Source organism: Asterias rubens, chromosome 14 (assembly GCF_902459465.1).
Source record: "Asterias rubens chromosome 14, eAstRub1.3, whole genome shotgun sequence".
NCBI lineage: Eukaryota > Metazoa > Echinodermata > Asteroidea > Forcipulatida > Asteriidae > Asterias > Asterias rubens.
In genome coordinates, this window is record NC_047075.1 from 825,665 (window position 1) to 969,843 (window position 144,179).

At 39.7% G+C, this 144,179-nt stretch overlaps 6 protein-coding genes and 1 non-coding gene across 10 annotated transcripts; 1 reads left to right on the plus strand and 6 right to left on the minus strand.

Moving 5' to 3' along the window:
- Positions 1-3,484: 3,484 nt before the first annotated feature.
- Positions 3,485-15,962, minus strand: LOC117299482 (MOB kinase activator 3B-like). Of its 2 annotated transcripts, XR_004520080.1 has the most exons (8): positions 15,907-15,962; positions 10,427-10,577; positions 9,471-9,564; positions 8,800-8,933; positions 7,077-7,192; positions 6,376-6,462; positions 4,657-5,373; positions 3,485-4,533 (listed from the first exon to the last, which is right to left on the minus strand). XR_004520080.1 is itself a non-coding variant. In XM_033783023.1 (7 exons), exons 1-7 carry the CDS (start codon positions 15,940-15,942, stop codon positions 5,344-5,346), a joined length of 648 nt encoding a protein of 215 aa, XP_033638914.1. In that variant the 5' UTR covers positions 15,943-15,962; the 3' UTR covers positions 3,485-5,343. The 2 variants fall into 2 exon arrangements, 1 of the variants encoding a protein (XP_033638914.1); XM_033783023.1 differs by having other exon boundaries at positions 3,485-5,373.
- A 1,791-nt stretch (positions 15,963-17,753) lies between these two features.
- LOC117299060 (b(0,+)-type amino acid transporter 1-like) lies at positions 17,754-29,781 on the minus strand. Its single transcript, XM_033782461.1, has 12 exons — positions 29,635-29,781; positions 28,286-28,538; positions 27,481-27,726; positions 26,481-26,606; positions 26,117-26,222; positions 25,227-25,271; positions 24,540-24,663; positions 23,441-23,544; positions 22,522-22,618; positions 20,608-20,757; positions 19,215-19,383; positions 17,754-18,657 (listed from the first exon to the last, which is right to left on the minus strand). Exons 1-12 carry the CDS (start codon positions 29,674-29,676, stop codon positions 18,590-18,592), a joined length of 1,530 nt encoding a protein of 509 aa, XP_033638352.1. The 5' UTR covers positions 29,677-29,781; the 3' UTR covers positions 17,754-18,589.
- Positions 29,782-31,125: 1,344 nt separating this feature from the next.
- LOC117299703 (peptide chain release factor 1-like, mitochondrial) lies at positions 31,126-35,826 on the minus strand. Of its 2 annotated transcripts, XM_033783256.1 has the most exons (7): positions 35,730-35,826; positions 34,130-34,535; positions 33,809-34,099; positions 33,325-33,419; positions 32,891-33,074; positions 32,124-32,287; positions 31,221-31,694 (listed from the first exon to the last, which is right to left on the minus strand). In XM_033783256.1, the coding sequence occupies exons 2-7, from the start codon at positions 34,509-34,511 to the stop codon at positions 31,221-31,223; spliced, it is 1,590 nt and encodes a 529-aa protein (XP_033639147.1). In that variant the 5' UTR covers positions 34,512-34,535; positions 35,730-35,826. The 2 variants fall into 2 exon arrangements, with proteins under 2 accessions (XP_033639146.1, XP_033639147.1); XM_033783255.1 differs by having other exon boundaries at positions 31,126-31,694; positions 33,809-34,535.
- A 1,151-nt stretch (positions 35,827-36,977) lies between these two features.
- Positions 36,978-63,511, minus strand: LOC117299356 (condensin-2 complex subunit D3-like). Its single transcript, XM_033782885.1, has 33 exons — positions 63,448-63,511; positions 62,312-62,476; positions 61,119-61,280; positions 60,773-60,850; positions 59,944-60,161; positions 59,270-59,403; positions 58,765-58,864; positions 57,665-57,783; positions 57,226-57,424; positions 56,631-56,818; positions 55,765-55,915; positions 55,178-55,340; positions 54,953-55,038; positions 54,473-54,636; positions 53,217-53,286; positions 52,961-53,079; positions 52,422-52,524; positions 51,511-51,777; positions 50,806-51,067; positions 49,904-50,150; positions 47,060-47,168; positions 46,219-46,303; positions 45,179-45,283; positions 44,204-44,358; positions 43,800-43,889; positions 43,104-43,271; positions 42,868-42,952; positions 42,054-42,220; positions 41,411-41,577; positions 40,860-41,037; positions 39,811-39,976; positions 38,943-39,024; positions 36,978-37,899 (listed from the first exon to the last, which is right to left on the minus strand). Exons 1-33 carry the CDS (start codon positions 63,509-63,511, stop codon positions 37,662-37,664), a joined length of 4,854 nt encoding a protein of 1,617 aa, XP_033638776.1. The 3' UTR covers positions 36,978-37,661.
- Positions 45,796-45,872, minus strand: LOC117299719. Its single transcript, XR_004520099.1, has one exon. It is a non-coding gene; the product is annotated as a small nucleolar RNA SNORD35 (small nucleolar RNA).
- Positions 63,512-64,206: 695 nt separating the features above from the next.
- LOC117299252 (protein lava lamp-like) lies at positions 64,207-91,773 on the plus strand. Of its 2 annotated transcripts, none has more exons than XM_033782731.1 (15): positions 64,207-64,229; positions 69,974-70,076; positions 70,355-70,403; positions 71,392-71,479; positions 71,880-75,584; positions 76,138-76,354; positions 77,343-77,626; positions 78,509-78,658; positions 79,812-79,895; positions 80,871-81,049; positions 81,950-82,098; positions 82,405-82,499; positions 82,914-83,016; positions 89,271-89,413; positions 90,103-91,773. In XM_033782731.1, exons 3-15 carry the CDS (start codon positions 70,369-70,371, stop codon positions 91,462-91,464), a joined length of 6,594 nt encoding a protein of 2,197 aa, XP_033638622.1. In that variant the 5' UTR covers positions 64,207-64,229; positions 69,974-70,076; positions 70,355-70,368; the 3' UTR covers positions 91,465-91,773. The 2 variants fall into 2 exon arrangements, with proteins under 2 accessions (XP_033638622.1, XP_033638623.1); XM_033782732.1 differs by having other exon boundaries at positions 80,874-81,049.
- An 8,229-nt stretch (positions 91,774-100,002) lies between these two features.
- LOC117299532 (hepatocyte nuclear factor 6-like) lies at positions 100,003-121,347 on the minus strand. Its single transcript, XM_033783079.1, has 3 exons — positions 121,314-121,347; positions 119,796-119,816; positions 100,003-103,927 (listed from the first exon to the last, which is right to left on the minus strand). The coding sequence occupies exons 1-3, from the start codon at positions 121,345-121,347 to the stop codon at positions 103,590-103,592; spliced, it is 393 nt and encodes a 130-aa protein (XP_033638970.1). The 3' UTR covers positions 100,003-103,589.
- Between the last annotated feature and the right edge of the window lie 22,832 nt (positions 121,348-144,179).

Genomic DNA, 144,179 nt, shown 5'->3' on the forward strand with positions numbered 1-144,179 from the left:
TTTGAACAATTTTATTTTTGGGCCAAGATGTCTGCACCTCAATATGTTGATACCAGGGGTCGATTTCACAAAGTACTTGGGACTAATCCTAAAATAGGACTTTCCTAGGAGATATTAAAAACTTAAGGCTAGTCCTAAGTTAGGACGAGTAACTCTTCCTTACTCAAGATAAGACTCGCCTTAACTCTTTGTGAAATCCACCCCAGGGCTGCCACCCTGCAAGCAGCCATGAAGATTTTGTTACTCCTTCTTTTACTAGACTCTGATGAACTTCAACCTTAATTTTGCGAAAGCAAGAAAATACACATTTCTACTCTGTCACGATCAATACCAAGGTGATTATATGAAATAAACTCAACTTAAAGTAAACTTAAATATATACTATAAAGGTAGTTGTAGAACTATTAAGAAAATACTGGTTAAAATACTTTGTACAAGGAGCATTATGACCCTCCCTGCTGATTCTGTAACGTAAATATTGAGCCTTAGAACAGTCATCTTTTATGGAAACCAACTATTTTTTGATAAACCTGGGTTTCAAGTTTCTTGAAGAGTTTGAATGAGCCGAGTTCAACATGTAAGTATACATCGTTTCAGACATAATACTTCAGGCAATTGCCTCCTTGCCCCTGCTGGTGCCCTTAATGCCCCTTGAAATGTTCTAAGAGTTGAAGCAATTGCTTCCTAGCCCCTGGTTGGTTCCCCTGAAAAAGTTCCAGTTTCAGGCTTGATACTTGACAGAGGCCACAGGTAATTGCCTCCATGCCCCTGGTCATTGCCTTGGTGCCCCTTGAAATATACGTTTCAGGTCTGATACTTCACAGAGGCAATTGCCTCCATGCCCCTTGGTCATTGCCTTGGTGTCCTTAAAATGATCCAGTTGCAGACCTGGTACTTCACAGGGGCAACAGAGGAAATTGCCTCCATGTCCCTGGTCATTGCCTTGGTGCCCTTGAAATATACGTTTCAGGCCTGATACTTCACAGAGGCAATTGCCTCCATGCCCTTGGTCATTGCCTTGATGCACCAGTTTCAGGTCTGATACTTCACAGGGGCAATTGCCTCCATGCCCTTGGTCATTGCCTTGATGCACCAGTTTCAGGCCTGATACTTCACACTGACAATTGCCTTCATGCCCTTGGTCATTGCCTTGGTGCACCAGTTTCAGGTCTGATACTTCACAGAGGCAATTGCCTCCATGCCATTGGTCATTGCCTTGATGCACCAGTTTCAGGTCTGATACTTCACAGAGGCAATTGCCTCCATGCCATTGGTCATTGCCTTGATGCACCAGTTTCAGGTCTGATACTTCACAGAGGCAATTGCCTCCATGTCCCTTGGTCATTGCCTTGGTGTCCTTAAAATGTTCCAGTTGCAGACCTGATACTTCACAGGGGCAACAGAGGTAATTGCCTCCAGCACCTGGTTACTGCTTAGTGCCCCTTGAAAGTTTCCATTTCAGGCCATCAAGACCAACTCTCACAAAGATACTTAGCAGCAAATTGTGCTAAGCATTTATGTACCTGCTAAGTAAGCAAGCTAGCTTATACCTTTTATCTCCAGATATGTCTTAAGAGTAAATAAAAACAACCCTAGTTTGATATATTAAAAGTTGATAATATATTGGGGAAAAAACTGTCTTTCTAACAATCATTAAATGATCAAAACAATCATTAACCATTTTGAAATTATTTCACTTTACACGTAAGTCCTTTTTGTCTCCAATACTTTTGTGTCACAAATGGGTTCAAACGATAACAAAATTCACGGAAATAGTAACACGAGGACACCTTAAAGCAAGATTGAAATTTAAAGATGTACTAAAATTGAAATTGGTTACGATTTAAGATTACATGTAGATCGCACTACGTAGAGCTACAAAAAAGGTATAAAAATATTATTACAAAAAACCCTGACTGGTGATTTTAATTGATTCATATTGGTTATTGATTATCATTTTTGGTGTACCTTTAATTTTATATCTTCAAATGCAAAAATTTAATCTTTAATTAAGAGCCTGGCGAGGTTTGCGGAAACACCATGAACATAACTCTCTCTATGAGCTGTGGTTTTTTCTGAAAAGAACCAGTGGTTTGACAATTCAACGTTTCGATCAGTATGCTCTGATTGTCTTCAGGAGAATTTATAAAAATGCCTATTTAATGACCTTTGTCTGTCACAAGTTAAAAGTAAGTAATTTTCTTAAAATCTTTTCAGATGAAACACTTCGAGGAAGGGGGGGGAACACTTGAACATTTCTTAATATTGAACCCAATGTTGCAACAAACTTAGCTGCAACAATAACTATTTGTATTCATTTGTTGGACTTTTTTACGCCATAATTCAATAAAAACCTAATAATAACAATTTCAGCTTTTAACGATTAATAAAAAAATCATAAAATGCACACTGTTATATGATTAGAATTAAAAAATTAATTTAAGAAGTCTACTTACGATGAAATTAATAATTAAAATGTAATTTCTGCTGTCCAATCATTATAACCATTTTCATGTAAATCCATCACTAGTTACCAATCTCATAGAGCTGCTTACTAAAAGGAAATGTTATTGCTCAACAATGTTTCTGCTTAGCAAAACTAATCAGTATACCCTTTACTCTTGATTAGCTGACTTGAAGACACTGGACACCTTTGGTAATTGTTAAAGACCACTGTGTGTGTCTCAACATGTATAAAATAACAAACCTGTGAACATTTGAGCTCAATTTGTCATTGAAGTTGCGAGAGAATACTGGAAGAAAAAACACAGCAGCCCCACAAGTTGTGGGCTTTCAGATGTTCAAAGACCTCAGCTGAGGTCTCAAATTCAATTAAAATATTTTAGTGTTAAATTACAATGTACTTCTTCCTCAATTACTTCAGAGGGAGCCATTTCTCATGATGTTTTTTTAACTATCAACAGCTCTCAATCGCTCCATTGTTACCAAGTATGTTTTTATGCTAACACATATTTTGAGTAATTACCAATAGTGTCCAGTGCCTTTAAGAAACTGTTCATTTCCGTTTTATAACAATCCTGTGCCATGCAATACTTGTCAAGTGAGAATAATTCTCAGAAAGAAAAAAAATCTAAGAAACAAAATTACTCTACTCTGGACTTCAACCTTCCAAGAATTGTTTTTGTTCGTCAAACAAAGTTGAACTTTCATTCTCAGATTATATACAGAAAAAACGCATTATTTAAAATAGGGGTCAAAAAGTTAAAATATTTTGCATAAATCAATGCATACCTTGATTTGTCTTAAACATTTGTGATGCGATCGAGCTACATGAGTTGTTTGTCGGAACTATCATTGTGGAGAAATAAACCACAGGACATTAATTTTTTGTTTTTACCCATATACACTGATGTGTGTAGCACTGTATACTCAGTACTTTCCCGAGTCCTGTAAACAAAATCACAGGCATTTTTACTCGGGTGGGATTCGAACCCACGACCTTTGCAATTCTAGAGCAGTGTCATACCAACTAGACCACCGAGATTGCCCGGCAGCTAGAGGCAGTTTAAATCCTAGGTTTTAGCAGCGGGTACTGCAAATGATTTAAGCCACAGGAGATTAACTTTCAAATTTGTTACTGCTAAGTTTGAATGCATGCCAAAATGTATTTTAATACATACTGGCTATTTCAATCCTGATAAGTTACATCAAAAAGGGGTTAATATTAGCATTGAAAGAAATTGTGGCAATGTATTTTCAAGAAACAACTAAATTCTAAACCACCTGTTCCAAGTTTTCTTAATTTTCTTTTTTAAATGACCTGGGCCGATAAACGACTCACATTGCTTGATCGCATCACATTTGCTCCTAAATGTACCTCTATACATGTAAGTGTGAGTAAAACAAACTCAGAAAATACTTTGTTTTGTCAGGAAAGTAGACTCCAAATTTAGATTCCTGTTTTAAAAGCAACAAGTTTAACTCAACAGATGGATTTGAACCTGGGATATGCTGACGGACAAGTGAAGTGTATGTACTTACTAGGTGCTTCTTAAGACATTTCCCCCAGTAGTGCTTGATAAAGCTGATCCTGTCGGTACTTGGTTCAAAACTAAACACAAGCGGTGAACTTTTCTTGGTGTCGTGTCTACAATGCAGAAGTTTCTCTGTAAGTGTGATGCAGTTCCATTGCTTGACTCTCTATTCTGACGGTACTGGGTTCAAATCTAAACACAAGCGATGAACTTTCTTGGTGTCGTGTCTACAATGCTTAAGTTTCTCAAATAGTGTGATGCAGTGCCATTGCTTGACTCTCTATTCTGACGGTACTGGGTTCAAATCTAAACACAAGCGATGAACTTTCTTGGTGTCGTGTCTTCAATGCAGAAGTTTCTCTAATAGCATATTGCAATCCTGAGCTTGGCATTCTATTGCGACGGTATTGGGTTCAGATCTAAACCAAAGCGATGAATTTTCTGGATGACACATGTGCAATGTAAAAGCTTCTCTGATATAATGTTGCAGTCCTAAGCTTTACACTCTACTCTGAAGGTACTGGGTTCAAATCCAAACCTAAGCGATGCACCTTTCTTGGTGTCACATCTACAATGGAGAAGTTTCTTTTTGTAGAAGTTTCTCTAATAGCATGTTGCAATCCTTGGATTGGCACTGGCGGTACTGGGTTAAAATCCAAACCTAAGCGATGCACCTTTCTTGGTGTCACATCTACAATGGAGAAGTTTCTTTTTGTAGAAGTTTCTCTAATAGCATGTTGCAATCCTTGGATTGGCACTGGCGGTACTGGGTATAAATCCAAACCATTCAAATAGAAGTATCCCAAATAATTACAGTAGCTTAACTTGAGAAAAAATCTTACTGTGACGGTACTAGGTTCAGATCCAACCCCAGATGACAAACTTGCCCTTGCAGGTTTTTTGTGGTTCCAAAAGGCCTTGCAGTAGCAAACATGGTGGAGTGTGTTCTGACTCTGACGGTCCTAGGTTCGAATCCAACCCAAGATTAAACAGCGCTCAAAGAGAAACTTGCCCTTGCAGATTTTCAAATGGACTTAGAGTGGCAACATGGTGGAGTGTATTATCTGCCACAAGGTTTGAATCCAACCACAGATGATAAACTTCCCCTCGCAGGTTGTCATGGGGAATGCCAAAAGGCCTTGGAGAAGCATGGTGGAGTATATCAAAATAAAAGATGGCACATCAGGACTGGAACCCATACTGATGTCGAGGGAACGGTACAAATGTATTTATGCATGAGGTTGAGGTTGTGAACATAACATCTGATGGTCCGGGGTTCTGGTCCATATCAAGACTTTCTTGGAAAGATTTTGGCAACATGAGGGGGTTGGAGGGAGGGGAGTTTCTATCAATGACAGATCTTCATAGTCATCTCTCTCTGGAAATGAAAAAGGAGAAAAGACAAGAGTAAATATCGTAAAAATGTTTTATGATTTGGGGTTGAACACAGAAAAATTCACAAGAGTGAGATTCAAACCAAAGACCTTTGGGATTAACGTGTCAGCGCTCTACCAACTAAGCTATCTAGCACTATTTTGGCTGTCACCAGGGGCACGTTGCCAGCTACTCCTGGACTAAAATGGGGTTAATACCCCCCTTCACAATCTGTAAGGATGTAGGCATGGGTGTCATCCAGATAGAGCCAGGCTAGTAGATCAGAATGCACTACCTTCCCAAGCATTACACTGACAGATAGAGCCAGGCTAGTAGATCAGAATGCACTACCTTCCCAAGCATTACACTGACAGATAGAGCCAGGCTAGTAGATCAGAATGCACTACCTTCCCAAGCATTACACTGACAGATAGAGCCAGGCTAGTAGATCAGACTGCACTACCTTCCCAAGCATTACACTGACAGATAGAGCCAGGCTAGTAGATCAGAATGCACTACCTTCCCAAGCATTACACTGACAGATAGAGCCAGGCTAGTAGATCAGAATGCACTACCTTCCCAAGCATTACACTGACAGATAGAGCCAGGCTAGTAGATCAGAATGCACTACCTTCCCAAGCATTACACTGACAGATAGAGCCAGGCTAGTAGATCAGAATGCACTACCTTCCCAAGCATTACACTGACAAAACCCAATCTATGACCCTACCTTCAAATTGTTGTTACCTTCCAAGAAAATTTGCCAGTGGCTTATGACTGGCACCCCAAACAAAGATATTGACAAACAAAGGCCAATATAGATAGCGCAGTTGGTAGAGCCCCGGCACGTTAATCCGGAGGCCGGTGGTTTAGATCCCACTCTAGTCTACTCTAGTCAACCACAAATCGCTTAAGATTTAACCAGTTTATTACTTGATATCTTCCAGAAAACTTGTGAAAAGTCTTAAAACAATAAAGATCTCTCTTTTGGGAGGGGGGTGCTTACCAAAGGTTCTAACTCTTTTCCATCAATGAGGTTGAATTCTCGGACAAAGTAGTAGAAATGTTTGTAACAGGTGTTGATGTGGGCTTCCTGTTAACATGAAAAGAAAAGTTGGTTCAGGATTTCACCTTCAAATATCAAATTCTCGTATGTCTGTAGTGTTTCCTAACATAGACATGTTGTATATGAGAAGTTCTGTGTCCAACTTGTGGCATGTTATGGTCGAGCAGTCAAGCGCACTCAGCTCAAGCTCTGCTGATCAGCAGAGTGTTGGTTTGAGTCCGCTCTTGACACTTGTGTCCTTTAGCAAGACACTTAACTATTATTACCTCGTGTGTTGCGTATACTAAAAGAACACAGTTACACTCATCGTTAAAAGAAGGGTTTGGCGTGGTGTTTCTGGCAGTGGCTACTGAATGCACCACAGCACCCTGTGAACCCTTACAAGACGCTACAAAAATCAGTCTCATTATTCAAAGAAATCAAAAACCTGCCTTAAAATGTTTCTGTTTATGTTTCATGGCGCTCGCTCATGATACAAAATAAACAGTTTGTAAAAAAGGAACAGAAAAAGTCTGCAGCCATTGTGTTATGCATAACCTCAAGTGTCTTTTGCGATGGCTACGGAAACAGCAGCCATCATGGCAAGTTGATCTAGCTACTGTTGCTACAATCTAAAGATAGAGACGGAAATCAGTACTCACCGCTCCTATTGCGACTAAGTTCTCAAAATGGTGGATGTAGACGTGAACGAAGACTCGATGAAGTCTCTTCAGAATGTTCTTGCATGTGTTGACAAAGTTCTTTGGGAATGGTACATCTACAAGAGACAAAGAGGAAGTTAAGTTACCATCAAGATCATTTCAAATATGTCACAAGAAGTTTATGTGATTTGAGGCATTGCATGGTGAGGTATCCATGTATTGTGTAACACAAAAAGAACCCAGTACACTTATCGAAAAGAGAAGGGTTCACCCCAGTGAAGGGGTTCGCCCCTGGCTGTGGCTGCTGTATGCGCCGTAGCACCTTGCGCCGTAGCACCTTGTAAACCCTTATAAGGTGCTACATAATTGGGTCTCAGAATTCATCACTGCAATAACCTATCTTTCGGAAAGTTTGTATATACTCAGCGCCTTGAGTACCTTAGTGGTAGATACGTGCGCTATATAAAATTTTGATATTGTATTATTATTACTTGGTTTCCCGTAACACCATGTTGTGTATACCTTCTTGCTGGGTAGAATATGTTCTTTTGAGAACTTGTCTACCACCGAGTAGATTATTTGAATTTTGGGAGACTTCTCCACTACCCCGTAGTAGATTTTATGAATTCGGGAAACTCTTCTCAGTTTCGAAAGAACTGTCCTTTTTTCTTAGAAGTCTCTTGAATTCCAAAAATCTTTTCCGCTGCAGCAGAATATCAAGCAAGAAAAGTTCTCAAATGAACATAATCTACGCAGCAAGTAGCATGGTGTTACGCAAACCATCAACTAAAGGCAGTGGACACTATTGGTAAATACTCAAAATAGTTATCAGCATGTGTGAGAAACTGCTCCCTCTGAAGTGACATAGTTTTCAAGAAAGAAGTAATTTTCCACGCATTTGATTTTGAGACCTCATGTTTAGAATTTTAGGTCTCTAAATCAACCATCTAAAAGCACACAACTTTGTGTGACAAGGGTGTTTTTTTCTTTCATTATTATCTCCAACTTTGATGACCAATTGAGCTCAAATTTTCACAGGTTTGTTATTTAATGCATATGTTGAGATACACCAAGTGAGAAGACTGGTCTTTGACAATTACCAATAGTGTCCAGTGTCTTTAACAAGAAGTTGTTTGTTAAAATAAAGGAAATAACTACATTGTACAAAATTACAAAGTAGGAAAGTACAAAAGCAAGAAAATACATTACAAAGTGTCAGGCTATGATTTAGGCAAGAACCAGGCTAGCGATGACATCATTTCCAATAGTGCAAAACCAATCTATATTGTGGAGAGACCATGACATCAGACTGCAATTTAAAACTTCTCATCTGATTTCCTGGTTCAGTCAGGAAATCAAACGTCTACAGGAACTATCATCTACCGGGGAACCACTCCACTATTTGAGCAGGGTAGTCGGGGGGAACCACTCTCAACATGCTGGGTAATGTTTATATCAATCTTTGGTCAATGTGTGCTTCTGGTTATGCTGTGAAAGGTGAGGGTTTGTTTTAAGACCTCATTTAGGCCCAATGTCATCAAGCTGCTTAAACACAAAAAAGTTGCTAAGCACAACAAAAATTATGTTTACCAGAATAAGGTTACAAGCAAAAATACCCTGTCACATGTACAATTTGTGACTGGTAATCTGCTCATTTCTGCTTAGCAGACAATTGTTAAGCATTATTTTCTGCTAAAGCAGCTCAAAAAGGGGTGCCACTCACCAACATTAACGGGGAAGACGGTTTCTTTGTTTATGAGTGTCTCCACCCATTCCATAAGGTGTGAGATGTACTTATTAGCCGGGAGGGCTGTCGGCTTCTTGAACTTTTCACCGTCGCACCACATATACTCATACCTGAAGAACAATAAACAAAGCAAAAACTTTTCACAATGAAGAAAAACCTTCCTAAAGTTCAAAAACATACTTTCTCACGGGCTAGCAGCTGAACATTTTATTTAAAAATTTGTTCGCACCACCTCATATCTGATTAACAAAGAGGAAAATGACAACAAATATGGCCTTAAACTTCACTCTTGGAGGAGCACAGCAATTTCTCTCTGGTAAGGAGCACTTCTATGAGGAAAATGTCAATTTGCATTGGAACCTTGCAAAGGGCACCACATCAAAAGCACAGGGCACCATGACAGTAGACCGATCCATTAAGCTCCGCCCCATTACGTATTGACCAATCACAATGCAACGAAGGTCCGACATGCGTGCGCGTATGCTTGGCACGCGTGGCAGAGTTGTGCAGAAAGGCATTGGAGAGGCTCACGTGTTCTTGCTCACACGTGCGTCGTGGGCGGAGCCTAATGGATCGGTCTATTGCAGTTGGTGCTGTGGGTATTTTTGAGACCTGATAGTTACATGAAGGAGACATTCTAGACTCACCTTGGTCCACCAGACATGATTGGACAGGAATCATCAGTGCAGTATTCACATATCGTACCATAGATGAGATTAATACGATTGAAGAAATCAACAACTACAAAGCAGATAAAAACAACATCAATAATCATCATTAGAACTCTATTTTACTCGCTTGATTCGGCTACAAAATACCTGAGGAAACTGTGTAAACTAAGTCAACAGTTCAGTATTTGAAATATTTGAATCTGGTAAAAGACTTTCAACCAGGCCTGACCTGAAGTATTATTTTAAGCATCTGAAATGACACAAATTTGTGCAACAATGGTGTTTTTACTTTCATTATTCTCTTGCAACTTCGATGACAATTTGAGTCAAAATTTTCATTTTTTTTCTTCTTCATGCATGTGTTTGGATACACCAAGTGACAATACTGGTCTTTGACAATTACCAAAGGTGTCTAGTGCTTTTAAAGGGAAGGAAATTATAACTTAAAAACTGATTTGGTAACGAGCATTGGAGAGCTGTTGATAGTACAAAACATTGTGGGAAACGACTCCCTCTGAAGTAGCGTAGTTTTTGAGAAAGAGGTAATTCTCACTATTAAAATAATAAAAAAGACTTCTAGCTAGAAGTCTTTTATTCCTAGCTGAAAGTACACAAATTCGTGCAAGCAAGGGTGTTTTTTCTTTCATCATTTTCTCACAACTTTGATGACAGATTGAGCCCAAATTTTCACAAGCTTGTTATTTAATGCTTATGATGGGATACACCAATTGAGAACACTGGTCTTTGACGATTACCAAACGTGTACAGTGCCTTTAAGGACACAAGTGTCATGACCGGGACTCAAACCCACACTCTGCTGAACAGAAACAGCAGAGCTCGAGTCCACTACTCTTATCCGCTCGATCACAACACGCCACATAAGCAGAACAGATTATTATAGAAGGTCTACAATTGGTCAGTTTTGTTCTTACCATGAACAGCTAGCCAATCATTGAGGTCCTCTTCTGCTGGTAAAGCTACCACCGCCTTCAGATCAAGGCCGGAGTTCAACGACGCCATCGCCTTCTTATGAAGTTGATACCGTAACGTTCCCGGCTCAAACTTCTTCTTTGGCCGGAACGTCTAGAAGAAAAGAAAACAAAGAAACATAATTTGATTTTACTCTACACAAAGCACTGTTCACTCAGTACTTTCCTCGAGTTCTGTGGAAAAAAAAGACAAATCACTGGGATAGGATTCTAACCCACAACCTTTGCATCGCTGGAGCGGATGTCTCACCACTAGACCACTGAGCTACAAGTGTTGATGGATAAAGGCAGTTTGACAACAACAAAACAAAACAAATACATTTTACCAAACAGTAAGTCCCAAAACAACAGGCCTGATGTTTCAGGGTTTTTTAAGGACAAGGGCACAGGGGCATTTTCTCCTTGGTAAAGGACATCTCTTTGAGGACATTGTCAATGGAAAATTTTTACCACTCTTGGTATGGGGCTACAAGACGAAAAATTATTTAAAGTGAAAGAACTTGGGGGACTGAAGTAGAAATTTATATTCCTCTTATAACAGTCTAGATTCAAGGAAAGAGGGAAACATGCAAAGACTGGGAGTTCCAAAAAGATATGGAATAAAACTTGTGGAATGTCTCTTTATTCTACATTTCAGCTATAAAAAAAAGAATGTATGGGTACGAAGAAGCAGAAAGCCTTGTTTTCAGGCTCGACATTTGTAAAAACACGATAGTCAAACAACCATAACCGTACCAGGCAAATATTGATTCCACTAGCACTTAGAGGTGTGTCAACATTCAATGTATTTATGGATGGCCCTTAGGGGATACCATACTTTCCTGTAGCCTCATTCACATGCCCGTAATGTTAACAATAGGATCATAAAATGATCACTCTGAGATTGACCTTTGATTGACCCAAGGGATTTGATCCGCCCAATCTACTTGACTACAAATACAACCACTGTTTGTTTAGAAATCCTCAAGAGATTTCTGGCAAATTCTGATGTATTTGAAGAAGGCATTTTGTACCTTTAGACCTACTAAATGTTGAAGTTAGGTATTGTTTTAAAAACCTCTGTTTAGATGTAAAACCAGCAATGTAAAACCAGCAATTGTTGATGTGTTTTGTAAAAAGCTTTAGCCATTTACAAGCAGCTATTCCAAATTATCAATATTTACACACAATGTGGGTGGGTCAGTCGAAAGAAAATAACTAAAATCTGAAATCTGATTGATTGTAGATAACAAAAAAATACAGAAGGAAAACTATAGAGGGTGATTTTAAAATTTTAAATTGGAATAAACATTTAGTTTTTAAAACTAAATTGAATGGCCCACCTTGGGCATGAAAAACCTGTAAGTATGGCCCCTCAATTTGGATAACCGCTCTAAAACAGCTCATTTAACTGCACTTTGTGATGACAATCCATGTTCAGGGCCACTCCAATCAATAAAGGAAGTGACCGTTTTATATCTACAATGAGTCTTTGTGCAGTTATTCTCTTGTATTGACACTACTGCTTGTGTGCAAATACAGCATGGCAAACAAATACAACATAACAACCAGCGTTTCACATAGTTAAAGTAAGTCCTAAAGAGTTCAGATTAAATGTTTTGAAAAGAAAAAATGATACTTTAATCCTGATCTGTCCTATTCCCAAACCAGGGCCACGAATTGACCCAGGGCACCCACATCAATTGCCAAAATGCCGGCTGTGCTTTTGCTGGATGGTGCTGTGCTCCTTACAGAACCAAATTCAAGGCCTGAGTTAAAGGCAGTGGACACTATTGGTAATTACTTAAAATAACTATTAGCATAAAACCTTACTGTAACGAGTGATGGAGAGCTGTTGATAGTATAAAACATTGTAAGAAACTATGTAAGAAACAGCTCCCTCTGAAGTAATGTAGTTTTCAAGAAAGAAGTAATTTTCCACAAATATGATATTGAGACCTCAGAATTAGATTTTGAAGTCTCGAAATCAAGCATCTGAAAGCACACAACTTCGTATGACAAGGGTGTTTTTTCTTTCATTATTATCTCCTAACTTCGACAACCAATTGAGCTCAAATGTTCACAGGTTTGTTATTTTATGCATAATGTTGAGATACACCAAGTACGAAGACTGGTCTTTGACATTTACTAATAGTGTCCAGTGTCTTAAAACAACCTGTAAAGAACATTTTCTTATCACAGGCCTGATACTTCACAGAGGCGATTGCCTCCGTTGCCCCTTGCCATTACCTAGGTGCCCTTGAAATGCTCCAGTAGAAATTTACAATTTCCTCATAGGGTGCCCTTTTCCAAAGAGAAAATGCCTTGGTGCCCTTGCCCTTTCAAAAACGAAGCATACAGCCCTGTTATCATATTGATTCTTGTCGCTGAACAAATTCTGGTGCAGTAAGAAAGATTTTCCCACCGTGATATCAAGCCCTGCCTTTGTGAGCAAGCGCTGCGGCAGCCAGGTGCCTATACAACAGTCCCACCAAACAGGAAGTGCAGCAAATTGCCCACAACCACAGTATGTTCTCCTCTATTATTACACCTGGAGCCGATTTCACGAACTGCTAGGTTTAATCCTATCTCGAGTTAGGACGAGTAACCCATTAACCCGTCCTAACTTAGGATGGGTTCATGCATCCTAACGTCTTTGGATATGGAACTGAACCCGTCCTACATGTAAGTTAAGATTAATCCTAAGTTAGGAAGAGTTTGGTGAAATCGACGGCTGGGTCATAAAGTTCACAGACTCTGATTTGAATAACATATTGTCCCCATGATTTTATAGGCCAAACACTTCGATCAATATTAACAGTTAATTTATATCTTTATTCTTGTGTGATGTGGGGGGAGGGCATAGAGGGGATAGAGTTCAAGGAAGTCCTCATCGCGAGATAAACTTGAAGAAGCCATTCTACTTCTAAGTGGGTGTAATCTTGCACAAATAGTAGTTGCAAATAAGGTTACCAGCCAAACTATCATATCATGTCACACAATTTGTAAATGGTATCCTGTTAGTTTCTGCTTCACATATAACTATTATTATTTAAAGCAATGTTTTCCACTGTAAAGCAATTCTTTGAAAACTGGGCATAAAGTTTATGATGTCTTCATCTTATTCCTGAAGTAAATGCGTAATCTCAGGAGCCCAACAAGAGCTCAGTACCTACATGTACATGTATGTATGTATTGTAACACAGCACAGATAGATACCACTTTGTAATAAATTCAAATTAAGAAGAAACCTTGATGGCACTTTCAGAGCTCCATATTAAACACTGTGTTATCTTTAAAAGGTTAGAGGAAACAACCTAACACAGTACACAAACAACTTTGTACAGAGTTTATAGTTGTTGTTGCTCAAACATTGAGGAAACTAACTTCAGGGATCGGCTACATAAACGTGGTACATGTAGCAGTCAAATTTTCCAAGTCAGTTTCCTTTGTGGTTTATTAAAAAGTAGCAACCCCTTTAAAGACACTATTGGTAATTGTCAAAGACCAGTCTTCTCACTTTGTGTATCTCAACATAAAAATAACAAACCTGTGAAAATTTGAGCTCAATTCGTCATCAAAGTTGCGAGATAATAATGAAAGAAAAAACACCCTTGTCACTTCAGAGGGAGCCATTTCTCACAATGTTTTATACTACCAACCTCTCCCCATCACTCGTTACCAAGTAAGGTTTTACGCTAATAATTATTTTGAGTAACTACGAATAGTGTCCATTGCCTTTAATGTGATCCCTCTACTGAAGCAAATTAGTACAAACAAAACTTGTACGGTGTCTTTTTTGCAGCTATTCTTTTTTGTTCAAAAACAAAGAGAAAATTGAATGTTTCAGGTATTAGCAGTCATGTGACAGTCAAGAGGCATCTCTGTTGCCCTAGTTCAAATGTTAAGTTCTCCCTTCCTTGGTGTCTCTTTAAAGTCCCACAGACTTGGCCCACAATGTTTTCAGTGACTAGCCAACAGGACCAACTAGCTAGAAATCATTTCGCAAGTCCAACAGATTTGTACATGTCCTTATGAAAAACTATTCAATTTTAAAGCCATTGGAGCCTTTCTGTAAACAGTATTGTCCAAGTCCCACACTTCGTGTATCACAATCTAAATCTGAGGTCTCAAAATCAAATTCGTGGAAAATGACTTCTTTCTCGAAAACTATGGCACTTCAGAGGGTGCCGTTTCTCACAATGTTTTATACCATCAACCTGTCCCTATTACTCGTCACCAAGATTCAAGAAAGGTTTTATGCTAATAATTATTTTGAGTAATTACCAATTACACTGCTGCTCGCCTCGTTTCTTGTCTGCCTCGTTCTCACCATATTACACCTATACTAATGCAATTGCATTGGCTCCCAGTTAAGTTTCAAACAGTTTACAAAATTCTTCTGTTAACTTTCAAGGCTCAAACATGTCAATCTCCTGCTTATTTATCTGAACTTGTTCATCATTATTCCCCTACTCGGACTTTACGATCATCTCAACAGTCATTGCTTTCTGCTACTAGAGCTTCTTCCATTTTTTATGGCCACAGATCTTTTTCTTACGCCGCACCGTTTCTTTGGAATAGTCTTCCTGTGCATATTCGCCAAGCTAATACTTTACAATGTTTTAAGTCCTTGTTAAAAACTCATTTGTTTAAAGCTTCTTTTTTGTAATTTGCCTATTTGTATCTTGTATCTTTCTCTAATTGTTTATTTTATTGTTTCTTTAATGCGCTTAGAGGCTTTTGCATTAGGCGCTTTACAAATGTCTTATTATTATTATTATTTAATAGTGTCCACTGCCTTTAATCAAAAGTTTCTGTTGCCAAGAGCAATTAAGACTAAGACTAAGAGTGTGATCAAACAAAACAATCCCTTTAATTTTAATATGACTCATTAATATAATATCGGAAGATTTAGAATGCTGTTATTGTTCAAAACTACTAGAGTGGAACCAACATATGTTTTAAGACATGTTAGATTATGACTTTCCATAAATATTTACAAACAACCTGACAGTTTTTCCCTCATTATTGATTTACATACAAACTACAACTTGTTGACAATTGCTTTGATAAATGTACATTAAACGAATCTGCAAAGAAAGTGGTGGACTCCCCTATTTACAAAGATTAACACTGTGCAATTTTGTTCTTTTATGATATTTATTACTATATTAGCAAAAGGCAATTAAACTGATTGCTGTGTACGTAGTGTGCAATAACCAAACAGCAACAAATTGCCATTGATTCCCACAGCACTACGTTTGCATAGCACACAAACTGTGCAAGTTCGGAAGTAAACACAACAACTTTCAAGTCGATTCTAACTGAAAATAAAACGTAATTTTCAAATAAAACCTACTCACAAATACACCCAATTGTACACAACACAATAAAGATACACATGAAATCAAAATATTTGTAGAAATGTGGTAAATTCTTACCCTTTCCTTTCCACCGAAGAACCCCTTTAGATCCATTTTCACGTTTCCTCAATAAATGCACACAGAAATGACCTTATTTGACCTGGTGGGTGATAAATTTGCTGGTAGCCTGTGGATGGTGCTGAATCCAATGTGCAAGAATGTCACCAGTGATAGATAGAGTGTACGGAGGCCCAAATCGGACGTTGATAAAATCTAAGGGGGAAACTTACGTCATCGGTACCATTCAAAAGAAACAATAACTTTAAGGTATTTCGATAAGCTCCCGGATCTTCTTTAAGTGAATGGGAGTTTGCCCAACTCTAAAATATATCTAGCGCGAATGTGTAAAGGGGTCCAAACAGTTAATTTATAAATAACAGTGATAAGTTGGGAATGATATAGTGAGAGTTTGAAAAGCATCTCCGAAAAGATAATTGTCTCTTTTGTTTCTTCTTCTTTTGCGGACATTTCAACCCTTCCCCTTCGCATGTTTAAATTCTGGATCTTTGAGATTAAAGTTACTAGATGAAAGTTATCACTGTATAAAGCTAACCAGAATTATCTACCAGGTCCCTTATAAACAAACATCTTCCAGTCACTATTTGAGAGCCATGAACAAAATTAATACTTAACAACCGCTGTATAAAATTTTCTCCATATTTGTTTTAATCAATCTCCACCAAATACATAACTTTTTAAGTCTGTTTTAAAAATTTTTGGGGTGAGTGTATCTTTCAATTCAATTCCAGAATACAAGAGTAAACATGAATAAATAAATAGAGTACGGTGCCGTTTTGGTAAGCATAAGCTTGTAAAAATCAGCCAGACTTTCTTTATATTATTTACACACATTCAAAAAATATATTGTTTTTATGTCCACTTCTGGGACCAATTTCATAGAGCAATTTAAGTAGATTTATAAGCACAACAAAATGTTGCTTACTATAATCATGGAGGTCTTCTACGTCCATGCTATAATAAGGTTACCAGCCAAAATACTGTTCCCTGTATCCAAGGCCCAATTTCATAAAGCTTGTAAGCATAAAAACTTGCTAAGCACAGACAAATATTGCTTACTATAATCATGGAGGTCTTCTACGTCCATGCTATAATAAGGTTACCAGCCAAAATACTGTTTCCTGTATACAAGGCCCAATTTCATAAAGCTTGTAAGCATAAATACTTGCTAAGCACAGAAATATATTGCTTACTATAATCATGGAGGTCTTCTACGTCCATGCTATAATAAGGTTACCAGCCAAAATACTGTTTCCTGTATACAAGGCCCAATTTCATAAAGCTTGTTAGCATAAATACTTGCTAAGCACAGAAATATATTGCTTAACAAAGCTGAATACCAGCCAAACTTTGATAAAGTTTTCATTGTTGCAGCTGGTGCCCACTCGTATTTTGCTTAGCAAAGAAATTCTTCAAGCAGTATTTCCTGCTTAACATTAAATTGGTCTATTCTCATTTGCACTAAGCAGAAAATTGTTAAGCGGTATTTTCTGCTTAACCAGCTCTATGAAAATGGGCCTAGATTATCTTTATAGTAAAATTATAACAAGAGTACTGCAAATTGGCTTATTTTGTAAATATTTATACTGAAAACTGAAGTTAATTGACCAAAAGTTCCCCTAGAAAGTGGTATCCCCTTATTATATTTCAGTTACTGAGCATGTCAACATCATAGCTTCTGTGTCTGGGGTCGATTTCACTAACAGTTAGGACTAGTGCTATGAGATTAAAAGCTTAAGGCTAGTCCTAAGTTAGGACGAGTAACTTGTCCTAGTGTCTAGACTAGTCTTAACTCTTTGTGAAATCCACCTTCGTGAAAACTCTTCCTAACTTAGGACTTAGAACAAGTTAAGTTCCATATTCATAGACGTTAGGACGCATTGAACTCATCCTAAGTTAGGATGGGTTACTCGTCCTAAATCAAGATAGAATTGATCCTCGTGCTTCATGAAATCTGCTTCTGGTTTAGAGGTGCAAAAGAAGAGACTTAGTCAAAATACAGACAGCTGCTAAGCGGGCCGGAAAGATCTTTGGTAGAGAACAGAAAAGTATTGCTGAGCAGAAACAGGTTACCAGCCAAAATAACAACAGGTTTGCATTGTTGTGGCTCATGCCCCACTCATTTTTTCAGATTAATTTGTGATTCTGTTATTTTCTTAATATATTGTTACAGTTATGAGCATTGTCGACAAGTATATTTCCATTTTATGGACAATAAACATTGACAAATGAAGTTATGTTTTTGGATATGCCTTATGGTGAATACAGTTTTGAGTTTTTCTTACAGTAAACATTGTTGTTCTTTAGAATGGTTTTGTAATTTTTTTATTTTGTAAATATTTATTACAGTTTTGAGCATGTTTGGCATAGCAAATTTCCACAATAAATATTGAAAAATGTTATTCTTCAGCATAATTTGTAATTCTGTTATTTTGAAAATGTACTGTTCCGGTAATGAGCATGTTCGACATAGCAAATTTCCATTTTATGGACAATAATATAATCAAATTGAATTGAAAAGTAAACTTTGATATAACAGTATCCACATTAAAAGAGACTAGTTCTTGACTCTTGGTTTGACCAATGAGAAGAGAGTAGTTCTTGAAATTTTGGTTTGACCAATAAGAATCGAAAACCACCTCCTCTCTGGTGGACACAGCTACAGTCAGCTCCCGATATTTCATCATGTGACGGATTCAAACGACGACAGACCAGCAAAAAATAACTTTTGGAAAAACCTTGTGATCGAATCTGCAAAAGAAGAGGGTTTCAATTAATACATCAGAACATCAAAACCGCTACCCAAATGCTAACTTTCACAGGTTTGTTTGATTATATATATCTTTATTTGTATAAGATTAAAACAATAAATTGCTTTCAAAACCAATAGTACGCTTTCCCTTTAAAGGGTTTTGATACCTTTTGTAGATCAATTTTTTGGCCATGACATAAATCCTTTCTCACTGTGAATGGAGATTTTTTTAATAGTGTTTACCTGTAGAAGTTTCAGCTTCATGAGTCTTCAAGTTTTGGAGAAGAAGAAAAAAGTGAAAATCACAGAGCAATCCCTCGTACATTGCTAACGTAATTTTTGTTTCACTGAGAGAACACTTTTTTGGGTTTAATTATTTTACTCAGTACCTCAGCCAGCAATATTTCAAGGTAAGCTTTCTACATCCATTATCTTTAAACCGTGTAAGTTTAACGTAAATCTGTGGACGTTTGTGTTTTGTGTCGGACAGACAAAAAGAACCCAAACCCTTTAGAGAAATCTTTTTAATGACGCCAACAGTTTCAGCAAAACTTACCCATTGATTTAGGATGATAGCCATATCTAATGAAGACAGTGTGAAAAGCCACTCCAAGCAACATTAATAACACTGCGTATAAATACTCCGCTGTTGGCTCAGCAATGATGGGTGCCAGTATCATGTATATAGAGAACAGTGTAGCTAGGACGGGAACCAGTGTAGGAATCTATGAAGCAGAACACCATGAATGTTTAAAGCACATAATGGTATATGGGATTTAAAGGCAGTGGACACTATCGGTAATTACTCAAAATCATTATTAGCATAAAACCTTACTTGGTAACGAGTAATGGGGAGCTGTTGATAGTTTAAAACATTGTGATAAACGACTCCCTCTGAAGTGACTTGGTTTTCGAGAAAGAAGCAATTTTTCACTATTTTCATTTCGAGACCTCAGATTTAGAATTTGAGGTCTCGGAATCAAGCATCAGAAAGCACACAGCTTCGTGTGACAAGGGTGTTTTTTTCTTTCATAGTTATCTCGCAACTCCGACGACCAATCAAGCTCAAATTTTATACAGGTTTGTTATTTTATGCATATGTTGAGACACACCAAGTGAGAAGACTGGTCTTTGATAATTATCAATAGTGTCCAGTGCCTTTAAGGCATCGATGGTTGTGTATCAATATACATTTTTTTCACAGGACTCGGGAAAGTACTAAGTATACAGTGCTAACACACATCGGTGTAGGGGTAAAAACCAAAATTAATATTCTTTATCCCCGATGCAAATTTAACATCTCTTATATCGTTGCGATACCTGCTGCCAAAACATAGGATTCGAACTGGCTCTAGCTACTGCTGGGAAATCTCGGTAGTCTAGTTGGTAAGACACTGCTCTAGAATTGCAAGGGTCAAGGGTTCAAATCTCACCCGAGTACTATGCCTGTGATATTTTTCACAGGACTCGGCAAAGTACTGAGTATACAGTGCTAACACACATCGGTGTATGGGTAAAAAACCAAAATTAATAATGTACATTTGGTTTGCAGTAAACACCATGTGTGTGTGTCTACTTGCCAGATAGATTTCTGTTCTAATGAGAACTGTCTTGCCTTATATTCTACTATCGCAGAGTAGATTTTCGGAATCCAAGAGACTTCTCAGTTCTGCTTTTTACTACTACCTAGGAAGAAGGTAGAAAATCGACTGGCACTACTACATTAATAACAATTCACTTTATTACGTTAATAATAATAATATTGAAGTCTTTTATAGCCCACATTCTACCAAACAAGGTACTTAAGGCGCTGAGTATATACAAACTTTATTTTTAGTTTCTCGGTATGTTCTATTTGTAGGATTGTATCTTTTAATTTCTGTGAGTGTTTTACCAGTGTGAAGTTTAATTTAATTCTTTAAAAAAAAAAAAAAAATTGGTAGACTTACCTTTAAACTATTTGGACAGCGTGGTAGCTTATAACGCAGAATGATCACACTAAAAAAGGTTGCAGCATTAATCAACCATACAACCGTGCCAGTAAATTTAAATAATGGTTTGAACTTCCCAACCATTATTAAAGCAACCACAGTAACTCCCTGAGTAGAAACAAAGAAAATGAGAAGAATAAGAATAAACTAGACAATGAGTATTCTTGAAACTGATCTTCCATTTGTTTCAAAAAATTGGGACCAGTGAAAATCTTCAGGTAGGAAGGGAAATTATACTTTAATTTTTTTTTATTTTATGCAAGTTCACCCAAAACAAGGCTAAAAGCCACTCTAGGTTAAGGGCTACAAAGTAGAAAACGAAGAAATGCAGAAATTCAGTGGAGCTGAAGGTAGGAATTGATATTGCTCTTAAAAGATGGCAGATCATAGGATGAAGGGAAACATGCACCAGGCAAGGAGTTCCAAAGAGATGAAGTACGAGGGAAAAAGCTACTGGAGTAGCTCTTTGTTCTACATCTCGGCACAGCCACAGTATAAGGATGAGAACAAGCAGAAAGCCTGGTATCACGCTCAAACACCCTGACAGGAGGAACAAGGTTGGATAGACTGGTCCCGTTGAGTAAACAAAATCTTACAATTGTTATGCATTTTAGAAGAATACAGATGCACCGTGAAGCAAAGCCGTAGTCGCAGCCAAAGCCGCCAATTCAAAAGTGGCTTTAGAGATGTAGGCTGCATCTGTAGTTATGTAGGCCCAAAATACTAGATAAATAATTCGTCTGTACATTTTTTTGTGAGACCCATCTTGCATGGCCAGACAACCACTTCAAGGTGAGAGCTACACTTAACTAGCTTTTGACGCAAACCAATCTTCACCAGGGGCACATAGCCACACACTCCTGAGGCTGAAACAGTATGATCCTGCTGGATATTTCATGGACATGCTCGAATTAAGATCTCAACGTTCGTCTACCTCTTGCTCCCTTTTTGTTGTGCCAAGAACTCGCTATTCTACTTTTGCAGAGAGATCATTCTGATCATTCTATGTATATGGCCCAAAATGTGGAGTAAGCTTCCCACACAGATCATAAATGCCAGCACACTCACCTTATTCAAGACACTCTTTAAAACTCACTTGTTCCAAATGGCTTACTAACCATTCACCTGTGCCTCAGCGCCTTAAAACAAACTCTTGATTTTGGCGCTCTACGAATGACCTTTGATTGATTGATTGATTGATTAATTATCCTCTTCAGATCCCTTAATTATGTAGGCATGGGTATCCTCTACTAGAAGTCTGGTCTATAATATAAATCAGAATGCACTGCCTTCCCAACATAACAAAAGTCAGTATTGTTTGAAGCTTTGCATGGTGTGGAGAAATAAGAAGAAACTATAAAAGTTTCCTGAAGACGAGCAGAGAATACTGTTTGAAACATCGAGTCCAAACCAGGGCCCAATTTCATAGAGCTGCTAAGCACAAAAAATTGCTTAGCATGAAATTTCATCCTTGATAAAAACGGGATTACCAACAAAATTTCCATTTGTTTCATGTTGCTTGTACTGGTCTTCAGCTGTTGTTTGCTTATCCTAAAAATCACGTGGAAAATTGGTTGGTAATTCTGTTTTTATCAAGGGAGAAATTTCATGCTAAGCAAATTTGTTTGCTTAGCAGCGCTATGAAATTGGGCCCAGCTCTTTTCAGAGCCAACACTCGCTCAAAGAGATTTACACATGGTTGTACCCGCAAGTTCATTTTATACTTATAGTTTCTTCTTATAACAAAAGTCATGTCTGTGTTAACATCTGCAGCTTGAATGCTGTGCTACCACACGTTCTCGACGCCGATAGCAATACGGTACCCTTAGCAACAGCCACAGCCACCAGCCACTATCTTAGACACAGCCTTACCTGAAGTACAAGTGCTGGTGCAGGAGTCTTCCACTTGATGGTCACCAAGGATGCTAAGATCAACATGTGACCCTCACGTCCTGCGGCTAGCGAGGCTCTGCAACAAGAAGAAAAAAGAAGAGTCAAAAGGTACATTCATCGAACCCCAGTCAGTCCAATCTTAGGGGTAGAGGGGAGATCACAGAGCCAAAAATGTTTAAACATACACAAGTGGGTGGCAAGCTATCGCTACAGCAATTTATGTGTATTAAAGGATTTGGCTACTTTTTCAAAATGTCCATAGATTAACATTAAAGTTACAGACTTTGAAGATAATGATAGTGGAAAGCTTCCCTTCAAATATTACTTATTGAGGTGCTGCAGTTTTTGAGAAATGAGTAAAACAATGTCATGAAAATACGTTTGTTAATGATTAAAATAATATTGTTTTACTCATTTTCCAAAAACTACAGCACCTCAGCATGTAGTATTTTCAGGGAAGTTTTCTACTCTCATTATCTTCAAACTGTGTAAGTTTAGTGTAAATCTGTGGACATTGTGTTTTTTGTCCTACACAAGTTACATAGACCCTTTAAACTGCTACCTGGGCGGCAGGTAGAAAGTCGGCCGGGACTTCTAGTACTACTTACGCTTAGCTAATCGAGGGGACTTCTCTAACTGCCCAAGCGTGAGTTCATAATTGGTCTCAAAATTTTGACTAGCCTGCTTTAGTCATCGTCAAGAGACTGAAGAGTGTGAGATCTTTTGTCTTATCTATAGGGTTTCAGAGGTTTCATTGTAAAGTCAGTCACTGCTCTGATTGGTTCAACTGTGGTTGGAGGGCTCATCTCAGGGTTACTGTTTGGGTTGCCCATTGTGTGTGAGTGCCCTGTGTTATCTAAGGTCACAGCATGACCCTCCCTTCCTGCAATGATCATACCTTGAATCAGCAAGAAACGCCGTAAGAAGAGCTCCGAACGTTGAGATGCACACGCCAAGTGGTATAACCCAAGCCATGGTGCCAAACGATCGATCCGCAAAGGTCTGTACCAAGGAAAAAACACATAATATTAATAAGAAAATAGAGTTAGCTGTTGCAAACAACTCACCAACCAAATGGACCGACAATATAAATGCAAAAAATAGTTAATGGCTTGACGTTTCAACCCTAGCAGAGTCTTTCTCAAAGATTTTTAGCCTGCTAGGGTCAAAACGTCAGGTCATTAACTATTTTTTGCGTAATATTAATAATACAGTTCTTATCTCGCGCTTTATCACACCCCTAGGGATGTATCAAAGCACCCATAACTTCCCTACAAGGTATATAGAGCTATGTTTAGAAGTATGAGACCTATTCCTTTAAAGCACCATGTAATGGTTTACAAGGTGCTGTGGCGCAATATGCAGCCAATCGAACCAGGAACACCAGGAAAAAAACCTTCTCTTAAAGACAGTGGACACTTTTGGTAATTGTCAAAGACCAGTCTTCTCACTTAATGTATCTCAACATATGCATAAAATAACAAACCTCTGAAAATTTGAGCTCAATTGGTCGTCGAAGTTGTGAGATAAAAATGAAAGGAAAAACACACTTGACACACGATGTTGTGTGCTTTCAGATGCTTGATTTCGAGACCTCAAAATCTAGTTCTGAGGTCTCGAAATCAAATTCGTGGAAAAATACATCTTTATCGAAAACTACGTCACTTCAGAGGGAACCGTGTCACTGCCTTTAACAATAAGTGCACTAGGTTCTTTTATCATGCATTTCACAACACACATGACCTTATTAGGCTTTCAGATGCCATGAATTTGATACCCATCAGCTAAGGTCTCTTGTTCAATTCAAATATTTAATTGAGAAATTACTTCTTTCTTAAAAAACTACGTTACTTCAGAGAGGGCCTTTTCTCGAAATGTTTTATACTATCAACAGCTCTCCATTGCTCGTTACAAAGTATGTATTTATGCTCACAAATATTGAAGTAATTATCAATAGTGTCCAGTGCATTTAAAAGAAAAAAAAAAAAAAAACTTACTACAGCCACTGCACTTGAAGCTAACACCTCCTCGGGTGACAGTAAAGAGAAGTATGCAACGTTTGTCATCAGATACACCACCGTTATAAAAGGCATAGCTATGAATATTGCCAGTGGAATGTTTCTGAAATGATAAATGTTTTCATTTTATTGACTGCTTTTGACTGTGCTAATGAGGAAACGTCAGTCCACCAACAACTTTTTTTATAAGTTGTAAATTTACAAATTTTGAGAGACTCTGCAAGGGTTAAAGCATCAGGGCCCAATTTCCTGGCTGTACGGAATCCGCACCTACGGAAGCAGGGAATTCTGTGCTTACGGCAAGCGTCTTTCATGGGTTAGCGGCAAATTTGAGTTCTCTGTGTGCGTACTCCGCGTTACTAGACATTCTACGCTTACAAGGCTAGAGAAGAAATTCAGCGCTTGCACGTAAGCGGGGAATCGTGATCATAAGCGAATAATTCGGTGGTAAGCAGAGCCATGAACTTGGGCCCAAGCCACTAAGAATTTTTTTTATAAGTTTAAAATTTACAAAATTTGATTTATTTTTGAAATAAATAAATGTTCCGTATCAGTATTAAACACGTTGGTACTCTGATAAAGTTATCATTTAATGCAAGTGTCATCTTACCAAGTCAATTCATCATAGTTTGCATAACACGAATTAAGTACAACAATTTTACTTACCGCTCAGAATTGACAATTTCCTCAGCAACCGTATTGACCACCTCCCTGGAAAAAAAACAACATAGTTATTGTCAAATTTTTCAAACCCAAATTTACTATGAAATGTACAAAAAGTAGGATTTGAAACTTTGCATGGTGGGAGTAAAACTAGTTGAGGTTTGCAGTAGACACCATGTGTCCAACGTCTTAGACCGATCGGTCACGACACTTCACTCTAGTGAAAGGCTGCGTCCAAATCAAGCTGCTTCAGCTTCAGCTTCGGATGTGGCTTCGGCTGTGGCTGTTAGCTGCAACTAAGTATACGAGTTTTAAACGTTCCGGTCGTAGCCATTACCAAAGCCAGTGTCCCAGTGAAATCTGTCCCCCGGAGATTCTTTCCCCAAATGGGGAATAAAAATGGCCTGGAGAAGTATTCATAAGAGGGCCCCAAATCAGTATAAGTTTGGACACAGTTTGCCATACACAAAACCTCCAGGGGGAACAAAATCTCCTGCCACACCATCAATAAGGACACGGGGTATTTAAAGGCAGTGGACACTATTGGTAATTACTCAAAATAATTATTAGCATAAATAAAACCTTACTTGGTAACGAGTAATGGGGAGCTGTTGATAGTATAAAACATTGTGAGAAACAGCTCCCTCTGAAGTGACGTAGTTTTCGAGAAAGAAGTAATTTTCCACGAATTTGATTTCAAGACCTCAGATTTAGAATCTGAGGTCTCAAAATTAAGCATCTGAAAGCACACAACTTCATGTGACAATGGTGTTTTTTCTTTCATTATTATCTCGATGACTGATTGAGCTCAAATTTTCACAGGTTTGTTATTTTATGCATTTACCAATAGTGTCCAGTGTCTTTAACTGAGAATTTATCAATGTCATACTCACATGCCAGAAAATGCCCATAACCCCTGGTACATTGCTAATGCATAGCCAAAAATATCAGTCGATGAAGATTTGAAGGAAACGGACGGATCTAGGTACTGGTGTTGACCTGAAAATGCAAAGTAAGTAACAAATTAATTTATTTTGTTGGTGGCGTTTGTCAAAAAAACTGGTAAAGAGGAGGACAAGAAAGAACAACAAGAGATCAGTGGCCAATTTCATAAAGCTGTCAAGCAGATAATTCTAGTGGTAACGAAACGGACGGCATAAACAAAAGAGGAAATTGTAAGGAAAATTCATTTAAAAATGGAGAAACAAGAAGGGAACATTTAGACAAGGATTCATGAAAAACAAACAAAATACCCACCTTTTAAGATCATTATAAATCCAGTTATGATGATTAATGTCAGAACCAGTATTTTGGATACAGAGAACAGAATCTGCAATGAGTTGGCTGCCTGCACACTCATACAGTTGATGAATACTACCATCACTAAAACAATGAACAACAAACAAGATTGACATGGGCTACAAAATAACTTGTGCTACCCCAAGCAATGGGAGACTTTCAGGATGCTTGGTGGCAGCAGACTACCTGCCGGGTAAAATCCATTGTTCTCGGTCATGTGCACATACTCAGAACTACGTAAACAATAGACCTTATCGCAAATACCAATGCGCAAGCGCAGACTGTTGAATGAGGTGCATTATGGGATAGATATGGATAAAATTTGGATACCAGCTAGACCACAATGCACCTAAATCCAAGCTTTACGCACGCGCCCCAGTATTTGCGAAAAGGTCTATGGAAATTTACCTGGTAAGTCTGCTGCCACCTAGCGTCCAAAAGTCTCCCAATGCCATGGTGCCCTCTGCAATTGGTTCCAATACAAACTTACATTTTCCTTATTGAAGCGCCAGCCCCTTATTAGAGGGAAAGTGATGTGTCCCGTCAAGAGCATACTTCAAGGCCTGTAACAGTTATATGAAATTGTGGACTGGATGACAAGTCGTTATCGCTGCCCCCCAAACACACATTCTGCTGTTCATGCAACAGTCACAGTGCGATTATCGTTCATGCAACGGTCATAGGTAGCACACGTCAAGGTCCGTCAGGGACTGACTCACACACATGCTGGGATCGAGGGTGTGTGTACCTTCCCCGTCACTACACAGTGCTTAACAATATTACCATCTTCACTTCAAGACTAATGAAATTGCAACAAATTGCTTTGGAGTTTAATATTTTTTGGGATCGATGAATCAAGAAAAGAACATTACATACAATCAAGGAACAAGGTTTTGCAAATCTTCTTTATCATCGATGCAAAACTAACATCTATTAAGATTCAGAGGTTTACTCTTACTTAAAGCAAGCATTGCAAATAGTTTCACCGCCAAATCCGCAGGCGGACAACTCCCAGTTGTGATGTACTCTGCCACATAATACCCAAAGGTTAATGACAACAGAGCTCCACTAGCCGGTTTGATGATGATAGTAGAAGCCCACGACACAAGGAAAGCAGGAAGATCACCGTACGCTAGTAGTATGTAGGTGTACGTTCCACCAGATTGAGGGACCTTGGATCCTAGTTCGGCGAAGCAGAGAGCTCCTGTGAGGCACAAACAAAATCAAAATCAACCTTGAAATAATATTGATATAATATTTTGAGATTATATAGCGCTTTTTCACTACCGAACGGGTGTCTCAAAGCGCTTCAAATTATCACCCCTGGTCATTGGGCCTTAATTCACTCCTTAAACCATCTCAGCTCCCTGGAGAGTATACGGCGTCGTGCAACAAATCCGCTACTCGGCTAAATCAATCACAAGAACCATCTCTGCCCTCACAGGTACCCATTTACCCCTGGGTGGAGAGAAGCAATAATAGTGAAGTGTCTTGCTCAGGGAAACAAGTGTCTTGACCGGGATTCAAACCCACACTCTGATGAACAGAATCAGCAGAGCTTGAGTTCGGTGCTCTTAACCGCTCAGCCACGACACCCCAGAAAAGTAAGTTCAGACATTTTGTTTGTTTGTGTTAAAGGCAGTGGGCGCTATTGGTATTACTCAAAATAATTATTATCATAAAACCTTTCTTAATGAGTAATGGGGAGAAACCCAACTCCACCACCTCCCCTTGTCCCCTTAAATGGTACTCCCTAGACTCACCCAGTGAAGCGACGATCCCACATACCACCCACACCACCATACTCATCCCAACACTCTGGGCGTCGAGTAGTACCCCCTGAGGAGCAACAAAGATCCCTGATCCGATGATGGAGTTAACGACCAAGGCCACGCCTCCTATTAGGCCCACCTCCTTCTTCAAGCCGATCTTGTTGTCATCGTCGTCATGGATACAGTCTTCAGCTTCATCTGAGTCAGTCTCAGGAAAACTTGAGATGTTCTCAAGAAGCTTATACTTGTAATATAATAATAAAAAATAATATTAAAAATAATAAATATAATAATAATATTAATAAACAGTTTTTAAATAGCGCTTTGCACACCGGAAGGGCATCTCATCATTCATAGTGCTTCCTCCAACATTATTACCCCTGGTCACTCTATAATTATAGCCCTGTTTGAATCAACAGTTCGGCTCCAGATTCAGCTCAGGCCAGCTTGGCCCCATGGTCATGGTGGTTGTTTTGACAATTGCAAGTGCTTTGAGTTCGCGCTCAGGGCTTCAGGCTAGAGAACGGAGCCTGAAATCAGCCAAATCCAGAATCCAAAGCCTAGACTAGACCCAGTGACTGGGGCGCTAGATTCCTTTTTTTGAAATTTTTACATTATCGGTCATGAATGTCAAAATTTCGAAAAAAGGAATGACCGATAATGTCAAAATTTCAAAAAAAGGAATCTAACGCCCCAGTCACTGACACTGGCTGGGTCTATAGGCGAAGCCGTGGTTTCAAAAAGAGCCTGCTTAGCAGCTACCTACATGCTGGGCTGGGGAGATACAACAGTCAACAGCCTGTGCAACAAATATGCGCAAGGCCCATCCACTTGGCTACCTAAATCAATCACAAGAACCATCTCTACCCTCACGAGTCACTCACAGTCACCACAGGTATAGTCTAGACCCAGTAATTGGGGCGAGCAGTACTCCTTTTTTCGAAATTTTGACATTCTCGGTCGAACTACACTCGCCCCAGTTCTGCTTCTGGGTCTACCACAGGTACTCATTTACCTGGTGGAGAGAAGTTAAGTGTCTTGCTCAGGGACACAAAGGAAGTATCGGAAAAGTTTCCGTATTTTTCATTCGATATGAAATAATATAGTATCTTATTTACCTCAATGAGATATCCCTTTTTGTAAAAATGAGTGAAAAAGTGGTGGCGCCATACGGAAAGTTATCCGAAGTATCACAATCGGGATTCAAACCCACACTTTAATTAACTTTCTACTTTTGTAGGACCAATTACTTAGATTACAAACACAACAGGAACACAGGCTAGGTCGAAGGCCTACCTGCTGACGATTTTAAATTAATAAAATAAATTGGTAAACCTTACCTTTTGCACGTTATTCCTGTGGCTCGTTTTGAGCCAAGCCATAACGAGTCAGACGAAGATGTTATTTACCCTCACAAGTCGAAAAAATAAAGCTGAAAATGATTGAAAAATGCATAATCAAAAAGTGACAGACAGGAGATTCTATGCACAAACGGAACGCGTGGCAACTAAACTGTCAAACTGTCGTACATGATAGCGCCCTCTTTTGAATAAATCTTCGGAGGGGTGGGGGCGGGGGACAGAATCTCCAGGGGGGGGGAACACAGTTGTTTGCCAAGTCTTCTCAGCAACTCATTTTCAATATTTGAACTTATTTATTCATGCTTATCAATTTGTAGGCCCTATCCTTATGTTGTTGAATGTTGTATTTTTGAGTTCAGAGTGTGGGGGGGAGGCAGGGGTATGTTAACAGGCATTCATAAATACCTCAGACAGTTTCGCTATTCCTATTGGTGGAGAGCGTGTCACGTGGGTGTGTATAAACCTTTGCTTATGACCGGTACAAAGTGTTAATTCATGTGCGTGATACGCGACCTTGCACCTGTTCTTATAAGACAGTTTCTTCATTCCTATTGGTCAAGAGCAACGGCTGAAACAGTTGTGCCACATCGCGCTATATGCGCGACGCGCACAGCATTCCCTTTCAGGAGTTGTTTACCCGAGGGAGGCGGAGGGCATTACCGTTTTGTAGCTGGAGGGGTGTTGTGTTGAAAGAAATCCTTTAACAATTAAAATATTTGTATTTATTTTACTTTTTGACCAAAAAGTGATGTTTTTTACCGAAAAGGTATTTATGAATGAGAATCAAACTTCGTCTTGGAAAAATTATCAAGAACTAGGCCTCGTTGGGATTAAACCACTAGTTGAAAACCTCTTCACCACACATTGATTCCCTTAATATTGCAATCACAGATCAGACACACTAAATTAAAGGTTAGCAAATACTACTTCATGAACTCATTTATTCCAAAAGCTGTCAGGAGAACTACATTAGAGCACCTTTCTTTTTATTGGCTTTAAAATAAAACATATGATCCATTACTTTATAATTGTCATGGCGCCCTCTTGTGATAAACAAAATTCAATTATTTTATAGCTCATTATGAGAATTCATTACTTACATTCTTATGTAAAAGTAAAAGTATTTATTCAAATAAATAACAATTAAAAAACTTCTTACTATCATAAATTTTATATCAAGTTATAAACCACAAGAGGGTTCCTAGAGGTAGAAGGCAAAGAAAGATACCGCTGAGCCAACCAAACTGCCAGTCAGGTAGGGAGTGAAAACCCAATCCACATAGTGCCCCCGGTGTGATTCAAAACGAGGGTCCTAGAGGTGGCCAGGAAAGGAAAGATTCCGCTACACCAACCCGATTCCACATCAATGAAAAACACCTCGCCAGGCCAGTGTGCTTCATTTTTGAAAGGGCAAGGGCATCAAGGCATTTTCTCCTTGATGAAGGCAACCCTATGAGGAAATTTCTACTGGAGCATTTTAAGGGCACCAAGGCCAGGGGGCATGGAGGTAATCCCCTTCAGTGCCTCCATGAAGTATCAGGCCTGCCTCTCAGTTTCTTTTGGTTTCAGCTCTCAGTTCTTGATTCTTCAAAATCTTCTACGAGTCTCCTCAACGATTCCTTCTCCTCCTCCTCCGACAATCTTAAAATCATCTCCTCAAGATGTTCCCCTCCATCTAAGAGTCCCTCCACATCAAACATACTCATCCCGACCCTATGATCCGTCACTCGATCCTGCTGGAAATTATACGTCCGGATTTTCTCTGACCGACCAGACGTCCCAACCTGGCTCCTTCGCATCGATCGCTCGGCGATGTCTCGTTTCTCTAAGATGGAGTTGAAGATTTTGGTTTGGAGGATCATCATGGCGATGTTGCGGTTTTTGATTTGGGAGCGCTCTTGCTGGCTTTCTGCCACCATGTTCGTTGGGATGTGGACGATGCGTACGGCGCTATCTGTTGTATTGACGTGCTGACCGCCGGCCCCTGATGCCTTCTTTGTCTCAATGCGTAGATCCTTAGGGTCTATCTTTAAGTCAATCTAAGAAAGTAATAAAGAAAACTTATGGTAAAAATGCATTCAAATAGTTTTAATGATGTGTTCCACTAACCACAAACATATAGCGAGATAAGAATTGGTCTAAATAAATGGAAATGAAAGGTTAAGAGAAGGGGGTCTGTTTGAAATACTAAAGGTATTGTTTTGTTTTTGGTTTTACTGCGCCTTGAACACCCAGCAGGGTGGATATGTGCGCATTACAAGTCTTATTATTATTATTATTATTATTATTAGGGTCATAAACTACTATTCCAAAAAGAAATATCCCATAAATCACTGGCAAGGTGGGTTGGGACAGACTTTGGTATTGCCACTTGCCTGGTGACCAGTCTTTTTTCTTTATCCTTTTCTGCGCTTTGTAAAATGAAAGGGGCGCAATATTATTTTTCAATTATTATGTATTATTATTACCTCTTTAGGTTGGGGCAGTACTGCCACTGCCATTGTGCTCGTATGAACTCTACCGGCCTTCTCTGTCTTAGGAACGCGTTGGACTCTATGAACACCGCCCTCGTGCTTCAGAAGTTTGTAAGCTCCATCCCCGCTCACACTCACAGTGGCGTGTCGGAGTCCACCTTGCAAATGGAAAAGGAAAAGCAACCAATATAACTTTAGAAAGAAACAAAAAACTACTAAACTTCTAAACAATTAGCTCTTGGTATTTTAATGATTCAAACAGTGTATCAGTATAATTATTGGTTTGTGGTATACTATGTTTGTATAGACGATGTGACCTCTGACATCACTCAAAAACCATAACATGATTCGCGCGGACACCGCCGGGCAAAACCTTTCTGTTTTGGCAGCCAGCTAGAAAGTGTATGCAATCTTACCATGACTACGCGTCTTTTTGCCCGGCGAAACATGACGTATACAGTGTTTTGTCAACAGAGGGCGGTTTGAATGTAACTGTTGGGCGCTATCGGTCAATCTGCGCGATCAACCGATCGCGCTGCGCTATCGACCGATCGCACTGCGCTATTGAAATATCTACTGGTCGTGCAGCAATCGGTCGATCGCGCATCAATCGGTAGATCGCGCAACAATCGGTCGATCGCGCAACAAGCGGTCGATCGCGCAATGAAAATAAACATGGGTCACACCGTCTATACTTTGCTGTGTAGATTTTGTCCATTGAGAACTTGTCTAGCAATAATGCACAAAAACATGAAAGGTACCTAGATCAGTGGTGAAGTACCCAAGCCGTTCAAAACCCCAATTCTTATAAGCTGCAAACTTTTCGTACATCTGGAACATATCAGCCGTGAACAGCATTGCTTCTTGACCTCCGACCCCAGCTGAGAATTCCATAATGATGTCATTGTCATCCGTTTCCTTGATGGGTGTAAGTAAAATAAGAATCTGAAAAAAGAAGGAGAGAAAGAAGTAGTCTGAGAAGACGAAAAGACAATATTGTAGTTGAATATTTGGTTCTGACTACTCAATGATGTTGTTGCGGCAAAAATATCAAGAAATGACAAGCATGCTGCAGGCCTGCATGCTTCAATTATGAAAGGGAAAGGGCACCAAGGCAATGACCAGGGGCATGGAGGCAACCACCTTTGTTGCCTCCGTGAAGTATCGGGCCTGTGCGGTTGATCTTACAACTCACCTCTGCCTCCAGGGTTTGTTTGTCTTCCAGACATTCATCTTTCTCCTCTATAGCCATGTCTAGCATCTCCTTGTCTTGTGATGTGGCACTCGAACCTGCAAGATAAATCCCAATGAATGGAGTTTAAAATTGGTCTCAGTATTTAAGTGTAGTTTCATGAAATAAGGGTGTCGTGTCAGAGAAGTCTAAGACAGTGGACTCAAGTTCTGTAATTTACAGAATGTAGGGTTCGAATCCTGGCCTGGTCAGTTGCAAAACTTGTGTCCTTGAGCAAGGCATGTTATCATAATTGCTTCTCTCCACCAAGGAGTACAAATGGTACCTGCGAAATGACAAGCTATAACTATTCCTGTTGGCTAACTTATCAAGTTAAGGACAAATCCTGTCTGACATATTTCTTGGTGCACTTCTCAGAAAACGCAAGAAAACGCAAGGTTTTATTTCGATGGGAGATACTGACTTGGATGAAAAGAGAAAAACTTACCTGAAATTAGTTCTTCAATTTCTCCCAGTTCTGTCTTTTTCTCGTTCCAATCTTCAATTTTTCTAACCACCGGGTTCAACTCTGCTAGTCTCCGCACCAGCCGCTTTTGTTTCTTCCCATCTACTGATTTCTCATTCGCTAACCGTTTGGTAATGTCTTGATGTTCTTCTGTGAGATGCTGAAGGTATGCTTCAAAAGAGGGATTGTTCATTGATAGCAGATCCTCATTGGTTGCTTCCCTGGAGTCTGTTCCATAATGACATCTAGGGACCAATCCTGTTGAGGAGCAATGTCTGGGGACCAATCCTGTTGAGGACCAATGTCTGGGGACCAATCCTGTTGAGGACCAATGTCTGGGGACCAATCCTGTTGAGGACCAATGTCTGGGGACCAATCCTGTTGTGGAGCAATGTCTGGGGACCAATCCTGTTGAGGACCAATGTCTGGGGACCAATCCTGTTGTGGAGCAATATCTTGATGATTGAAAGTTTGTTGATGTGTTGCGTTTAGCGGAGAGCATCCTTCCATAGGACCAAGTCGTCCATGTCTTCTTGGTGGGTTCAGCTCCCAACCTGAGTCTCGAACACGATGGATTGTTGGCATTAAGATGATTTTTAAGATGCTGTGTTAAATATTTGAAGATGTTCATCCTTTGATGGCAAGGAGACCTCATCAACGCCATTGGTGTATTACAGAGATTCATCGTTCTTTCAAGTCACTAAACCATCTACAAATAAAACAAAATAAAGGACAAACAGTAAAAGAAAAAAAACAAAAAAAACAATGTTTTTCTGACCACATGAAAGGAAGAAGTTGGTTTACAATAAGATATTGACCCCTTGCTACATACAGCATGTACAGCGCAGCGTCAACGCGGCTACTGTCTCAGTGTACTGTCTCGTCAATTGAAATCATGAAAAACATGAGAATGCTTGGTTGTCTAAGCATGCGAACTGCTCCAACACCGAGGAAAATAGCGCAACCAAGATAATTGTGACTGATGATGATTTTGTGATCCAAACCCCCCATCCTCCCAACAGCTTGCGACTGTCAGGAGGATGGAGGGTTACGATTATCACAAAGACAACCAGCGGCGTGCCGTAGCCAAGGCCAGGGCAGGGGAGGAGGGACTAGGGGAGGAGGGACTGGGGGCACGTGACCCCAGCCTCAAATTACAGGTTGTTCAGCTGTAGAGGCCCCATAAAAAACATGGATAACTTTCCGTATGGCGCCACCACTCCTATTTCACTCATTTTTATAAAAAGGAATATCTCAAACAAACTGATAATCATGGAGGTAGAAATGCTCTCCTTTGAGGCAAATTAGTTGCAATAACGTAACCCTCCTCCCGACGGCCGCCAAAGAACTCCCGACGGTCGTCGGGAGAAGGGTTACATTATCGCACTAGCAAAATAGATATCCTGGTGTCATGTGTTTTCAGTAGGATAACAGGAAAATTGTTCACAATCAAAAACTAAATATTTTTTTCCCACATCATCTATCCAATTTTTTTACAATAACACTTACACTTCATGGTGTGTTGAAATCTTTAAAGTTTTGGTTTTACGTTGCGAGAGACAGTCCGCCATTAACAGTGCTTATGCATGCACGACATTGGAGCAACGTCACATACTATTATTTCATATCAAATGAAAAAGTGGTGTACTACGGAAATCCCGGAAACCTTTCCAAAACTAAAACCACTGAGTGGCCCCAACTGACAAACCCATTCCCCTGGGAAGCCCCCCCCCCCCCCCCCCCCCACCGTGTGCCCGCCCCCACGACTCAGCTGACTACACAAAACTCGATGGGTGGCGGGGAGACGAAGTTCTCAAGTCAACTCAAAGTGTGTTGTCCTGTGTTCCTTATTTATTATAAAGGGGTGTGGTAGACTATTAATATGAGACATAACAATATTTACCCAATCCAATCGTGTGTACGTAAAGTTGATTTCTTGCCAGGTTCTTGAGCGAGAAACATGCCATCGAAATACGCCCGGTCTTTGCCATGTAGGCCCAAAATAGCGGCTCAACACTAAATTTGGTGCTGGCACGAAATGTATACTATTTTTTTGTCAACGACCGTCACCGACGTCATAACTCGCCTGTGAAGTGTGGTTATAGTGTAAAGTTCAATTAAATTGTCTTTGTTTGAGCCCCAATTAATCCCTATATTAATTAGCTCAGCAAACTAAACAATGCATTAAGAAGCCTTTGTGCAATTACAGAGTACACATGCCACTGCCCTTTTTTTAATATATTAAAATGAAAGGTTTTTAAAGCTAACTTGTGAAAATTATTTTTTTACTTTGCAGATAACTTTTATTATCCCAATCTATTGTGCATATTAACCCCCAATTATGAAGTCAACTAATTAGCCAAGCCCAACGAATTTATACAAACTTCCAAAGCTATCTCATAAACGTTTCTTGCACTCCCGTACAACGATATTAAAAACAAGAGACGCCAACAGATAATCTGGAGTTGTTGGTTCAAATCACTAGAGTGAATTTTTCTTTGTTCAACCCTTTAATAAGGAAGCGAAACTGTCTGAGGTATTTATGAAAAATCATTTACACTTTAAACAGTCCGTTTCCCTCAAGCTTTATTTTTTGATAAGTGTTTTAGAATAAAAATAACAATTGCACGGTGGAGTCTAATTATATTTGTAGATCTCTGAACAGTTATATTTTCAATCTATTTCGACACCTATTTTTAGAGTTCAAAACGAGCACTTAAAAAAATTAACTTGATAACAGTCACTTTATTACAACTTCTTCTTTGAGAACATGGTTTATTTTTAATCTTGACAAAATAATTGTCAACTTGATCAAAGTGTGATTAATACAACAAAAGAGAATCAAAGTTTTAGTTATCAGTAATAACAAAAATTAAATTTCAACAACTATTCTTAATCTTTAAAGGACTACTTGTCTGTAAAAGATAAAGCCAAAGATTTTTTGTTGTAACAGTACGCTTGTATAAACTTCTACAACTTTTCTCAATCTTATGTTGACTGCAGTCGATTTCACAAAACGCTAGGATCAATCCTATCTCGAGTTAGGACGAGTAACCCGTCCTAACTTAGGATGAGTTCAATGCGTACTACGTATTTGGATACGGAATTGAACCCGTCCTAAGTCCAAGATTAATCCTAAGTTAGGAAGATCTTTGGTGAAATCGACGGCTGGTCCATTAAAGGTGAGGCAATAGATTGTTTTTTTTGTAACAGTAAAACTTGTTTAAGGCCAAAATATAAAGAAAGTTATAACAATAGCAGTCACTTGTGAAAGTTTCATCTGAACACAATGTCAACTTGATAAGAAAACAGCATAACAGTGTTTTCACAGGGAGTTCCAAAGAGATGCAGTACGTGGAATACAGCTGTTTACAATGGCTCCTTGGTCTACATCTCAGCAAATCAAGAGTGTATGGTTGAGAAGAAGCAGAAAGCCTGGTCTCAGCTGTTCATAATTTCAAGCTCAGGGCCAAATTTCATAAAGCCTGTAAGCACAAAAAAGTAGCTCAGCGCAAAAAAACACCTTTTTTTTAAAGCATAGATAGGTTAATACGGCCAGAATACCACACAGTTGCCCTTGCTGCAACTGCCTGGTACCCCAACCATTTCTTGCTTTAGCAAAGAATTTTTTTAAGAAGATATTTCTCCTTAGCAGCTTTATGAAATTGGGCCCTAGGACACTACATTCAAGGCCTGGAATTTCATCTTTCATTCTTCCATTGGAAAGTCTATGGGTTACTTTTGAAGGGGCACCAAGCCCAAGACCACGGGCAACGAAGGCCACGTACTGCGTGTTATTCCAGGGACACTCCATTCCTCCGCCATCTTCTCAAGTTTACTTCTGTGTTGAGCGTGAGCTTCGTCTTGTCCGCGTCCCTCTCTGACCATCTGAAGTGTCTTTGCTCTGATTCAAGATGGAGGTGCTGGCTCTGGTCTTTCTCTTCTGAGCCTGGCCCTCCCTCTCTCCGTCGTTTCTGATGGTCGCTGGATCGGTAGGAATGCTCTTGGTTCTTGACTTGGCTTGAGGGCGTGGCTTTGGGGAGGTGATGTTCCAAGTTCTTGGTTTAGGGGTCCTGAATCAGAAATAATAAAGATATTGCTGAAGGTCCAGTGTGTTTTGTAATGCACGTAAAATAACCAAGTGCACTTATCAGAAAGAGTAGGGGTTCCCCCCCCGGTGCTCCTGGGACCAATTTCATAGCGCTGCTTAGCACACAAATTTGCTTAGCATGAAATTTCTTCCTTGATAAAAACAGGATTACTAACCATTATTTCCATTTGTTACATATTGCTTGTGACTGGTATTCAGCTGTTATTTGTTTATCCTCAAAACCACGTGGAAATTTGGTTGGTAATTCTGTTTTTATCGACGCAAAAATTTCATGCTAAGCAAATTCTTGTGCTAAGCAGCGCTATGAAATTGGCCCCTTGTTTGATAGGCTGCACCTTGGTGCTATAAAGGTGGTCTCATACTTCAAAATCAATAGCTCCACAATAGCTTGCAGGGAAAAAATAATGAGCGCCTTGATACGCCCATCGCTATATCTATACTATTAACGCGTAACCAGCGCCATCTTGGATTGAAATTAGAAGGTCCAGTGGCCTGGCATCCTTGTGGAAATCAACACGGTTGTGTGTGTGTAACTCAACACGTTTGTGTGGTTTCAGACGTCGGGTTGCAAGTCTACAAAACCCCAACCCAAACTCCCACTTACGAGTCATCTGATTGGAGGAAGTTTGGGCGACGACCGTGTGTCAACCACTGGTCGATGTTGTTACCAGACTTCCTAGAAATCTTTCTGACAGGTGACTCATTGTGGACAGTGTTTCGCAGATGGTTTTCCGGATTGGTTCACTCATTGCCCCTTGCCCGCCCACCCGCCATTCGATCCGCCATTTTTGGTCGGGTTACTTTCGTGTTGTACTAAGCATGGTTCTCTGGATCGGTTCATTCGTTGCCGCGCAGGGTCGAAGAGGCTGGGTGCCAGGACAAAACCGAAACAAATGAATGAAGTAAGTCATCGTGCTGTATAAAGCATGTGAAATCAAGCTTCATCCTCTAGCGGGTTGCCGCGCGAAACGCGGCATCCCGCTTGTTAGATATGAATTGACTTACGGTTGATCAGGGGACAACATCATCAGGAGATCTCGTCGATTCTCAATCTGGAGCTGAGGATTCCAACTTGGTGTTCCTTGAACTGAGCAAAAACAAGACGAAAAAACAAACATGAAAAACAAGTCTGTGCTAAGAAGAAGGGTGGGCATAATGTTCTACAAAGCATTTTTTCAGTCACAAAAGCCATGCAATAAAAGGGGCCATGACAATAAAAATGGCATTACTGAGTACATTTATGTGGCTAGATTTAAAGGCAGTGGACACTATTGGTACTTACTCAAAATAATTATTAGCATAAAACCTTACTTAGTAACGAGTAATGGGGAGAGGTTGATGGTATTAGACATTGTGAGAAACGGCTCCCTCTGAAGTAACGTAGTTTTTGAGAAAGAAGTAATTTTCCATGAATTTGATTTCGAGACCTCAGATTTAGAATTTGAGGTCTCAAAATCAAGCATCTGAAAGCACACAACTGTCCATGGTGCGACAAGAGTGTTTTTTTTTCATTAACATCTCGCAACTTTGACGATCGGTTGAGCTCAAAGTTTCACAGGTTTGTTATTCTATGCATATGTTGAGATACACCAACTGTGAAGACAGTCTTTGACAATCACCAATAGTGTCCAGTGTCTTTAACCCAAAAGAGATTCGTTTCCATTCCAATGCAGAATTTAACCTTAATACAACAGGCATGATATTTGTCCATTGGAAAAATGTAGGAACATTTTATCGAGTACAAGGGCTGACTGTTCCTTTTTCTGTTTGGAAAAACAAATTGGAAATCAGACTAAAATGGGAAGAGTATCATGCCTGCTACAATGACATATGAATGGAAGAAAATCGATCAAACTTCAAAAGTTCTTCTTACTTTTCTTTGGGTCCTCGTCACTAAAGACTCTGACGGGTAGAGAGCTTGGGGTCGGGGAAGGGGGTGGAATGACGCTCAGGTCCATCGGTGCATGGAAGGTGATATTGGCGATAGTCTGATCCGGAGTGCTAATTGCTCGACCACGAAGACTTGGACGGGTTGGTGTCTAAGTAAAATGAGATTATCAGTTAGAGCAAATAAGGAAATATTTCCAATGTTGGGATTAAAAGTCAACACTAATTGTATAGTTATTGGAAAAGTTTTACAGGTTATGCTAGCAATGGTATGATCAGAAGTGCTGAAGGCTCGACCACAACGACCTAGGGCCTTTCTCAAACCTCGGCTTGGCTGCATCTCTGGCTTGGGCTTCGTGCGCTGCGGACGTAATGGAAACGCAGAAAATATGAACCTTCAGGCCTATATACATTTTTGGAGCAGCGTGGAGCCCAAGCCTAGGCCATTTTCATTTTGCAAAGGGCACTTCCAAGTAAAAACCTTAAAGGCACTGGACACTATTGGTAATCACTCAAAATAATTGTTAGCAGCAAAAACTTACTTGGTAACAGGCAATGGAGAGCTATTGATAGTATAAAACTTTGTGAGAAACGGCTTCCTCTGAAGTAAGGTAGGTTTTGAGAAAGAAGTAATTTTCCACTAAAATATTTGAATTTGATTTCGAGACCCCAGAATTAGATTTTGAGGTCCCGAAATAAAGCATCTGAAAGCACACAACTTCGTGTGACAAGGGTGTTTTTTCTTCCATTATTATCTCGCAACTTCAATGACCAATTGAGTTCAAATGTTCACAGGTTTGTTATTTTGTGCATATGTTGAGGTACACCAAGTGAGAAGACTGGTCTTTGACAATTACCAATAGTGTCCAGTGGCTTTAAGTCTATGTGAAACTTTTGAAGGGGCACAAATTAAGCCAGACCATGGTGCAATGGAGCCCATGGCCTCCAGGTAATTCCAGGCCTGCCATTAACAATATCTTATGATTCACTTGTATAAACAGTAACAGTACCCTCCAAAAGCCCACAACTCCTCACCTTGCTCTGGTTCTCCTGCGTACTCTCCTTCAACGGTGACCTCTCCTTACTCTGAAGGTCATGACCTCTGACCTCATGTTGGGGTCTAGAGGTTGACTTGATAGGAGTGAGACGCTTGGCTGAAGCTATGGCCCTGCGAGCTGAATTCACTATCGCTTGGGCAGCCAGGGATATTGGTCTGGAATACAAGTTCAACATATTTTAAATGCCCCTATATTACTTAGTGTCCTTCATATAGGCTTGGCGGCTTTGCTATGGCTTGAATTTCTATCTCCCAAAACAGTTTCTTTCAGAAGTAGTCTCCCAAATTCCAAAACCTACTCTGCGGTAGTAAAATAAATATCATGACAGATTCTCAAGAGCAAATCTACAGAGCAAAGTAGATACATGTACACATCCTGCTACCCCAAACTGAACAGACTTCAAAACGAGACGTTATGAAAATTCTTATTGGATTGTTCCAAGCTATTGAAAAAAGAAAAACCAAAATGAAAAGTGAATTAATATTTTTGGTTTGCTTAATGCACAAACATTAATTTATTTTCCAATACCTGTTGTTCCTGATGGGAGTAGCTGGGAAATCATAGACGTCTGCTCCATCAGGCACTTTGGTCGTGGCAGGGGGCGTGTCCACTACACCTGGACGAGGAGTTCGGATGATTCGTGGGGAGCAGTTTGAGACGGATCTTGGGGACAGCAAAGCTTGAGCCACGGGCGTCTTAAGGTGGATAATGGAAGAGAAAAGAAAAAAGAAAAAAAAACTTAAGTATAGTTCACACTTCTTGCGAATAGGAAGCAAATTTGATGTCACAAATCTGCAATGAAAATTTGCAAAAATTAAGCTGTGCTCAACTCGCACAAAAGAAATTGCAGCGAAACCCGAGTTATGATGCCACATTCGCTTCGCAGGAACCAACAAGGGTGAGGCCGTTGGGCCCCGTGCCTCTTTCAATGTTGGCTCTCATTGCACAGTCTTCTCCACTTAAATCAACATTGAGCGGGGGGATGGCGGAGAGAATGTTTATTGTCATGGGAAGTGGACAGGGAATGTTTATTGTAACATTGGAAATGGGTAGCCCAACCATTTTGGCCAGGATTGTAGATGGCTCAATTGGTAGACCGCCGGCGTGTTAAACCGGAGGTCGTCGGTTCAAATCCTGATCTAGTTAACTTTTCAATAAACTGTAGTCTTACATTTCTAGGTGATGCAACAGGTGTGGTTGGTTTGCTGCCTGGGCGTGGTGAGGCTACAGCGATAGATGCTGCCTTCTGTTTCTTAGCTGCCTCGATCTGCTCCTCATCAAACCGTCTCAGATCAAACTCAATCTCTGTTGCCAACTGGCGATCAGCTGCGAGGATATCTAAGAAAAAATAACAATCAAAAATAACTTAGAAAATTGAAGTAGCTGTTGCAAACTGCCTACCAACTAAAAGGACCTATGGTATAGACCATGTGAACTTTGTTTACAATAAGTGTGACCTTGTACATTCTTTGGGTATTCCGGCAGGCAAGATACTGCACTGGTCCTATGGGAAAGTTGACATTTTGTGTCATAATTTCCACATAAATCCAAGAGTTATGAAAGTAAAAGCTGGACAAATTTTGAAATGTGCCCCTTTTCATCGTATCAAAAGTTGATAAGATTAGACAGTGCAATATCCATAAAATATAAGATTTTATGTTTTCTTCCATTGAGCTGTGTACAAATCTTGCATGCAGGAAGTCCAGGCTTGGTGGCTCTTTTGTAAACATGTGATGTCATAGGTCACATGGTCTATAAATGCAAAAAGTAGTTTATGGCCTGACGTTTCGACCCTACCAGAAAATTTCTCAAGGTTAAATAACAAACATGAACAGGTATATAAGTTTAACATAAGCAGTCAAGAATTTTGGCCCAGTTCCCCAGGATTGCTTTCAATTGTTCTGTTTTAATTGACTCAAATCCTGGCAACTCAGTAAGGAAAACTCAGAAAGTTAAACTTGTACTGAAACATTTTCTCTATTGACCTTTGACCTCGTTGCGGTAATCTTTCATCAGCTGTTTGAGGTAGAGCATCAGGTGTCGAAGGGTCGGAGAACGAGCTTTCTCAAGCTATGAAGTAATCAATAAACAAGAAATTAATAAACAAGAAATCAATAAATAATAGTTTAGGAAGAAGGAAATCTTTAAAATTACGACCTTAAAACTGTAGAAAACTTGAGACCTCCCCTTTAATAGTAAAAATTGCCAGCGTTTTTCTTACGTTGTGCTTGAGTGCTATGACGATTGGTACAATGTTCTCAATCATATTCTGCTTAACGACTTGAGTAATCAGCTTAGTCTTAGCTTGATTGATGACGGCTTCAGCCATCTCCATACGGTCATCGATGTCAGTGGGCGCTTTGGATCGCAATGAGGCTAGTTTGATCTCCTGTTGAAAACAAAAACCCATTCAATTAGTAAACAAAAAATTTAATAGGCCATGGTTTGACCGTAGCAAAGTGTTTCTGGGGTCGTCCTTGGAGATATTAAAAATGAATGGCTAGGACGGGTAACGCGTCCTAACTAGAGATAAGACTAGTCTTAACTCTTTGTGAAATCCACCCAGAAAGGCTAAATGCATGCTTTCTCCCTCTCTCTCATAAGTGAATGTTCAATTTGAATTCCTCTCTGATTAAATCCACTGTTGCTATGTCCCACAGTTCAGGGCAAGCTCCCACAGTTGAAGGGCTGATGAGGGTGGTCAGGGTTACAGACATGATATTTCCTTAGAAAAAGTAGGAACATTTTATTCAGTAAAAGGGCTGACCTCTGGGTTCATGTGGTGTAGGCTCTGCGGGACTGTTCAGGCTATTTAATCACAATTTGTAAAAATTGTCCAAGGGCTAAACAAATCGTTACTCAGACTAAAGTAGGAAGAGTACCATGTCTTGGTTAATAAGTTAAGAGTTTTTCTTACTTTACAGCAGAGGATGTCCAAAGTGTCTTGAAGGAGGATGTTTGTGTCTTCATCAAGAGGTAAGACACCGTCTACGATACCAGCAAGTACCTACAAAAACAAATTTTGCCATGTAGGTGTGAATATCAAATGCAAGGATATTATGTTAAATATTACTTTAAATATCGAGTGATAAACCACATGGGAAACTGACTGGGAATATATATTGTTTTCATAATTTGGGTGTAACAAAGAAAGTTGAGCCGCTTCTGACTGGCACCATGAACAAAAGAAGACCTCCAACATAGGGCTAGATAGCTCAGTTGGTAGAGCGCCGTCACGTTAAATGGGAGGTCGTTGGTTCAAATCCTGCTCCAAATTTTTCAGATAAAACCTCTCAATAGATGAGAAGGAAATTAACTCACCTCCTGTGAGAGTTTAGCTGTTAGTTTGAATCGGTGCTCATCATTCATGTGCTGAAGCATAAAACGATAAATGGTTCTCCGTTTGTCAGCATTGGGGGCGCCCTTCAGAGAGAATAGTTTCTTCTCACGCTCTGTCTGGCTGAACTGGTTGTAGACTAAGGAATGGATATGAAGATTATAACATTTGAAAATGTAAAGGCTTTTGGGGAAATGCTGCTCACAAACTCTGAAACTGGAATCCAGGTTTTAGGAGGTACATTGAAATGATGGCATTTCCAACTTTTGATAACCCCTGGAGTTATAGATTCTAAAGGAGCTTTTCGGAACAGAATCACCAGTGCTAGAAAAGTAGATCCATGAGCGTGGCTTTATTAATTTGGAGAAAAATACAACATTTTCTTTTACCAGGCAGACTTCAAAAGTCTGAACTCAGATAAAAGTCTGAAATTTCTTATCCCTGAGTAAATAATCTGCAGAATTTAAAACACTTGCTTGTCATTAAAAGACGCAAATTTTGTCATTTTACAAAACAATTTTTATTTCAAAATGTCAAAATTTGAAAGATGATTGGATATAATAACAAAATAATAAACTTACTTATAAAGCGCTTTTTACAAAAGCGATACAAAGCGCTTACGAAATTCAATAGCAACCAAACAAAGATAAACTACATGTTTTACAGACAAAACAATGCAATTAACAATGATTCAATCTAGAGTAACTTAGGATAGAGGTGCGTTTTTAATTTGGATTTGAAGAAACTCAGGGAATTGGTTAAACGAACAGATTGAGGAAGGTGATTCCAGCATTAAGGCCCAGTTGCAGCAAAAGCTTTAGATCCTACATTGGTACGTGATCAGGGGGCATTCAATACAACAGCTGAAGTGGATCTTAAATTATACAAAGACTGGCGGGTGTGGAGAAGGTTGCAAAGATTGGATAGGAGATAGACAAGATTTAGGATTTGCAACTCACCATTGTGTTTGTCGTAAGCGTTGAAGTGGAAGACGGACTCAATAAAATGATGGAACAGCATGTTAGGATGACGTTTCAATAGCAACTGAACCAAGCAGAACTCAGCTGTCGATAAAATATCAATATTAAATATAACAACACAAGGGTCCACAGTGATTTCAGGAAAATAGAGGATGTCAATTAATTATCAATATATGTTGGGATGACGCTTCAATAGCAATTGAACCAGGCAAAACTCAGCTGTCGATAAAATATCAATATTAAATATAACAACACAAGGGTCCATAGTGATTTCAGGAAAATAGAGGATGTCAATTAATTATCAATATATGTTGGGATGACGCTTCAATAGCAATTGAACCAGGCAATACTCAGCTATTGATTAAATATCAATACTCTGCTGTCAATTAAGTATCAATATTGCAAATAATATCATAACAGGTCTTGAGACAATCCACGACACCAACAGCAATTGCCATGGTGCCCTTTGAAAAGTGCCATTACAAATTTAAACTTTCTTCATAGAAAGTGCCCCTTATTTAGAGGAAAATTGCTGTGCCCCTTAACGAACGAAGTTCAAAGCCCCTACAACAGTATAATGGATTTGGGCGTGTTTATTTACTGCATCAGCTAATGCCATGAGGCAGTATCACCATTGGAAGTCTGAAGACCATCGTGAGAAACATCATTTGCAGTCAATTTAGAAACAAGATCGAAAAAATAATATACCATTAGAAGTCTGAAGACCATCGTGAGAAACATCATTTGCAGTCAATTTAGAAACAAGATCGAAAAAATAATATACCATTAGAAGTCTGAAGACCATCGTGAGAAAACATCATTTGCATTAAATTTAGATCAAAAAAAATAAAGAGACCTACAAAGCTGACACTCTCTGCAGAACACTTAATAAACAAAAAAATATATATAAAAAAACCTATTGCAATTTTCACAAAATTTTGAACAAATAATAATGAAAATGAGAAAAAAGAAAATGAGGAGAAAATAATGACAGAAAAATCTTTGGTGAAAGTACGCACCAAAATCTCTGATTTCCTTGACGTCATCTACAAGGCTTGTGATGAAATGAAAGAACAATGAACCCCTCCACTTGATGTAGTCCTCCTACAATGGGGCGATTAAGTCAAGAAACACTGGGCTCAAATATTGACTTCAATTCAATTTTTTTTAATATTGGTGAAAAAGGAGAATAATACAAAAAAATATGTACAATAATAAGACAAAGATTTAACACTTCATAGGACAATAGTTTTGCTCATAATTTTCAAAGCTTTTCCCTATATTTATCTAGGGTCATTTTGTATGAAAAAATAGATGTTATTATAACAACCCTTACAACTATTCTGCCTTTTCATTGGTTTAGAGCGCGTCACATGATATGTCTTAATTTTACTAGACGGCGGCCGTGTGATAGTGCATCGTTTGCCGTGTGATAGTCCGACGACTATCACACGGCATGCAGTACCCAGACGTCTTTTTACCCACCTCGAACCCAATCAGTTGTGCATGTGTGTATCTGAATCGCGAGTACGAAAGCTATGTGTACGAAGATGATAAATAGTCTGTTGGGGTGTTAAAAAACAAATATTGACTGCTTTAACTCGTGCTATGGTTAAAACTATGACTCCCTCGGTGATCCCCGGACTGTTAAATTTTCCCTCGGCTGCCCCTCGGAAAAGAAAAACGCTCCAGGGAGCACTTCGGGTGTCGTAGTTTTAACCATAGCACTCGAAGCAGTCAATATTTGTAGCTCAGGGAACCATAGTTGTAACCATGAAACTGTAAGTTTCCAAAGAAAATTAGGCTGAATCACAGAAAAAAACACAGACAAATTTGGAGATAAAAATAGGGAAGTCTTACCAGCAATAGATGGGTGAGAAGAGTAAGGCTCTGTTTCCTTACTAACTCAGACTCATCTTTGAAGCACATTGACAGGTTAGAGATGTGACAATCTACAACGCTGGGATATCTAGAAGCAACAGATACAAAATGAACAATTTATCCAGGGCTGCTGCGGCACTCAAAAGGGTTTTTCAAAAACAATATCAACCTCCACCCTCATCCATACCCCTGGGCGAAGAGAAGCAATGAAAAAGCATTTTACTCAACGCCAAAAGTGTTAGGATTGGGACTCGAACCCACATCCTGATGACTAAACCACCAGGGCCCAATTTCATAGAGCTGCTAAGCACACAAATTTGCTTAGCATGAAGTTTCTTTCTCGATAAAAACAGGATTACCAACCAATTACCATTTGTTGCATGTTGCTTTCTCACTGGTATACAGCTGTTGTTTGCTTGCCCTAAAAATCAAGTGGTAATTTGGTTGGCATTCCTGTTTTTATCAAGGGAGAAGTTTCATGCTAACCAAATTTGTGTGCTTAGCAGCGCTATGAAATTGGGCCCTGAACTTGAATATGATGCTGCTAAACCGCTCGGCCACGCACCCTAGCCATCTGTGACGACAGACGGCCACTTTAAGGTGAGGGCTACACTTGTGATGGGAATAACCCTGTTTCAGCCCCAGGAGTAGGTGGCTCCTAGTGGATGCTACCCATGCCAACATCCTTACAGGCTGTGAAGGAGCCCCAGGAGTAGGTGGCTCCTAGTGGATGATACCCATGCCTACATCCTTACAGACTGTGAAGGGGGTAACCCTGTTTCAGCCCCAGCAGTAGGTGGCTCCTAGTGGATGATACCCATGCTTACATCCTTACAGACTGTGAAGGGGGTAAGTCTGTTTCAGCCCCAGGAGTAGGTGGCTCCTAGTGGATGATACCCATGCCTACATCCTTACAGGCTGTGAAGGGGGTAACCATGTGACAGCCCCAGGAGTAGGTGGTTCCTAGTGGATGACACCCATGCCTACATCATTACAGGCTGTGAAGGGGGTAACCATGTGACAGCCATGTGCCTACATCCTTACAGGCTGTGAAGGGGGTAACCCTGTTTCAGCCCCAGGAGTAGGTGGCTCCTAGTGGATGATACCCATGCCTACATCCTTACAGACTGTGAAGGGAATAACCCTGTTTCAGCCCCAGGAGTAGGTGGCTCCTAGTGGATGATACCCATGCCTACATCCTTACAGACTGTGAAGGGGGTAACCCTGTTTCAGCCCCAGGAGTAGGTGGCTCCTAGTGGATGATACCCATGCCTACATCCTTACAGACTGTGAAGGGGGTAACCCTGTTTCAGCCCCTGGAGTAGGTGGCTCCTAGTGGAAGATACCCATGCCTACATCCTTACAGACTGTGAAGGGGGTAACCCTGTTTCAGCCCCAGGAGTAGGTGGCTCCTAGTGGATGATACCCATGCCTACATCCTTACAGACTGTGAAGGGGGTAACCCTGTTTCAGCCCCAGGAGTAGGTGGCTCCTAGTGGATGATACCCATGCCTACATCCTTACAGACTGTGAAGGGGGTAACCCTGTTTCAGCCCCAGGAGTAGGTGGCTCCTAGTGGATGATACCCATGCCTACATCCTTACAGACTGTGAAGGGGGTAACCCTGTTTCAGCCCCAGGAGTAGGTGGCTCCTAGTGGATGATACCCATGCCTACATCATTACAGGCTGTGAAGGGGGTAACCATGTGACAGCCCCAGGAGTAGGTGGTTCCTAGTGGATGACACCCATGCCTACATCCTTACAGGCTGTGAAGGGGGTAACCCTGTTTCAGCCCCAGGAGTAGGTGGCTCCTAGTGGATGATACCCATGCCTACATCCTTACAGACTGTGAAGGGAATAACCCTGTTTCAGCCCCAGGAGTAGGTGGCTCCTAGTGGATGATACCCATGCCTACATCCTTACAGACTGTGAAGGGGGTAACCCTGTTTCAGCCCCAGGAGTAGGTGGCTCCTAGTGGATGATACCCATGCCTACATCCTTACAGACTGTGAAGGGGGTAACCCTGTTTCAGCCCCTGGAGTAGGTGGCTCCTAGTGGAAGATACCCATGCCTACATCCTTACAGACTGTGAAGGGGGTAACCATGTGACAGCCCCAGGAGTAGCTGGCTCCTAGTGGATGATACCCATGCCTACATCCTTACAGACTGTGAAGGGGGTAACCCTGTTTCAGCCCTAGGAGTAGCTGGCTCCTAGTGGATGATACCCATGCCTACATCCTTACAGACTGTGAAGGGGGTAACCCTGTTTGAGCTCCAGGAGTAGGTGGCTCATAGTGGATGATATCCATGCCTACATCCTTACAGACTGTGAAGGGGGTAACCCTGTTTCAGCCCCAGGAGTAGGTGGCAACGTGCTCCTGGTGACAGTAAGAGTGTAGCCCTCACCTTGAAGTGGCCATCCTGCCTTGTGATGTTAGGGAAGCCGCCAGACACACAAGGCCACTTCAAGGTGTGGGCTACAATTATTTTATTCCAGAGGCAGTTGCCACCTACTCCTAGGGCTGAAACAGTGTTACCCCTTTTACAGCCCATACGGATGTAGGCTTGGGTATCATCAGTCCGAAGCCATGCTGGTAGAGCAGAAAGCACTACCTCCCCAATTTTACGAATGAGGAAACCTCACCACAGTGAGTCTAAAGAGCCATTCTTCCTTGCCCCAGAAGCAGGTGGCAGCGTGTCCCTGGTGACAGTCGATTTGGGTCGACAGCCTTAATCAGTTAAGTGTAGCCCCACCTTAAAGTGGCCGTCCGGCCTTTTTGTTGGTCCTCATAAAAACTAAAAACTAAAAATAATGCACCCACCTGATGCACAAATCACACATGATAACAGCAACGTTATTCCTGACGGCCGGATTAGTGGATGTCTCCAGCTCACGCGACAACGCAGCGATACACTGCTTGGCTAGAGTCTCATGCACCAGGCACAGCTTGCCTAGAGTGATGAAGACATGAGCACGGACCGTGTCTGAGAGAACAGTGTTACCGAACTGGGAGAGGGGAGGTTGGGTCTGGGAAGAGATCATGGCTTGCGATCCGGGAAAGGAATCTCCTGTTGGCAAATAATATAAAGACATTAGTTTTGGTTGAACAAAGGAAAATTTACGAAAGCGGTATTTGGGGGTTCTTGAATCTGCAACCTCTGGATTAAAATGCAGGTGCTCCACCCACTGAGCTATCCAGCTCTAATGTGTGCAGTCTCCCTATTTTGTCGATATCTTTTATTCCGGTGTCATATTTTGTCAGTATCTTTAAGTTAAAAGCCATTCAACCTGTAACTGCCATGCAGCCAGGGATCACACCCGAGTTTATAATACAACCTGGGAAGATACAGTCAGGGGATCACCTTAAGGGGATGCACAACTTTTTTCAACAAGGTGTTAAAAAATTGACTACGTCAATTTCGTTTATGGTTTCTTACTTGATATTTGATGATAACTTTATTATAAATCAAAAGGGAAACCGTCTGGGTAATAACACAAATAACAAATTGGGGTTGAACAAAGACAAATTTACTAGAGCAGGATTTGAACCAACGACCCTTCCGGATTAACGTGCCGGCACTTTACCAACTGAGCTATCTATCCCTAACTGACAAGCTTCCTATGTTGTCAACATCTTTGGTTTACCCCAAAATTTAATGATAAGATATTTATATGAAACAAAACCCCCCCAAAAACAATCAAAAACACAAGTAACTTCTTTACCTTCCAACTTGGTCGGACCGGCCAGGAGAGACTGTACCAGCATAAACATCCTTCGAGACATCCTCGCCGGGCAGAGACACGCCACCTCACCAAGTATCCCTAAGTATCTCACTAAGGTACTCTCGCAGATTGCCATCTGGGACGATCCATCCTCAAGGATCATCCTGGACAGGTACACGCTGCATCTCTGAAGAAGCTCATCTGTTATTGAACTCATGAGGGTGCTGTTCCTGTCGGTGGTGCCGTCGACTGCGAGACATAACTGTGAAAAGGGTAGAAGTACAAGTTGATGTTTGACCTTTTCCAAATTAATTTAAAAACGTGGGAACAGATTGGTCTTGTAGTTTTCCACTGCTTTTCACCTCTGTGGAACCTGGTTCGAACCTCACCGTGGCCTAGCGGTTAAGAGCACCGAACTCAAGCTCTGGTGTTTCTTATCAGCAGAATGTGAGTTTGAGTCATGGTCTTGACACTTGTGTCTTTAAGAAAGACATTTAAATGCACATAAAAGAACTTAACGTAAAGAGAAGGCAGCATGATTGGCAGCATATTGCCCCACAGCACTTTGCAAATCACTACATGGTGCTATGTAAATAAATTGGTCTTCTTTTTCGAGCAAAGCTCCACATACCTCGAGGGAAAAATAATGAGTGCTTAGAGTGGGGGGGGGGGGGCATGGACGCCCAGTTGGGTGGGGGTAATAACCTTATTAAGTGTTGATATCATGGAGCTGCTCAGCTCCGGTGATGAATCAAACGCCATCAGTTTCCCCTTCAGATCCCCGATCATCTCTTGTCTAACGTCGTCATCAAAGCGTCCTGCGAGGCTCCCCATCACAGACAGGACTCTCTGCAAGGTGGTGAGTGGAACAGACCCATCGGCTGACTTGTACTGACCCCAGGCTTGCGTGATGACCTTTGGGTCAAAGGTCGGGCAGCAGGGTGCAACCTCAGCGAGCAGGAGCCATGCAGCCTGTTAAACAAATCAAGGTCATTTCAGAATTGTTTCAAAAAGCAAAAAACAGTTAATGGCCCGACGACTTGACCCTAGCAAAGTCTTCACTGAAGGCTAAACATTTCTAAAACAGACATGATATTGGGTTCTTGATAAAAGTAGGAATATTTGATTGAGTTCAAAGAATAGTCTACATGTACACATGGTGTTGGCTCTAAAAGAAATTTCAGTTTTTTTAATCACAATTTTTCAGATTTTTCCAAGGGCCAAAAAATTGAAAACAGACTAAAGTATGCTTAAAGGATTTGGGTACTTTTTCAAAATGTCCATAGATTTACATTCAACTTACAGGATTTAAAGATAATGACAGTTGAAAGCTTCCCTTCAAATATTACTTACTGAGGTGCTGTAGAAATGAGTAAAACAATGTCATGAAAATACGTTCGTAAATGCTTAAAATAATTTTCATGACATTAACTCATTTCCCAAAAACTACAGCACCTCAGCACGTAATATTTTCAGGGAAGCTTTCTACTATCATTTTCTTCAAAGGTGACAGTTTTCTGCACAAGACAGGAAAGTAACTCAACTCTTCAATGATCAGATTGATGAACAGATAATACAACTATAGCAAAGATTGTTACAGCAAAAATATTTCCTACCTGGTTGTTGTCATGGTTGATATGAGACGTCACAGCTCGGACCAGACTGTTGGAGAGAGCTTTCTGCTTGGCCCACAATGAACAAGCTTTCTGGAGATAGCGTCTACAGAAACATAGAAACAATAAGTTGGTAAAGAATGAAGGAAACTTCACAACACAAACTTTTTTAAGAGTTCTGTTGCACTAAAAAACAAACACCAGGACATCTTCAGACCTGCTGACAAATTTAATGTGAGTTTCCAACGTGTTCGCAGCGCCTTGTAAACCATTAACATATGCTATATAAAATTGGTCTTGTTCTTATAGCTCCACAATACCTTGCAGGAAAATACTGAATGTTGAAGCGCCTTGAGCATCACTGAGTGACGGATATGAGCGCTATGTAAGAAACCACTGGTGCTGTATGTGAACCATGAATGCCTTCCCTTCGTCCAGGAGTGAAAGAAATGGCTGTTTGAGAGCACAATGTCACAAAGTTTTGGGAAGGTTATTTCAGAAACAGATGGGGAATACTTGAGAGATATAAAACAACAGCTTACCTCAGGTCTCCTGAGCCGTCTTGGCTCAAAATCCCAAGAAGATTCCATGACAACCGTGATGCATCATCGTCACCATGGTTACGAGCAGTGATGCTGTCCAATAGAATCTCTTTTAGGAGCTAAAGAATCAAACCATGACAAATAATCAATCAAAATAAACAAGACATGCTAATTTGGTAAGGGAAAAACCCCAAAAGCAATCAAACAAATACCCCCCCCCCCAACAAAAAAAACCCATAAACATTTATTCCCTCACCTGTAGGCATTTTTCTTGAGCTGAAACTTCACGATCGAGGACCCCAGGTAGGATGCTCTGAAGCCAAACTCTAGAGGGAGAAATAACCACAAGAAACGATTACTGATAACTGCTGGGCCCAATTTTATAGAGCTGCTTAAGAAACAAATTCTGCTTAAGCAAAATAATCCATGCTTAGTAAAATCAGAATACCGGCCAAGACTCCACTCAATTGTTATGCTAAGTAAACAATAGTTCTGCCAGTCACAAGCAATGTATATGTCATAAAATTTTTGCCATGATTTTTGGGGTTGAACAAAGAATTGACTAGAGTGGGATTCGAACCAACGACCTCCGGATTAACGTGCCGGCGCTCTACCAACTGAGCTATCTAGCCCTATATTGGCGGTGTCCCTATTTTGTCAATATCTTTGTTCGGGGGTGCCAGTCAGAAGCCATACAACCGTTAACTGCCGTGTAGCCAGGGATCACACCCAAATTACGATACAACCTGGGAAGCGGCAGCTAGGGGATCACCTTAAGGGGATGCGTCTTTTTGTTTCAGATATCAATATAAACCACAAGGGAAACTGACTGGGTAAATTTGTAAATGATTTTTGGGGTTGAACAAAGAATTGACTAGAGTGGGATTTGAACCAACGACCTCCGGATTAACGTGCCGGCGCTCTACCAACTGAGCTATCTAGCCCTATATTGGCGGTGTCCCTATTTTGTCAATATCTTTGTTCGGGGGTGCCAGTCAGAAGCCATACAACCGTTAACTGCCGTGTAGCCAGGGATCACACCCAAATTTTGGCCAGTAACATGTGTAGAATAAGCGAGCTATTTTCGTGCTTAACGAAATCTTTAGCTTAAGCAGCTCTATGAAATTGGCCCCTGGACATTATCTTTAAGTTTGTCACAAAGTAAAAGCCCAAGAATTGTGCTTCTAAATTACACACATTTTTCTTTGCTTAGCAAGTGTTTTTGCTTAATACAGGCTTAATTAAATACTGCCATGATGGTTAAGTCATCTTGGTGAGGTTTCGAATACCGATTATAACACTTGTGTCCTTGAGCAAGATGCTTTACTAGTTTGTTGATTTTTTTTAATTCTGCAGGTCTTCTTTTACCCCAGTAGAGTAGCTAGAGCCAGGTAAAATCCTTCATTTTAGACAATTTAACAGATTTTGCAGTTGTTCTTTTATAGATACTTTGCTACGTTATTTAGGTAAATAGATAGAAGCTTCTGATGGCAAATTTGTCAAACTTCTTACTTTTGGAGGGGTACGCAAGTTTTCTTTTCCCCGAGTAGAGTAGTGAGAGAAGCCACAGCCTGTTTACGGACAGACAGAGCTGGATCAAGACATGCATCATGAAGAACTTGAAGCTCCTTGATGGTGATCGTGCTTCCGTCAAGACGTAGGATGTTCTCTAAGGCCTGAGAGGGGGAGATTGGAGGAGAGGGAAGGGGTAAGAAAAACATTAGTGAGAGGGGGGTGTCTGGGAGTCTTTTGGACTGTCATTTTTAAATTTTCAGCTAATTCTGACATCTTTTACCAAATCCTGGCTAAAACCTTGACGTCAGGATCATGACAGTGGCATGTTTCCATCTGAAGAAAATGTCAACATTCTAAGAGATATAATAATGCTTTTTCTGTGTGCTTTCTGATCTTTCCGAAGGGAGGGAAAACCAGAGGGCACAGAGAAAAACCCTCATGGCATATAGGAGAGAAACAATCCACAACTCTACTTACCTGAAGTGCAGCCTTTCGAACACCAACTTTTTCATCACGGGCTCGCTTCTGAAGCATACAAATTATATTTCTGCCCACAGTTACAGCTTTAAATGCAAGTAAAAAATATATAAAAAAATAAGAAAACAACAAGATGAGTAAAATGTTTTGATATAAATGTACTGCTACCTAATCATTTTATAATAAGCATTCTCATTGGATAACTAAAAACATCGTTTAACTTACAAGAGCTGCCATTGGACATCTCTAAGAGCAATGCCGGAGACCCGCCCATGAGGTTACCGGGTGTGGCTCCATCTTGAGCCTCTTCTGTCTCTCCGATCCTCGAGTCAGCGGTTGGCTCAGGCTGATTGTCTTGGTTGTTACACTCTGGGGTTGCAGGACAACTCTGTGCAAAATAACAATTCAACAAATCGGAAGCGATCAAGCAAAATGAATAGTTTTTTGACCCAGGTAATTTTGTATATTTTTGTTCATATGAAAAGAACATAATGCATGCTCTAATACTGATAAACGCCACGGATATACTTTTAATCGTGTTAGAAAGTTGTAAAAGTAAAAACACAAAGAGATACCAGAGAATGAAATTGAGAAAAATAAGTTTAAAGTGGAGTTGGTTAGTGAACACACAAAGACACACTTTCTTTCAAAAATGATTTTAATCTCTTGTGGATGCTATTTAACATATTCCAATTGTAATAATAAAAACCACAAAGGGGGCAATTACAAATTTAATTTGGGTTGAGCAAAGAAAAATTTATTAGAATAAATAAATGAAAAATGAAAAAACTACTGGACTGATTAATTTGTACCTGTGGATTTGCAGCAGTCAGTGTGTTCAGGAGAGGAACTGGGGTGGTTCCAGACGAGGGAGAGAAGAATAAAGCATTGAGAGCTTGTTGGATGGATGGGTCTGTCGAGGTTGTGAAGTCAGCGAAGCAAGTAAGAGCTTTAGCACGTACCCTGAATCAAAATAAGAAAATATCTTTCTGTAGAGTTAAAGTTAGTTTTTAAAGTACAGAAACAGAACTTAGAAATGGCCCTAACATTTCTGTCCAAAAGTCAGCGAAGTAAGAGATTTAGCATGTACCTTAAATCAAAATAAGACAATATACGTCTCTATAGTTAAAGCAGAGTTTAAGATTCAGAAACAGAATTTTGAAAATACCACAAACATTTCTGTCCAAAAACATCAAAGCAATTAAGAACTTAAGCACAAACCCTCAATCAAGATTAGAAAATATATTTCTGTAGAGTTAAATTAGTGTTTAAGATTCAGAAACAAAATTTGTAAAATACCGCAATAATGTCTGTTCAAAGACAGTGAAGCAAGTAAGAGCTTTAGCACATACCCGAGTCAAAGTTAGAAAATATATTTCTCTAGAGTCAAGTTGATGTTTTAGAAACAGAAATTTGAAAATATTGCAAACATTTCTGTCAAAAAACTTTGAAGCTTAGTGGATCAAGGAAATTCTTGTTATTAAATTCACTGCGGTGCAGAAAGAATTTTTAAATTGGTTTCAATGTTTGACCAGCTTGCTCCAGTCATTGTCAAGAGACTGAAAACAAGAACCAGCTTATGTTGGTGCCCTGTTGATTGGTGTGAGTTTACATTTGTTCCCATCAAGGTTGCATCCTTACTTTACAGCAAAGGTGGTAACAAAAGAAACCAGCTTACGTTGGTGCCCTGTCAGAGCAGCGAGACAGCAGCAGTTGCGTCAAGAAGGTAGGTGATAAGAACTGTTGTTGACTAGCTGCAGGAGCTGCTGCAGTTGCTCCTGCCGTTGCTGCCGCAGCATCTTGCTGGTCTTGAGGTGTCTCCAGGAGAACTGCAACTACCTCTAGAGCAAACACTCGGTGACCAATCTGTGTAGGAATAATGATTAATACTTAACACAGAAAAGGTACAACACAAATATTTTTTACGAAAACCTTTTGGAACTAACCCCCCCCCCCAAAAAAAAGAAAAAATATTAAAAATAAATAAAAAGGTAATGCAGTTAGACTGTTACATGGTTTTCAAACATTTCATACAATATTGTCAGATTTGATAAAATATGTAAGTTCAGTCTTGATTTCTGGTGCTTGAAGAGTGAAACAAGCAGTTGGTCAGGAAACTTTCCAAAGTTGGCTTCTGATCTTATTACAGTTGAAATACAGAGGAATTTATGAAAAGAATTAGTTTTTCCAAACTATTTTGATGAAATGTTTACTTGACCCAAAGTAGTAAGTGTGAACAAAAACAAGAGGAACATTTCATAAAAAGTTCATACCTTAACATTCCTTGAATATTTGTACAGCCATTCGATAAACTTAGCTCGATGGTTGATCGGCATGTAAGTCAAGATGAGAGCTACAGTCTCGGCTGTCTTTGCCCGGTACTCGGCCTTGTCGGGGACTTTAACGCAGAGGTGCTGTAGGAGCAGACGTAGACTTGGTATGGCTTCGTCTTCAAGATCATTCTTCATACGTCTACATGGAGTTAATACAATAAAATCTCATTGTTAATTTTTTGTTTGTGTGCAAGTTTGCCCCAAACAAGGCTAAAAACCACTCTTGGCATGGGGCTTCAAGAAGAAGAGTTATTTAATGTGAAAAGAACTTGAGGGAGCTGAAGATAGGAATTGATATTCCTCTTAAAACAGTCTAGATTGTAGGATGGAGAAAAACATGCACCAGGCAAGGAGTGCCATAGAGACTAGCCGTACTTACTTGATGAAAGCAATTGTATTAGACTTTATAATCTGTATTGTCCTTGGGATGGTTGCCATGGCAACGTTTCCATTCTCTCCAATCAACATCAAGATGTTAGGCATTAGATGTTTCAAAACCTGCAAAATTTAAAGACACAATAAAGAAAGCACCGAAAAATATATTAATGAGGTAATTTCGGCAGGGCTGTATGCTTCGTTTTTGAAAGGGCAAGGGCACCAAGGCATTTTCTTCTTGGTAAAGGGCACCCTATGATGAAATTGCAAATTTGTACTAGAGCATTTGTACTGGAGTATCAGGCCTGAATTTGTTTGCTTCAGGGTGATGTGAAAGGCAAGGTTTCAGGAGGGTGCTATGGTAAAATGGTATTTGATTGGCAGAAAAAAAACTTCATGTAAAGGTATTTTGTGGCGTGTCCTAGCCGAGTGGTCTAGTGCACTAGACTCAAACCCTTGTGGCTAAGTCATCTGAATTAGGGTTTGAATCTCTGTCATTGTTTCTGGTGCACTAGACTCAAGTTCTGATGACCAAGTCATCTGGGGTCGATTTCACTAAAAACTTAAGGCTAGTCCTAAGTTAGGACGAGTAACTCGTTCTAACTAGTCTTAACAATTTGAAAAATCCACCCCATGGGTACTGGTTCGAATCCTGGTCATGACATTTGTACTTTGAGCAAGAGGTCTTAAAGACAGTGGACACTATTAGTAATTACTCAAAATAATTATTGGCATAAAACCTTGCTTGGTAACGAGTAATGGGGAGAGGTTGGTAGTATAAAACATTGTGAGAAACGGCTCCCTCTGAAGTGCCATAGTTTTCGAGAAAGAAGTAATTTTCCACGAATTTGATTTTGAGACCTTAGATTTAGAACTTGTGAGGTTTCGAAATCAAGCATCTGAAAGCACACAACATCGTGTGACAAGGGTGTTTTTTCTTTCATTATTATCTCGCAACTTCGACGACCAATTGAGCTCAAATTTTCATAGGTTTGTTATTTTATGCATATGTTGAGATACACCAAGTGAGAAGACTAGTCTTTGACAATTACCAATAGTGTCCAGTGTCTTTAAGAGGGAAAACGAATCTAATCTGAATCTTACCAATGTGAACATATCGGTGACATGGCCATGTGACGTTGAACACAATGCTGCTAGGCCGAGATAGGACAGATGTCCTACTGAAGAACATGCTTCTGGGTTTCTGCGGAGGAAGAAACAAAGTTTAGAGCACTCTTTAATGAAAGCAATTTTAATGAATGTTTTCTTGACACAAAGCTAAAATCCACGCAACGCTTCAGGCTACAAAAAGAGCAAGATAAAATTTGTGGTTTTTCGCTTACACTGGGGATGAAGAATATAATTTTGGGTTTGTACCCATACACCAATGTGTGTTAAAGGATTGGTAAGAAACAAAATCTAAAGATAACAAATTTACATAAAACTTACACGGCATAATGATGATGATAGTTGAAAATATCCCTTGAAATATTTCTGTCTGAAGATTCATATTTTGATGAGAAATCCAGTCTGTTCTGGGTGAACAGGTCTGTAGATTGCCATGCAGGATTATCAAGAAACTTTTTTTCAAATTTAATAAAAAACTCACAATTTAGAGTCGAAGATCTCAACTTCTGTCTGGTCACCGGTGACCCGGGTCAACTCTGACATCACCTGCATTGCATGCTGGGTTGACTGCTCGGCATCCTTGAATGAGGAGGCTCGAAGCAGGTGAATGAAGTCCTAAAGAAAAGGGGGGGGGGAAATAAATAATCATAATTCAAATCCCCTTAATGATCCCCTGGCTGCTGCTTCCGAGGTTGTATCATAAACTTGGGTGTGACAGGCTATACAGCAGCTAACGGTATTACGGCTTCTGACGGACACCCCGACAAAAGATACTGACATTATAATAGGGCGACTGTCTACACATGGCTTGCTATCTCAATGGGTAGAGCGCCAGCACATTAAACTGGAGATAGTTAGTTCAAATCCTGCTCAAGTCAGTTTGTTTTTGTTCAACCCCAACTAAAAATAATTTACTTATAAAAGAGTGGCATGCAAGTGTGGTGCTATGCGCTAACTTGTGCATGGCCAGGTTTCTATTTCACAAAGAGTTAGGACTGGTCCTAACTTAGGACTAGTCCTAGGAGATACTAAACACGTATGGCTAGTCCTAAGTTAGGACGAGTAACTCGTCCTAACTCGTCCTAACTAGAGGTAATATTAGTCTTAACTCTTTGTGAAATCCATCAGAGAACTTTACTCTATCTTTGAATTTACCATGAGAGTTCCCATCACTGCTGATTTTATTCTCGTCACTTCTTGAGGAGTCAGGGCGTTTATTTCATCCTCATTGTCTTCGTCCTCATCAAACGGGACGATCGCATCAGCACTTCCTTCTCCATCATCAACACGTCTTGACTTGTTGCCACGGCGACCTTGTGATGCCTGATTGCTGGAAGGTGGACCGGATGCATTCCTCTTGCGCTTAGCGGATACTGTGGACAGACATCAAAAAGGATAAATAGTGGCGAGGGTCTTTATTGATCTGCTCCTACCATAAACTCACCCACTATTTCCATCATACAAAATTTCAGGTTTTACTCAAGTCAAATTTGTTTACCTTGATAAAAGTGTCGTCATTGTTACAGGCCTAGAATTACACAAAGGCGATGGTCTTTGCCTTGGTGCCCTTTCAAAATTGTCCGATAGCTTTTAAGATTTTTCAATTGAAGTGCCCTTTCCAAATTGAAAATGGCCTTGCCCTGGGGTTGTTTTCACAAAGAGTTAGGACTAGTCTTATCTGGAGTTAGGACGAGTTACTCTTCCTAACTTAGGACTGACCTTAAGTTTTTAATATCTCATAGGACTAGTCCCAACTTTTTGTGAAATCGACCCCTGGTGTTTGCCTTGGTGCCCTTTCAAAATTTCCCAATAGCTTTTAAGATTTTTCAATGGAGTGCCCTAATGTTCTGCTGTTACCATAAACTTACCTACCCACATTATGAAACTTCAGGTTTTACCCAAATCCAATTTGAGTAAGCTTAAAGTTGTTCTTTTCTTTTACTATAATATCTTAAGATTTCAAGGAGCAGGGAATACTTTATACCTGAATCTGGCCACTGCTTCAGTAGGTCAACAGCCTCCTGAAATACCAAGGGATGGAAAATCTTGTAGGCGCCGCTACCTGTCAACAAAATAGGAAACATTATTTAGTCTACTGGCAATGATTATTCGAATCATTGAGACCAATTAACAACTCACTCCGTGGTAGTGAAGTTAATAACAAAGTCCCCTCGATCCACTAAGCTTACGTAGTAGTGAAATAAGCACGACACTTCTTTTCAGAACTGAGAAAAATCTACTCCGTTGTAGTAGAGAAGTCTCCCGAATTGCTTGGCACTCTGTTTGAGTTTTCTTCCTCCATGGTTTACAGAGAACATAGTGAGACATACCTGGTATTTCATTGAGTACAAAGTAGAGATCGGCAGCCAAAATGGCGGTTTCTCGTTGGATAGCTGAAGATATGACCCTATCAACACCACACATGAAATAATGCAGCAAAGCCAGCAGAGAGCGAGGGGATAAACCAGCGTCTGATAGGACACTCCAGAAACCTAGGAAGTACAATAGAACAAGCAGTCAGCAGGATTATTGGTAATTGTCAAAGACCAGTCTTCTCACTAATAAACAAACTATATAATAAACCTGTGAAATTTTGAGCTCAATCGGTCGTCGAAGTTGCAAGATAATAATGGAAGAAACACCCTTGTCACACGAGGTTGTGTGCTTTCAGATGCTTGATTTCAGGACCTCAAATTCTAAATCTAAGGTCTCGAAAAATCAAACTAGTGGAAAATTACTTCTTTCTCGAAAACTACGTTACTTCAAAGGGAGCCGTTTCGCACAATGTTTTATACTATCAACAGCTCCCCATTACTTGTTACCAAGTTAGATGTTATGCTAATAATTGAGTAATTACCAATAGTGTCCACTGCCTTTAATTCCAAGGCTTGGAATTTAGACTGGACCACAGGCAGAGGCCAGTGATTTTAGCAACGAGCTTCTAAACTCATGCTTTGAATTTTGTTCTTGAAGGGGTACAGCAATTTTCCTGTGGCAAGGAGCACTTCTTTTGAGGAAACTGGAACTTGACAAAAGGCACCAGGGCCACGTTTCATAGCGCTGCTTAGCAACCGATTTTGTGCTTACTTTGCGATTTCCATTTCATAGCGCTGCTAACTGTAAGCACTTGAAAAGGCATGCCAACCTTCCAGTGCTTACCGCAAGAAAATAAATGATGTCACAATACAAATCCATGGTAAATGCGCAATATGACTGCCCAATTTTTCTGTTACCCTGTGAAATGCGCTTGCACCTTAGCAAATTTTTCTGCTACGGTAAGCACAAAAATTTGTATATCGTGTAGCAGCGCTATGAAATTGGGCCCAGAGCACACGCACATGACACCAAAGTTGCAGTTATGATTGGTCAATAAATTTAGGGGGTAGAGCTTTACAAATCAGTCAATTCAAAGCCCTGGGGACAGACTACTCCTAGAACTATGAGGTTTGCTTTCCTCTTCAGGGAGAGTTTTAACGAAATGACCTCGTAGTTCTAGGAGTAGGGACAGACAATCTGCTCCTACCCTGTGGAAGAGTAGCGAAGTCAATCCGTGCCCACGGCACGCATGATTTGATGGCGTCCTTCAAAATACGCACATATCCTCTGTTGTCTGTAATCTCCTGGGCAAGGCTTTGGGGCAGTTCCGGCTTCTCGGTGAAGTCTTGTTCCCAGACTGCATCCACCCATTCTGTCAACGAAAACAATAATGTTGTTATTGTGTGTGTGATTATGATTAGCAATAGCATTGACAATGTCGATGTAGGTTATCTACCTAGCTAGACTTTAGTTTAGGCTGTTTCTGAAATAGACTTAGTTTAGTTTCTGAAATAGCGATTTTGCCTACAGCTACGGCTAGATCAGCGCGTCTCTGCCAGTATTTTTTTATTAATAATAATATTTTGAATTTAAAATTCAATTAAATTAAATTAAATAATATTTTAAAGCCATTATACACTTTCGGTACAGAAAAAAAAAAAAGTTCACAGATTTACAAATAATTTACAGGGTTTACAGTAGGTTATGGTGAAAGACTTCTCTTGAAATATTGTTCCATGAAATGATCTAGAAAACATTAAAACAATATCAATTCTCGATAGCGAGAATTACGGATTTATTTTAAACACATGTCATGACACGGCGAAACGCGCGGAAACAAGAGTGGGTTTTCCCATTATTTTCTCCCGACTCCAATGACCGATTGAGCCTCAATTTTCACAGGTTTGTTATTTTATGTATAAGTTGTGATACACGAAGTGTGGGACTTGGACAATACTGTTTTACCGAAAGTGTATAATTATATAATATAATAATATATATAATAATTGATTGTTAATGAAATTATATTCAATTTTAATAAAGATAAATCTTTTCGACATGACCAACTTTCACTCACTTTTCACTCAGTAATAATTTTATTGTAACAAATATTACTATTACAATATTTTGTATGCAGAGCACTGCTGGAAATAATTCTTGAAATAAAGTAAAACGCCCTCTATCGTTCAACATTTTAAAATTAAATTGCATATAAACAAACACGGCAACGGGAGATTTGTTGACGACTATTTCAGTTTTAAAAACGACATCAACCCCAAATAATAAACTACTTTTGATCTTTAGGTTATTGGTGTTATTTAGTTTTATTTATGTGTCACTTACGCTTTTCTAATTCTGAAAACCGTAATCTTTGGAGAGCGTTCGTCATTTGCGCAGGATCAGCCATTTTGTTTATTGGGCACCTGTCATTCAAAAGTCCCCGCCAAAACAATTAAATTTCAGTCGATGGTGAATCTATTTTCAAACAGGGGTAACTTATTTTTAAAAATTAATTGATAATCATGAAACTAATTTAAATACATGTATAAACAGCTTTAAACAAAAAAATAAATATAAGATTGATTCAAAACAAATGTAATGCTATTTTGTTGTATGAAAAAACATGTAAGATTAAAAATTGTTTTGGGAAATAATGTACTCCCCTATTTTGAAAATTGTAAAATCCAAAGGTTTGAATCGCTGACCTTTTAGACAATAATTTGTTTACGTCATCTAAACAAATATTTATAAAAAAGGTTGTCTGCAGGAAATAGCTCTTGAACTTAATTCAAATATCTTTCTTGCAGATACTGTTACCCTATGATGACTTTTTTGTATTTTTGTGAGTGTTTTCTGTAAGTTTTTGTCTTTTCTGGACTCAAATGTGGCCGTGACTTTTGTCACGTCAAAAATAGAATCCGCCCCATATTGCGAAACTACAGTCCCTGCGTGAAGACCATGAAACCCCAAATCCGATTGAAAATAACCAACTCGTATCCGCTAAACCAAATTTTCTGATTGGCCAAGTCAGTATGCTAATGAGAGTATGCCGTCACCATTGGCCAATAAAATTCTTTGTTATTAAAATATATGCTATTATACGCTGGATGCTGACTACCTCGGCGGTGAGTGCGATTGTGAATATTATTTTCTGATAAAATTTACAGGGAAAACAGGGCCAAACAGAGCTCACAACTACTCTAAAACTACAATTTAACCCTTCTCATTTCCAGAAATGCGATTTTCGTTGCGATTTTTGTTGCGCGGAGAGTGAGGATTGGGCCCCAAAGATTGCCGTGCGATGACGCTTTTTGTGATAGCAGCTCTGTTATAATAAATACAGAGCTCCAATGCATTACGTTTATTCCCGGGCTAGCTTGGGCGAAAATGTAGCTTTCCATCCTGCGTATGTTGGATAATTTGTCAAGCTTGGTCATACCCTGATTGTTTCCTCCCCTTACAAGCCTAAACTAAACCGCACTTATGTCTTAGTAATTGGTCGACGAAGCTTGTGTGTACGTGGGCTTAATAAACGCGTTTTATTTCGAGGAAACGGGGGTTAAAAATAAAGTAGATTTTTTTATGTGAGCAATTTAATGTCGTGCTAGGACTCGAAAGTGTATGGCTTTGTGTGTGTGTGTGCCATGGCCACACTGCAGAACATGAATGCAATCTTTGGTCTGTAAAGTGCTTGAGATATTTTTACACTTTGTGTGTACATAATAACCTTCTGTTACTTGCTCTGTACAGTTAGAGTTTTACTCATTGATCCTGTTCACTCGATGTTGTGTCTAGCATTGTTGTATTCTAGAATTGGTGCAGTTGGGTTGATAAAGATTTTTTTTACATTTCCTCATCTCACACTGTCAGTGTCACAGATATTAAATGGCACATTTAATTTGTAATTTGTACCTTGAAAATTGAATACATGTTAAATCTTTATATACTACTTCATTTGGCAAAGCATTGCCTCACCAGTCTGCCTGATAGATTGTGATGATACTTAGTATTTATTGGACTGTTGAGAAAGAAACCCGATTGAGTCTGCCACTTCTTCACTCATGAAATTTGTATCTGTTTTTGTACTCATCAAATGTTTGGGGGTAAACATGCCCATGCTAAAAAACACCCCCAAAAACAACACTATCCCCCAGGCTCGAGTGTTTATTAATTATTGGAACATCGATTTTATTGATCAATTTTACTTTCATCATCACACATTTTTAGACTTGCGTCTTGCGAATTCCATTCCAGACATAAATTCAGACAGACTTAATCAGCCATTTCCTCCAAGCTACAATGTTGCCCCAACAATACTTCAACTTATATTGAAAGAATTTCAATAGCCCTACTCATGAAAAACTTTAGTTTCTTGAAGAATAAATTGATTTTATCAATTAATGAAATAATGAAACATGAATCTTTGAGATGATCGTGTTTAGCCTCAAAACAGACTGACTGCTCTATATTCCAACACCCCTATTTTCCGACATCCCTATATTCAGACGAATTCCGACACCCCTATGTTCTGATCCGACAGCCCTATATTCCTACACCCCTATAATCCTACACCCCTATATTCCTACAGCCCTATATTCGGACACCCCTATATTCGGAAAACCCCTTTTCCGACAACCCTATATTCCGACACTGCTATGTTCCGACACCCCTTAGTTCCGACACCCCTTAGTTCTGACACCCCTTAGTTCCAACAATCCTAAAACTCGTCATGATTTACCATGTTTAGGAAAATATGCTACGGGTGTCGGAACATAGCCTGTGTCAGAAAATTATTCCCTAACAATCACACAGAACACCTGTGATATTTGATTGATTGGGTTGTGCAGTGAATGACTTCCCATAATCAATGTTAGCAAAGTACTGCACTGTGTAGTTGATGTAATAATTTTGCTATTATTAATGTGCGCAAAACTTGTTCAGTGTAAATTTGTTTGACTGTGCAAATTGTCTGAACAAAATTGCTCCTTAATTTGACAAGAAAACAATGGTCCCCTTACTCAAATAATATTTTATGCCATACCAAATCTTGAAATACACTCTGGGGCCGATTGTACAAAGAGTTAAGATTGATCTTGCAATCAATTTTAATGGGAAACTTCACTCTTCACCAGGTAATGTCAACAACTTAGGAATAGGAGAAGTATGAGTGACGGTCACTGACAGCAAATACCTTGTGTTTTGCGTGTTTTTGATTTTGTATTTTAGATTTAGCCAAACTGTATTTTGTTTTTCATAACACATTGCCAGCATAAACCAAACTGTTCTGGAACAGGACGTACTGGACACGAGTTCCCCAAGGATAACAAGCGGTGTGCATGAGTTTTTGGGAGTGTTTCTTCTAGGGTAATTAGCAAAAATTCCAAAATGCTGACCTACCAAATATTGAGGAGAAATCTGAAGTTTAGTTGTATGACAATGTATCTGATTAAATTTTCAAGAGGCTGAGAGACTTCTAAATATTTTTTTAGTATTTTTGAATTTTTAGCATTTACCGTTGTTTGCTATAGGAGTTGTGCACCCTTACCTGGTAGGTCTGGTGCCCTCTAGTGGCAGAGCTTTCAAAAAGTCTCCCATTGCTAAAGCAAGGTGTGATGTCGCAACACAAATCACTACGGTGATGTTGACAACTCACAATCTGAAGATGACTTGGTGAAATAAAGCACTTGACCACTGGCCTGACCTCAAGTGATTTTAGCATTGGGCCAGTAACGAGAGGAAATCTGAGGTCGCGTTTTTGCTGTGGTGCAAATACAAATTTAAATTGTACTCATAGAAGTGCTCATTACCAGAGGGGAATGTCTGTGCCCTTTCCACAGACTGAAGGTCTTGTATTACCGTGAAACTTTGTCTTTACCGGAACAAAGAAAATTATTAAAAAGCAAGAATTCAAATGAGAAAAGTATTAACATGTACAAATGTATACCTACACAGCACAGTGTAACAATTAAACAGATCTCATTTGTGTTATTGGATAATTGTATTTCGGATAATAGTACAGGCCTCGACCTCTACAGCGGCCACCAGCGGCCAGTGCCGCGATGCCCCAGCAAATTGCCGTGAAGCCCTTTTAAAAATCAAGTACCTTACGGCCACTTGGCCGTTGTGCCCTTTTCCATTGATTCCATAACATTATTTATTCGAAAATGTAATTTAATGTTAACATTGTGACCCATTTAATTTATATGAAGGTAAAATTCGGAACGTACGATCCAACACAGTAGTTTTCACAATGTTTTTCTGTGCAATAAAAAATGTGTCGAGAACGTGGCATGGTAACCATATCAAATGTAGTTGAGCTGTTTACTACTAAAAACGCAGCACCAGACTACTCCAATGTATAAACTCGCTACAAGTCCCTACACTAAATTACGCATTTTAGCACTGATTTTGTCTATTGAGATCTGTATTTGTAGCGGATGGGGCGGGGGAGGCGCGCGGCCAGGGGCTGGATACAGTCTATGTTTTTCCCCTGACTTTTTCACTGGTGTCCAAGGCTTGTACTGGATTAATGTTTGTGACCCACCACTACCAGTGATCTGCCTGCCTTGCGACTTTGTTTTTCATTGCCAAACACATGTTTGTTTACACACAACAAGCGTGGAATTGTAAAACGTCAAAATCGGATTATATGGAGGTAACGGCAGAGCCCTAATTTTGGAAATCATCATACTCCATCAAGTTCATTATTGATTAATCAGCATGCCATCCCACAAAAGATGCAAAAATAAGCAGGAAGGCGAAAGGGCTGGAGTGGCAGGAAAGTGCCAACTTTAGAAGCATTTTTTAATTGGGTGCGTTTGTTTACGTTTTTATAGTATTTATTTAGCGCAGTCTAGCGTGGCATAAACCCTGGCATGCACAATAAAACTTACAAGTTTAGCTAATGTTGGGCCAATTGCTAAGGGGTTGGGGGTTCGTTTTTAATTTTCATAATCATATTTATATATAAAAAGAAGGAAAAAAAGTAATAAATATTTGTCAAAATCCTCGGATTTAGCTGAGCCTCTGGGTTGTTGGTGGGTTGATGGCGTGGGGTTGGGTGGGGCTCGTTTGTCTCGCAGAGTTGGGGTAGTGGTGAGCCAGAGACTAGTTGATCTTTTTTTCTTCAGATTAGCACGCAGGGAATTAATTTTCTTAATATTTTGTTCTGTATGATTTTTCAACAATTCTTTGTTCTGGAGCAATTATTTGTTTTCAGATGAGCAGAAGGGAGTTTAATTAACAAGGGGAGGGGGTAACATGGGGTAAGTTAATTACTGGGGTAATCGTTTGCAATTCGAGTGCTGCAAAAAAACTAAATAATTCAGAAACAAATATTTTTAAACTTTTATTCAATTTCAGTTGCACAGCATGTAAACAGCGACAATGAAATAAATATGGGTTGGAAAGTTGACCACCATCTTGAAATCAGTGGAAAGTATATTAACATTATCATAATCATCAACAAATAAAGGTTTGAAAATGGCCTTGGAGCCCTTTCAGTTGGCCTTGGTGCCCCTTTCTTTTTTAGAGCTTTTGAGGCCAAGTGGCCTTGCCCCTCTGAAGCTAAAGGTTGAGGCCTGATAGTATTATTAACCAATAAGACAAATGAGATAAAAATTAATACTTTCATAATGCGATAAAACTGTTCTTTTTATACTGAGTTAAAATATATTTATCAGACTGAACATAGTTTTCTCGGATTTGTCTGGTCCTACAGTTTCTGACCTGGTGCTAATAACTGCCGTCCAGTGTTAAGTTGAAGTCCTTTGAGAAAAGTGTGAAACTCAAATTTGAGTAGTCTTGACCATGTGGGTTGTGAGTTATAGGTCATTGAACCTTTGACCTTGATTTTTCAAACAAATGTTTATATACCTCCAGTAATGAATATCGGACAAAGATAAGCTTAAATTGAAGCCCTTGGATAACAAATTCAATTATTTGTAAAATTTTGTTTAAAAAATCCCCAACAAAATCAGTTGGGGGTTGTGCAGAATAAACTTTGACCCTTGACCCTTGACCCCTCAATGAAAAAAAAAAAGAAATCAAATTTTGAAAGAAGAAAGGCCAAGTCTTGAATACTTAAAACCTGTAATTTGGGCAAGACTTTATGAAGTCTTGTGTCGATTCATACACATAGACTTCATAGTAAAGCGTCTTGCAAAAGCAAACACTAGAAGTTGTTTGAACCCCTGCAACTACCAGTATGTTGTTGGGGTATAGAAGCTTCTAACAAAGATCGTTTGTTTCTTTCCTAAACCCCAACAAAATCAGTTAGGGGTTGTGCAGAATAAACTTTGACCCTTGACCCCTCAATTAAAAAAAGAAAAAAAGAAGAAGACCAAGTCACTCTGCATCGATATCGAAAATGATAACGATAACAACGCAAAGAGAACGCATTATATTGGTTGAATTGCTCCATGCAGAATATGCCCACGCTTAATTTCAACCAATCGAGGGCGTGCGTTTTTAACATTATCGTTTTCGTTTACGTTATCAAGGCCTTAAGGCCTCTGGTGTTATCAGTGATCAAACCAAATATGAAAATGGAACCTCCATGGGTTTTAAGTTCAAGACTTACGTAGACAAGAATTTGGGTTGTGCAGAGTCAGTCCAGGCCTCAGAATCACTCCTGGCACCCACCGCAACTGCCATGGTGCCCTGCGCTTTTGCTGTGGTGCCCTGTGCAAGGTTCCAAAATAACCATTCATTTTCTCAATAGTTTGGAATTGCCCCTTACCAGAGGGAAATTGCTGGGCCTCCTTCAAGAGTTAAGTTCTGTGTGTCGGTCTGCGTTTATTATGTTTTTAAAAATAATTATGTGCTGATATTGTGAAATTATATTTATATTATTATTATTTTTTTACAGATTATTTGTTAATGTAACATTAAACTGAAGATTCTACTGTATCAAGAAAAGACAAGATTTCACCATGTTGCTTCTACCAATATAACCACATTATAAGAAAAAGGTGAGTAAAAAAAACCAGGCCATCAGTTTTTTAAATTTGATTCTTTCAATTTCATTAAAGTTTAGTACCTGTAAACCTAACCTGCGTTCAAAGCAATAAGATTGGATCTTAAAGAAGTTCATGAAATACGGATTCTTTTTAATAATGCTTTTACTTGCCTTTTGTTGCTTTTTCGATTTATCTATTGAAATTTTTCATTGTGATCTGTTTGCATTTTCATGGATTTGACCCTATGACCTGTTAATCTGACTTTTGACCTATTACCTATTCATTTCTAGGTCAACAGTAGGCCATGGATGATGGTCGTTGTTTACTGGACGTTATTGGGTAAGTGCCAAATCGTTAAGCCAAAATACTTAGCAGTAAGCGCCTCTTATCTTAAAGGAACACGTTGCCTTGGATCGGTCGAGTTGGTCTTTGAAAAGCGTTCTAACCGTTTGTTATGAAATGCATATGGGTAGAAAGATTTTGTAAAAGTAGAATACAATGATCTACACAAATATGCCTCGAAATTTTGTGGTTTTGGTTTTACCTCGTCGACTAACATGGTCGGCCATTAATGGGAGTCAAATTGTTGACTCCCATAAATGGCCGACCGTGTTAGTTCGCGACGTAAAGGGAAAACCGTGCAATTTTGAGTGATACTTGTGTGGATCATTATATTCTACTTTTTAAACATCTTTCTAACCATATGCATTTCATAACAAACGGTTTCAAACGCTTTTTATAGACCAACTCGTCCGATCCAAGGCAACGTGTTCCTTTAAAGGTGCATTCTTGAATACTGTTAAATACGTAATAAAACCTGTAATTTGGGCAAGACATTATAAAGTCTTGTGTGGAATCATACTCATAGACTTCATAGTAAAGCGTCTTGCAAAAGCAAACACTAGAAGTTGTTTGAACCCCTGCAACTACCAGTATGTTGTTGGGGTATAGAAGCTTCTAACAAAGATCGTTTGTTTCTTTTGAATCTAATCTTGGTTGCGCCATTTTGGGAGGCAGATTTCAGCTACCAGGTTCTCATGGATTGGTTCTCATGCATTGAAGTGCAGTACAATCTTAGTTGCCGATTCTGAAATGGCTTTCAATGCAATGTACATTTTAGGTGATGTGAGCATGGTGAGAAATGTATCATATCTTTGCACTTTGCTTCCCAAAATGGCAGACCAAATGCAGACAGTAGCACTTTCAGTGCACTGGTTCTTTATGAAGACTGTATGTCAATGTAGTGACTGTGGTCTGACATGATGTCATTATCTATTTATAGACTATAGTCTAACATGATGTCATGATCTATTTCTATACTTTGTAGAGACCCTGATGCCCTGGATGAATTCTTGCAGAACGAGGAGAGACAGCAACAATTAAACCTTCTCAATGAAGATGCAGAATCCCAACAGGTAAATCAAAATCAACAAACAAATGTTTTACTTGGAAAATTAATGTATTTTTCGCCAATCAAATACTTTGAAGACCACTCTTGCTCAATAAACCCATTTATCAGGAGTTCCAAATTGTTCAAAAGCCATATTGTGAAACCCTTACAAACTGCACTAATGACCTCGTAGTTCTGAGCAAGGCCCAATTTTATAAAGCCTGTGAACGCACAAAAGCTTGCTAAAACGTTTCTATGACGTCAAAATTCATATTGCATTCGCATTGGGAGGAAGTATGAACCAGGCTTAACAGCTTTACCATGTTACGTCCAGCTGACTTTCTTGACATGGAACAGAAGTTGTTATACACAGTTTATTTCAGACTAGACTTGTTCACCAGTCTGTTCTATTTACTTCCCTGCAGGTGATAAACTACCCATCCCATCAGCACCTTCTGTCACCATCGGACCTACTCTTGCCTCAGAATACATACCACCAACCATTCCTATCAACGCCAAGTCACACCATAGCCACGCAGGACAGCCATGCTGTGTCAAGCACAACTGAAAGTGACGAGCTTGCAGTTGGTGTTAACACTCGTCAGCAATCGGCCGGCGGGTCAAACACGTTCACCCCTAGTGGGGCAAGTTCACAGACTTTATACGTACAGGTGCAACAGAGATCCTCGTCCCATGTACTAACCACCACCCCTACATCGACGAGCACGAGTAGTATTCCTATAGCGACGATCAAGCCATACGCAGCCACCCAAGCTCTTCAGGCGCTGAACAGTGGGTCTGGCGTAACGTCCAGTATTGACGATCCAGGGACACAGAAGTTGGGGCAGGGACAAGTTGTAGTGAGCATCGCTCCTGGGGGCACCAAGACAATCTCTCCAGCCCAGACATCTGGGAGTACTCTTCATTACCTGGCCCCCGGGTCGACTCTAATCAGAAATGCAGGCGTGCAACCTGTGGTCAGTCTATCAGGAACAGTGCTTCAAAATGTGCAGAGTATGACCCAGGCACAGCCATTGGGTCAGAATCAGACTGCTGGTCAGCCTTTTCAGATCCTACCTAGCGGTCAAGTGATCCAGCAGGGTGGTGCGTTGCAGCCTGGACGAGTCATGACTTTAGGACCAATCATTATCGGTGGAGCTCCTGGTCAACAGATCACCGTCCTTCAAGCACCTGCTGGTAAGACAAGTCAGAAAGCACCAGGTGTGCCAACTATTATTGGCACACCACAATCCCAGATTCTTAAAGGTCATGCTAATATCCAACCAAAGCCTGCTGTTGGAAGCAGCACGGGAAAGACTCCGATCTCAATCAGACCGATGCAGATTGCCATTCCGCAGCAAACCCTCCAGAGTGGTGTCCCACAGAACTATCAGATCATCTCACATCAAGGGCAGTCAGTCATGATCCCGACAAGCCAGGACCAGCAGCAGTCACAGCAGCAACAAGTCGTATCCCAACTGCTGCAACCTACGCCTTCAACCCAACAAGATTCAAACAGCACCACAACTCAGCAGCAGAGTTTCCGCTTCATACAACACCCGACGTCGGGGCAGATTATCCAAATCCCCACACAGGTTGTACAGCAAGGGAGTGCGGCCTCGTCACAGCAGCAACAGCAGCAGCAAGGCTATCGTGTTGTACAGCAACAATCGCCAGGTCAACCGCTGCAATTAGCAGCAGGACAGCAGGATGTCCAACAGAGTTACCAAATTGTTAATCCAACAATAGCAGGACAATCGTCAAACTTGCCTAAAACCATTGCACAGCAGGTTACTCAACAACCAGGGAACGTTGCACCTCAGCAGACGGTTGTCCTTCAGAATCAAGTATTTTCCAACCTCAGAACGGACAGAACTTCTCAGATTGTGCATCCGGTGATTACCATCGGTACAAGCCAAGGAAACATCATCGTGATGACGCAAGCACAGCCTGTCACCACAACCACAACAACTCAGTCCGGATCTGATGTAGAAGTCATTTCTGTGCCAAGCGAGGGCCAGACAGACAAAGCCAAGAAGTCAAGTCGTCCCTCGAAAAAGAAGAAAGGTCCCGCTGCTGAATTGCCAAAGACCATCATCGCGGATAGGGCTTCTCCTAACTTAACACATACCCAAACCTTACAGCGACTCCCGTCAATCCTGAATTCAGCCAACCCACCATCTGTTTCTTTGAAAAGAGAGTTGACGATCACACCAAATGCGCAGGGTATACCGACCATGACCGTCAGTCAAGCTGGGGGACATCAAACCAGTGGACAAGTCAATCAGCTGTCAGTCACGCCACAAGTAACCCACTCGACTTATCAGATTAGTCACAGCTCTGTATCCGTTCAGAATCAACAACAAGACGCCAAATCGCAGGCGTTGCTTGACGCAGACCAACAGCAGTTTCAGTTGTATCAGAAAGTGTTGAAGCTGCAGCAGGAGAAACAGCAGGCATTAGCCTCGCAAGGTGAACAGCAGCTACAGCTGCAGCAAAAACTGCAACTGTTGCAGCAAGCTCAACAAGCTCAACAAGCTCAACAAACTCAACTTGCCCAGCAGCAGCAGGGTCCGCACACCAACCAGCAACAACTCCAAGCGGGACAGTTTTCCCAATCCGGAGGACAAGCTCTCCAACAAGCACTGCAGATTTCCAAGCAACAGGCTCACCTTTCAGCGCAGCAGGTAAAGACAGGGCAGCAGGTGTTGCAAAGTGGACAACTAGTACAGGACCAGCAGCAGGGAGGTCTGAGCAGCAACCAGCAGCAGGCGCAGCAGACGGTTCAGCAGGTCATGCAGAGCTCTCAGCTGGCCTACACGTCGCAGCAGCAACTCCACTCGTTGAGTCAGCAAGGGCTGCAGCCTCAACAGGGGAACCCCCCAGTGTCGCAACAGCAGTTTAGTCAACTGCAAATGGGGCAGTCATCTCAGTCTACACAAGAGCTGTCAACAACACTGCAGCAACCACAACAACAGCAGCAGCAACCACAACAACAGCAGCAGCCCCAACAGCAGCAGCAGCAGTCTCAACTGCAAAAACCTGCTGTTAGACAAATGACAATGGGGCAAGCCTTGCAAGCTATTATTAACCGAAGTGGCAAAGGACAACAGAAAACAAGCCCACAGCAACTGCAGCAGTTTATCCAGGCCAATCCCAACATCCTCAAACTACTGCAACAAAAACAGCAACAGCAACAACAGCAGCAACAGCAGCAACAACAGCAGCAACAACAGCAGCAAAACCAAAGTACCCAAGACCCAACTGCTCTTCAGCAGACTTCTTTGAACCAGTCAAACAACCAAGGACAATCATCAAGTACCCTTTCCCCATCACTTCAAAACCAAGGAACATCGGAACTTGTTAACACAAACAATAACAGCGACCAGGTGATGGGTATCAGTGGGCCGGTCGCAGCTCAGTCTAACCCAGGAGATCAGGCATTCCAGACAACCCCACAAGAAGGAGTAAACTCTCAAACTCAGCAACATACCTTTAGTGGACTTGGGTCCGCTGCAATTCATCTGGCAAGATTGCGCCAACAGAAGCAACAGCAACAGCAACAGCTTCTGCAGCAGCAGAGCAGCACAGCGTTACTCGGCCAGCAGACAGCGGTAGGTGGTGCTGGTATTCAACAGAACACTAATCAAGTGCAGCTACAGCAGCAGCAGCAACAGCAACAACAGGTTATGCAAAGTAGCATGACAAATCAACAAGTCAACATGATCCAACCTGAACCAAATCAAACCATAGGCCAAATTGACAGCATCCAACCACAGCTTGTCAACCAACAGCAGCCACAGCAAAGCAGTTTTCAAACGGCGCAGGGACATGTTTTTCAAACCCAGACGGCACAAAATGTACAGCCATTAACCGTACAGCAGCAGTTGCAGCAACAGCGCCAGTTGGGTGCTGCGGTTGCTGCAAGGCAGGCACAGCAAGGAAACTCACAGGTGTGCCAGGTTAATAATCAAGGGCTGCAGCAGGTACAGGGAAACGCAGCTCAGGGTAGTCAAGGACAGGGTGTTATGCAGAGTCAAGGAGTGCAACAGCAGCAGCAACAGCAGCAGCAACAGCAGCAACACCAGCCTGGTGTGCAGCAGGGGGAAGCCTCTACAAATACCCAAATGGTAAGCATCAGCAGTTTCTTTGAGCTTGTTAATTTTTTTTTAAGATGATCTTCCTGTCAAACTTATTTCAACGTTCACATTTGTATTTGGGATCGTAAGAAACTGTAAAAAAATTACTTGTGTGTTACCAAAGTGGTCCTGTCGCATGCACTGCAGTTGGTTGCCTCGAAGTTGTCTGTAAAAATTGCTTTGTGTGACAAGATCTTCAATTTTTGAAGTAATAAGTCATAAGGAAAAATGACCATAAATATAAACCAATTTTAGATCAATTGATAAAAAAAAATTACTAAAGGGTTAAACCTTTTTTGAATATCAAACTGAGTTACTCCGTCTTTCCCATCATCAGTCTAACCGAGCGTCCTCTACCAGTCAGTAAGCTGTTCTTTTTGTATGCACTTTAAAAAGAATTGTTTTGGAAACTCTTTTGAAGAAAAAGTGACTGGTTAAATTTTAACGAATTTTGGTTGGTTTGGAAAAGAAAATTTTACTAAAAGGTGCAACATTTTAAAAAACAAAACTGATTTACATGTACAATCGTCTTTCCCCTCATCAGTCCAACCAAGCATCCAGCGCCCGTCAGCAAGCCGTTCAGCAGATCAGCATCCAGGCTCAGAAGCAGCTTCAACTCATTCAGAATCACATCCGTCAGATCACCGCCGTGGCTAACCCCACAGACAGCCAGAAGAATATGCTAACCCAGCTACAGACGCTGCAGCAGAAGATTGTACTACAGGCTAGACAGCAACTGGCGCAGTTTCTTGCATCAGGAAGTAAGAATTATTTAGGATTAGGGTTGGGGTTAGGGTTAGGGTGAGTGTTAGGGTTGGCCCCTCTGATAGTTGGAAGAATATGCTAACCCAGCTACAGACACTACAGCAGTAGATTGTACTACAGGCTAGACAGCAACTGGCGCAGTTTCTTGCATCAGGAAGTAAGAATTAATTAGCATTAGGGTTGGGGTTAGGGTTAGGGTGAGGGCTAGGGTTGGCCCCTCTGATAGTCAAAAGAATATGCTAACCCAGCTACAGACACTACAGCAGAAGATTGTACTGCAGGCAAGACAGCAACTGGCGCAGTTTCTTGCATCTGGAAGTAAGAATTTCTGCTTCTTATATTTTGAAATATTTGTGAAACACCTTGGCTAGCACCTTCTCTTGGCGATAAGCGATAAGTAGTACTTTGAAATGTATGACATAACACAAGGGACCTATGGCTTTTTAGTTGCATGTTATGTCAATTGACTATATCGATTGACTAGAGCGGGAATTTACCTGGGACTTACAGACATGCTGGCCTTACCAACTGAGGTATCTAGCCCTACGTTGGCGGTCTCCCTATTTTGTCAATATCTTTGTGAGAGAGTGTCGGTTCAAATCCATTTTGCTATATAGACCGTATTGAATAACCCCCTTTTTGCTATGAAAGTCGCCATCTTGTAGGGCAAACCATATGCACGTCTACATCAAAGAAACACGCAGCACGCAGCGTTCCCGGTTTGATTTCTACGGCAAAAGCACGCACACACACATGCACAGATGCCATCTTATAGGGCAAATATTTGAACGATGACGTCATATACAATACGGTCTATAGCCAATGTTCATGTGTGTACTGTGTAGATATATTGCAGGCTGGCAAAGTTTATCTATCATTCAAGACCACAGTGGATGATATTGAATTATGAGACAGTAGGAAAGTTACTAAATAAATATACATTTGCACATTGCATATATTAACATTTCTTTCTTTTTGAATCAGACTTACAGCAGCAGCAGTCAAAATCTGCAGCACCAACTACTGCAGTATCAGCAACTCAGCAGTCTCAAAGCCTCAGTCAGTCAGCACCATCACACATTCTGAGTCAAAACCAAGCTGGATCTACCAACCAGAGTCTCTCGCAGTCGCTCAGTAATACAAGCTCACAGCAGCAGCAGCAGCAGCAGCAGCAGCAGCAGCAACAGCAGCAACAATCACAGCAGCAGCCGTCACAACAGCTTGCTTCAGCAGTAGCAATAGCTGCACAAATACAAGCTTCCTTGAAGGTATTCATTCATTCATTCATTCATTCATTCATCCATTCAGTCGATGCGGAGCATCGAATGATGGCCCTCCAAACACGTTGGTCCTCCATTGCTGTACGCAGCTCTTCCCGACGCAATCCAGAGTCCCGGCACAAGGTGTCCACATAGGTGGTTTGTGGTCTGCCTCGGGAACAGTGACCTTGAGTTAGGGCCCATAGCACAAGCTTGCTCACTGCCAGCTCAGCATGTCTGAGACAGTGACCTGCTAGTCTCAGCCTTCTTGCCCTATCGGTAGTCCACCGTAGAGTTCCAGGTTTGTGATATGCCTCTCCCAATGAATCTGTTTAACACAGCGAAGCATTCTCGTATAGCAGCCGTCCAGTCTCTTCTCTAGACGACTGGCTTGAAGGTATGCAATGTAACTTTGCAACATTTTGACACTCAAATTATTTTATTACTTATCCTCAATCAAACTTGAATCCTGCAAGCTGTCGAGTATTGCAACTATGCATATCGTACATAATATAAACTTTTGCTTGAAATGGACATTTTTAAGTAAGATTTGAAACTAGGCACAAATATGTAGTGTAGTGTTGGTTTTGAGAAGATCTGGTGGTTTGCAACTCAAAGTTTTGATCAATATGCTCTGATTATCCTTCTCCTGTAGACGTTTAGATCAACATATGATTGTCTTCATCATGAATACAATCGGAGCATATTGATCGAAAGGATTAGAAAAAAATCAGTCTGCTCTGATCATCTTCAGGAGCATGGAATCTGTTGCTTGATGCTGCTTGTAAGGGATTAACTGGTAGTTGGGCTTGGCTCGATGGCATGAGTATCTTGAAGATGAAGTTCTATTTGATGATAAATCTTGACTCTCTAATTCTGTTGTGATTCCAGGGAGCATCTCAGCCTGGTAGCGCTTCCCTCACCCCTCAGCAGAAGCTCCTCGTCATACAGCTTCAAGAGAACCTGAAGAAGATGACTCCAGAACAACAGCAGCAATTCTACAAACACCAACAGGCTCTTCTTATGAAGATGCAGGCACAGGTACGTACACCTCAGCACACAGCCTCGCTACCATGGGCAGTATCGATACCTCTCATCACTAACCCCATGGAAGCACTTTTTTGCGGTCAATAACCAATAACTCTTTCGGTTGAACTTGCCGTTAGTTGATCACTGGCCATTGACTGAAACGGTTACGCACCCTAGGTAGCGATGAACTGATAAAAAGCTGGATTGGTTACCAAAAGTGACTACTTTGTGTGCATGCTTGTTAAAAACTTTGAGCTCATGCTTTTACCATTCTGTTTTCACCCTAAACGTCATTTAGATTAGATTTAGATTAGATTTATTTCTTCAGACATCATTAAAAAGTTAAAATCCTAAAACATCGGAAATTGTAGTGTACCTCGAGCTCTCTAGATTTAACAATCACAAAACAATCACAAAAACACAAAATCATACAGTTAGACATCTATCACAAGATCAAATGAGAGTGGACCAGTTTCTCTTTAACTTTATGTCTTTGTTGCTATATAACTGTCACACCATGGGTAATATTTACCCAGGGTGGACCTTACAGTGAAGTTGTTTTTGCAGAGCTATATATATATTGACTAGAGCGCTAACTTGCTCTGCGATTTGAAGCCACCCTGGGCGCAGACATGGTTGATGTGTTGCGTGAATTCGGAACGATTTTAATTTTAAGAGAACACTCATTGCAGCGATTTTTTTAATATGGGGCGTGTGCGCTTAACGTAGGCGACTGCCCAATCGTGTACGTCCACGCTACGAAAACCGAAACTTCGACTTGATTGACGTACTAACAAAAATATACGCGCCTTTTACACATGACGCACATGACGCTCGCAGTTTGTGACGCTGATCAGCAGATTGTGCGTTCACATTTGCTGCATTTTTTGCTTCGATGACACATAAAAAAGAACAAATGCACTATCATGCAAATAGCCGTACAATTGCCGTACAAAATGTCAAGCTTTTGTATTGGTTTGTACATAAACATGGATGCGCCCACACGACTTCAAAACCTTAGTGCGTGTATAACGGGGTGTTAGCGCTCTAGTCAATATATATAGCTCTATGGGTGTGACAATAACTTTACCTATAAATCAGCGTTATGTTGACAAAAACCAATCGATGAGAAATATTGAAGATTGTTGTGCGTTTGTACCAGCAGGCTAGACTTGGCAATCAGTCCACATCAGCAGTTCAACCTCAGCCACAAGGCAATCAACAACTGCAAGGTGCTACTGCTGCTAAGGTAAACTTTCATTCAGTAATCTATCACAACCTGTTTGATCTTCTCACTTTATATCAACCGGGTAGGGCAGGACTCGGATCATCTACAGACAAACTTCTTTTTAACATTCCTTTAAGATCAATTTACCTTGGCAAAGGTCTTTTACAATAGCTGGTCCCAAACTGTGGAAAAGCATTCCCACCAGCATCAAGGTTCCTCGTCTATTACTATTTTTAGGAATTTTTTTAAACACTTCTTATTCACTACACCATAGTTTTCTTCTTATTCTTGTTAGAGAACCGTCTCTCTTTTTTCTGCTACCACGGAGTAGATTTATCGGATGTTCGGGAGACTTCTCCGATAATTCTACATCGCGGTAGAAGAATAAAACAAGACAGCTCTCTAAGAACAAACTCTACCTGGCAAGTAGATACACACATGGTGGTACTGCAAAACCAAATATATATTGATACCTCACCATGCAATGCCTTCGGCCTCGTTGGATATGGGATGCAGACGCGCTATATTTTTTCGTATTCCACGAGCGCGTGTGTCATAACGAATTTATCTTCCAGTCTCGCGTGCAACGCGCAAAGTTTAAAATTTAAGAACGTTATTTCGCGACGAACAGCATGCACGCACACAAAGTTTAGAATGTAATTTTTGCACTGTCCGTTCACGGAGCGTGACGCATTGACGCTCACAATACGCACTGTGTAATAAAAACAGAGGAAGTAGGATATACAACAGAGGTCGTAGCATATATGTTTTTATCCCCCTAGTAGTTTCTGATTGGTGGATTAGCGCGTACTGGAAGATAAATAATTATAATAATAAATAATAATAAACTACAGCATTTATAAGGCACGCTTTACTGAAAAAGAGAAACATTTAAAGGCGCCGGTCAAGTAAAGCGAGACCAAATCGCAAGGGTCTGCCATCTGGCGCACACCTTCATTGTATCCACTTTTTTAATATGACTATTTCCATTTTCAGAAGGTGATTGCCATCAAGCCAGCGCTACCCGTCAAGTCAGCCGCCAAAGAACCTCCAAAAGAGCAGCCCAAACCAGAGAAAGATAAGCACAAGCACAAATCTAAACATAAAGATAAGGATAAAGACAGAGAACGGGAGAAAGAAAAAGACAAGTCACCAAAGAAACCAAAGCCTACCCCGTAAGTACCAATTCTTCAAGAGTGTAAGTTCAAGTCCTGGTTGTAAAACACTGGACTCAAGTTCTGAGCCCAATTTCGTAGAGCTGCTTAAAGGCAGTGGACACTATTGGTAATTACTCAAAATAATTATTAGCATCAAAATTTACTTGGTAATGCGTAATGGGGAGAGGTTGATGGTATAAAACATTGTGAGAAATGGCTCCCTCTGAAGTAGCATAGTTTTCGAGAAAGAAGTATTTTTCAACAAATTTGATTTCGAGACCTCAAGTTTAGAACTTGAGGTCTCGAAATCAACCATCTGAAAGCACACAACTTCGTGTGACAAGGATGTTTTTTCTTTCATTATTATCTCGCAACTTCGATGACCGATTGAGCTCAAATTTTCACAGGTTTGTTAATTTATGTTTATGTTGCGATACACCAAGTGAGAAGACTGGTCTTTGACAATTACCAATAGTGTCCACTGTCTTTAAAAGCACAAAATATTGCCAAGCACAACAAAAATATGCTTAACAGAATAAGCCAAAATACAATTGCCCATGTGACTGGTATTCTGCTTAATTGAACTTAGCAGAAAAAGTTCCAGCAATAGTTTCTTCTGAAGCAGTTCTATGAAACTGGGCCCTCGTGTTTCTAATTAGTAGAGTGTTGGTTCGAGTCCCGGTTGTGACACTTGTTTCCTTGAGCAAGACACTTAACCATGGTTGCTTCGTCCTTCGGATGGAACAAAAAGCAGTAGATCATATACATTGTGTAATGCAAACATAAATTAACCCAATAAATTAACCCAGCACTTATTGTAAAGAGATCAGGTTCGCCCCTGTGTGCCTGGTTTGATTGGCAGCAAATTGCCCCACAGCACCTTGTAAACCACAATATTTTCTGTGGTTTATTTTACAGAATTGCAAAGCAGTTGGCAGCGGACATATCCAGTGTGGAACAGACCGACACCAAGAAATCTTTCTGCGTAGCGAGTAAAGCAATCAAGAGACTGCTCCCGTTTCATCTTTGTCAAGATAATACGCCGACCGATGAACAACTTGCCAAATGTAAGTTCTATCTTTGAATAATTTATCCCTGTTCAAGCTTGTCCCTGTTGTAAGAATTCTGATTATTGTGAATAGTTAGGAAACAAGATTTGACGGCCACTTCAAGGTGAGGGATACACTTAATTGATATGGGCTATTGACCCAAATCATTTGTCACTAGGGGCAGTCTGTTAGGATGTAGGCATGGGTACAATCTACTAGGAGCCTGGCTTTTGAAATAGCCAATCATTTTGTTGATTAGCTCAAGCAATGTTGCCCTGAGCAGCTCATGATTTGACTTCTTGGTTGTGTTATTTTTATCCTTAGCGGATGAGACTTTTGAAGCCAAATGCAGCGTCCTAATGGAGAAGAAACAACGAATGCTGAATAAGTACCAACTTTTACTTTACAATGAGAGCATGGTAAGTGCTCGTTAAGTTTAATCTTTTCCCTTATGTATGTCCTGGGTGCGATGCGACCCCCCCACGGTTACTGTTATACCACCTCAAATCTTCCAAAAATCCGCCCGTTGATTTTACTGGAATTTGATGGATTTGGTACTGTACTCCAATACTATACCATTCTGGATATGAGGGAGAGGGTATCTGACTGCCGCTTCAAAGGTTGTATCGTAAACTTGGTTGTGATCTCTGGCTATACGGGTTGTGATCTCTGGCTATACGGCAGTTAATGTTTGAATGGCTTCTGACTAATATATAGGGAGGGTTATCTGAGGGTTGCTGATTCAAATCCCACTCAAGTCAAAATTATTTATTTTTATGAATATTATTTTTACTGAACTGTATGAACACTCAACACATCTTTTGATCCTGCAGAGGTTAAGACCGTCGGCTGAGGTCGTGATGATAGAGCGGATGTTTCTAAGTGACGAACGCAATAAGCTCGAGGCTGACAAGAAACTTGCCGCTGCAAATAAAGGTAGTTTCCTTATATTGATAAAAATCATCTATATAGCAACGTATCTACGAGGGCCCAATTTTCTGTTGTTTAGCCGAAAATTCCTTTGCTAAGCAAGAATTTAGTGCAGTATCTTTTCTCGCCATCCACCTCTAGAACCCTGATTCATCACACCGGGGGCATTACGTGGATTAGGTTTTCAGTCCCTTACTGGATTGCGTGCGTTTTCACCTGCTTTCTCTTGAGTTTTCACCTCTAGGACCCTGATTCATCACACCGGGGGCATTACGTGGATTAGGTTTTCAGTCCCTTACTGGATTGCGTGCGTTTTCACCTGCTTTCTCTTGAGTTTTCACCTCTAGGACCCTGATTCATCACACCGGGGGCATTACGTGGATTAGGTTTTCAGTCCCTTACTGGATTGCGTGCGTTTTCACCTGCTTTCTCTTGAGTTTTCACCTCTAGAACCCTGATTCATCGCACCGGGGGCATTACGTGGATTAGGTTTTCAGTCCCTTACTGGATTGCGTGCGTTTTCACCTGCTTTCTCTTGAGTTTTCACCTCTAGAACCCTGATTCATCACACCGGGGGCATTACGTGGATTAGGTTTTCAGTCCCTTACTGGATTGCGTGCGTTTTCACCTGCTTTCTCTTGAGTTTTCACCTCTAGAACCCTGATTCATCACACTGGTGGCATTACGTGGATTAGGTTTTCAGTCCCTTACTGGATTGCGTGCGTTTTCACCTGCTTTCTCTTGAGTTTTCACCTCTAGAACCCTGATTCATCACACCGGGGGCATTACGTGGATTAGGTTTTCAGTCCCTTACTGGATTGCGTGCGTTTTCACCTGCTTTCTCTTGAGTTTTCACCTCTAGAACCCTGATTCATCACACCGGGGGCATTACGTGGATTAGGTTTTCAGTCCCTTACTGGATTGCGTGCGTTTTCACCTGCTTTCTCTTGAGTTTTCACCTCTAGAACCCTGATTCATCACACCGGGGGCATTACGTGGATTAGGTTTTCAGTCCCTTACTGGATTGCGTGCGTTTTCACCTGCTTTCTCTTGAGTTTTCACCTCTAGAACCCTGATTCATCACACCGGGGGCATTACGTGGATTAGGTTTTCAGTCCCTTACTGGATTGCGTGCGTTTTCACCTGCTTTCTCTTGAGTTTTCACCTCTAGAACCCTGATTCATCACACCGGGGGCATTACGTGGATTAGGTTTTCAGTCCCTTACTGGATTGCGTGCGTTTTCACCTGCTTTCTCTTGAGTTTTCACCTCTAGGACCCTGATTCATCACACCGGGGGCATTACGTGGATTAGGTTTTCAGTCCCTTACTGGATTGCGTGCGTTTTCACCTGCTTTCTCTTGAGTTTTCACCTCTAGGACCCTGATTCATCACACCGGGGGCATTACGTGGATTAGGTTTTCAGTCCCTTACTGGATTGCGTGCGTTTTCACCTGCTTTCTCTTGAGTTTTCACCTCTAGAACCCTGATTCATCACACCGGGGGCATTACGTGGATTAGGTTTTCAGTCCCTTACTGGATTGCGTGCGTTTTCACCTGCTTTCTCTTGAGTTTTCACCTCTAGAACCCTGATTCATCACACCGGGGGCATTACGTGGATTAGGTTTTCAGTCCCTTACTGGATTGCGTGCGTTTTCACCTGCTTTCTCTTGAGTTTTCACCTCTAGAACCCTGATTCATCACACCGGGGGCATTACGTGGATTAGGTTTTCAGTCCCTTACTGGATTGCGTGCGTTTTCACCTGCTTTCTCTTGAGTTTTCACCTCTAGAACCCTGATTCATCACACCGGGGGCATTACGTGGATTAGGTTTTCAGTCCCTTACTGGATTGCGTGCGTTTTCACCTGCTTTCTCTTGAGTTTTCACCTCTAGGACCCTGATTCATCACACCGGGGGCATTACGTGGATTAGGTTTTCAGTCCCTTACTGGATTGCGTGCGTTTTCACCTGCTTTCTCTTGAGTTTTCACCTCTAGGACCCTGATTCATCACACCGGGGGCATTACGTGGATTAGGTTTTCAGTCCCTTACTGGATTGCGTGCGTTTTCACCTGCTTTCTCTTGAGTTTTCACCTCTAGAACCCTGATTCATCACACCGGGGGCATTACGTGGATTAGGTTTTCAGTCCCTTACTGGATTGCGTGCGTTTTCACCTGCTTTCTCTTGAGTTTTCACCTCTAGGACCCTGATTCATCACACCGGGGGCATTACGTGGATTAGGTTTTCAGTCCCTTACTGGATTGCGTGCGTTTTCACCTGCTTTCTCTTGAGTTTTCACCTCTAGGACCCTGATTCATCACACCGGGGGCATTACGTGGATTAGGTTTTCAGTCCCTTACTGGATTGCGTGCGTTTTCACCTGCTTTCTCTTGAGTTTTCACCTCTAGAACCCTGATTCATCACACCGGGGGCATTACGTGGATTAGGTTTTCAGTCCCTTACTGGATTGCGTGCGTTTTCACCTGCTTTCTCTTGAGTTTTCACCTCTAGGACCCTGATTCATCACACCGGGGGCATTACGTGGATTAGGTTTTCAGTCCCTTACTGGATTGCGTGCGTTTTCACCTGCTTTCTCTTGAGTTTTCACCTCTAGAACCCTGATTCATCACACCGGGGGCATTACGTGGATTAGGTTTTCAGTCCCTTACTGGATTGCGTGCGTTTTCACCTGCTTTCTCTTGAGTTTTCACCTCTAGGACCCTGATTCATCACACCGGGGGCATTACGTGGATTAGGTTTTCAGTCCCTTACTGGATTGCGTGCGTTTTCACCTGCTTTCTCTTGAGTTTTCACCTCTAGAACCCTGATTCATCACACCGGGGGCATTACGTGGATTAGGTTTTCAGTCCCTTACTGGATTGCGTGCGTTTTCACCTGCTTTCTCTTGAGTTTTCACCTCTAGGACCCTGATTCATCACACCGGGGGCATTACGTGGATTAGGTTTTCAGTCCCTTACTGGATTGCGTGCGTTTTCACCTGCTTTCTCTTGAGTTTTCACCTCTAGGACCCTGATTCATCACACCGTGGGCATTACGTGGATTAGGTTTTCAGTCCCTTACTGGATTGCGTGCGTTTTCACCTGCTTTCTCTTGAGTTTTCACCTCTAGAACCCTGATTCATCACACCGGGGGCATTACGTGGATTAGGTTTTCAGTCCCTTACTGGATTGCGTGCGTTTTCACCTGCTTTCTCTTGAGTTTTCACCTCTAGGACCCTGATTCATCACACCGGGGGCATTACGTGGATTAGGTTTTCAGTCCCTTACTGGATTGCGTGCGTTTTCACCTGCTTTCTCTTGAGTTTTCACCTCTAGAACCCTGATTCATCACACCGGGGGCATTACGTGGATTAGGTTTTCAGTCCCTTACTGGATTGCGTGCGTTTTCACCTGCTTTCTCTTGAGTTTTCACCTCTAGGACCCTGATTCATCACACCGGGGGCATTACGTGGATTAGGTTTTCAGTCCCTTACTGGATTGCGTGCGTTTTCACCTGCTTTCTCTTGAGTTTTCACCTCTAGAACCCTGATTCATCACACCGGGGGCATTACGTGGATTAGGTTTTCAGTCCCTTACTGGATTGCGTGCGTTTTCACCTGCTTTCTCTTGAGTTTTCACCTCTAGAACCCTGATTCATCACACCGGGGGCATTACGTGGATTAGGTTTTCAGTCCCTTACTGGATTGCGTGCGTTTTCACCTGCTTTCTCTTGAGTTTTCACCTCTAGAACCCTGATTCATCACACCGGGGGCATTACGTGGATTAGGTTTTCAGTCCCTTACTGGATTGCGTGCGTTTTCACCTGCTTTCTCTTGAGTTTTCACCTCTAGGACCCTGATTCATCACACTGGTGGCATTACGTGGATTAGGTTTTCAGTCCCTTACTGGATTGCGTGCGTTTTCACCTGCTTTCTCTTGAGTTTTCACCTCTAGAACCCTGATTCATCACACCGGGGGCATTACGTGGATTAGGTTTTCAGTCCCTTACTGGATTGCGTGCGTTTTCACCTGCTTTCTCTTGAGTTTTCACCTCTAGAACCCTGATTCATCACACCGGGGGCATTACGTGGATTAGGTTTTCAGTCCCTTACTGGATTGCGTGCGTTTTCACCTGCTTTCTCTTGAGTTTTCACCTCTAGAACCCTGATTCATCACACTGGTGGCATTACGTGGATTAGGTTTTCAGTCCCTTACTGGATTGCGTGCGTTTTCACCTGCTTTCTCTTGAGTTTTCACCTCTAGAACCCTGATTCATCACACCGGGGGCATTACGTGGATTAGGTTTTCAGTCCCTTACTGGATTGCGTGCGTTTTCACCTGCTTTCTCTTGAGTTTTCACCTCTAGGACCCTGATTCATCACACCGGGGGCATTACGTGGATTAGGTTTTCAGTCCCTTACTGGATTGCGTGCGTTTTCACCTGCTTTCTCTTGAGTTTTCACCTCTAGAACCCTGATTCATCACACTGGTGGCATAACGTGGATTAGGTTTTCAGTCCCTTACTGGATTGCGTGCGTTTTCACCTGCTTTCTCTTGAGTTTTCACCTCTAGAACCCTGATTCATCACACCGGGGGCATTACGTGGATTAGGTTTTCAGTCCCTTACTGGATTGCGTGCGTTTTCACCTCTGCTTTCTCTTGAGTTTTCACCTCTAGAACCCTGATTCATCACACCGGGGGCATTACGTGGATTAGGTTTTCAGTCCCTTACTGGATTGCGTGCGTTTTCACCTGCTTTCTCTTGAGTTTTCACCTCTAGAACCCTGATTCATCACACCGGGGGCATTACGTGGATTAGGTTTTCAGTCCCTTACTGGATTGCGTGCGTTTTCACCTCTGCTTTCTCTTGAGTTTTCACCTCTAGAACCCTGATTCATCACACCGGGGGCATTACGTGGATTAGGTTTTCAGTCCCTTACTGGATTGCGTGCGTTTTCACCTGCTTTCTCTTGAGTTTTCACCTCTAGGACCCTGATTCATCACACCGGGGGCATTACGTGGATTAGGTTTTCAGTCCCTTACTGGATTGCGTGCGTTTTCACCTGCTTTCTCTTGAGTTTTCACCTCTAGAACCCTGATTCATCGCACCGGGGGCATTACGTGGATTAGGTTTTCAGTCCCTTACTGGATTGCGTGCGTTTTCACCTGCTTTCTCTTGAGTTTTCACCTCTAGAACCCTGATTCATCACACCGGGGGCATTACGTGGATTAGGTTTTCAGTCCCTTACTGGATTGCGTGCGTTTTCACCTGCTTTCTCTTGAGTTTTCACCTCTAGGACCCTGATTCATCACACCGGGGGCATTACGTGGATTAGGTTTTCAGTCCCTTACTGGATTGCGTGCGTTTTCACCTCTGCTTTCTCTTGAGTTTTCACCTCTAGAACCCTGATTCATCACACCGGGGGCATTACGTGGATTAGGTTTTCAGTCCCTTACTGGATTGCGTGCGTTTTCACCTCTGCTTTCTCTTGAGTTTTCCTTCCACATCTGAGACTGAAACATTTTTCATTGTCTTTCTCTTAATGTGGTTCTTGGCTATGTGTTGTGGTTAAAATCGTGTTTCTGAGAGTCATCGTATTATTTTCTCACAACCCAAATACCCACACGCCTCAACTCTTCTTCAACAATCACACTGGTTACTAGTTGGACAACGCATCACCGTCAAAACATCAGTGAACATGCACAAAGCACTCTCTGATGTACTTAAAGGCTGAGTTATAGTCAGTCGCGCGTTGAAAATTTGACGCGCTATCATAAAAAGACACGTTTTTTAGGCCTCAGTCTTAGGATTGCGCAAGATTTCCATCGCGTGACCGACTATAAACTGGCCTTAACAGTATATCACAGAGTCTCTCAACTTCAACAAACCTGGCTGGAGTGGCCTCCGCTCCAGCCATAATCTAACAATCCCTCGCACTTACAAAAGGGCAGGGAATCGGTCCTTCTCAGTTACTGGTCCCCGATGCTGAACTCGCCACCAAATCATATTCGCAACACCAACTCATTCCAGACATTCAAGAGTAAATGAAAAACGCATCTGTTCTCTTCTACTCGCCCCAAAAAACACTTTTCCGTAGCTTTCTTTAAATACCAGTGCATTGTATCTATGTAAAATGCACTTTATAAATCTTATTTATTATTATTTATTATTATTAGCCATTAAAATGAAATCAACTAGTGGTGGTGGATAAAGCCAACATGGAATATCACAACTCATACCTGATTTTAATTTATGTTGCAGAGCTAATTGAAACTGTCGCACCTGTTCTTAGTCTATCCACCAGTGATGTAATCAGATCATCAACATCAGCAGCCTCGTCTACACCGTCCACAAAAACAACAGTAACAACAATAACAGCAACCAGCAAAGTCTCTATTAAAACGGTAAGTTACTCGTAAGGGTGCCACTATCTCAGAGATATTAAACATACAAAATCTTCTCCTGAAGACGAGCAGAGTATACTGTTCGAAACTTCAAGACCCAACCGGCTCTTTTCAGAGCCAACACTCACCTTTAGAGATTTACACATGGTTGTACCCGCAAGTTAACTGTTTATTTATAGTTTTTTCCTAATTTCTCCACACCATGCAAAGCTTCCAGCAATACTTATCAGGCTTGGGATTCATCTGGATTTGTTCACAGATCTCCTGGAGCCTTTATTTTTTCCTGAAAGAGCAAAAATTTCCATCGCATAGATGAAACAGAAACTCCCCATCACAGAGACCGTCATTACATCGTTATGACCAGTGCCCAATTTCAAAGAGTTCCTTAAGCACAAAAAACTAGCTGTGCACAACCAACAAAATATGCCTACTCGGAAAACGTTTCTAGCCGAAATACGTTTTGCCATGTAGTATCTGTGACTGGTACAGTTAGCAAAATTTGATTACCGTTAAGCAGCGCTATAAAATTGGGCCCTGCAGATATCTATTTAAAGTGATGTAGAGAGTCTGTAAACCTCAAGTGTAACGTTCCTGCTATAGTCAAGTTTACTTTGTTTAAAAAAAGTATTTATAATATCCTTAGAAGAAGTTCCAAGAGTAATTATTTTTCTTTTGAATTTTGTTCACAGGAAAATCCAATTCTCCGAGAACTTGTTGCCCCTCCTCCTGTCAAGATGCCGCCCAGTCTCCTCTCACCAAAGATGGCAGCCGCCCTAACCGAGTCGGTCACTGCCAAAATCACTCCCACTGGGGATAGTGTGGACATAGAGGGTGGTGTGACCACCGTTAAAGTAAACGGCCGCTTGGACAGGGAATCCCTGCCAAACCCTGAGAACGGTGGAACCTTGCAAAAAAGTGAACCCATGAATGGATCCCCGCGGCTACCGCCGAAGAAACGAAAGATCGACATGAGCGCTTATTTGGTCAAACCTAAAAGCGAGGAACAGAGTGACGGTGCCCAAGGAGGTACTTTCCAGAATCATGTCAAGTTAAAACTCAAACGGACGACCGAGTCCGATTCAATGTTACCCGTCAAGGCCACCCAACCTCTGCCGCAACCGCATGTAGATATAAAACCGTTAATCGGTCTCAATGTCGCCAAACTTACCCCCAATCAGAAGAATTTCATCATGGAGAGAAGACCGTCCTTCCACGATGAATTCCTGAAGAAGTTTGGATTGAAGGCGAAAGAGGAAACAGTCTTAGGGCGAGATGAGCTTGGAGGAAACGATGGTGTCAGCCAAGAAGGTGATGATGATGATGACAACATCTCAGTTGTAGACTTACAGGAACAGATGGAGTGTGCCATAAACAGCATCCTTGATCTTCAGCGTCTTGAGCAAAACGGAGCCAAACAGTTTGTCAAAGGTCAGCAAGTAATCTCCTCCGAACCCAGACAAGTTCCGATCCAATCCAGCCAGCCTACACCCTTTCCAGAACTCCAAAGCAACAGTATGAGTTTTGACGATCAGGGCGCTCTGACTGATCTCGACTTTGAAAATCACTCCAACTCCATCGACTATGACCTCGGCAACATCACAGAGTTTCCGTTCGACACCGACGATCAGGCCAATTTCTTGCCCGACCAAAACGCTGATATTTTCCACACGGATATAAGCTCATCCTCTTACCCACCCGCTCCGTTGCCCAGCATGGTGGAGCCAAGCCTCGTTCAAGAGCAGAGCGTAACTGAAATGGATTTCCACGAGAGTACTCGTGAAGATTCCACCTCTTCATCAATCCCCGAGAAACACTACCCTGCTGTTTCGGAACTCACACCCGCAAACTTTGACCAAGAGAGCTTTGACCTTCCTGATGAGAGTTCCGTCGTAGCACAGTTCCAGAATGAGTTGAGCATGCTTCAACACCATAACCCAGCGGAGGAAGATAGTGAGTCTGTCGATGAGTATTTCACCGGAGGGGTCGCCGAGGAAACTGAAACGGAGACGGACCCTGATTTAGAGGCTGCTGTCAACAGCATCCTTTTCTAAAAAAGCCTCATTCTTTCTGCTCTTCATCTTGAAGGGATTGTCCTTTTTGATGACAAACTTTGATAGCTTTGTCTGCTGATTGCTGAAGTAAGAAAAAATTTTCATTATTTATTTTTCAAAATCTGACATTTTTTGCTGGCTAGGAGAACGACGGTTTGCTTCGCCAGGAGAAAGATGAATTCATTGTGACTTTCTTTTCTGAGAGTTTCTTATTGTCCCTTGAAGGGATATCTTATATTAAAGGGAAGGTACACGTTTGGTAATTACTTAAACAAATAATTAACTTAAAAACTGACTTGGTAACGAGCATTTGAGAGCTGTTGATAGTATAAAACATTGTGGGAAACGACTCCCTCTGAAGTAGTTTTTGAGAAAGAGGTAATTTCTCACTAAAATAACAAAACACTTCTAGCTAGAAGTCTTTTATTCTTATCTGAAAGCACACAAATTCGTCCAACAAGGGTGCTTTTTCTTTCATCATTTTCTCGCAACTTCGATGAAAATTTGAGCCCAAATTTTCACAGGCTTGTTATTTTATGCTTATGATGGGATACACCAAGTGAGAAGACTGTTCTTTGACAATTACTAAACGTGTACCTTCCCTTTAAGCCATGATCACTGTAGTGTCTTTATATCTGTGCTTTTTGTGAAGGGAGGGGAGGGGGGTGTCCAGAAATAATTTTCTTTGAATTTGTGTGTGTTTTGTGCGACTGAAATTCAATTCCTGCTCTAGTCAAATTTCTTTGTTCAATCCAAAATTATCTCAAATATTTTCTAAAAACAAGTGTTTGTGCATTGGTGTTTTTCAAATCAATGAAAGCTCACAAGACATAAAGGTAAAAAGCAATAATCCCTTAGACATGCTTGTGATTTAGAAACTGAATGATTTGCCAAATTTAAAGCAGGGGCCAAATTTATCATACACATCTCTTATGAAAATAATATCAAAATAGTTCATCACCATAATGCTGTTTGTTCCAAAGATCTTCATACTTGTCCAAGATTGTTTTTACTTTTGAGTGTTTTATTCTTAAGTTAGCAAATGATGTAGGCCTACATGTACTTGCAGCCTGCGGCCGATTTTACAAAACGCTAGGATTAATCCTAACTCGAGTCAGGACGAGCAACCCGTCCTAACTTAGGACGGGTTCAATGCGTCCTACGAACTGAACCCGTCCTAAGACCTAAGATGATTCCCAAGTTAGGAAGAGTTTGGTGAAATCGACGGCTGGACTTTCTTCTTTGATTGGGCAAGGCCAGAAATCTTTTTGCAAAGGGGGACTTCCATTTGAAAATCTTAAGAGTCTATTGGGAAAGGATGAAGGGGCACCAAGGCTGAGACCGGGGCAATAGAGGTCATGACCTTTGTGTAATTCCAGTCCTGTACTTCCATTTAAGAAAGCATTGAAAAGTGAAATAGCCCAAGATGATGCTGTGCTGTTCTGTTTTAAATAGGAGATTGTGAAATGTATGTGCTTTGTTCAGTGCTTTATCTTTTGTAAACAAACAAAACAAGTAAAAATGGATGACCAACAATTTGTGTTTAATCCCCAAAATGGAGTTTGCTGAATTTATTTTAAAACAGAGACAAATCCATGTCTTAATTGGTTGTGGCTACGGCTGTTGCTAAGGGTGTTACTTAGAGTAGCCTATGATGCTTCAATGCATGATATCATGGCAACAAAGCCACAGCTGTAGCCACTGTCTTTTTTAACACGAGGTTTATAATAAAACTAATACAAGACAAGCCCTGGGGAAAATCTTGCAAGGTTGTCAATAAATGCTTAGCGTAGTTGAAACAGTAAAATGTTCATTGCCAGGGCCGAATTTCATAAAGCTGTCCGCAGAAAATACTGCTTGGAACAATCTATTTGCTAAGCAAACATTTAGTGGAGCACTAGTCGCAACAACTTAAAATTAATGTAATTAATTTGGCTGGTAACCTGTATCTGTTAAGCAATACTTTTCTGTGCTGGGTACGTTTTGTGCTTATAGGCTTTATGAAATTGGGCCCAGCCGCCCTTTTAAAGGTCGCATTTTGCTTAGCAAAGTTTTCCCGGCACAACAGCACTGAAAATTATGAGTTGTTAGAGTTAAGACCAAAAAAGGAGATAAGTTTGTGTGTTTTGTTGTTTGTTTTTGTGGAGTCTTTTTTTTCTGGAAGAATATTGAAATAGTATTTATAAATATTTATGAAACCTAAATCATGAATACTTTAAGCTGTTGTTGAATGTGAAGGGTTGTGAGCCCTTGTAAGTAAATAAATCTCTCAGGACAATACTGTAAAAAATAATGGTGTGAATTTTAAAACTGTAGTGTTGCAATTTGAGAGAAACACTTTTGTGAAATTACTCACGATTAGGAGATTTGATTTGGTTTGGTTAAAGATAACTTTCATGTTTACTAAAGAATATTACTGTTTTTATGAAACTGTCCAAGCAATTCAAGCTTGATTCCACAAAGAGCTAGGATTGATCTTAAGATTTGTATCAATCTTAGTTGCTAAGCAAAGTGTGGTGTCACAAGACATTGTGATGCCACTGAGGAAGTATTTGCAACATCATTTTGAGATAAACATTAATGCATTAGTGTTTTGTGACATCAAGACTGGCCCCTGGTTGACGGTATTTAGCACCCATTTTTCATGAAGTTATTTTTGTCAAAAGAGGGCTCAATTTTAACCCCACGCTATTTTTCAAGAAGTTATTTTTGGCAAAAGAGGGCTCAATTATAACCCGCAAACAATTGCGGAGAGTTCGTGGGGATGTGACAGAGCGCCCTCTACAGCATCCAAGCGTCCATTTGAAAGTTTTGTTTACATTCACGAAAGAAGAGTTGGTTGTTCATGATCAGCAGATTCGTGTATAGTTTGCTAAGTAAAAATGATTGAGGAATACTTATCATGACGAAATTTCACAAAGCTGTTAAGCAAGTTAGAGTTGTGCTTAGGGGAAATAGATTACCAGCAGCCAAAATATCATGACTGATCTCCAGCCGTTATAGTTTTAGCTTAGCAAGTTAAAATGGTAACCACACTTTTTGCTCAACATCTTTATGAAATTGGTTCTCGATTGATATGGTGTTAAGGAAGAAACAAGAGCATGGAAGTTGAGCTTGTAAACTTGCTTTTCCAATTGAATACTTGTTTGTGACCAACAGGGTTATGGTATTAATGAGAGCTAGCCAGCCATCTTCACAACTAGTACCTAATTTCAAAGAGCTGCTTAAACAGACTTAGTTAAGCACAAAGCAATTGTTGCTTAGCAGAATAAGGTTATCATCCAGAATAGCATTCCACGTGTGACTGGTAGGCATATCCTGCTTATTTTTCACTTAGCAGAAATCTGAGCAATATTTTCTGCTAAGCAGATCTATGAAATTAGTCCTTGATCATCTCCACCAACCATCATCATCAGTTCATCTATCCATCCCCAATCTCATGATATCCCACTGTCTACCCTCATCATCTGGATGGTATGCTGCTAACTTGTCTTAGCAGAAATCTAAGCAATATTTTCTGCTAAGCAGATCTATGAAATTAGTCCTAGGTCATCTCCACCAACCACCATCATCAGTTCATCTATCCATCCCCAATCTCATTATATCCCACTGTCTACCCTAATCATCTGGATGGTATCCTGCTTACTTGTCATAGCAGAAATCTAAGCAATATTTTCTGCTAAGCAGATCTATGAAATTAGTCCTTGGTCATCTCCACCAACCACCATCATCAGTTCCTCTATTCATCTATAATCTCATTATATCCCACTGCCTTCCCCTCATCATCTGGCAGGTATCCTGCTTATTTTTCACTTACCAGAAATCTAAGTAATATTTTCTGCTAAGCAGATCTTTGAAATTAGTCCTTGGTCATCTCCACCAACCACCATCAACAGTTCCTCTATTCATCTCCAATCTCATTATATCCCACTGTCTACCCTCATCATCTGGATGGTATCCTGCTTACTTGTCTTAGCAGAAGTCTTAAGATATATTTTCTGCTAAGCAGATCTATGAATTTAGTCCTTGGTCATCTCCGCCAACCACCATCATCAGTTCCTCTCTCCATCCCCAATCTCATTATATCCCACTGCCTACCCTCATCATCTGGCAGGTGGGATCTTTAAACACAAACCACATATTTAGCTTTTTCATTGCCGTGCAGTTCCCCGGCAAGCCTAGCGGAGAGGAAGCGAGAAGGGCCGGGGGTGATGAGCTCCTTTTCTCGGTGCACCTGCAGACAAGTGTAACCGTGGGACCTTGACCGAGTCGGGATAATTTATATATCCCTCTAAAATGATATTCAGCCGCCGTTAAATACGGGATTTTTTGTCTGGATTGTTGTTGTTGATTCATCGTGAATACAATGTCACTGCATATTATATTATGTATTTTCGTTAATGCAATTCCAGCCAGACAGTGTATATACACATGTAATGTACATACAGACTTCTCTGCGAACGTGATATGCACTATACAGTATTGCTCGAGAGAGATTAGAAAGAAAAAGAAGAAAAATTGTCTGAAAAATTAATCATTTGAAAAATCAATTATTGTATGTGCACAACTTTGGTGTCATAATTTGTTTTCTTCAAAATGTGCATATTGTCAATACAGCTTGAAGAAGATGATATTCAAATACAACAGACTTTCCAAATATGTTCAATATTATTTCTGACATATCGTGCAAGACAGCAAGCAAAAACCAAAATGAAACGATCATCTCAGACTTTAGATTTTTTAATTTTTATTTCAAACGGTATTTATATATAATTAACATTTCTGTTCATTTACAGTTAACAGTATAGTTAAATTTTACATTGTACACAACCCCCTAGTATTAACTCTACAGAAAATTCCTTCAAATTTACGTCGAACGCCCCCCCCCCCCCGAAAAAAAAAACACAAACAAAACCCTACCAAAACATCATCTTAATGCCGTAATGAAAGCGCCTCAATTTAGCAGACGACATTTTCAACTTTATTCATCACACAAAAATTTTCATCACTTTTTTTGACCAATAAGGTGGCAAGACTGATCACCACTAACCCACCAAAATGCGATTTCCCAAACGGCTATTGGTTAATTGTTTTCCCCTATGGCCAATCACATTCCATAATCTTTAACAACTAGTTGGCGTTATCTAAGAACGCATCCTATTGGTCAATTCCGTACTCGTTTCCCATGTCCAGTTTAGCAGTAAGCACATGGCCGGAAAGCTTTGACCACTCACGGAAGTTGAGATTTCAGCCTGAAATTTACCTCTTTATGCAAATTTTCTTGGTATGACATTGCCAGGAACTGGACATGGCAACCTGTAGGATATTTAGGATACACTTTCAGTCATTCTACACTACAAAAATGTGAGTAAAATTTCGTTTTAATTTGTCCGCCACAAACGCAAAGTTTTCAAATTTCTACGCATGAGTGCTTTTCATGTGTTATTGCATGGGAGCCGCCATGTTGTGGAAAAATGTCATGTAAATTTGGGTTCAATGGGACAAGGGGTTATTGTTCTGAGGAATGCGCATACAAAAGCAAGCTTTAATATGTTGATCTCGTGACATGTAGGAGTAGTTTAGCCCATATTTAAAAGAAAATTACGGGTATCTTTGGTGGTTTTTGGAACCTTCTTCTGTCTAAAGAAATATCCACATGACCAGTGTTGTACTTGTAGTTGTAGCCACGGCGGGCGGTGACGGGCAGGCGGGCCTGCCGAGAACTATAACAAATTCACCCAGCACTCTGACTGAGCAACACTGTGCTTCCCAGCACAGTTTTCCCACAGATTGCACTTCATCAATGATAGCCCCATATCTAAACATGAATAGTTCTGTCGAGCGCTCGCCCTTGGTGGACCGAACTTAGAACCCACCACTAAAATTGGTCAAATGACTTTGAAAGATAGATGCACTGTGCGTTTTGATATCATGTGGTGAGTGCATCTACAGTACACACATGCATACATGATACAGTTGAATATGCACAGTTGTGTCACCATTCACAACACATGCATTGTTTCAGCAAAAGGTTGGTCACTTCACTGGCATTTGTAAATCAATGTTTCACAAAGTAGGATTTTAAAGGCAGTGGACACTATTGGTAATTACTCAACATAATTATTAGCATAAAACCTTTCTTGGTGACAAGTAATGGGGAGAGGTTGGTGGTATAAAACATTGTGAGAAACAGCTCCCTCTGAAGTGCCATAGTTTTGGAGAAAGAAGTAATTTTCCACGAATTTGATTTCGAAACCTCAAGTTTAGAACTTGATGTCTCGAAATCAACCATCTAAACGCACACAACTTCGTGTGACAAGGGTGTTTTCTTCTTTCATTATTATCTCGCAACTTTGATGACCGATTCAGCTCAAATTTTCACAGGTTTGTTATTTTATGCATATGTTGAGATACACCAACTGTGAAGGCTAGTCTTTGACAATTACCAATAGTGTCCACTGCCTTTACAGATGTCATACATACAATTTATAAAAACAACCAGGCGAGTTGCTAAACACCTGCATATTATAAAGCATGGTTGTTTATTTAACAAAGTCCTAATGTTAGGAATGCTGGCTAGGGGCTGAAACACCATTAAGGAAGTTTGGAATTGATGGGTTTGGGATGGGGGAGGTTGGGATGCTCCTGAGGCCTTGGTGCCCTTGTAATGTTTCAAAAAGTTTGGTCGACTCGCTAGCAGATCAATGTTTCACAGATGTCATAATACAACTTATTTTTAGCATTTAATTTTAAAAACACTCATACATACACCTGCACAACTTATAAACCATTGTTGTTTTTAATTAGTTGACATATGTTAGGAAAAATGGACGAATCATGAATGAAGCCAAATTCATACTTCCTGTGATTGCGAAACAAATTTTTATGTCACATTGCTGTTTTCGCAGCGAATGTTTTGCAGAAGTTGAACACACAACTATTGCTAATTAAGCCCCGTTCATACTTCCTGCGAATGCGAATGCGCAGCGAATGTTGACGTCACAAATTCACAGCGAATAATTCGCAGCAGTTGAACTCTGCTCTACTCACTTGCGAATATCGCTGCGAAAAAAGGGTCGTGAGGTCAAATTCACTTCGCATTCGCATTCGCAGGAAGTATGAACGGGGCGTTACTCATTGCGAATTTTTGACGAAGTATGAACTGGGCTATACACCTAGTCTGCTAGTAGTAGGCCCGATACTTCATTGACTCGGTGCCCCTTGAAATGTCCCAATGCAGATGTACACTTTTCTTTATAGAGGTGCCCTTTACCATTGAGAAATCGCCTTAGTGCCCACGCCCTTCTCAGAACTGAAGCATCGAGCCTGTAAAGGGGGGGGGGGGGGGGAGCGCAAGCGGTTCAATAACTGTCTGTACCCAAATGCTGTTTTTGCTCTAATTGCACCCTACACCATCTGTAATATGCTCTGTGTATGCCTACTGGGTTCATAAAAATGCAGAAGCTAAGGTTGGGGGTTCAAATCCCACCCGAAGAGCCTATGGATTTCCCCCGTAAGACTTTCAACACAGTGCTTATCATACATCAGTTTAGGGCAACATCAAACCATACTGTCTTGAGGATGAGTAATGGGTACTCCTAGAACTAAGAGGCTATTTACAACCTTATAGTAAAATAACACTGCTCTAGAATAGACCCTTCCCATGAAATATGTAAATTGCACATAGCGCGTGCGCACTAACGTTTTGGTTGGCAAAATGAGAGAACATCACGCTGTTTTGTACACGGCTAATGGGTGCGTGATGCAGACGCGATTGCGCGTCTGCTTAGTGCACAACTCTATGGCGTTTGCCAACCAACAGGGTCTGTACGCATGCGTGAATGTGATTAGCATATTTCATGGGAAGGGTCCATTGCAAGGGTCGTGGGTTCGAATCCCACCCGAGTAACATGCCTGTGATATTTTTTCACAGGACTCGGGGAAAGTACCGAGTATACAGTGCTAAACACACATCGGTGTATGGGTAAAAACCAAAATTAATATTCTTTATCCCCGATGCAAATTTAACATCTATTATAACATAACCTTAGTTCTTGGTGTGTAGGAGTACGGTTCTAATAGAACTATGAGGAAATAACATAACCCAATATTTCTTGGTGTAAGGGATGGTGTGATTGGGCACCATGATTGGGCACCATGAATGGGTACATGTATTATGATTGTGTCTTGTGGTTAAGAGCATTCCATTTAAAAAATAGAAATACTGTACAACAATGGACCCCTTGCCAACAAATAAAACCAAATTTATAAATCTATGGTTGAAAGACGCATGGCAACACCTATCACTGTACTGTTGATTTTGCAATTAAAAGACATATTTTTTTGTACTTGTTCCACCCTCCAATTGTTGTGAACATTATTAGCTGATTATTAATCTGTTAAATATCAATTGCTTATTGATTGGCCAAACCCACTACCTACTGTGACTACATTTTCCTATACTGGACCCCGTGTATGGCAAATTGTACAATCCTCCATGAAAATAATAATAATACAAAAGTAGAATGAAAACAAAAATTTCAGAAAACAAACTGCTTGTATTTATTTCTTATTCTATTGGGTCAAATGTCCCATGGTCAAAGTTACTATAGGTCAAAGTCCTAATTAATTATTCACAACAGTCGACCAATCACACACCACGTCAGGCTTGCTAAAACATTATTGGTGTATTTACAAGAGATAATATTGCACAAACAAACGCACACAATAGTAAAAAGCTCCGAAATGTGTTCAAATTTCAGTTCAAACTTTGTACAAACCCAATTACTTACAATTTGAGGGAAACTGCCTGCAAATATGTTTTCTTCCTGTAACTTGCTCAATTTCATAAAGCTGTTAGTCAGAAACTATTGCTTAACACACTCAACTGCTAAGCAAGCATTAAATGGGACCATTCAAGAGGATGTATAGGTCTACAACACACAGCATTTTGGCTGGTACTTTGTTTTTGCTGAGCAAGAATTGTCTGCGCTCACGAAAATGCTGAGCCTTAGTTGAAAGATTAACTTCCAAGCACATTATTCTTTTTATTGACAACTTTATGGTAGGGAGAATTTAGTTTGTATTACTGTGTCAACAGGACCTCCATATATCTTTTAATAAACAAACAGAAAGCCTCTTGGTGAAGCTGGAAGAAATTCTCAATAAGTGATTCAAAACCATCATTGCTAATCAAACAAACACAATCTCAGCAAATTTTTGATATTTTTGAAGACAAACAAAAAAATCTTTTACGGTAAACAAGACTGCAGGAGCCTTGGTTCAAAATTTAGAAGGATTCCGTGTAATATAAGACAACATATTGTTTTAGGGATCCGCAGAGTTTGGGTTATGAAGTTATCAAATTTGCTTTTGTTGGTGTAATAAAAACAACGGTATTGGTCCCCAATAAATAACAATTGTACAAAATCAAATCAAAAATAATAACATAATAATCCAATGAAGGCAAACTCATCAATTTCAGAATTGTCTATATTTTATAAACAATGACCATTGTGAAAGGCCTGAATTTTTTCAAAAATTAATTCTAAAACAGTATTTTGGAATGTGAAATTCAAACAAAAACTGTGCATTCTATATCAATTCTTTGAATTGAAGAATTTATGACCAGCTAGTCTGTCTAGGCAAAAATCTAAATCAACAAAAACAAAAATAACCAAACAAATTTACAAAAATACAAACTAAAAACTAATTATTGTACATTTCATGATAAGTAACCAACCGCAAAATGATCATTGTACATTTTAATATTGATCTCCAAATTATATAAATTCGCAAATCAATTATTGCCACCCCCACTCCTTAATGGAGCCTCCCACTTTTCACACGTGAATTTCACACGTGAATTGTTCAAAATCCAGCAATTAGTCATCCCAAGGTCAAATCCACACACTTTCCATGGAAATACACAGTTGTTAGGGCAATGCTGTAATTGCTCTGTTTCGGCAACCTTTAGAATTGGACTCAATGATTATTCTAATATTTTGGTAAGCCACACCTTAATTAATTGGTAGCAGGTGCCACCATAAGTACAATAAATGCTTAACACCGACAAAATCTGCTTAGCATTATGCATCAGGGCCAAATTTCACTGAGTTGCTTCAGAGGAAAATATTGCTTAATTTGTTTTTGCTAAGCAGAAATGAGCAGACTACTAGCCACAAGTGACATGGTAGTTTAGCTGTTAACCTTGTTATGCTAAACATAGTTTGTTGTGCTGGGATATTTTTTGCTTAATTTTGTTTGGCTAAGCAGAAATGAGCAGGATACAACAAGTTTTACATAGGAAGTGGTAGTTTGGCTGGTATAAACCTTAAATAAGACCCAGGTTTTCCAGCAAACTTGTTATGAACATGGAGTGAATTCCTGTAGAACTTTATGAAAGTGGGTGTGGCTCGGGGAGGTTTAGAGATGACAATAATTGATAGGCACCTGTTATTCCAGACTATGATTGTACACATCAATAATTTACATTTAAAATTTTGTATTAATAAATTTAAATACGGATTCAAAGAAAAATTCACTGCAGATTTTAACACTTTGGTAACAATTGTCTTTACAAATAAATTATTTGTTTTTTTCCCCTCAAAATACACACGTCTTTTAACAAATTAACCGCAATCATAAAATGAAGCAAAACTTGCAGCAAATAATTATGGGCAACTGAACTTAATTTCAAACAAAAATTTGTCTGCACATATTTATCTGCAAAACCTTTTTTCTTTCTTATTTTATAAATCAAATGAAAAGCAAACGAATTAAAAACAATTTTATTAAAAAAATGCAATCCAGTATTTTACTTTGTAAACCTTTAAATTATGAAAGATAAGTTTGGATCTTAACATATAATCTTTCAAATAAATACTGCAAAATATACAAATAACATGATATTTAACCCCATTGGAATGTATAGAAATTAATAAACTAATAGCTGAATTTTGAAAGAAAGCACACATACACCACCATGATCACATAGTGAACTGAATAATCGTATTGCCACATTTTTAACAAAAATCTCTAAGAAGAGTTGAATTTTTGTCCCTTTTTTTTTTCGATACAAGAAATCTAACACATTTTGACAAGAGGTAGAGTATAGAAATTATTGCAGTCAGAAATAGTTACACAAAGTAAACTTTAGAACAAAATGGCCTCTTTCCGTGTCCATGGTAACTAAAAGATACAAACAACCCTTCTTTCGAAACGAAGGGTAAGTTTGAACCAATTTGAACCAGTTGGAACTGGTTTGAATAAGTTTGACCCAGCTTGAACAGGCAAAACATAACCACAACAAATTGCTTCAACCAGTTTTACTGCTGTTAAAACAAAACAAAAAATGCGCTCGGCACAATTCCACTTGCTGGTTGTACAGCTACCCCAAAGATAAAAAACAAAACAAAGAAAACATGAAACTTTGTCATCTACTTCAAACCAATATGTGATTTCTTTTATAACGAATCAGTATCCATACAAGTGCTCTTTTATTTCTTTTTTTCAAATTCTTGTCTTTCTGTAAAACTGTATCACATTATATATAACAATATACATCTGTTCCTGAGTGTAAGTATATACAGATTTTGCTTGATTCGTAAGAGTAAAGTATCTAGAAAAATTTACGCAAACAGGATTTTTTTTCTCACAATAATGAAGAGATCTGCATTGTTTTGGTTTTAAAATTCTTCCATCTTCATGTTTTCAAGCTATACTTGTACAAATTAAATTGTTTACGTCGTTCTGAGCATGCTCACATTTCCAAGAACAATTGGTTTACCTGGTAGTCTGCTGCCACCTAGTGTCTGAAGTATTCCATTCAGACACTGCCTTAGTAACAAGAGTTATCTTAAAACTGATTGAATTGTTTAGCTAACAACTGACATGGGTGTTAAGCCGTATCCGAATTAGCGGCTACGGTTTCATGCTACGTCATTATGCATTGAAGTATAGCATGTCATTAACAACGCCCATAGCAACAGCCAAAGCCGTAGATTTTGGATGCTGTCAAAGTCTTGGGGTCAAAATGGATTAGGAGTACTACAGTATGAATGCTTTGGTGTCTTTTTTTTTCGGTACAAAAAATTTAACAAGAATCAAGACTTATTGGTCGAATCTTACGCCTTGTATTCACTCTTAGGAGTGATCGTCGTCGGCGTATTGCTCCCACAATTCCCGTTGCCATTTGCATTACCATGGTTACTGTTTCCCATCTCATCTTGCCACTTGTCCAGAGATCTCCTCCTGGCGTTCATGAAGAAGTTACTGACGGTGCTCAGCTCAAGCCCAAGCTGCTGAGCTATCGTAACCTGCATCTCCTTAGTCGGTCTTTTTGTCTCCTTGAAGATTGCGTGTAACGTCCGACGCTGGATGTCGGTGAAGACAAGACGCGGCTTCTTGATGTGGTTTTGTGGCTGCTGGGAGACCTTGGCCTCTTCCTCTTTCTTTTTACAAGCTGCAGAAAAGAAAGGAAGAAATAATTGTCTGTTTAAAATCTTGAGGAAGAGATTTTTTTGATATGGTTCTCAGACTCGGGCACTTTGGCCTCTCTCTCTTTCTTTAGAGAAAAGAAAGGAAGAAAGAATTGTCAGTTTAAAATCTTGAGGAAGAGATTTCTTGATTATGATTCTGAGACTGGCCATGTCTTACTTCTTTTTGTCAATGTGGAAACAGAAAAGAAAATGGTTGTCTGTATAGAGTCTTAAATCTGGAGCAGATGTGATTATGGTTATGAGACTGAGCAATTTGGCCTCTTTCTCTCTCTTTTTATGAGCTGGGGAAAAAAATGTGTCTGTTTACAATCTTTAATTTGAGCATGCACTTGGGCACTTTGACCATTTCTGATTTCTTGCTATCAATTATGAGGAACAACATGGTGACATTGTGAAACGATTACATATTACATGCAGTGACTAAAACAGACAATACACAAAATATCCGGACATGCAGAAAATAAAATAACATATACGATAGTCAACAAAAGATGAAAATGTGTTCACATTTTTTAAAATCTGGACATTCGGTATGCTATTAGCCAATACCGTGGCTATTTTAAGACCTTCACAAACAAATTGAAACTTTGAAATAAACTAAGTTTAAAAAAAATGAGGGCAATATAAACTGTGAGATAAAATAACAGTGGATGAAGGATGGACTTCTTTTTTTTTTTTTTTTCATAGAATCTCTAAGATATAAACCCCCACCCACTACGTTGATTATAAACCTTAAAATTTGGTTTCATGTACTTTATTACTGCGCCTCTCGCCCCCAACAAACCCTTAATCTCGTTTTCAAGCTCTTTATTAAATTATTCCAATTTTTTAGACAAACAGTACAAAGTGGTGTTCCCCGACCTACATCAAGAAATGCCACACTTTCCCTCGTATCGGCCTCCTCGAGGAGGGAAAGCCCCAGGTAAACAGAACAAAGTCCACCCTCAACTCTCAGTTTGCTTTATTTGAACAATTTTCTTCTGACTTATCATTAAAAAGTACGTGCGGATCCAAGCTCTTTAAATAACATTTCTTTGGGGGGAACCCTCCCCGATGCACGCGCATGAGGGTAAACACTATTCCCTAAGAATGACCGAATTTCAGGAGGTCATGTTCCTCTTCAAACACGTCTCAAGAACGGTTGCCTTGACGAAACACGCAGCGATTTTAACACCGTCTGTGTTGGGGATCTAATTTATATCTGAACCGTTAGCTGTGTACATACGAACAGAGAGAGCGCGATGGTGGCTTCATGGGGTGCCGGGAATAATGGCTTAGTCCCGGGTAGCCTTGATGGATGCATTTAGGAAATGACTATCGGGCATTGCACTGAGCATGAGCTTGTTATTAGAAAGGTAAATGTTTGTGGGGAGGTGGGGTACAGAAATTAAGCATTTAGCAGGAGTAGGTGGTGGATTGTTAGGGTGCTATCTGGATGTACTTAATGCTACCCTCAGGAGATCGGTTTCCTTCTGCCTCTTTTCCTTTGGAGTCCATATTCCTCACCTCTTAACCTGTTATCTCAATTCAATCTTCTAGTAGCTTCTATCTCTTATTCAATTAAGACATTTACCACCCTTAAAGGGTGTATCTAAGACAGGTGATTGGGGAAGGGGAACTTGGGGCACAGTTTAAATAAGGCAGTCAGTGAGACTGTTCAAACTCATATTCTGGAGATGAACTGTGGAGGAAAATTTTAACTTTGAAGAGGGGGGTAGGGATGACTGTGTGACCACTTAAATCAAAGTAGGGCACTAGGATTGGAGCTGTAATTTAAAAAAAGGTGTGGAATGATGGGAGGAGAAAACCTTCATTGGTTGTCAAACATTATGTCCAAGTACATATATAATTGCACTGGAAAAGAATTCAATTTAGTGACTCATAGGGTGCTTGATTTCAGGGCATTGCATGTTTACGGAAGGGTAGCATCATCGTGATGGGGGGAGGGGTCAACAAATTGTACTAAAGGCAAGGTTTACTTTTGGTAAGTGTCAAAGACAGTCACTTGGTGTATCCCAGCAAACGCATAACACAACAAACCTGTGGAAATTTGGGCTCAATTGGTCATCGAAGTTGCAAGAAAATAATGGAGGAGCAAACCCACCCTTGTTGCATAGAATCGTGTGCTTTCAGATGCCTGAGAAAGGCCTCATGCCTGAAGCCTTTCAGATTCAAATTCTGGATGAAAACTTACCTCTTCTTTAAAAAAAACATTACTGCGAAGGGTGCTTTAATTGTTCATTTTGTAGAGTTGTGGTGGAGAATAATGTTTTTGTACTCGAAGTTCAAATGGTTTTGAATCTTATAACACAATTATGTCATTTTTTAATATTACTGAACAAAACCTTTACAATTGTTTATTTCTGTGAGGAGAATAACCACAAAAGATTCCTCGAAATTCCCATCATAAATCCAGCTACAGTCAAATAAATTAATTCTCTCTTTACATTTCCATTTTACAGCTTTAATCAAATCAAACTCACATCCTCTTTGTTAGCTAGTTTTACATTGAAGTGATTTTCTCTTTGTAAATAATTTCTCCTTTTGCTCCCCCATCTTTCAAAGACTCAGCATCTTCCATCCATAAGATTCCAAAGCCTCATTTGTGTTTTCTCACAGCATCGTAAATCTTTTGTCACCTTCGCTCATCCTTTCCCTCTTGTCAACATCTTTTCTCACCTCTTTCTTTCCTCTTTCTCTCCTCATCCTTACACTTCCTCTTACTTCTCTCTCCCCAAACAAGACAAGCTTCTCATTTACTCTTCAGACATCTTTCCATAGTCTTCCCTCGCCGTTTTCTCAAAAGCTCTTTCTCATCCTCTTTTCTTCAAGTCTAACCCACCTTTCCTCAGACACAATAACCGCAACATCATGTCCAAGACTCCTTTGACTGATTAAACCTTCCCAACACAAAGGCAACCCTCCTCAACATCATAAAGATACACACACCATTGCCTCCAATCAAATAAAATTACGAAAATTGCATTTTCTCACCCAAAGTGCATGGTCTTTTTATATTTTTGTTTTCTTCTTTTGAAAGCGCAGCGATGTGAAAGGATATCGCACAAAACGAGAGAGCCACTTTCAGGGCTGGGAATGACTCAAGCCTACAGAAAATAGCTTGAAATTGGTCATTCTTCTTCGGTAATAAATTCAGTTATGTTGATTGAACTCCTCGGGGGAAAGTCTACGCGAATAAAATTCCCAATATTTATGGACATTATTTTGCGGTTAAAAACCTTGTTTTCGTAATAATATTTGAACTGCGATGAGTGACAGTGTGAGTGGGTGTTGATTTATTGGTTTTAGAAAAATATAAATTGGAGAAATGAAATTGTTAATTTAACGAATTGTTTAGTGTACATATTTTATCGAAATTTCACATAGGCCTGCAATTGAAATTACATAATTCAAAATAAAATAATTTGTGCGCGTATAGGGCTTGAATCCATAAATGTATTAATTTATTTATCTAATCGGAGTGCTTAGTGTTACACAACCAACACTTAGCATTTCAGTAGTCCAGTGGATTAAAAACAATTAAGAAAACAAAATATATTCTCTGACTGAAAATGTCTTGTTGGAGGGATAAAATGCAAATAATTTTTTTTATCGGAAAGAAATAAACAATGGTTGGAAAACCAGCCATTTGTAATACTACTTTCCCACTGCCATCATACGAAAAAAACAGACCCACCATCACTCAGTCGGCCATTTTGTTAGAACCATTTAAAACCAGTTGTGGGAAATATCCACCTGTCTTACAATGCGAGAGATAAGTCCCATTGTATACACCTGTCTCGAAATAAATGGAACAGGATCTGTTCAGGTTGGGGATTAGTTAAAACTCCCAGCGTCTGTGTTTGACCATGGTATGACGGTGGTTCACAGCAGACAAAGGGTGCAAAAAACACCAACACGGCCCTTTTAACCACCGCACCAGAGCTACCAGGTTTTTTTTTTCTCTTGGTGTTAAATATTTGTTATTTTGTCACGGTGGCTGGATGTGAAAGTTCCATGTGATGCAGAAGGGCCTTTGTTGAATTGTTTCTTTCTTTAAAAAACAATACCCATACACAACATCTGGTTTGGAGTTATTCGGTGGCTTTTACTCAATGTGTTTGATTGATTATATTCATCTTTTTACTTGTACATGTATCTTTATTGTTTTATGATCATACTTTATGGAATTTATTTTTGGATCTTTTAATTATTTAGTTTTTGTGGTTAAAATGTTTTGTTGTTGTTATAATTATTATTATAATTATTATTATTATTATTATTATTATTATTATTATTATTATTATTATTATTATTATTATTATTATTATTATTATTATTATTATTATTATTATTATTATTAGTTTATGAGACAATGGGCGAGATAATTTTATTCGAACTTGGGGTATTGCGCTGTTTAACTCTGCACGGAAACAACGCAGGCTCTTTGTGGGCAGTGGCAAATGTATAGGATAACCTTTTACGGGAGGGGGTTCAAATATCAAGTGCAAATGAACTGTTTAGGGTAGTTGTTAAATTTGATCACATAACGGTGATGCAACAAAATTGATTTCATGTCGTTACAATACTTTACAATCTAGAATACAAATTCTGTTTACAAATGTCAACATATCATACTTTTAAAATCTGAAGTCTCCTGAAAACAGTAAGGTACACCCGGTCGAAACGTCGAGACCATTACATAACCAACAACTCTTTTCAGAGCCAACATTCTTTTCAAAAGAGATTGCCACATTGTTGTACCCACACATTAATTTACATTAACTTTACATTAACTTAGAAACTGACTTGGTAACGAGCATTGGAGAGCTGTTGATAGTATAAAACATTGTGGGAAATGACTCCCTCCGAAGTAACATAGTTTCTGAGAAAGAGGTAATTTCTCACTAAAATAATAAAAGACTTCTAGCTAGAAGTCCTTTATTCCTATCTGAAAGCACACAAACTCGTCCAACAAGGGTGTTTTTTCTGTCATCATTTCTCGCAACTTCGATGACCGATTAAGCCCAAATTTTCACAGGCTTGTTATTTTATGCTTATGATGGGATACACCAAGTGAGAAGACTGGTCTTTGACAATTCCCAAACGTGTACCTCCCCTTTAAGCCTGCGCAGCAGCCGAAAAAAAATAAAAACTCCACCGGAACCATCTGCTTTCAAATTCCAAAGCATCTTTCATTAACGTTCTCTGTGAATGCTTTCCACTCTGATAATTAGTGACTTGATACATACTAATCCCTGATGAGTCTCAATTGATTGTATACATCAGATTAATGGATAAACATAATCCAATAATACGTCATTACAGGCCAAGTTTAGGAGTTAACCAGCTTTCTCTAAGAGAAAACCCAGGCTTGAGTAGTGGGCCATTATGCCCGAGTGATGATGTTGGGTAACTTTGGTTCAAAGTAAGTTAATAGGCTTATTGTGATCGGGGAATCGATACTAAGGTATGGATTGGTATATGCTACTTGATTAATAACGCTAAAGAGGTTGAGTTGGTATCTGGGGTAACTCCCCAGGTAAATTTTGAAAGGATTCCATTGTCCTAAATTTGTCCATTTGCTTTAATTTTCCACCTTGAGCGGCATGATTTGAGTTCGGTTGAAGGGCAAATCTTATTAGTAACATGGATTGGTATATGCTACTTGATTTTAAACCCTTAAGAGGTACAGTTGGTATTTGGGTTAACTCCAGGTAAATTGCGAAAGGGTTTTACAGTCAAATAATTGTCCTAAATGTCTCAATTTGTCTTAGTTTTTCACCTTGAGCGGCCTGATTCGAGGAGGTCTGAAGGGCAAATTTTATTAGAAGCCATGGATATTATTCACTTTAAACGGTCGGGTAGTTGTAGGAATTAAGTTTCTATGCTACTTGACTAATAACGCTAAAGAGGAGGGAAAGTTGATATCCAGGTTAACTCCAGGTAAATTGTGAAAGGGTATTGTTGCCAAATTGTCCCAAATTTTACCCATTATCATCCTCATCTTCACCTTGAGCGGCCTGATTTTGAGCTCGTCTGAAGGACGAATTTTACTAAAAAACATGGGATATTATTCACTCTAAACAGAGGGGTAGTTGCAGGATTATTAAGTTTTTAGAGTGAAGTCTTTCTGGACTTGCATGGATCTTTTTATAAGTGGCTTTTAAATGACCAATGCTGACAATTATGAAAAGGTTGTCACAGTCATACTGTATTCACTCTATAATCTACTCGATGTTGTCAAAACGTGGGGTAGAAGGTCAGCAGGTTAAATTGTGTGAACAGGAGCTCAAGCAAAAACACACACAAATAAATAAATAAATGAAATAAAACACGTAATTTTGTTTTATTTCCCAGAATACCTTCGATGTTAGTGACGAGAGGTTTTGATACGGCGCGCTGCCCATTGTAGCAAAGCTCGCAATATGCCCGCCTTTAAAACATGGCGTCTAAAAGACGTCAAGATTCCACGCTCTCTATAGCACAATCCCCCTCCCGGAAAGCACCCTCACAGTCCCCACAGTCGCACCATGCTTCCTTGCTTTCCACAAAAAGCTTGGTATCACCACCAGAGACACCCGGTCTGGGGTTTATTAGACCAGGCGAAGGTAATCTCTAGAAACATGGCGTCCAAATAGCCCAGTACCCTTCCTAAAAGCACCCTCCAAGTCCCACAATCTTGAAATATGGCGTCAAAAAGACGTCAGGATACAACTCTCTCTAGCCCCAATGCCCCTCCCTGCAAGCATTCTCCGTGCATTCTACCAAAAAAGACGTCAGGATACCACTTTCTATATAGCCCAATACCCTTCCTAAAATACGCTCCAAGTCCCCACAATCCCATTCAACATGGTGTGCAGAAGACGTCAGGAAACCACTCACACATAGCCCAAACCCCCTCCCTGCAAGCACCCTCAAGTCCACCAAAATCACTCCGTGCATTCTACCCCAAAAGCTTGGTATCTCCACTCGAGAGACACCAAGTCTTGCAATCACCTCTAATTCCATTAACGCGTCGGAGGATATTTCCATCTGCCGTACCGCACGATCAATACCTATCTGACCACCATTCCGCAAATTAACGCACCCATCAGAGGAAAATAACCCAGACCCCGTATCTGGTTTTAAAAATAAAAAAATCCCCGGCGTTAAAACGTGCAGAACTCGGACAAAAATTGAGAAGTTAGAGGGGGGAGAGAAATGACGAGGTGGTAAAGATAGAATAGGTTGTAGATGCAAATTGGAGCGCATGTCTTGGTCGAGTTTCAGACCCTGCAGCGACTACACAAACTAGTATAATGTGATCGCGTGCTGTGCGAACGTGTCACCTGAGACTATACCGTCCGGGTCCCAGTCTAGTGTTTTGAGTCGGGTACCCAGAAACCAGTTTTCTACTCAGATACCCGGGTAAGGATTCAGTATCACTTAACAACTCATCTATGGTCGTTTAACCATTATTTAAATTAGTTTTCCCTCTCGTGGCTTTTATTCCCTATCGATGGTTCTAAGGAACTTACAATTAGGTTATGTCGGAAAGGATGTATGGATATCCAGAATCATAGCCTTAAGAGGTTTGTGCAACCTGCTCGCTCGACTGTTAGACTTGAGGCTTACAGCGATTGGACAAAACTCTACACCGTTTTCTCCCAAAGGGAATATTTTTTTTATAGAAGAACAAACAAGGGACACAAAATATGACAAAAGAACCGATAATGGGTAATGTAGGTGAAGATGAAAACGTGTGTTTTGGTGTGGTTACACTGTAATGATGTATGTTTTGGTTTAAGGGATTTTGTTGTGTTGACAAAGCTTCATTATGATGAAGACAAGCAGAGAATACTTGAAACGTCGAGACCACGCAAAAGCTCTTTTAAAAGCCAACATTCTACGACAAGAGATTTACACATGATTGTACGTGCAAGTTTTACTAAACAATAACTATAACTGTCATAAAATATCCACGCAAAACTTCAAGCATCGCTGTAAAGGCCGACTTATAGTCGGTCGCGGGATGGTCGGGCGTCGGAAATCTTGACGCGCGATCATAAAAAGACACGGTTTTTAGGCCTCAGTCTTAGGATTGCGCGCAAGATTTCCGTCGTGCGACTATCGCGCGACCGACTACAAACCGGCCTTAAAGCTTTCATGAAGTTATCGCTGAGTCTCCTCCAACTTTTCCATGATAACAATAATGGAGTGGTCTTAAAAGTAATTCTCGTCATTTCATGTTTCTATAATTCGTTCCTCTCCTTCCACTTTAATCAGACGTCAAAATGAGTTTTTATTTTAAAAGTTTCTTTTAATTTTCTAAATCTTTGCCATTGTTCTCATTTCCTAAGCAATTCATGTTCTATAAATGTAAACTTGAGTTTCCACATCACCCCCTTTCTTCAAAAAGTGTCCACACAAAATGACCTTGAAACTAAATCCCATCTCCTATCCATCCCATCCTAAATTCTTCCCGACGATAGCGAGCAATGTTATCTCAAGACATACCCAAGCAACCAGCATCTTCCCCACATCACCCCCAGCGTTTCTTCTATCCAACAAACAAATCTTAGATCGCATCTTCTCAATTCCCAAGACCTTCTCAAAGCTACCTCCTCAAGCCTCATCTCTCCTCTGTAATAGATATTCCCTTGTCTCTACTCGCCTCACCCTTACAGAGGCTACAACCCCCGTAAGGAGCGCCTCAAGTCCTCCAAGACAATCAATTTCCTCAGATGCCTCAATCTGTTTGGGGATCACAATTAGGAACTCGTTTGGGCGTCAGCGACGATAAGCTAAAACTTCCCTGATAAATGCTCCCGAGAGAACACAGTAAATTTTCTTAGATTTTGCCCGTGGGTGCCGGACCGTGGACCAGAGCGCGTTGGACAAGCACGCTGGTAGAAATACGGGGGATACCATTCGGAAAGTAAGGGGTGTTTTCATAACGTTAGATTCTGATTAATCGATATTGGAATAAATTTGTAGAGTTGTTTATTTTTGAGAGTCGTTAACCACAGGTTCATTTGAGAAACACCACTACTTCAAAAGATATAGTGTGCTGCTATAACCTCTCTTTAGTTTTATACTTGCGCTTCGTTTTTGAAAGGGCAAGGGCACCAAGGCATTTTCTCCTTGGTATAAACGGCACCATATTAATTGTAAATTTCTACTGTAGCATTTGAAGGGCACCAAGGCAATGACCAGCGGCATGGAGGCAATCGCATCCGTGAAATATCAGACCTGGTACTTCTACCATGCAAAGTGTCAAATCCTACTATCAAATTTGTACAAGTTTAATATTTGTGTGTGTGAACTAGTAGAGAAACCAATAAGGATGTGTGTGAGTGTGAGTGAAGTTCAGCTTCAATGCTTTTAAGAAGTCCACCACTTTCTCTCTGACTTTTCTAAAAAGCCCCCTAATTTCCTACAATTTAATATCAAAATGATGTGAGTGATATTATTGATTATTTATGGCGCAAACAGGTATCCGATATCCGAGCAATATCCCCAAACTCCTTCAATTTACACAGCATTCCCTGCCACATAGCGCTATAGGATTACTAATACATACCAATCTATTCAAATTGAGTTTAGAATCAACTCTATAATTAGTTCCTACACCTGAAAGTTACTTCACGAAGGTATCATTTTCCCAAAATCCTCGACCAAAGACCGAGTCTGAAAGACTCCCATTTCGACTCAGACACGTTCTAGCCCATCTACAGGAGCGTTTTAGCATGCCGTCGGAATATCGTTTTCATCGGGTGCTTTCGGAGCACTGGGGTTCTCTTTCTGGGGGGAAGTTAACATCTTCAAGAAAGGGTGAAGCAGAGAGAGGTAGAAAAAAAAATCAATTTCTCATCCATTTTTGGAGTGTTGGCTTTCAGCAAGCCGAGGGCGCCAGCGTTTTCCGTGGACACTTTGTGCATAAAAGCACGACCTAATTACAGTCAAGTGAACCACACTAAGAATGTAACTGTCATTATTTCCCTTCTAGAGGAAAAAAAATAAAGAAGAAAATCACAAAAATCTTGCCACCTCGTAAAGTGCTCTTCCGGTGGGTTAAGAAAACTTTAAACATCTTGGAGAGATTTTAGAAGCGAGATAGACCCGCTGTCTTCGGTTCGATGCGTCATACCTTAAATAAAAGGTTTTTTTGTTTTTTTTTAACTTGCAGTAAATAAATAAGTTGATATTATTGACCAAAGTGGTTTTCTACAATTTCAATGAAAAGTAACTTGTAAACTTGCGGGGTACAACCATGTGTAAATCTCTTTTGGGAGGAGTGTCGACTGTGAAAGGTGCCGCTGTGGTCTCCACGTTTCGATTAGTATACTCATCTCGACCTCATAAGAGTGGTTATCAACAAAGTTAACTAGAATTGTTTAATTTTATTAAAACACTGTCTCTTCAAAAAAATAAACATAATAAAACTTTGGAATAGTTGCCCACGAAATACAGCGAGTATTGTATACAAATACGAATGCTCTGAAAAAAATCGATTCTCAATTTTTTTTCACAGCAGACGTTTTTTTTTGACAACATGGGTAAGCAAGCAGCACATCCCAATAAAATTGTTTAAAACAAATCTCAAAAAATATCTTCCAGTATTAACTTGATTTCAAATGACCAAGAAATGTTTTTCAAGGAACATTCATTTAACAATCTAAGTCGAAAAATGCAATAACATTTTGTTGACAAGGCAGCTTTTTCTTGCATGAGAAACTGATTTAAATGTGTCTTAAAAAAATATTAAATAAATTTGTTAACATAAAAAAATAAATGAGTACATAAAAACATATTATCAATCACTATAATATATACTGTGTACACATAAAATACATCTGGGTTAAAAACTTGTTTTTTTTTCCCCCAAAATGATACCCTCTCTAAAGAACACCAACAATAAATGAATAAATACACTTTTTTGAATATCTTCTGACCAGATCATCAACTATTGACCGATTATCTACTATCGTCAGATCATCTACTATTGAACACATAAATGGAAATCCTTAAAATCTATTCAAGTTTTCAAAACAAAAACATATTTTTCAAAATGACATCCTCTCTATAAACAATTTAAAAAAAACATTGACTGTCTGGTCACCTCAACTTCCGACCACCAACCCTCCTTTCCGATATCGACCTCCTATCAAAGCAGTCAAACATTCATCAAAAACAAAGAACACATTTTTCAGGCAAGATACAATCCCCTTTAGTACAACCAACAAGAACATAGTCAGGGCCCAAGTTCATAGAGGTGCTTAAGCACAAAATTTTGCTTAAGCAAAACAATCCTTGCTTCGTAAAATCAGATTACCAGCTAAAACTCCGCTCAATTGCTATGCTAAGTAAACAATGTATGTGGCATGACATTTTTGCAAGTAACATGTGTAAAAAAAATCCAGCTATTTTCGTGCTTAAGCAAATTTTTCGCTTAAGCAGCTCTATGAAATTGGCCCCTGGTCAATCACTGACCTAATTCCCAAACCATCTATTGCACCCTCTGATAAGCATCCATCAAACTCCACTGGGTGAAGCATCTCATATAATGGAAATAATACTATGTGTTTTTCATCTATATCAAAGCAGTCAAACATTCATAAAAACAAAGACACATTTCCAAGGCAACAGACAGTCCATCAGTAAAACCAACAAGAACATAGTCTGGTCAACCACTGACCTAATTCAAAAACCATCCCCTTTAACACAAAAGGAAACAACCAAATTGATCCATCTATCAAAAAAACACACACAGTGAAATAAGACACAATTTCCAAGACCCATCATCATAAGCCTTGCTCTATCGGATGCAGTAAGGGTTCCTCAGCTCGTCGATGCACAGTGGAGGACCCTCTGTTTACCCAACAAGTAGTCTCTAAGACAAGAAGGGGCACCTCTACCGTCACTCAGGAAGCCATCACAGCCAAGAGTTCCGATAGACCGGGCTTCAGAGTCTCTGCATTTCATCCGAGCCAGGGCACGTGCCATGAATGCGTTACCAACCCATTAAAGAGTTGGAGATATCCGACCGGGGCAGTGGTGGGGAGAGAAAAAAACATTACCGTCCGCGGTAGCGGAGGACGGTACCGGAGAGGAAATGTACGCTGAGACGCTAATGGCCATGGGATAGCAAATATGGTGATCGGGGGTAACCTAACCTGGCCAATTCACCGGGAGACGGTTTGAGGAAAAGGTCATCTTACAGTCCGTTCGTGATGAATTGAAAAGCCTCACCTAAGGTAGATGAACTTGATAGAGATGAAGCTTTTTTTCCTTTCCCCTCGGTCCGTACTCTCCAATCGCCAAGCGAGAGAGAGATGGAGACGGGGACGGAAGAAGAGAGAAAAAAGTGGTGGAATTTTTTATTTGTTTGCGCGTGTGGATCTGCATATTTAACCAGAGGAACCCTGGGGAGCTTTCTGTGTGCTAATGATCGCTCAGGGAGGATTTGGAAAGGGCTAAGAAAGATGCCATGGGTATATAAACTCGGATTTAGTTAAAAATGATAACTTTGTCAATATTGACTTACTCTGCCCCCCTAAAATTTTCACATTAAGTCGTGTGTGAGTCAATCAAAGGAGATGTGTAAACACGCTACTGTAAGCGCACTTGTTAAACCTCCATCTCCTCTCTGGTCTATTTCTTTCATCATGTGCTCTTCATCTGTCGGCCTTTTTTCGTTTATTTCTCCACTCAGCACACACTTATCTTGCTATTAATTCCATCTTTCCCCTCTTGTACTTTCCTTGAATGGATGTTAGAGTTGTTTCTTTTTCCCGTTAAGGATTTTTTTGGTTCGTTTATCCATGTTTTTTTCACATTGTAATTTAGCAATAAGTGTTCTTTAAATAAATCAATCATAAAAACATAACAGGACGAGGACAAGTGGGTAGTGACAGGTCTGTCAACTTCAACAAAAGGCAGTTGCTTCCGTTGCCCCCTGGCCATTGCCTTGGTGCCCATTGAAATGTTTAAGTTTCGGGTCTGATCACATAGGCAACAGAAGAAATTGCCTCCGTTGCCCGTGACCATTGCCTTGATGAAATATTCCGGTAGAAACTTATAATATACCCTCATAGAGGTACACTTTACTAAGGAGGAAACGCCTTGTGGTGTCCTTGCCCTTTCACATGTAACGGCACAGTTCCTATCCAAAATGCCTCAGGGGTAACTGTAACAGGTGTTTTGTGACGTCACAACCAACCAACCTCAACCAATTGGAATAGAATACCATGTGCCCCCCTCCCCCCCACACACACACACATTTGATTCTTAAAGTCAAATTCCATCCATCATCTTCCATCATACTGCCTGGTGGACAAGCATCCAAAAATAAATGCATCACTCTTTTGACCAATTAAATGCAAGGAAGAGATGACGTCATATCCCCAAAGGAGAGATCAAAACGGTAAGAGTCACACTCTCGACACCAAACGACTCCGGAAAGTCTCACGGGACAAAAAGCCATTGTCCTCCCCTCACAGTTCCTCTGAATTGTCCGCTCCCCCGTGAATCATTAATATTTCAGCATGATGCGCCGCTGAAAATTACTTACAGTTGAAGACGCACTGTGTGTCTTCTTGAAGACGCACTGTGTGTCCTAAGAAAGGACTGGAGCCATATAAGTGATGGACACAAGATACAATTCCCATCATATAGAGACTGTATCTGAAGGTGTCCATGTATATAGCTTAGCAAACATGTGTGTTAGGGAGGGCATTGTCTATTGTAATTAAAAAGGTGCTTTCTAAGTCCAGAAAGCACTTTATATGGACAAGATGGAGGTACCAACTTATTGTCAACATTGTTGACACAAGAAGCCCTCTAAGGCTAAATGGAAGTATAGCAGAAGCTTTGTTTTCCTCATCCAAAGGATTAAATGTACTCATTGGGTGAAGAAAAGAGTTACTTTCTTTGTAAGACAGAGTTTATCTAATACCAAAAAAACTATATGAGTTCAGTGATGCCCAAAATGACCCAAGACAAAACAACAGGCTCACAATTTATACTATTCCATTGTAGTTTGAACTGTGAGGTATTTAACAACTTTTTATAGAGTTTGCTTGATCCACTCACGCAGAAAACACGTAGGCCTACACAAAGACAATCCGTGTCAATAAAATGTACAACCCCATCAGCCCAAAACACTCAGATTCTTAACACTCAGATTCCATCTGATGCGATATCAAAATAATAAAAAATTAAAAGGAATCCGTAGTTCAAGGTAACAACAATCTTCAAGCAACGAAAGGATCTCTAAATGCTCTAGATTGCACCCAAAAAGACATGCGAGGAAATGTCGATGTGAGACAAGTCGCTGAACGACCTTCTGTTGGAAGGCGACTTGCCATTTATACGAAAAAACATACCCTTGTTAACTGCACTGTACACGTTTGGTAATCGTCAAAGACCAGACAGTGTTCTCACTTGGTGTACACCATCATAAGCATAAAATAACAAGCCTGTGAAAATTTGAGCTCAATCGGTCATCGAAGTTGCGAGAAAATGATGAAAGAAAAAACACCCCTTCTAGCTAGAAGTTTTTTATTGTTTAAGCGAGAAATTACCTCTTTCTCAAAAACTACGTTTGTTTTCAGAGGGAGTCGTTTCCCACAATGTTTTATACTACCAACAGCTCTCCAATGCTCGTTACGAAGTAAATTTTTAAGTTAATATTTGTTTTGAGTAATTACCAAACGTGTACCTTCCCTTTAAGACAAACTGGGCATTTATATTTGTGGTCGTTGTTGAGATTCTATAAACCTATAGAAACTGTCAAACTCCAGACATGATACTTCCTACTTAAGTTTGATTTTGTTTGTCCTTAAATAACCAAAATAATTGTGAATAAATAGCTTGAAATGTCTGTTTAGAGCCTATGTCATGTGTCATGTACTGTACGTCAGCTCTTACACTCGTTAAAACCGTCCTTATACATGATATTTTTTCAACTTAAGTCTGGTTTTGTTTGTCCTTAAATAATCAAAACAATTGTATATGTGAATAAATAGCTTGAAAAGTCTTTTAGAGCATAAACCATGTGTACATGTAGGCCAGCCTTTGCTAAAATCAGCCTTTTTTTGTTCGTTTTTCCCGAAGATTAAATCATGTCTGATATTCTACGTGTAATGCCAAGTTTCATGATTTGTATTTTTCATGAAATACCACCTCCAAAAATATAAATATTGCTTAAAAGGTACAGACAATTTAATACCACTAAGTGCAGGAAGTTACAATGTAAGTGCCTTCCACTTATTCACGAAACCCTCACAGAACACCATGCATTTTGACAACAAAATAATGAACATAAACGTGTGAAAGTCACAAGTAAAATGGATGATAAAACACAAAAACAAACTGAAATCTGACTATGAGATTAGAATTAAGTTGAGTGTATTACCGACCTTTTAAAATGTGTGAATATTTACGTCAATATTTTAAATTCCAGTTTGCCTTGGCCGAGAGTTTTTTTTAAATGACATCAATGTACTTATACTATAGTATTTTGTTTTCACTTGAGTTTATAAATTGGTTCTTAATTTGTATATCTTACTTGATCTTTTTGCTCAACAAATGTTTCTTAAAAATCTAAGACAATGTATTGCCTTTCATGTTGAGTGGTTTCCCATTTTGAGCTTTAGTGTTTTACATAGACTTTAAAACTAGGATTAAAATGTGCAGTGAAACAAAGGATATGTGCTGCCAGTTGATCATGATCATGCACTTTGTACGTCAAATTAAATAAACTCAAGGCGTCCATAAGACGCCCTCTCTCTCTGAAGTTATCCAGTCAGCTTATATTTAAACAATAACTTTGGTTTGGGTACATACCTGCTGGTCTTGTGTGTGTAACTATAGGAACGGAAAAAACAGAAAGGTAACATATAATAAGTTAAGGCGAAGGAAAATCACATCATACAAAAGATATAGACAGTTTCTTTTAGGGTGAAAATACACAAGTTGACAACTTCATTATAAGCAAAACAATAAAATTACTGAAGTAGGTTAAACACAACACATTTTATGGCATGTCCGGACATTTAGTATAAGTAGATGATTGTCTTCGTAAATTAAAATGAATAGCATGTAAAAGCTTGTATATACACGGGTCACAAAACCAAGAAAAGGAACAAATTCTGAAATGTATATCCTGAAAGTACACATAGGCAAACATAAATACAAAGATTTAAAACATTCTTTGGCATTTGTGGACTTATTAGTGTTAAAACCCAACCCAAGTTCTGTAAAGGAAAACTCAGTCACCCGATGACGATCACTAGAGCACCCTAATCGAAACGTTGTGGTTAAACCAATCTTCGTCAGAACATAGAGAAATGACCTTTTTTCTATAGTCAGAGCACGTTACTTTCACAAAAGTCGCGAGATTACCGAAAACAGAATCAAAGTAAAAGTTCACGCACTATCTGGTCTCCTAATACCTCGAAAACTGGCCCAATTTAACTTCTACTAATGTCATAAAACCATGTGGCTCTTCCTCAGAGCTAACACATCTTCAGAAAAACCTTCATTGTATAACTCACAAGATTACCCAAGACATAACCAAGTACCTGTTCATCTGGTAATCCCATTGCCTTGCAAACTGGCCCAATTTAACTTCTACTAATGTGATTAACCTAGTGGCTCTTCTTTAGCTCCACAGAAACATTCATTGTATAACTCACACGATTACCTAAGACATAACCAAGTACAAGTTCATCTTGTAATCCCAATGCTTCGAAAGTTGGCCTAATTCGACAGCAAAGGGTGAAAAACATCCAGAGGCTGTGATCGTCCAAGTAGTCCACAGTTTCTGATTCGTGGCTTCGAGGCATGAAAGAAGCAACGCTTTACTGTATCTACTCGATTTCGTTGCTCAAGGCAACAGTGCGCTGACCTGGCAGAGCTGACCTGGCAGCGTTTTTAATTTGGTCTGCTAGTCGTCAACCGGTGGTACACAGAGAGTTCATTCCTCTCTGATACTCCTTGGAAGATTTCCCTAATTCTGAAATCTTGGAACCAATCCCTCAACCATTCCTGACCCATTCCTTTACTAGACTCGAATAAACTTTTAGATTTCCTTCTGACACATTGGACCCAATCCCTCCACCATCCATGACCCCTTCCCTGATTAAAGAACCTCATGGTTAATTCGGACTTGACTTGTAATCATTCCCTGTACCATTCCTGACCCCTTCCCTTACTCAAGTAATTTCACAAGAAACTTGGAGAAGCTTGGAGCCTCCCAAGATGAAACTCTAAGAAAACTCCAGCAAATCAAATACGGCAATTTCTTTGTAACAATAGGCCTACATTTGTATACAACAAAACCCGATTACACCTTGACCCCACCTTTCTTACTGAGTGCCCTCAACTGGAGATTCATCTAGTAAACACAGGATTGTCTCTAGTCTAAAAACATTTTAGAACAAAACAAAAATTCCCAGACAGTAATTACAGTGAACTACTTTATTAGTAAACTTCCCAATCACCGGCCGCAGCCCACAACTGACACTTCCAACACGCCCTAGATATCAGCCAAAGCACCCGTCACCTCTTCCATCCCGCCCGCCAAATGATTCTCCTTATTACCGTCGACAATTTTTTTTTCAAGTTCTTTTGACAGTCAAACGGTTTGCTGTTCCGCTTCAGGTACCCCAATCTACTTAATAAAAAGTGACATCCATTGATTTTAGAGCAAATCAACATGTATTACACCCTGTAATGACGACACAATGATTTTTGCAATGATTTTTAGAGCGGGGCTTCTCCTGCCACCACCACGGCAACAGTTCCACAGTTCCACTCCCATTCAGACGAAATTGATAAATCAATCTACTGGAGTGCGTTTAATCAATGAAGACTCCTATTAAACCTGGAGGTTTTTTTTTAAATTTCACTTGAACGTAGGGCAGGCAAGGAGGTACATGAGATGATAGGACTATCTGCTAGTGGGGCTGTGTGAGGAGTGTGGGAAGGACAAGTGGTACTCAGGGTTTTCTCACTGGTGTGTGGTTTGAACAATGTGCTGCAAATTAAATATTTTGGGGGAATCAAATTAGTGGTCTTGTAGAGTAGATCAGCGAGTAGAGATTTTTTTTAAAGTAATGAATAATTGAGTGCGTTTGTTATTTTTTTTTATTGTGTCTTAGGTTTATAGGATGATGAACAAAGTATTTTAAATTTATTTTCTTTATTTTAAACATAATATTTAAATTGAAGGTTTTGTTCATAGTATTTTTTACAAACGTTTATTTACAGCAATTTTTTAAATATCACCGCAATAGTTTTAGAATGCAACCCAAACGACGGTGGTCAAACATTTGCATTATGATCCCAACCATTCACCAAAACATGACCATTTATCCCCACCAAAAAATCCACATGGTTGCCATGGTAATCCAAAGATGATTGACAGGTTCCCACTTGTCTAGTTTCCATGTCCACGTCTGCTTGAGTGGTTAACCGCCACACGCGACACGCAAACCTGCAGCTGCATCCAAGAAAAGAAGAGAAAAATAGACTCCAGACCCCCAAATACCCCTACCTACATGTTGAATTTTCATGGCACGTTTGGTAAGACACTTTTCGAAGCACATGCATATGTTTGGATGATTCACCCTGGTCCCCCCCCCCCCCCCCCCCGTCTTTCTCTACCCAAACCGTCACCGAAACCCAGGCGCCAAACCACGCGCAATATAAAGCTGGAGGAATAAAAAACGTACACACATTTGATTAACTGCGCCGGGTTTATTCGACCACGGCCGGGCAGCCCAGTCCCCATTAGGCTTCTGTAATGCAAAGTGGAGGTTTACTCAGCTTTTGATTATGCGGATCTGAAAATGCAGGCAGTAGTTAATGCCATGGGCTACAAGGTGTGTGTTGAGCACTGGGGGATCTTAGATGGAGACCAAGGATGAGGTTGATGATGAAGGAGGATGATATAAGACATCTTAGAATTAGAGGAAGAAAGATGAGGGAATAAGTGACAAGAGGAAGTGTAAAGGGGGATTTTGGGATAGGGATGTTTGATGAAAGATGATTTACTTGAGTTTGATGAAAGAGTATTTGTCTTAGAGACCAATGATGAGGCTTGCTGATGAAGGAGGATGAAATAAGACGTGTTAGTAGATCTTAGGTTTAGAGGAAAAAAGATGAGAGAATAAAGAAACAAGAGGAAGTGTTTTTGAGGATAGGAATAAAATGATGAAAGATGATTTATTTTTTGAGTAAAGAAAGGAAACATTAGACACATTGAGACTGAATAAATGATGCAGTAAAACTTTATAAGACAAAGGTATTGCAGATAAGGAACTTGGGATTGGATTGAGCTGGATAAAGTTGTGGATGTATGATGAGAATTTTACTTGCCATGATTCTTATTAACTTCTGTCAATTTTATATCACTAAATGCGAATCTTAACGATATATTTATGATGTTCACTTTTCAATTAAAATTAAATTGTCGAGATTTTTTTATTCATCTTTTGGGGTATGATTTCTACAATTATTATGCTAGAAAACATGTTGATGAATGTTGTGTGAGATAAAAACAATTGGAGACGAGTGGATGCTTTAAAGTAGTTTGATAGAGTGAAGCAATTTACAAAAAAATAATACAAACTCGGAGAAACGTATCTGTGATCAAGAGAGATGTTGATATTAATCTGCGAGTCCTTTCTAATAACATGGGTCGATCATGTTTCTCATCTTGTGTTTATGAAGACAAACATCTAGAAGATGCGAAAACATCTTACACTTGTAACAATCTCGAACCATGAAGAAGGCTAATTTTTGTCAGACCGTGATTTTTTTTTTTAGATCAACCAATCAAGGACCAGACATAATTAAAAAACTAATCAAAATTGAGAACAACAAAATGCAAAATACTTCAGACAAAAGGAAGTGTAATCATAAAAAACGTACTTCATTAATTTCATCTAATTATCTCAAGTACTTTAGACAAACACCGCTGCGTTCAATAAAGAGGTGTCACCCCGATGAGTCCCTGTTAAAAATACCCAAATAAAGATGAAGTTTAGACGAAATAGAGGACAGGAAAGGGAATCGAGTTTTTGATTTTGTGTCTACACCTCAGATAGAGGAAATCTTATTATAAAAAACGCAAACCACAAAAACAGACTTCAAACTACGTCTAATTGTATAACTCTAGACAAAACACCGTTCCATGCAATAAAGAGGTGTCACCATGAAACTCCATGATTAAAAACCCCAAATAAAGATGAAGTTTAGAAGAAATAGAGGACATCGGGGAAGGGAATCGCGATTTTTGATTTTGTGTCATCAGCTGCCGGTGGTTGCAAGGACCATGCTCAGTTCTCGTTGAAGACTAGTGGAGACCATTGGCACCCTTAGAGCACGCCCTTAGGGGAACCTCATTGCTAAACACAGCTGCGTCAATCCGGTTTATTAATAAACGAGCTCAAAACAGGTAAATTCATCGATTTGGGAGCACCACGTCGATACCAACTTGCCCTTGGTGGCATTATTTCAGTGAAAGGGAAAGATCCGAAAGGAACTTGGAGAAGGAAAAGATCATTGGTTTAGGCGAATCCGGGTGAAGGAATGCTGTGATTGTGTGATTGATTTGTACGTCAAATTTAACGGTTGCACTGCGACGCGAAAAAAAGGAAACTGTAGCGTATTCTTTTTATATTTGAGAGGAAGTTAAGATTTTCAATCTAGGAGGAGGATATTGGAAAAAGGATGATGGTTGAAACACATTCCGACTCTAGGATGAAGATTGGGAATCAAAGGTGGAAAAGGGCAGAGGGGACACAAAATCGGTTGATTTTTGTTTTTTGGATTGAAAGGTCTATAAATTATTCTGTCGTTGATGTCTGTCATTTGTGATTTTATGTACGAATTATTTGTAGGCATTCCTTTTGACTTTATTGTTTAATTTACTTATTGATTTGTCTTGAAAGGTCTAAATTCCAGTTTTGGATAAGTGTTGACAGCAGTCTCGAACTTGTTGTATTTAATAATATTGTATTCAGGACAAAAAGAAAATCAAAATCAACAGGTCGCTCAACCATTTCATTTCAAAACGATGGAATACAATAAATAAAAAAATAACAACCACATTTGACTTCAACAAAGATGGTTACAAACATATCATTAACATGATGGCTCATCTACCAAACACAAGGCGCACAAAAACAATTTATATTCCTTATCCCCGATGCAAAAATAGCATCTACTAAACAATGCGTGCTTATTTATCTCCGCTTATATCCATCCCGCCGTAAAAGAAAATGCAGCAAATTAAGAAGGCTGATAACAACCACGTCTAATTACAAAGTCTTAATTTTCTCTCTTCATTGCATCAGTCTTTACCTCCAGAGCAAACATCACCTCAAAATTAAAAACACTTCAAACATCTCTCCACATCCAACCTCGTTAATGTATCTCTTCGCATCACCTTTATGAATGGTATCTCTTCTACAGCTTCAACCCACAGGCATGTTTTACCCAACACGTGCACCCATCCAATATCATGTTTGGTTCCGTGTTTTTGATTCAGTGTTAGCCAACAAAATTATTGTACAACTCCCAAAAAGCCATTGTAGTATGTTGTGTTTAAATCTGTTTAGGTGTTCGGGCCAACAGCCAGAAACACCTCTTATTTCTGTTCGATTTTTATCTTTTTATTTTTAGGGGGAGGGGGAACTATGCTACGAGAGAGCCTTTGCTTGGTTCTGTGTTTGTTGGTTTTTGGATCCTTTGTGTTAGCCAACGAAGTTGAACAACATACCAAGAACCATTGTATTATTTTGTTTTGCAGTCATCTTTTTTTTTTTTTTTTGGGGGGGGGAATCCTATGTTAGCTCACAAATTATACAACACCCCAAAAACACTGTATTATTGCGTGTTGCAGTACAAAAAACATATTTATATATATTTGTTGTTTTGTTGATCCCATGTTAGCTCACAAATACTACAACTCCAAGAGAACCATTGTGTTATTTTGTGTTTCTATCCTTGGGGGGGGGGGGTATGTATCCAGAGGGGTTGCTCATAAGCTCGCAACCGGGGCACGTGGTCGTGTTGATACAAGCTTTTACTTCCATACTGTGGAGGTTAGCGATGTTTACTTACAGCAGGAGCGTTTGTATAGGGTTTGCATGTGTTTTTTGTCTGTGACTAAACGCATGCCATAGGCTAGCATTAGGGTATCGTTCAGTGAGCCCGCCATTCATGCGTATGGATATAGGGTGTATGCTGTTTCCATAACGGTAATTATTCCATACGTGTGACTGTGATGATGTCATCACATTGTTGGTTTCGAGGGGAGACTCTGTCTAGATTTACATTTTAGTTTATGCGCGTACGGTTGGCAGAGCCGTGGGTTCTCATTAAACCTGAATCTTAAATACTGTCAAATTTATCAAACTGACACAAATACTATGCCATTTGTTCTCAGAAAATAGAATGAGCTGTTGCGACATGATTACTAACCGAAAGCTAGATATGCTTTTAGTTTATGCGCGTACGTTTGGCAGAGACGTAGTTTGTAATTAAACTTGAATCTTAAATACTGTCAAAATTTTTATAGGCAATTTCTTTAAAGAAAATATAATACGCTGTTGCAAAATGGTTACCAACTGAAAGCTAAATTTGCATTTAGTTTATAGGGTTCGTTTGCAGAGACTTGGTTTGTATTAAGACCTGAATCTTAAATACTGTCAAATTTATCAAATTTCCTCAGTTATCAGTCAAATTGATTCAGTTGATTATAGCCTTCGAGAAAGACTCTGCTAGGGTTGAAGCGTTTAATTTTTGACTTGTTATATAAAGTTCATACTAAAACAAAATAATGGTGCTACATTATTTCCCCCATGAGTGAAATCATATTCAAGAGAACTGTGTCTGAAAACCTTAACAAAACGCAACAGCTGAATGCGATTGTGACAAAGTGTTTATAGACCTTATCGCAAATACCAATGCGCAAGCGCAGACTGTTGAATGAGGTGCATTGTGGGATAGATATGGATCAAATTTGGATACCAGCTAGACCACAATGCATCAATTTCAAGCTTTACGCGCGCGCCCCAGTATTTGCGAAAAGGTCTATGCTGAATAGTGTGTATTGTTTTACCCCCATTGTCTCCTGACTATCACAGGCATGTATGCTTCGTTGTTGAAAGGGCAAGGACACCAAGGCATTTTCTCTTTGGCAAAGGGCACCCTATAAGGAAATTGTAAATTTGAAGGGCACCAAGGCAATGGCAAGAGGCAACGGAGGCAATAGACTCCGTTGCCTCCGTGAAGTATCAGGCCTGCTCTCACTCACACAGTGGATTAGGCCCAAATTTTCACAGGTTTGTTATTTCATGGTTGATCACACAAAACATGGACACTGTCTGCGACCGTTTTGTCAGCTCTGCCAATCCTGTCTAACCTTCAAATGCCAGTTGAATGAGAATCTTTGTTGTTGATGAAAGTAACGTTTTTATCCACATTGGCTCAGAATAATTGTCGGTTAGGGGATCTAGGTTCGCTTTTCTTCTGTATACTTAATCTTCAAATCGGCACTGCCAAGTTGTGAAAAGAAGTTAGAATAGAAGGACAATGAAATACGTAAAGACCTTAAGCATGGAGCAGCCATCTTGATCTCTTATAAAATAGATGTACGCATGCCCGCACGTTTGCTATTTATTTATAGTAATTTGCTTATTATAGCTTCACAAATCTTGATCTTATTCAAACCAATGCAACCAAACTGAGACTGAAGGCGAATTTCAGAGCCCAATTTCATAGAGCTGCTAAGCACAACAATTTGCTTAGCATGAAATTTCTTCCTTGATAAAAACAGGTTCACCAACCAAATTTCCATGTGATTTTCAGGATAAGCAAACAAAAGCTGAATACCAGTAACAAGCACTATGCAACAAGTGGAAACTTGGCTGGTAATCCTGTTTTTATCTGAGAAGAAATTCCATGCTTAGCAAATTGTGTGCTTAGCAGCTCTATGAAATTGGGCCCTGTTATTGGATACAGAGGACAAGATCAAGATGGTAGCAGCATAGTACAATGAAACCACACCTGGTTAGAGTTATTATTACTGGCCTGCAAAGGCAAAACCAAGGCTAATGTTTCAATGCTTTAAGAAAAAGTCCAAGACAATGACAAGCTGATAAGTTCCTCAAGATCTAAATTCATTTTGATGTAAATACTGATTCTCTTTTGTGAGCGTCTTGCAAGACGATCTACAAGATCATCTCCCGCGGTGCTACCACAATCTATTTGTAAATTGCAATCTATTGTCAACTTGGTACGTGATGAGAAGTGCTGTAAAGTCTTTACAACTTGTAAAGCAACTTTCTTGGGATTTAGAAGATTAAGCCCTCAGGGGTGGGAAGTGGGTCTCAAGACTCACTAATCGTCTTGGGATGACATGATGAAGTTCAACCTCATTCTTAATGGAGTCATGTCTTAAAAGTTTAAGGATGCTCTTATCCTTAAGATTAGGTTAAGATTAGCGATAAGAGGCTGTGAAACTGTAAGAGAATGTTGTTTGTGGTAACAGTATAGTAACATGGTGGTAAGACTGGTATTGATGAAAAACATGTCACACAATTTGCTGCAAAGTGGACTACATTTGAAGACATCATTATAGCATAGGGAGTCATGTCTTAAAAGTTTCGGGATGCTCCTTGTCATTAAGATTAGGTTAAGATTAGTGATAAGAAGCTGTGAAACTAAGAGAATGTGGTTTGTGGTTACAGTGGGGATAACACCGGTAATCGTGAAAAACATGTCACACAATATGCTATACAGAATAGATTAAATTGGAATAGACCATTATAACATACCAATGGTATTACACAGGGAGACGTCATGGCCCTCGTGACCTAATTTAGAGTTTCCTGATAAAGTGACATACAAACTCGACACCAACTTTTCAATTCGGATCATTATTTTGATGTGCTTTTTTTTTAAGAATTCTTGCTAAAACCCTACGTTCTTCTTCAGTTCCTTTCTCCCTTTTCCATGTGTTTCAATACTCGTACAAAAAGAAACTTCCTCTGTACGTGTAAACCCATGTCTCATATATCCTCGCTCCCCAGACATTGTAACTAATCCCCGTCAAAACCGAGTAACTAATATCTAAAAGTGTCTAATTTAATCACATTTTATCACTAACCGCTATTAAGCATTAGTATTGAGAATAAAACCTCAAACATTTCTATGTCACTGAAATCCCTCTGACGTCTCGAGACGCGAAAGCCAACAACAATGAACGATACAACGCATGACCCAGTAGCAACGTCACTTTTTAATTAAACACTGCACAGTGATGTAACAAGAGCGCCATTTATACATGACTTGTCCACAGACGGGCGTCATGCCATGTTATGTCATGATCATGCCGTTAACTGACGCTCTTTTCTTCAAACTCGCCTTGCACGAACCCTTTATTTATTATTTATCTACCAATGTCAATATGTAAACAATGCTGACGGGATCCACTATGACCATAATATGGCATTTTCTGGCCTTGGTGCAACGGAGCTGTCTAATTGCAGAGTATGAACACAATTGATCCTTTGTTACAAAAGATATTTCCCCCCTCTGATGATAGACAGAAATATGTAATTAAATCGTGACTTTGAAACGAGAAAGATGCACAGTGGAAATAAAAACAAAGCAAACCTGAAGAAAAGTTCGCTTTTCAGTGAGTTGTGTTTAATACTTTATAGTTTACTTTTTCAAAGAGATTATTTATGCGAACATCCTCAAATTACACGATCAGATTTGTTTTGAAAGATGCTTGAATCCCCAACGCACTTTCCCCATAAAAAGGTATAATCGATAGTATATCATGATGGTGTTGCTTATTAAAAAAAACTTTCAAATTTGAAGGGAGGGTATACCTCTGATGTAACCACAATTCTCCTTCGTGCATATTACATTTGTTTAAAAATTAATTGTTATAAACTATTATTGAACTTGATACCCATTGAACCTCATCACCACAGTCTCAGAAAGAAACAACTACAAAGGAAGACCACTTTGCCTCAAGGTGAACAAATTCAAATTCCAAGAAAATTCTCACCAAGAAAATAATCTCAAAATGCCCGTCAAACTGCAACATGATAACCGTTTGTAACTCAATCAAGAGCAAAACCTTATTATGGTGAACTTTTTCTTAGCACAAAAGGATTCAATAAAGGGCCTACACTCCGTGTCCCCCACTCTATAATCTTTGTTCGGGATCACGTACGGTGTAACCCAGTACCAATTCATCTGTTGTGTGGGTATACAACTTGGCTTTGGATGGCTATCTGTGTATTAAAATCACGCACGGTCTGAAAGTTCCGTGTTTTAAGGAGGAATGGACACTTCCCGTGGTCAAGGTTGGAGCAATTGGTGAATCCTTTTCATTGTGATACAATACTGGTAATAAACTAATTACGTTGTCTAAAATGCAAAAAATAGGTGTTCTTCTCCATGCCATGGTCAAAGACTGATAATTTTATGTGATGAACAGAGAGAACGTGAAATCAGTTGATTGCTTTGTCTAAAATGCCGATGAATAGATACTCTTCTTCCTTCCTGATAATATCACCTTCCTTTTTTAAAGACAAAGTTCATAATTGTTCTCCCTGGGGGCACTTGATACACAGAATAAGAATACAGAAGAAGAGCACACCCGTCACCATTCCATCACTGTACAAACCTATTTGAATGTCCAATGTCCAATATCGCAAAACCGACATTGATATTCGCTGTAGAAACCGATGTGAATGTCCAATATAACTAACTCTACTGTCTTAGCATTTGAAGAAACACAAATCATAACTGTTTGTTTCAATCGCCATGGTCCAAATAAGAATCGTGCCCAAATACGATTTTCATTGTTGTCGCTAAAAGCAAAACATGACCGCCTAATTTGTGAACATGTTTACTGGTTGGGTGCTGTGTTTATTGAAACTTAAAGGATCGGAACTTAAACTACTCTTCCACACAAATCAACAATTTTACATCCCTTTAAGTTATTGATATTCCACTTTTTTGTTTCCGCTTTCCTGGCCGTGAAATCCAGCTTTAAGCCATTCCTTACCGATGGCGTCAAATCTTACAAGACGTTCCACATTATTGTTATACCTCCATAAGCCGGAACATGCGGATAAGGTGGAGGTTGCCCTTAATCTCATCTTCCTTGGGGATTATAGTTAAGCCATAGTGGATTAATCAGATTAGGTAACGATCTCTGCGCACGGATGTGAAGTTTAACCACCTCCTTTGACAGAGAGGAAAACTTGCAGACATAAGATGTTACTCCACTACAGTAGTGGATACCATCTTTCTTGTGGACACGTAATCTTAAGACGTTGGTTGTAGAACCACAAAAAATCAGAAAATGCAGGCATTTGAAAATGTCCCTTTTTAAAAATAATTTCGGCTTTGAGAACCAGATACTGAAAACAATTGCAGCTAGTGCATGTACTTCAAAATATAACTTTGTTAGTGTCTTCTTAACGTTTAAAAGCTGTTGCTGGCGCTTTACAAGGACACGTTTAATTTATGAAAGCAGTGCTACAGTCTTAAGACTTAAATATAAGAATTGGGTACATTATAAGACTTGAGTACTTAGTAGGATAAAGATAATTTGACAACAGGTTCCCGAAACACCTGTAGGAATTCAATTTAATTAAGGAAATTCATGATAATAAAAAATACATTTTGTAAAATATCTCTTTACGAGATAACATCAACAGCTCATCGACTAAAAATAACACTGACAAACATCTTTTTCCCGAAATTATCCCGAACAATCGCCATCGATCGACAAAAAATAACATTAATAAAAAAAATTAAAAAAAATAACATTTTAAATATATTTCCTTAAATAATCCCAAACTATCATTATCGACTAAAAATAGCACTGAAAATAAATAAAATAAACACAAAACCCAAGGATTTTGAGATTCAAGTCCTGATATGCAAACCATAGGCAAAAAGTACCGTGGGGATGAGCTGAAATGAGAACCAAATGATGGGAAGAGAGACAGGTGATTTTCAATGAATCGTAATGGCCTCTGCAGATGGTGCCGCTTAAAAAAAAAGGAAACTGCCTCAAACAATTGGTCGGCTGCGCATATTACACCAGAAAAATATTTATATACAATGTCGGCCCGCACAGCTGTTTCACTGAGTGGTTTAAAACGAAAAGATGAATTATATTATTCAAATAACATCACTAGAATTTAGAAGTACGTCTGTTTGATATTGCATATTATTTGTATTTGTTTATTTTATTTTTTTGGCGTCTAAAAATAGTAAAAACTATTTTTGGATTTGTTAGTGTTAGATTAATGTTGGAATACAAATGCCCTCCGGTGTTTTGTGACAAGTGGATGTAAACGGTATAAACTGAAATGTTTAGTATAAACTAAACATGCTTTGTTATTAAAATCTCGTTTAAAAACAATTAGTTTACCCAAATACCATGCCACATGTACAATTTATGACCGTGGTATCCTGCGCACTTCTGCTAAGCAAAATATTGTTAAACAATATTTTCTGCTTAAGCAGTTCTATGAAATTAAACCCTTGCCTTATGGCCTGTGACCGCCATATCATCATTATAGTGTACTTTTAACTTTGTTGAGTGACCAGTCATGGGTCATTGCCTACTGACCAGTCATTGGTCATTGCCTACTGACCACAGAGGAAGTCTTATCCATCTCCCTCCACCCTCACACATTATGAATTCTAAGGAGGTCTCATGAAGGCATCAAGACACTATTTCAATAAATTCACCCTCTTCACCATCCTCTCTTTCCCATCCTTCGTCCACACTTCACAAGCAAGTCACACAAACCTTAAGTATACACTCCCGTCTTGGCCTTCTGTTCAGACAATCAGCAAGCAAACACTCTCGCTGCGATGTTCATGTACTCGCTCCTCGCCCTCTGTATACATGAAGCTGTTGTTTGCTAAGACCGCAGTATCACAGGGTCCTCTTCGCTGTTAAAGGCACTGGACACCTTTGGTTATTGTCAAAGACCAGGGCCCAATTTCATAGAGCTGCTTAAGCAAAAAAATTGCTTAAGCACGAAAATAGCTTGCTTATTTTACACATGTTACTGGCAAAAAAGTCATGCCATATACATTGCTTGTGACTAATAGTTAGCTGTTCTTTACTTAGCATAACAATTGAGTGGAGACTTAGCCAGTAATCTGATTTTACAAAGCAAAGATTTTGTTGCTTAAGCAAAATTGCTTAAGCAGCTCTATGAAATTGGGCCCAGGACCAAATTTCTTAGAGCTGCTTAAGCACAAGAAGAAAAGTAGCTAAGCACAATCAAATCAAGCTTAATAAGTAACTTGGTTACCAGTCAAAAACACCATTTCACATGCATAATCTTTGACCGGTATGCTAATTTGTGCTTAGCACTGAACTGGTTAGCAACATTTTCTGCTTAAGCAGCTCTATGAAATTGCGCCCTGTATTCTCACTTAGCGTGTAACAAAACTGTGAAAATTTGGACTCATTTGGTCATCGAAGTTGCAAGAGAATAATGAAAGAAAAATCACCCTTGTTGCCAGTCTTTTAATATTTGAGTGAGAAATTACCTATTTCTAAAAAAAACTACGTCACCTCAGTGAGAGCCGTTTCTCGAAATGTTGTATACTATCAAAAGCTCTCCATTGCTCGTTACCAATTAAGTTTTATGTTAACAATTACTTTGAGTAATTACCGACAGTGTCCCAGTGCCTTTAATGCACACCATCCAATGTTTTCACCGTCTATTTTCTCACTCGAGAATATTGGAGACGTTTAGACTGTAAATGGCAGGATCTTACACCTCCGTCCGAGAGACGGGGTTTGTTTTCTTTTTGCTTCTACGGACGGAGGTGTTTTGACGGGTGTGCAAACACGAACCCAAAGGTGACCTGTCGACATAATTAACAAGGGGGAACCCGTAGGGGGTTTGTTTGTTTGTGAAAGAATGTCAACATTGCTTTGGTGATGGACAAATAACTAGGGGAGAAAACGTTTGGTTCGGATGGTGTAATTAGTTGGCTTTTGCAAATTACACTGCGTAACGTCATAATTAGAAAACTGATTTGGACTTGCGTATGGTATTATGTACAGCCTCGTAACAGTACATTTTGTAGTATTTTTAATATATTGATTTGAGCATTACCCTATTTAACCAAACAAAACAATACACATTCCTCGTGAATTGTTGATAACAAGCATTGTGAGTTGGTTTAAGCCATACACAAGTGTGTTTACATTTAGTGTACATAGGTATCAAATAATGCAAATCATGGGAAAGTATTAACTGGAAATGGTTCACAAAAAAATGACCTTCAAAACAATTATTATATTTCTTGTAATGAAAACAAAAGACCCTCAAAGTCAAACTGATTTCCAATGATTTACTGAACTGTAGAGTTAGTCTTGCATTCAGATTAAAATTCAACTAACAGACAAAGAACAAATAATAAACTTGCTTATCGCACTTATATCTTCGAATCCAGAATCAAACATCACCTCTGCTATCGATTCCACAAAAGTCTATCAACATCTCCAGAAACAATCATAGCTTCAAAGTACGTGCAGATACCATAAGCCCTTGCTGTGTGCTTAAACTGCCCGTAGATGTACAGGCAAAGAAGCATACTAAAGCATGTACAATGAAATACACGTACACCTAATAAACCGAATTACACCGTTCAATATATTGATCGGTCTGTATACACACTTAGTTTCCGTATGGTCGGGCATTTTGTCGGCCATAGAGGACGGAAAAGAGGGAAATGGAGATTTTTTTTCGTGGGTAGATTTCTCAATTGTGGAGTAAATTGTTTGTCCACTGGGAAACATTATTTCACTTGAGGAAATTGGTCAATGAGGCAAACTGACATAAATACCACTATGTCCAATGAGTCCAATGTTAGGTATAGGAATGGTGATTGATGACGTAGAGGGGTATCCCCAAAATGGGAACTCAAGTATCAACAAACACTACACTCCGAGTGGGTTGGAATTTGGAAGGGTGGGGGATTCCCCGATGTCGTCATTATTGAAGTTTAGACAGGACACCTGTATATAGCAAGGGATTACAACCACGTTTACGATACAACGTAGTGATGGATCACTAAGGGGGTGCTATATTGTTTTCCACCTTTTAAATCACATTGTTACCTCGTTTATTCAGTAATACATCACAATTGAAACTGACTGTTTATGGGCAAACTTCTAATAAACATTGGGTAGAAAAAAGACAAAAAGGACATCATATTTGTAAACAATATTGTTTGATAAAACAGACTTGCATGCTGAGTTAAACAGGCCAGGAATTACAATAACATCCTATAGAGAATGACCTTAGTTATTAAGTTGTTATTTTTTATGTTAAGAAGGGATGAACCTTTGATAACATTGCAGTACTATAACTATTGCTGGCTATCCTCAAGCAACACAAATTGACACAGTGGCACATGCTTCCTCCAAAGGGTTCACAACATTTCATTTCCATGAACGTGTCCTTTTTGAAACATTTTAAAACTGTTCCATCGATTTTGTGTTGCCCAAACTGATCTTTTGTTTAATCGTAACATGTACCAGCCCTTCGTGCATCCCTTTAAGAACATAGAGAAAAACGGGGCCTCTGTTGCCGTGCCAACTGCACACAGAGAGGCAGACAGCTGAAATTCTGAGGAAGCCTGTAGCATAATTCTCAAAATTAGTTTCTTATCATTGCGCTATCAGGGTCGACGCATCTTCCTTTAGCGATGGAGAAAACGCAGAGAGTGTATTTGAGAGGAGCAGGGGAGACAAATGGAGGAAAGATAGAGGTACCCTTGCAAGAGTTCTCAGTCTTGCCTCCGGACTTAATTTCAATGATGAAATCTCTTGCTGTCAATGGGTATCACTTTGAACAGTAGGGTATTGTTATCCTTTCTCCTCCCTCAACAATCTTAAATAAACAGTGGCATCTTAGACGATGACTGTTGTTCTTTTAAGGTTTTTCACGGCGTGGCTAGGAGATGGTGCTTCAGGTTGTCGTGGTGATGGATGGAAAAGAGAGTGTTTGTCACTGCTTTGGCTTTTAACGATTTTCTTAATATAGTAACATCTTTACATGATTTTAACATTTACAGAATCACAATTCTGTAGGTGGAAATCGATCGCCTAAACATTGTTAGACTCTTTTTATTTGGGGGTACAAGAAGGGGGGAATTTCACTCCGTCTTCCTATTTTTGTCTACTTTGAAAACATTGATAGTGCATGAGGTGAGCTTCTTGTTGGCAATATGAATCTATTGTATCACTGTATACCCCCACAACTGATGGTTCAACCATTGTGTCAAATACAAGACAACTTCGTCATCTCTTTAACAATATAGGTCATGCATGGCATACACGTGGGAATATTGGGGGAGTAAATTTTGCCGTCTGCGCGTTAGTTCTTTTGTCTGTCTGTTCAGGACATCTTGTTCATTTTTGCTTAGTTGAACTCTTCGTCTTCGACTCTGCGTCAATAAGAACAAAAGGTTGTCTGCATGTTTTTGGGTCGAGATTCGAGGGACGCTCTCCTTACAGATGGATTGTTTCCCACCCTCATTTTGGTTCATGACTTCATAGTTTTTGTTTACAACCTTCGAGAAAGATTCTTGAGGGGTCGAAACGTCAGGCATTTTGTTTCTGGTTGTATTAGTAATGGTATTAAGATCCTTTTGGTTGGTCAGCAGTTTGCAACAGCTAACTATATTTTCTCATCTTCAAAATAAGACAGAGAATGAAAGGTATCAGTCTTGTAAATATTTATGTGCGAAAATTTGAGACTTTCTTTTCAATCACATCTGATGTGATGTATGTATAAAATATGTTCGAGACAGAGTGTTGGCTCTGAAAAGAGCCAGGTTTGGTCTCGACTTTTCGAAAAGCTACTCTGCTCGTCTTCAGGAGAAAAATAAATCACATCTTAAAATAATTTGTGTTATCAGGCAATGACGCTTTCAATTGTATGTATGGACGCACCGAGACACCTTCTGACCAGTCTCGTCTCTACGTCTAATTTCCTCTGCATGTCTCTCTGTTCAGACCAAATCCTTCCCTCCCCATCTTAATTCATTTTCACAGGCGACCCCAGTTAACTCTTTCCCCTACTGTACTAAAAAGAAAAGAGAGACAGTTTTTCTCATTTATTTTCAGTTGCTCGTCGGTCCGCAGGCCACTGTGCGTGTGTGTCAATTCTCTGGGGCACCTCTCTTGCCCGTAATCAACTTACCCCATCCCAACTCTATTCAAAAATCACCCGATACCTAGGCCCCCCTAGTTCATTGTTGCGTGTGTCCTCCGGTTCTCTTAAAGTTCATTGACAGTGTGGGACTTACAATTAAATAACGCTCAGTCCCAGCGGGTTCGTACAGGGAGAAATTTAAACAGTTTGCATTCAGGGGTGAGTGTGACGCTTACTTAAGAAAGGACGGTGCGAAGAGAAGGGGTTTTCCTCGATTGAGATTTTTTTTTTATGAGGTGGAGGAGATGATGATGTTTTTGGTAAGTTATCCTTGATGGAAGGCTAGAGTAAACTCGGGCAATATGTACGAATTCAGCAGCTGAATCTACTGGGCATTATTGCACTAAGAAATCTGGCGCTGGGCATGGATGGCTTGCTCAGGCTCTCCAGTGAAGGCTTAAAATTACTAGTGGTCTGAGGGAGTAAGGAGCGAGGAGATTTCAACGACAAGGTTGAGGCAACATGGAAACCTGACTTGTAACACAACGGGGGTGACACCACGGCACATGTCGAACAATGACGATGGTTGACGGGATAACAATACAATAAACACTGGTCTGAATTGAACCGTTTGTTGTAATACTGGTGTGCTTTTGTTCTCCAATGTGACACAACCTGATTGGGTACACAATAACTAGGCAATATTGCTACACAATTACCAGGCAATATTGCTACACAATGACCAGGCAATAATGCCCTCGCTACACAATAGCAAGATTTAGGCACGGATAACAAAGTAGACCTAGGGGAGTTTTAATATCGCTGAAATTGTCAGGCGCTATGGTTGGGATGAATGACTGGTATTGGAGAGAAGAAAAACGATGGTTGTTTCATGTTTGTTTTATCACCACTGGGGCTGTGGTAAAGTGGTTGCCCTGCATCGCTGTCAGGAGTCCTTATTACACAATGGCTTGCAATTAATTGCCCGAAACCAGGGTGGTAGAGGTGGATTGCAACAAAAGATGTATAAAAGTACATTTTATAGAATCTGTAAACAAAGACAGTGGCGAGGTGAAAGTAGGTAGTATGGTCGAAGCTCTAAAGAAACGGCTACCAACTCCCTCCCCATTCCATCTCCTGCACCATTTCCTCCCCACTTCCTCCTCTTCACTTCCTCCTGCCCACTGAGTTTATTTATAAAGGCCCAATTTATTTATGCACTTTTTGAATTGATTATCAACATTGTGGAAAGTGTGATGCATTAGAAGGCTGGTTGCTTGAAAAAAAAAAAAAAAAGTACTAATAAATAAAAATAAATAAAGAAATAAGTAATTAATTGTTTAGGGCTAAATAAATAAATAAACAAATAAATAAATAAATATTAAATAAATAGATGAATAAATAATAAAATGTCTGTATGATTGTGATTAGTGATGTAATGATGGTAATACATATTTTGTAAAGCGCCATTTATATTTGACCTTACAAACACCTGTTACATTATTTCAACCATTTTAACTTTATATTAAAATAAAGCAACGTTTTCAGCCTGGCTTATATTATAATTCAACCTGAGAATCATATTGCCAAAATCTCCCCAAATCCTGTTTAAATATTCAACTACACTGAAAAACAGCTTCAAAATGGCGATTTATTTTTAAATGTTCTTCACAATTAACCCCTTCCCCCAAGAAACAAACATCACAGTATCGCTGTCTTCCTCCTACACGCAACACCACTTAAGCAAAAAAAAATACATTTCCAATATCTCATTTGCATATTCCAACCCCAACCTCCTTCCGTAATTTCCAATCCTGCTCTTCCTTTAACCAACTCACTGAACGCTGCTTTAACATCGAACCATTGATGCGCGCCTAAATCACTCAACCGCGTAAACGGTCCCCACTGAAACATATTGTACATTTCCTCGGATACTAGGGGACGGCCGCTCTGATATAACGGCGTAGTGTCTTCACTCATGCGTGACATTTTTTTCGTAACCCGAAGCTTCTTTTTTATTTAACAGGGTCTTGTCTTGGTTTGATCTTGTAGTTGTTATCAGGTCAATCTTATTACGAATAAACAGTCAAGTGAGAGATTTTTCCTGATTTTGTTTTATATTTTATTTAAGTGGCTGACTGTGTTGGGGGGTTGAGAAGGGATTTTGAATGAGGGTAGCGTTCTGTAGAGATGAATGCTTCAGTTAAGTGCCAATGCATTTAATTTAAAATGTTTCATATTTACGATACTGCATACACAGCCTGACCATATAACACTCTGATCCATCACTATGCAATGAACTCTCACCCCTATCATCAACAAGTCACTACAAAAACCCAGCTTCAAAATTCATTTGAACATTTATTTGTTGTTTGAATTATCATCTTCGTAACTAATTTGGCCCACTTTCTTATGTATTTTTTTACTGCACCAGGAGTGGCTTTTCAGACAAACATGTTGCATAATACAACCGGTCACTATTATTACCATCACAGTATTATAAATCTACCAGGTAGCTAGCTGCCCTATAATTATGTACAACACATAACAAAAAAAGTGATTAAACATGGCCAAATAATAATACAAAGAACTCGAAAATCAAAGAGCCGTCAAAAGTGAGGATATATATTTTGCTAATTACTCCATAAAACATACTATTTAATGCAACAATCTCTAAACCCAACCAACCGAATCAGAAACGAAATGACATTGTGTAATTGGTCCCATAAAATTATATTTGATCTATTACAATGTATCTCTTCTCGTCTATTATATTTTTGTTGGTGTGTTTAATCTGTATGTTCCCCTACTATTTGAAATTAGAAGAAAAAAAACATCAACTTGATTACTGCCCGGTTTTTAATTAACAACCTTGAAACATATAACCTTATCTATGTACGCTTTCCCAAAACCTTGATGAGAAATTACCAATTATGCTGGAAACATTCAACCTTACCCTCCCTCGCAAGGAAACGGGTAGCCACTGACAAGTGGTTTGATAGCGTATTATTCAGGTTTACATTTTAAGATACCACCATTTTTAACCTGATTTATATGATATCTTCTGTATAAGAATACAATGTCAACGTTACACACCCTAACAAGGAACATGTAGCCACTAAAAGGTGTTTTGAAGACGTCAGTAAGATATCTGACTTATTATGATCTCCTCTTTTAGGGGTGAGAGTCATGAAAGGACAAAAGGTCAAATCTGAGGATATACGTACAGAGAACAAATTGTCGCCAACAGATTTGTATAAGGTTGAAAGACGTTCAAAATGTAAAAAGACTAGAAATGCAATGTCAAACCGTAAATTACAAATTTGATTCATTTTGATTCAGAGGTTGGTATTCGAAAACACCGAACTTCCGCCAAATTTCACATTTCCAATCTTAAAAATGCAATGTCAAACAGTACATTCAACAATCGATTTGTTTTGATCCAGAGGCTGGTGTATCACTCCTCCAAATTTCACATTTCTGAATCGTCACTGATAAAAGGTAAAATCTGCATTTTAATTGGTGTCCTCTTTTAACCTACATTAAACAATAGATTTATTTTGATCACAGAATGGTTTATGTATGGCACCGAACTTCCCCCAAATTTCCCATTTCTAATCTCATCTCCACTGATAAAAAGGTCAAATTTGAGAGGTATACAGAGTAAATTGTTGCCAAGAGATTGTTTACAAGGTTGTAAGATGTCCGCGAGAAGATGGAGGATAACTTCATCTTACACTACAGCCACGCGACTGATTTCCCTGCGTGTTATATTCCACGTTCTGCTTTCCCAAGGCGACTCAGGGCCGTATAACACAACGACGCTGTGTGCTGTCATCCATGAAAATTTAGCAAAACCTCTTGATGCGTGCAATGAACATTACACGTTCCGTTTCGTAGGACAGCAATATATTAATAAAATCTACTGCTTATGTTTAAAAGGAAACAATTTAGGTGCATAAGTTGGGTACGGAGAGTACAGGCATGAGGCCAGTCTAAACATTCCCGAGAAAATTCCTTTCCGATTATGAGGGAAATTGAAAAGGGGTTGATATTGACTGAATATGATTAAATTGATTAAATTAATTTGATTATATCCAATCTGTTTTGATGTAGGGCATAGCACTGTAGGGTAGACTGCTTATTTTATAGGTTCAAAAAAAAATATGCAAACTAATTTGACTATGAATTATTTCCGATAGGTTCTACTTGATTATATTATTAGCCTTCAATCATTTTAGTCAACTCCAATTTATTTCTCACATTTATTCCGTTTTATTTTATACACTTGAAGTAAAAACATGTATTAGTAAGTACATAATGTTTTTATTATTTATATTTCCCCAAGTTTCATTTGTTGTTTATATATTATTTACGTGACACATTTTTGGGGAATTGTAGAAGGCCTTTGTTTGTGGAATATCACCCACCTGTTGTTCTGACCACACACTTTAGTATAACTAAAATAAATGATTTCTTTTAGTGTTTCTGTAAAATTTACTTCAAATGTGTAATCACAAATTTGTGTAACCACACCGTAAGCATCAACAGTCCATTTCATGTTGCCATGGCAACAGACCGGATATAAACGACCGGCAGCCATTTTTTTTCTTCCCAACCTAGAAATATGCAAATGAGATGATGAATCCACGTTTGCATATGTGTAAATAACCGATGTGTTTGATTGGTGATTCCATAGCAACAATAAACATGACATCATTTCATATGCAAATGAGAGGAAATGTACTTCCGTATCTCCCACGGTGCATCTTAAATATAACAATGGAGATGAATAACAATAGGGGAAATTGCACCATTATTGAACTCTATATACATTCACAACTCAATACTATCTGACGTTAAATATGAGGCAATTATAGCTTTAATCACATTGTCGAGGCCAGGGGTGGTTTTCCCAACCAGAACAAAAATCATGATTTTTTCCCTTTTTTTTCTCTCGTGAACATAAACTGGATAGCGACTGTAGCATAGTCGTCATTAATTAAATTAGTGACCATTTAACATAGGCGTATGCAGAGTGTGTGTTTGTAGTTAGCACCTCGTGTAGTGCCTCGAGTCGGCTACAGTTGGGTTTCAAATTCTCCTCGGGCATTTTGGAGTTCCGCCATTACTCATTGAACAATTACATTTAGAAAATCAGAATCCCATTTTGTGTCTTGTATGGTGTTACAAGTTGATAGAACTAATGTTTATTTTATAGCTGCTGGGCATCACTGGGAAACAGTGATTTGTTGAGAGGTCTCCACCATAATAAATAAATAAATAATAAAACACATACAAATAAATTGCTGAAGAAAATTAGCCGTTTCTTAAGTTAAATTTATTTATATTTCCTTTTCAACCTTTATCTTTAACTATTATGAGTAATACGAAAAGATGGAAAGTGTAATTCTGACATCTTTTTAGTGTTTTTGTAAACAATCCAAAAGGACTGTGGTGGTGCACTTTAGGTGCACTTTAGTCACCGAAGTCTTTGTAATCTTGCACTGTTTTAAATTCATTTGGAAGATTTACTCTTGATGAGCCCGTAATGTCTTCTGAACTCCTTCACTTTCTAGGTCTTGGTCCAAATTTAGGGTCCTAGATATGACTTTAATCTGCCAGAGTTTAGAGAAGTCATGCTTGGGATCAGTTGATTCGTTAAATTGTGACCTTTGTAACGAATGTGACTCTGCGTGGTTGCGAGTAACAACCACTATGACTTGGGATCAGGTAACGGTGTAGAATGCACCCTTTGATAGCCTGCCTAGCCCCACCCCCTTGACACACCCAAAACATTCCTGAGATATGAAGACAACAAGTGTAATACCATAGAAACATGTAATACCATTAGATAATTGAAGACAGGTGGCCGCCATATTATATGATGCAAAAAAGGTTGCGAAATAGGTCAGGATGGCTGTGGTCACTTGTCTTTCCCTGCCTTTCACCTCGATGGACTACGGTTCGAACCCACCTCAGCCCAGAGCTGCATGTGAATTGTGGGCCAGTCCCTTCCTGATTACGTCTGAACTACTTGGATTGTGGGTTCGAATCCCACCAGGTCCTTGTGGATTAGTCATCCTATGTGAATATACATGCACCGAAGTAACACTGTGATTGATATCTGTGACTGAAGGAGGTTTTATTTTTGACGAGTTTAACGATGTTATTTACTTGAAATGTTGAGCTAAGTGATGAGTTTCTCAGCAACTCGTCCACTTTTGATTGTTGTGGTGTGCAAACATTTCAGGTTTCAGGTTTATGTATTCCTCAGAATTTAGAAAAAAGAATGTACACCACAAAACGTAACATATGTAACTGAAACTATATATATGAGAATAGAGTATAATGTGATACTTCAGAGAACCATTAAGAAGCAAAGCTTGTAGACAATGGTCTATATAATAGTAGTTCATGAGCCAGGGGCTGAAATTTTGCAACAGAATCACCACAAAGGCTTTTTCCAACAAAATGTAACATATACCATCAAAAACATGGATTTGTGTTTTCATCTCCACACGTGCATCAATTCAATGGATACAATTAAAGGCACTGCACCTTTGGTAATTGTCAAAGACCAGTATTCTCACTTGGTGTATCCAAATATAATGCATCAAATAACAAAATAATGTGAAAATTTAATTGACCATCGACGTTGCAACAGAATGATGAAAGAGAAAAACCCCAAAGTTTTCGTACAAATTTGTGTGCTCTCACTTCAGATGCATACAAAAGGCTCCAAGCCTGAAGTGCTTTTTACATTTGAGTGAGAATATACCTCTTTCTCAAAAACTAGGTTACTTCGAAGGGAGTCGTTTCTCACAATGTTTACCAATTATTTGTTATGCTAACAATTATTTTTTAGTAATAACCAAGAGTGTCACATAGACTCTGATATAGACAAGATAATAACCTGAAACTTGTCCAAGTCTTAAAATATAACTTAAACCCAGAGAAAAAAGTGAAGTCGGAGCTTTCTTAA

Bases quoted from the DNA above. Each gene is read 5' to 3' on its own strand.
- LOC117299482 (XM_033783023.1), bottom strand. From the start codon at position 15,942: ATGGATCTAAAGGGGTTCTTCGGTGGAAAGGAAAGG. The intron at 10,578-15,906 runs GTAAGAATTTAC...CTTTTCTTCTAG, and splicing joins TCTTCGGTGGAAAGGAAAGG to ACGTTCCGGCCAAAGAAGAA. The intron at 5,374-6,375 runs GTAAGCACCCCC...TTTCATTTCCAG, and splicing joins GAAAAGAGTTAGAACCTTTG to AGAGAGATGACTATGAAGAT.
- LOC117299060 (XM_033782461.1), bottom strand. From the start codon at position 29,676: ATGGCTTGGCTCAAAACGAGCCACAGGAATAACGTGCAAAAG. The intron at 26,223-26,480 runs GTGGGTATTTTG...TTGCATTTTCAG, and splicing joins ATTTATAATGATCTTAAAAG to GTCAACACCAGTACCTAGAT. The intron at 25,272-26,116 runs GTGAGTATGACA...TTTTTTTTCCAG, and splicing joins TTATGGGCATTTTCTGGCAT to GGAGGTGGTCAATACGGTTG.
- LOC117299703 (XM_033783255.1), bottom strand. From the start codon at position 34,511: ATGAATCTCTGTAATACACCAATGGCGTTGATGAGGTCTCCTTGCCAT. The intron at 33,075-33,324 runs GTGAGTTGTAAG...TTCTTTTTTCAG, and splicing joins AACAAACCCTGGAGGCAGAG to ATTCTTATTTTACTTACACC. The intron at 32,288-32,890 runs GTACCTTTCATG...TCCATTTGCAAG, and splicing joins GTACTTCACCACTGATCTAG to GTGGACTCCGACACGCCACT.
- LOC117299356 (XM_033782885.1), bottom strand. From the start codon at position 63,511: ATGGCTGATCCTGCGCAAATGACGAACGCTCTCCAAAGATTACGGTTT. The intron at 53,287-54,472 runs GTAAGAAGTTTG...TTCTCCCTCTAG, and splicing joins ACTTGCGTACCCCTCCAAAA to AGTTTGGCTTCAGAGCATCC. The intron at 42,221-42,867 runs GTCAATAGAGAA...ATTTTTTCTTAG, and splicing joins TTACCGCAACGAGGTCAAAG to ATATCCTCGCAGCTGATCGC.
- LOC117299252 (XM_033782731.1), top strand. From the start codon at position 70,369: ATGGATGATGGTCGTTGTTTACTGGACGTTATTGG. The intron at 76,355-77,342 runs GTAAGAATTATT...TTTTTGAATCAG, and splicing joins GCAGTTTCTTGCATCAGGAA to ACTTACAGCAGCAGCAGTCA. The intron at 82,099-82,404 runs GTAAGTTCTATC...TTTTATCCTTAG, and splicing joins CGATGAACAACTTGCCAAAT to CGGATGAGACTTTTGAAGCC.
- LOC117299532 (XM_033783079.1), bottom strand. From the start codon at position 121,347: ATGAATCTCCAGTTGAGGGCACTCAGTAAGAAAG. The intron at 119,817-121,313 runs GTGGGGTCAAGG...CCGTTCCTATAG, and splicing joins GAGGGCACTCAGTAAGAAAG to TTACACACACAAGACCAGCA. The intron at 103,928-119,795 runs GTATGTACCCAA...TCTTTTCTGCAG, and splicing joins TACACACACAAGACCAGCAG to CTTGTAAAAAGAAAGAGGAA.